The sequence below is a fragment of the Solanum verrucosum genome, unplaced genomic scaffold (genome assembly GCF_900185275.1).
Source record: "Solanum verrucosum unplaced genomic scaffold, falcon-dt-bn FXZP01000252.1, whole genome shotgun sequence".
NCBI lineage: Eukaryota > Viridiplantae > Streptophyta > Magnoliopsida > Solanales > Solanaceae > Solanum > Solanum verrucosum.
The window spans coordinates 1,447,542-1,552,631 of NW_026019988.1; the positions used below are offsets into that span (position 1 = coordinate 1,447,542).

At 33.9% G+C, this 105,090-nt stretch overlaps 9 protein-coding genes across 9 annotated transcripts in view; 7 read left to right on the forward strand and 2 right to left on the reverse strand.

Moving 5' to 3' along the window:
- The window catches only part of LOC125818602 (translation factor GUF1 homolog, chloroplastic), a 14,495-nt gene extending 8,986 nt beyond the window's left edge, over window positions 1-5,509 (forward strand). The window contains exons 17-22 of the mRNA XM_049498097.1: window positions 225-298; window positions 1,780-1,867; window positions 2,419-2,496; window positions 3,550-3,625; window positions 3,784-3,824; window positions 5,136-5,509. Coding sequence (XP_049354054.1) covers window positions 225-298; window positions 1,780-1,867; window positions 2,419-2,496; window positions 3,550-3,625; window positions 3,784-3,824; window positions 5,136-5,231 — 453 coding nt within the window. The 3' untranslated portion in view covers window positions 5,232-5,509. The remainder of the gene's footprint in view (window positions 1-224; window positions 299-1,779; window positions 1,868-2,418; window positions 2,497-3,549; window positions 3,626-3,783; window positions 3,825-5,135) is intronic.
- A 1,271-nt stretch (window positions 5,510-6,780) lies between these two features.
- Window positions 6,781-11,458, reverse strand: LOC125818598 (pentatricopeptide repeat-containing protein At4g31850, chloroplastic). The gene is made up of 3 exons (XM_049498093.1): window positions 11,090-11,458; window positions 7,712-10,978; window positions 6,781-7,115 (listed from the first exon to the last, which is right to left on the reverse strand). The coding sequence occupies exons 1-2, from the start codon at window positions 11,289-11,291 to the stop codon at window positions 7,785-7,787; spliced, it is 3,396 nt and encodes a 1,131-aa protein (XP_049354050.1). The 5' UTR covers window positions 11,292-11,458; the 3' UTR covers window positions 6,781-7,115; window positions 7,712-7,784.
- A 6,814-nt stretch (window positions 11,459-18,272) lies between these two features.
- Window positions 18,273-23,235, forward strand: LOC125818778 (uncharacterized). Its single transcript, XM_049498292.1, has 3 exons — window positions 18,273-18,478; window positions 20,954-21,406; window positions 22,474-23,235. The coding sequence occupies exons 1-3, from the start codon at window positions 18,365-18,367 to the stop codon at window positions 23,137-23,139; spliced, it is 1,233 nt and encodes a 410-aa protein (XP_049354249.1). The 5' UTR covers window positions 18,273-18,364; the 3' UTR covers window positions 23,140-23,235.
- A 5,703-nt stretch (window positions 23,236-28,938) lies between these two features.
- Window positions 28,939-58,516, forward strand: LOC125818779 (uncharacterized). Its single transcript, XM_049498293.1, has 4 exons — window positions 28,939-29,142; window positions 31,757-32,209; window positions 32,764-33,773; window positions 58,490-58,516. Exons 1-3 carry the CDS (start codon window positions 29,029-29,031, stop codon window positions 33,421-33,423), a joined length of 1,227 nt encoding a protein of 408 aa, XP_049354250.1. The 5' UTR covers window positions 28,939-29,028; the 3' UTR covers window positions 33,424-33,773; window positions 58,490-58,516.
- LOC125818840 (uncharacterized) lies at window positions 40,700-42,339 on the forward strand. The gene is made up of 2 exons (XM_049498358.1): window positions 40,700-41,125; window positions 41,677-42,339. Exons 1-2 carry the CDS (start codon window positions 40,700-40,702, stop codon window positions 42,337-42,339), a joined length of 1,089 nt encoding a protein of 362 aa, XP_049354315.1.
- Window positions 54,696-58,336, forward strand: LOC125818780 (uncharacterized). The gene is made up of 3 exons (XM_049498294.1): window positions 54,696-54,807; window positions 56,471-56,923; window positions 57,478-58,336. Exons 1-3 carry the CDS (start codon window positions 54,703-54,705, stop codon window positions 58,135-58,137), a joined length of 1,218 nt encoding a protein of 405 aa, XP_049354251.1. The 5' UTR covers window positions 54,696-54,702; the 3' UTR covers window positions 58,138-58,336.
- A 1,449-nt stretch (window positions 58,517-59,965) lies between the features above and the next one.
- Window positions 59,966-64,972, forward strand: LOC125818781 (acyl carrier protein 2, mitochondrial-like). The gene is made up of 2 exons (XM_049498295.1): window positions 59,966-60,271; window positions 64,484-64,972. Exons 1-2 carry the CDS (start codon window positions 60,062-60,064, stop codon window positions 64,658-64,660), a joined length of 387 nt encoding a protein of 128 aa, XP_049354252.1. The 5' UTR covers window positions 59,966-60,061; the 3' UTR covers window positions 64,661-64,972.
- An 11,200-nt stretch (window positions 64,973-76,172) lies between these two features.
- Window positions 76,173-79,834, forward strand: LOC125818594 (GATA transcription factor 8-like). Its single transcript, XM_049498091.1, has 3 exons — window positions 76,173-76,251; window positions 77,519-77,779; window positions 78,881-79,834. Exons 2-3 carry the CDS (start codon window positions 77,558-77,560, stop codon window positions 79,688-79,690), a joined length of 1,032 nt encoding a protein of 343 aa, XP_049354048.1. The 5' UTR covers window positions 76,173-76,251; window positions 77,519-77,557; the 3' UTR covers window positions 79,691-79,834.
- A 6,392-nt stretch (window positions 79,835-86,226) lies between these two features.
- Window positions 86,227-100,200, reverse strand: LOC125818597 (phosphatidylinositol 3-kinase, root isoform). Its single transcript, XM_049498092.1, has 18 exons — window positions 99,932-100,200; window positions 95,733-95,832; window positions 95,500-95,596; window positions 94,856-95,014; window positions 94,543-94,752; window positions 93,735-93,913; window positions 93,018-93,165; window positions 91,352-91,447; window positions 90,806-90,941; window positions 90,580-90,701; window positions 89,644-89,838; window positions 89,359-89,529; window positions 88,931-89,068; window positions 88,454-88,608; window positions 87,957-88,100; window positions 87,631-87,778; window positions 87,384-87,527; window positions 86,227-86,362 (listed from the first exon to the last, which is right to left on the reverse strand). Exons 1-17 carry the CDS (start codon window positions 100,041-100,043, stop codon window positions 87,390-87,392), a joined length of 2,448 nt encoding a protein of 815 aa, XP_049354049.1. The 5' UTR covers window positions 100,044-100,200; the 3' UTR covers window positions 86,227-86,362; window positions 87,384-87,389.
- Window positions 100,201-105,090: the final 4,890 nt, after the last annotated feature.

Genomic DNA, 105,090 nt, shown 5'->3' on the forward strand with positions numbered 1-105,090 from the left:
TTTGGGTGCTGTCATCTTGCTCACTAGTTGTTTTGGTACTTAACAATTTATGTTGTGTATTCATTTTTTAAGGATTCCATGTTGAATTTTGTTTCCTTTTTATTTTTTATTTTTTTTAATCATGGAATAATTTCATTTTTCTTTTGCTTTTATGTAAGAACATGTATGAATGTTGGGCTGGGTCTTTCTTTGTCCGGTTATGATGTGTCAATTTTCTTCATCAGATGGTTGGAGATTTCTTTGATCAGCTAAAGTCAAGAAGCAAAGGTTATGCAAGCATGGAATACAACTTCATTGGGTAAGTCAACATAATATGCAATGTCAAGTCTATCTATGATGATTTTGATCTCCTAATAATCTGGAACTTACACCCGCTTTTAAATATTAACTCCATGTCTTGTTTTCACTTTTAAGTTCTTTGTAAACAGAGTGAAGTCATGCTTCTATCACTATTGAATTGTTTCGGGTAACGAGCATTCAGTTGATTTGTTAATTTTTTTCCAAGGTTAAAGACAAATTTGTATCCACATTTTCTTTTGTACCTATCCACTCTCTCTTATATATGAGGAATAGGAGAAGTTCACATGATAAAGGAGAACATTATGAAATCTAAAAAGGGCAGCCCGGTGCACTAAGCTCTCGCTATGTGTGGGGTGCGGGGAAGGGCGGACCACAAGAGTCTATTATATGCAGTCTAACCCTGTATTTCTGCAAGAGGCTGTTTCCACAGCTCAAATCCATGACCTCCAGGTCACATGGCAACAACTTTACTAGTTACACCAAGGCCTCCCTTCAAACGTTATGAAATCTCTTTCCACATAAAATCAGCCAATTGTTATTTTTTGTTATTCCATGAAAAAAATTGGTCTTGCTGCAGAAAGAAGATCCCTATTGTTATTCCATCAAAAAATTGTAAAAAGTTTATTGGTAGTTAGGTATTCTAGTTGGGAGTTTTTCACTGTCCATGGCATAATAGGTTGGAAGCAACAGATGCAATCTAGTTGTATTTACTTTTTTTTTGGTATCACGACTTTGACTTCAACATTCTAAACCTTACAGCTATACAGTGGGTCAAAGAACTTTTGTGGGTGTGTTTGGCTAGAAAATGTTTCTTGGAAAACAAGTTGGTTTCTTACTTATTTTCTAGTGTTTGGTAAGTAAGCAAAAAATTGTTATCTCAAGAGTATTTATATGTAATCTAGCAAAAAAGTAGGGGTAGGAGGGGGTGGCGGGGTGGGATGGTCAAGGGGTAGGGGTTGGTGGCGTTGGGTGGGCGGGAGGATACAATAAACATAGAAAGTCACTTATAGAACTTGTTTTCCCTACTTCCATTAAGGAAGTCATTTTCCTCATTTTTAAGGAACTTCGTTTCCTTGAGAAAATGTTTTCCAACATTTTTGTCCAACTAAACATGGGAAAATAAGAAAACTTTTTCCAGAAAATGTTTTCTTCCCTACCAAACTCACCCAGTGAGTCTTCGCATTAAAATTATGAACTCTTTTACATGTGACCTTCGTGGTATGTCTATCTAAAGAGAGCTCACACTATTTCTGCTACATGTGTCAAAGGCACACATTTAGCTTGATATTCTGAATCAGGTATACTTTTGGTTTTTTTGTTCCTGAGTGCTCACTGTTAAGTTTAACATTTAGCTTGATTTACTACTAAATTAGTTGGAATATCTGGATGCATAAAAAGATCTTTTCATGGATCCTCAAAGATTATTGCTGTTTAATTCATGACTTGCTAATGAGATATCCACTCTGGTGTGCCTGCCAGGTATACAGAAAGTGATTTGATAAAGCTTGATATTCTCATTAATGGTGATCGTGTCGAACCCTTGGCAACAATCGTACATAAAGACAAGGTAAGGAAGGACCTTGTAACATGTGTTTGTGCTTAAAACAGAATGCAAATTCATGTAAAAGAAATGGAACTACTTAAAGTTCTTCTGGTGCACTTTTCCTTGACAGTAGAGACAGACTTGAAGCTTTTTCTCATGGAAATGATGTAAAAACTAAATTCATCCAATGTCAGCTACAGTTTACTGCACTTAACTCGGAAGAACTTCACATGCATGCCTCATGAATATAGGTTAACAAAATATAACTTTTATCTTCCACGTAGCATTCACTAGGTACCTGAAAATAGACTGGCAGGCAATTGTTTATTGATTTTTCTGTTCTTAGTTATTGATGGAATCCAAGTCATTTCCTCCTATAATCTTTTTGACTGTTTATTAAAATCTTCAACCTTTGTACAAAAATAAAAACGATTAGTCATTGAGTCTACAGTTTGCAGGTATCTTGACTTTCTACTTTATTTACCAATCTGAAATTATTCCATCTTATTTGAGACAAATATTATCTTGGCACATATATGATGTAACATTTGCTTTCTCTCTCTTTTTTTTTTCAGGCATATTCTGTGGGAAGGGCTTTAACCCAAAAGCTAAAAGAACTAATACCCAGACAAATGTTTAAAGTACCAATCCAGGTAGTACATCTCTTTTCTTAGTTGAACATCTTTTTTATTTTTGTGATAATGGAAATTAAGAGTTTTCATATTTCACATTGTTTTTTTCATTCGAAGAGGAAGCGATTTTTGCATTTATTCTTGGTAGTTTCTCATTCAAATGATACATATTGTTAGTACATCATTGCTATGCTTTTCGTGCTTTGATTCTTCCTAAGGAAATAGCCTTAGTTACTTTGGTTAGGTTCCTACTACTGTCAAATGTGAATTGAGTTAGTTATTGATTTCATGTTGCCCTTTCCTGGTTGTTTCATAAAGTATTTAAGTGAATTCTAGGAGTAGTGTATCATCAGTTAGTATGAGTCTCACTCTAAAGTAGTGCGTCATTGTTTAGTACATATTTCACATCAATCTGATTTCATGGGTGTCTTCATCTTTTTAGTGAAGGGTTTTGCATAGGCTACACACTTTTTTCTTTTCGTTTTCTTTTTCTTTTCTATTTTGAGCTTTACGCTGAATTTTCCTATGCCTAGGAAGAGTGCTTTTATTGATGATTGAATGTACTATACATTTGAAATAGTTATTTATCTTGTGAGAGATTTAAATTTAAGTTGATGCAATCTTTCATCTTGCGCTCCCACCAACTAGTCACTTTCTTCCTCTCCGCTCCCTGTTTTATTCCGTCATTTAGAGAGCAGTCAAAATTATCTCTTAATGTGAGTGCTGCATTGTTTTTTCAGACTTATATATTACTTTTTGTGTTACGAAGGATATATGCTTGTTTGAACGTGTACTCTCAGAAAGCATAAGATTATTCATGGAGACTTTTGTATGAGCAGCACTCAGCAGACTTTTTAAAAAGAGACGTCTTGTGCTATAAATAAACCAAAACATATTCTCAATGACCTAAAAATGTGCACGTTATTGAGCAAAGCTATTAGTAATTTTAAACAACGTGCTATTATGTGTTTAAGTATCTCGATAACATAGATGCAAGGTGAAGCAATGTTGTAGTGAATGCTATTCCCTGTCATAGCTTATTAGTTTTATTGAATGCTTAATTTGTCATGACAGGCAACCATTGGCTCAAAAGTTATTGCCAGCGAGGCTATATCGGCTATCAGGAAGGATGTTCTCGCCAAGTGCTATGGTAAGATTACAAGATGATATTAACAGTATGATATACATATTGAAATCCCTTGTAAGAATTTTCATCTGCTGCTGATGATTATCTAGAATTTATGATGTTTACATTGACATGTGTATGATCTCTTAGTTTTTTTTTACATTCCATCTTCATTCATGTAGGTGGTGACATCTCAAGAAAAAAGAAACTGCTCAAGAAACAGGTACCCTGCACCCCTGTTCCCTGAAACAAATACCTTATGGGACATCCTTGTTAATTACAATTACTCGTAGTGCATGGTTAGACTGTATTTCTTAAAATATTCGCTTGTGCTGTTATTAGGTTCATGCTTACCTATGCAAAGAAAATCAAATTATTTATAACAAGATGTTCTTCCCATTTTGTTAGTTGTGCTATACGTTTAGGTTTGTTATACCTACCCATAACTAGAAATCATGTGGCGTCTTTTGGAGTTAAGTATTATACCCAAGGAGTAACACTTGTAGAGAATATGGCCTTAAATTACAGATGTTGAGGGATTGAGAGCCTATCAACTGTTGCTTTTAGTTTTTTCTATGCGAATGACGATTCAATTTTAAGTGATTTCCGCTTCAGACCATAGTATCTGGCAAGTCCCTTTCTGTTTCTGGATATTCAGATCAATCCTAGGGCATATTCCGGCATTTTCAAAGTTGGCTATGACCTACTTCTCTTTTTCCGCCTACATTTCGTGTTTCTTTCCTCTACGGTTCTCCCTTCTGCCTTCTGGTGCTACATCATCTTTTAGCTTGTGTTTCTACTCTCTTTTTTCTCTAGCAAATTTTGAAAAAGTAGTATAGTCTGAATCCAGTACCTAGCTTGGTCATGTTTCCAGTTGCTATTATCCTTCAGTTCTGATCTATTCCATAGTTACTTAAGAATCTTTAATTTGGAGGAAAACGTTGATTTTTACGGTGCAAGAGTACTTATCAACACGTTATATATTGATCACTCTTCCCTTATCTCATACTCCGACCATTTCAATTTAAGTATCTTACTTCCACTTTGTCTTCTTTAAAAGAAACATCTCATTTTATGCTTGGTAACTCTCTAATCCCTTCATTCTACATCGCATGTTTAAATATCACAAGATTCAAAGAACATTTTGGCACATTACACATTTAATTTAAAACCACAAGATTCAATATTCTCCATTCTAATCTTATACTCCGTGTCTACTCAAACTGTGACGCTCAAATTGAAAAGGTGGAAGTTATATGAGACCGTAATCCAAGCCTACTCTTCAATATCTTCTTATGGTGATTTTATTTACTTGATGGTGGTATCGTTTTTATTTTTGTATTTCCTTTTTCAAACTGCTTTTGAAATGTTTTTTTTATTAAGTTGATGGTCTTTCGGAAATGGTCTCTCTATCTCTATGAGGGAGGTAGGTGTAAGGTCTGCGTACACTCTACCTCTCCAAACCCACTAGTTGTATGTAAACTGGGGCCGCATGATTATGCATAATGATTTATTTGCTGTATCTTTTCATCAGGCTGAAGGAAAGAAAAGGATGAAAGCCATTGGTAAAGTTGATGTACCACAGGAAGCATTCATGGCTGTATTAAAACTTGAAAAAGAGGTCTTATAATTCATTTTGTGATTTTTGACGTACATCCTACCCTTGTCAGACCCCACTGAGTTTGCGGGTAAAATGCAGTAAAGAAAGTGGGGACTATATTGATTCTGATATAAATATCATGTGAATAGCTGTATGACTTGGGATTTTATTTATTTTTTGAGTTTTTTGCATTATGTCAGACACAGCATTACAGTGAATAAATAGCTAATTCAGATTGAGAAGTTCCTATTTTAGTGATATTGTATATAAAGGAACAATTGTCTTTTGTTAATTACAGTTGATTTTTTAATAGAAAGTCTGATCACAAACAATTCATTATGCTTGCAGACTGCAGTAGTTATGGTGGAATTATTTTTTATGCGGTATTTGGTGTATTAAAAATAACATATATTACATAATTTTTAAAAAAAAATATACTCTCCACAAATACGAGGGAAAAGATGTGAAAAATGTTTTGAGGGATAATTGATGACTTTAATCATATTAATGCATGTATTAATACTCCTTGCATTGCTAATAACATAGTTTTCAATGTATTAGTAGTATACATACTGCAATATCAAATAGAGTACACAAAGTTAATACATGTATTATTTTTTCTATTGCATCCTATCAAATAAATCCCTTAATGTATGACGCCTTTTTAAAAAATTGCACTCTATTCTTTATTTTTTAATGATTTGCCCTCTCAATAGAGAGTGAAAAGAAATTAATCTAAAAACTGAGTCTATTAAGAGTTAATATCTTCATTAGAGAAATTTAAATAATACGTTTACTACTCAAGCTAATTTAATTTAAATAGAATTAGCATAATAGGTTTCGAAGCTGAAACTGGCAATCGGTGTTAATCAACACAAAGTGGTAAGAAAAGTGATTTTTTTAGTTGATATTAATATAATTAGGTGATTAGTTTTTTTTTTTTTTTTTTAAAAAGTGATTTTTATGTAATGAAAAAACAAAAATAATGACAATAATTTTGTTCTACATCCATATTTATAGCAACAAGACGACACTATAATTGAAAGGCAAAAACAAAAACTAAGAATAAATCTAATATAATGACACTGTTTGACATAAAAACCATTGCAAGCTCAATCAGTCAGGCGTTGAGTTAAGATTGATTTGTGGAATTAAACAAATGATGAGATTACATATATACCCTCATCACGTAAGATTACACTCGATATGTTGTTGTTTTGCCGGTGAACCCTTGGATGCAATTGTTAAGACCTTCCGTCTTACTTAAAAAGGTTACACATTGTACATTGTAGAAGAGCTTCACATCTAACGTCACGTTTCAACTCTAAACACTTTGTTTGGATGGTTGTTACGTTTCATTTCATAATGTATCATATTATACTGTATTATCTTGATGAATAGTACAACGTGGGATATATAGTATCATTTTCCGTCGTTACACAATGCCACACGTGAGCAATTTGAAGGACAAATCTATATGTAGGGTATGTAGACCTTACCCCTACCTTGTGGAGATAGATAAACTGTTTTCACTCGGCTCAAGTATCGCATAACAAAGCAGTGTAAATAATGAATTAAAACATTTCTTGGTAAGTTGAATAACAAATCAAAACTTTAGAAAGAGTTTTGCCTCAACTATGGTTGAATTATCTACAGATATAGGCACCATGTATTCACCAAGCATAAGAGATATGCTACACTTATTGCTAAGACTGCCACACTCATTCTTACAAGATGCACAGGTATAAACCTACAACAACCAAATATTAACACTTTATATAGACAACGTTTTCGGATTTATAGAGCACCTTACAAATGAAATCCGACGCCTTTGAGGTTCAGCCACGCCCCAAGAACCTTGCCGACACATCTACGAGCTCCAAATAGTAAACGTCCGATCAGCAGAGGTAATCCCTGCAGAAAAGAAACAAGAAGTTAAGGTTAAGACAACGTTCAGTCAAGTTAACTATCAGCATTGACAAGATAATAACGTCTAGCTTGGACGCATTGATGTTCTGAGAATGGAAAAGGGAACAAGCAAATTTTCTTTCTTATATTTTTGGTGATAAATTTGAGAGCAGGGGATGACAGAGGCAGATCCAAGATTTACGATTTATGTGTTCAACCTTTAAGGTTCTTATCGTTGAACCCATTGTATTTTTGAAATCATGGGTTCAACAACAACAAGAAATCCAGTGTTAGTTCCACAAGGAGGGTCTAGGGAGGGTAGAGTGTACGCAAACCTTACCCCTACCTCGAGGAGGTAGAGAGGCTGTTTCTGGAAGACCCTCAGCTTGAGTAATGAGCATCAGAGTATATTGGGTTTTTTGTTGAACACAGTACCAATATCTGGATCCGCCTCTGGGGTACGTGATGATTTAAGGAGCAAGAAAATATGGCAACTATGTCTTGAAAAACGTTTTTGCTTAGCATGTTTCGAATATTCAGAAAGTGCAGAAATGATTTACATTCTCCAGCAAGTTCCCTGGAGTGGTGGAATGAGTATATACCTTAGCAGCCTCAACGCAAAGTTTAGGAACTCGCTCTCACAAGCTTCACTTGAAGAACCTTAAATGTCCGCCGTTAATTAGGTAGTTGAGCAAAAGTACCACTATTTGGGCTACAACCCCCGACCATCATCTTCTCATAAATGGCATATGCACCATCTGGATCACCAGACTTGCTGTACCCTCTAATAAGAGCATTATAAGTAAAAACATCGGGTTCAAGACCGAGTTGCTGAAGTTCTTCATACATCCTTCCAGCCTCCTCCAACATTCCAACAATCCCAAGATTGAATATCAAGGTATTATAGGTATAAAGATTCGGGGTGATTCCACTGCTTTTCATCTCATCAAGAAGATGCAGCGCTTCCTTCATTTTACCGGATTTCCCAAGACCGTTGATCATAAGGTTGTAAGAAATCAAATCAGGATCAAGACCAGCTGATTTCAGTTCCTCAAAGTAGTGCAAAGCATCATCCACCTTCCTGGCAGAGCATAGACAATCTACAAGAATGGTGTACGTCTTTAAATCGGGTCTAACTCCTTCTTTATTCATTCTGTTAAAGAGATCACATGCAGCTTTCAGATCACCGGCTTTCCCAAACCCATTTATGAGAATGTTGTAGATAGCGGAATTCGGCCTGCATCCGTACTCCGCCATTTCCTCAAAAAAGTCCTTTGCTTTGTCGAAATTTTTAACTTTCAAAAGCCCATCTATGAGAGGACCATATGTACAAGGAGTAGGTGTAAACCCTAAACTTACAAGATCATAGTAAAAATCCATTGCTCTCTCTACTTTATTAGACTTCACCAAACCAGAAATGAGAATATTGTAAGTTATCGCGATCGGCACACATCCTCTGTGGAGCATCTCCTCATACAGCTCAAAAAGTTCATCAACCTTCCCAGACTTTCCAAGTTCATCAAGAAACAAATTATAGGTATAAACATCTGGGGCACATCCGGCGACATTTTTCATCTCCTTGAAAAGATGCCACGCCAATTCTTTAAGATTAACATTCAGAAGTCCTTCAACCAAGGGATAATATGATCTTAGTGTTGGACGAATACCGAATGTGTTCTTGAATTTAACAAAAAGATCATGAGCATCAAGGGCTTTTTTTTGCTTGCAAAGGACTCTAATAACAGGCACTATTATTAAGTCACTTTTGCAAATATGATACGATGCCAGTTTTTCCGCAAAAGAAATGGAATGATCTAATTCAGCTTCACCCAAAACACCTTCCATCAGTTGCAGCCAAAAGGATCTATCTGACCTGTTCAAAGCCTGGTTAACAAATCCGTCCACAATCTTAACAGCATCCTCAACTAAACCGTCTTTCACAAGAATAGGTAGAAGAGCATATACAGTTACACAGTCAGGATACATTTTCTTCTTCATCTGATGGAATAGCAAAAATGCTTCGGTTACCCTTTTTTCTTTAGCCAACCCAAAGATTACAGTGTTATAACTGAAAACATCTGGAAAGCAATTTGGTCCTGTCATTTGATAAAGCAACGTCAAGGCAGTATCAACCTCACCATTCTTGCAAAGACTATCTAAAAGTGTATTGTAAGTGATTGTGTTAGGAGCACACCCGTGAAGAGCCATGCTATCAAGTAACTCATAGGCCTCTCGAATCTTCCCCTCTTTTCCTAATCCAGCCAGTAAAGTGTTGTAGGTCACAACAGTAGGAGTCAGTTTCATATCCTTCAATCTGTAAAACATTGCCCACGCGTCACTAGCCCGACCATCCTTATAAAGTATGTCGATCAATGAATTGACTACAATTACATCAGGATCACAACCACTTTCTATCATCTCAGAGAGTAATTTAATGGCTTCATCAACTTTCCCTGCATTACTATAGCATTTCATCATCATGTTGTAGGTGATAGAATTTGGAACATATCCACTCTCTCTAATTCCATCAAATATCCTTTTCGCCTCTCCAAGCCTTCCCATTTCTGCTACACTGTACAAAGATGCATTGCAAGCAACAACGTTAGGCACGATTCCATGAGCTTTCATCTTCTCAAATGTTTCAAGGGCTTTATCAGGCTCACCTGATTTTCCATAGTAGTCAATAAACAGGATATACGTGTAAGCTGTAACCTCAACTCCAAGAGATTCCATGCTATCAAACAGCTCCAATGCTTCATTAACTCTCTTCTTTCTTAGCAGGCCCCTAATCAATGAATTATAAGTATGAAGATTCGGTAAGATCCCTTTTTCCTTCATTACATCTAATGTAGCAAATGCTTCACTAACCTTACCTACTTTGCACAAAGCATCAACAAGTATGGTAAAAGAGACGACATCTGCTTTATAACCATCAGCCTCCATCCTGTCCAAGAAGTCCCTTACAGAGTCCAAGTCACCACGATCACTAAGCCTATCTAGCAAAGTGATGTAAGTCACTCGATCAGGTTTTTGGCACCCATCTTTCATCTTGAAAAAGACTTCTTTAGCAATATCTAGCTTGCCAGCAATGCAAAGAGAATCAATGAGGACTGTGTAAGTAACAACATCTGGAGCACAACCTTCATCATCCATTCTCTTTAATACAGCACAAGCATCATCGATCTTTCCAGCCCTTCCAAGCACTCTAATGCAAATGGTAAAAGTATAAATATTCGGTCTTAATCCCAGACCTTCCATCTCGCTTAACAATCTCATGACTGTTTCAGTATCCCTTCTTTTACCACACGCAACCATTAGTGCAGAGTATGTTTTAAGACTAGGCTTAAGCTTTTCCGAAATCATCCTTCTATAAACCTTTAAAGCTTCCTGCCAAAACCCTGCTTGAAGAATCAAATGAATCAACCCGTTGTACGAGTAAGCATTCAACACAAACCCTGCTTTCTTCATCCTTTCAAGAGCAAACGGAGCTTCCCGTATCCCTCCCCTTATATGAAGACCCTTGAATATAATCAAATAAGTATCCAAACTCCTATATATTATCTGTTTTTGCATCAAATCAAACACTACAGCCATATCATTAATCCTCTCAAGAACCCTCAAATACTCCAACATGTAATTACATGTCTCTGTAGTATGCACAACCCTAGGCATCTCCGCTACAGATTTAAACAAAGCTAAAGCTTCAGTTGGTTCCGAAATCGACCTCAAGTTCCTCAATATTCCCTCAGCAGATATGCCATTTCTAGGTTTTCCATTTACCAACACAACATCATTGGAACATTTCATAACAAAACTTGAAGTAACCACATATTTTTTCCTAATTTTATTACAATTCAACACAGACCCACCTGGGAAAAAATTCAAGTTCCTTGCCAACACATCATTGGAACATTTCATAAAAAATGTTGAAGCACCCACATGTTTTTTCCTAATTTTATCACAATTCACCACAGACCCACCAGGGAAAAAATTCAAGTTCCCAGCCAACACAACATCATTGGAACATTTCATCACAAATCTTGAAGAACCCACATGTTTTTTCCTAATTTTATCACAATTCAACCACCCATTACCACTAGTAGATTGTCTAGTCTCAGTAACAGATACACAATTGAAATTATTGCAGCAACTTGCTGAGGAGCTAAGTACAATCACACCCATGGAAAAAAAGAAGAAAATTTATATGCAAAAACTTACATGAGCACAATCTGAACAAGTTCTGCATAAGAAATGTATAATGATGAGGCAAAAAGATTGCTTTTCGGGTGATTATGGAGTTGGGACTGAAGTAAACATGTGGGTTGGAATTTTGAGTGAGGATGAGGAAGACGTGGATATGTTTGAGCAATTTGTGGGATAAAATTTTAGTGCATTTTGCTTGGATTTAGGAAAATTAGGGGGAAAAGTGAAAAAAGGAAAGTTTTTTTTCTTTTCGAGGAGCTCGATTAAATTCAAATCTATATTTCAGGTCCGTTAGGGGTGATGCTATGTAATGACCTGGTCGGTCATTTTTAGAATGTTTCGTGAATTTACCATTTTGCCCTCCTAATAATGACCCCGAGTTGTTTCTAATTGATTTCAAACTTTGAGTATTAAGTTGTGAATTTTTGTGAGTATTAAGTTTGAAAAGTTAAAGCTGGTAAAAAGTGGTTTTCAGTGTCTTTTGGAGTTTCGAGTATCGGAATGGAATTTCGTCGATTTTATCAGTTTTGAAATGGGGAATCTGGTCTATTGGAGTTGTTGGTTTCAGATTTGAAGTCCTTTTGAGGATTTGAGTTCTTAAGTTGGAAAATTGTGAAAATTTAGCCTTTGAGTTGACTTTGGACAACATTCGGGGTTCGAATGCTCGAATCGAAATTTCGAGAGTTCTTTTGGATTCAATGATGATTTTAGGCATATGTGAGGTCTTGGTTGATTTTTGAGAGGTCCCGAGCTTGATTTAGCCTTTCTAGACGTTGTATTAGTTTCTTGTGACTTTCACAAATGTCGGGTCAAAGAGACCTCAGATTCGTGTTTCAACGGTTCCATTAAGTCTGGAACATCGAGTATAATTGATTTGCATATAATGTTTGTGTGTACGGAGTTTCGAACAAATCCTGAGGGTCATTTCGATATTTTGAGAATTGGTTAATTTTTCTGATGCTAGTGTGCTTTGCTTTCGTGAAGGGTGCCTCGCGATCGCAATGTTCGTGAAAGCGATAGCCTGATAGTGAAAGCAAAGGCCCCTGTGAGGCGTGGTTCGCGATCGCGATGTTCCCAAAAGCAAACCCTGGTTCGCGAAAGCGAAGGTCCTCACTTTTGCGGGGTTCACTTAAAGCGTCATGACCGCAAAGTGACATCAGAGAGGGGTTTTGACCTGTAATTTCAAGGTTTAAGCCCAATTTTTTTTTATTTTTGAGCTTGGTAAATTCTTGGAGGCTATTTTTGAAGAGATTTCTTGTGCTAAATCATTTGATAAGCTTTTGTGATTCTAAAACTTCATTTCTCTTTGATTATTTATGGAGTTTAACATCAAAACTTGAGATTTTGATTAGCAAATGACAAGGTTTTTCAAGAACTCAAGTTTTAAACTAGAATGGAGATTGTGAACTGATTTTAAGTCCTTTATCGAAATGGTTTTCACCAATGGGTTCCAAATGTCTTGGGTAATGATTTCAAATAAATAATTTTGGATTCAAATCATTTTCGGAATCGAGATGTGAGTTAATTGGTCTATTTTCAAAATATTTGATGTGGGCATTGTTGTTTTCGAAAATTTATTGTGAATACTTGATTAATATAGATTGTGTGACCTGGGACATTGGTCGGAAGGGAAAGACTCAAGTCTTAGAGTGAGTAGTTTGTTAAATTAAGGCAAGTGATCTTATAAACCTTGTAATCTAGTAGAATTCGTGAATTTCCCTTCATTGTGTGTGTGTTGGGAGTAATGGAAATGAGGTGAAGGGTTCATTGTTCCATTTGATAAATCTTAATGAATAAAAAATAGGTGGAATGAAAAGGCTATGTGTTGATAATAATGCTTGTGAACTGCCTTGTTGTGGCCCGACTTATTTGATTGATTGATGAAATGCTTTGATAGCATGAATGTGGACTTGAATTGCTTAAATTGTTGTGTCCTCCTTATGGTGTGAACTTGATTATGTGCATTGATTGTTGTATACCGTGGTGAGACATGTGATATAGAGCCGATGGAAAATGATTTCGGCTAGTAATATGATATAAGTCGATGGAAAGTGGTTATGGCCAGTGATATAAAGCCGATTAGAAAATGGTTTCGGCTAGTGATATAAAGCCAATGAGAAATGAATCCGGCTAGTGATATAAAGTCGATGGAAAATGATTTCGGCTAGTGATATGATATATAGCCGATGGAGAATGGTTCGGGCTAGTGATAATGTACCAAAGAAAAATGGTTCTGGCTAGTGATAATGTGCCGAAGAAAAATGGTTCTGGCAAGAGTTTGATTATTATGATTTGATGCATTTTTATATTTATACTTGACCTACTTGTTATTTGTGTTTGATCTACTTGGCTTTGAGATTGACTTACTTGATACGTGTTGGTTGTTGAATTGTGATTATTGAGCCTTGTGAACTGTGTATTGTAGAACTGTTAGGTTGACTGATTTCTGTGCAGGTTGTAGTTTGAATAGGTTCAGTTGGGATGAAAAGAGTATACAATTTCTAGCTTGTTTCCTTATTTATTAGGTTGTTTGTTGTGTACCGTGTTGTTGGTACTTACTTCTTGCTTCTACACTTGTGTAGGTTCCGAGTCCAATATCGTGTGATTTCTCTTCTTCTCCCATTTACGAGGCTTATCGAAGAACTATTGTAAGGTAGCATCTTGTCATCTCGGTGGGCCCTCTAGTTCTTCTTTTATGCTTTATTCTATTTAGAAATAAAGATTTGAGACTTGTACTTATTTCTTAATTTCGCACTTTATGTATTAGTAACTTGTACATGTGACAATCAAGTTTTGGGGTGTTAATAGAATGAATAAGTTTTCTGTTTTTACCTTGTTCTTGCTTTATCTTTCCAAATTTCTTTCGTTTTCGTTGGGTTGAGACTAACTTGTCTTGGTCATTTTTAGGTCGTGACAAATGGTATCAAAGCCCAGGTTCATTGGTCTCACGTGTGTTCAAGCAAAGTCCAAGTATAATCTTGAGGATCGGTTTGGAGACGTCTGTACTTATATTCGAGAGGCTATGAAGACTGTGAGGAAACTTTCTTTGGTTCACTCTTTCTTATCGTGCGTGGTTACCTTCGCTAGTGCTGAGTTATCATGTGTTGTTTTGACAGATGCCGAAGACCAGAGCTTTTGTTTCCAGTGGTAGAGGGGAGACAATCTCTGAGGCTGTTGCTAAGACCCCAGCTAGGGGTAGAGGTAGGGCACCAGCCAGAGTCGAGCTAGAGAGGTCTCTCCTGAACTATAAGCTAAGATTGTTGAGTACTAGGTTCCTCTTAGAGTTTACAACTCCATTGTTCCAGGCTACTTTGTTGAGGATGTTGGGTGTGTTAGAGAACTTCTCTCAGGGTGGTACGACAGGTACACCACATAATTCTCGTACGAGAGTAGGGGTGCAAACCCAGAGTCAGCGGCATCAGCCTCTAGTTATCCTTGATCAGGGGTATTCTTGGTCTTTTTTTCTTCTTAAAAATAAAATATTTATCTTTTTTTGGCTTAGATTTTTTAGTGTGTGCATTCCTATGATTGTACTGTGTTTAAGAATAAAATTTTTATATTATTTAACTTAAAAATATAATTTTCGTCTCAAGTTTGTAAAAGTAAAAGATAATTTATTATTTACATCACTTCGTTTAAGTACATATCACTTTTAAATTGTAAAATAGAAAGTTATCTACATTTTAATTGATATATAAAATACAAACTTTCAAGTGACTAAAATAATTAAAAATATGTAATTCTACAGTTGAGAAATCAAAATATAAATAAACATAAGAATTAGTCAAATAAATTTATAAATAAAATTATATTTATATATCATAATTTTTTAATGAAAAATATAAAAAATTATCATAAAAATAAGAAGTAGTGAAGGTTGTGAATGTTATTATACATGATATTAAAAGTAATGTGAAAATACATGGATATGAAAAAAAATGTATAAAAAGAGTTTAAAGAGATACTTCCGTCATTTTATCTTTTTATTCCGAGATAAGTTATCCCGATATCACTATTCCACCCAAAGGTAGGGATAACTTATTTCAGGACCAATTATTAATTTTGGGATAAGTTATTTCAGCCTTTGCAATCAAACAAAATTAAAGAATGCTCAAAATTTATCTCGAGATTAACATCTCTTATCCATCACACCAAACGATCCCTAAATCATTCTGGAATGTAAGAAAATTACTCTATTGCTATATTTTTCAAAAATTACCGGCCATTTTAAAGTTACAAGATTACTTTAATGTGAAAAATGTTATCATTACAGTTTCCAAAAAGTATTGATCATTTTTAAAGTTACAAGACTACTTCAAATAATGCACTTACTTATTTAATTTAGGGATAATGCATATCCCCCAAGATTATGACCGGAATCTCAGAGGTACACCTTAACTAAACTAAGGTTCTATTACTCTCATGAACTTGTAATTTTGTACACCTTTTGACTTACGTGGCACACTCTGTGACTCCACACAGTTGAAGTGCGCAGGAGATATTTGAATGCCACGTGGGAGCAGTGGCGAAGCTACAGTGTCCCGAGGGTGTCCAATTGGACACCTTTCGTCAGAAAATTATACCGTATATATAAGTAAAATGCTACTTATAACGGTTAAATTTAATAGATTGGACACTCTGAACACATCAAGAACCTATGGCCCAACGACGTAAGGCTCTCCTGGCCACTTTGAAGGCGTGGGTCTGAATCCCTACAACTGCATTTTATGATCATTTTAGAACACTCTTATTTTACTATTCAGTTTAGTAGCTAATAGAAAATTTAACTTATTTCTTTAATTTTCTAAGCTAATTAAATTACATTTTAATTAGAAATCTAGGTTTAGTAGCTAATTTAATTTTCAATGAATTTGACTTTTTATTTTTTTCATTAAAATTTGAAATAAAACTTAAATGTAATTATTTAATTTAAAGTTAATAAATAAATTCTAAACTATTTCTAGAAAGCTGTTAAAAGGGAACAAAAGAACACCTCATTTGATTCTGCTTCCATTATTCATGTCTCGTTATTGTTGTCATCACCATAGATTAGTGAAAGCTTGTAACATAAAAATGATTTCATTTTAAGCTTATTGCCTCCTTCCCCCTCCCATTTTTTGTTTTGTTCGTTCACTTTATATTAAATTAAACATAAATATTAAAGCTAAATATTATGCAGTTTGATTTTTTAAAATTTTGGAGCATTTATTCGTAAGAAAAATTAATATTAGTATTATGTTGTTCAATTTTAATTTTTTCAATGCATCCAGTCATCAAATTTTATTTTTTTTATGTAATATTTGGACACCCTTCGTAAAATTCCTAGCTTCGTCACTGTGTGGGAGATATTTGACTTACGTGGCACACTCCGTGCACTCATATAGTATAAAATATATATTTTTTTATTTAAACTAAATTTGGAAGCACAAAATTTTCATTGACAAAGAGAGACAATCCTTTTCATTGAGCAGTGTAGAAATTTTTAGTTCTATTGAAAAGTTATCTCATTAAACTTTTGGTATTCTCTGCCTATCATTCAATCCTATAACAGAACACATCCATCAATGATATTTAAAGTGTAAATTCAATAGTCCATTAACAGAGATTATTCCCATACTAATTGAAGATTATTTATGTGAACGAGATTAAATAGATAGTAGGGATGGAAAAATCCTTTTGGCCAGAAAATTCAGTTAGAATTTGGCTAGAATGATAATTTTTTTATGTTATTTTACCTTTTAAAATATTTTTATTCTTTTAATTTTAATATCTTTTAATTAAAAAATGGAAAAAAGATCAATTTATTTTAAATTAAAAAAATATTATAATTTTTTTAAATTTCTGACCATTTAGCTCTTCCCTAGTAGGGATATATTAGTCAGCACTTCTTATTAAATTTTTTTAAAGAATTGTGCAGAGCCATAATAAAAAAGAAATAGAGTAATTATCTTTTAAATACTTATTACCATTTATTCAATAATAGTTGTCTACTATACTATTTTGGGATGTCCAATAATACTTGTTTACCTTATTAAATCAAAGGATAATTTTACACTTAGTTCCTAATTTACCCTTATCGTTAATTATAGTCATTTCTCTATTATATTTTTCAAGACATTGTATTTATTACTCCCTCTATCCCTAAATATTTGTCTACTTTTGAATTGACACACCTATTTAGAAAACAATTATTGACATAGTGAGTTTACCATTTCACCTCTAATAATTATGAAGCGAATAAATTAAAAACTTAAGATTTTCAAGAAATTTTACCTTTTTCAAAGTAATTAATTGAGGGTATAATAGGTAAAAAATATTGTTTTTTCTTGATTTATCAAAATGAACAAGTAGTTAAGGACAACTAAAGAAGAAAAAGTGGACAAATAATCAAGGACAGAAGAAATATATTCAAATGGTGATATAGTATTATCCTTCTATTTATAATTTTTTAAGAAATGTGTAAAATCAATAGTGGACAAATATTATTGCTCAAGAGAGCTATTAATTGATTGTTTATTTTAAATTGAGGGCCATAACTCAATTTTCATCTTGTAATTTTATATCCTATTTTTTCTTCTTCACCTCCATTTTATTTTTCAAAACAAGGGAAAGAAATGAGAAAATGGATAAAGTGATTATAAAATAATTAATCGGACCAATCAAATTGAGTTATTAAATATTATTTGGTATAAAATATTAGAAAATTAATAATAAAGTGTCTCGTTCATGTCAAACACTTTTTAAGTTCCGACACAACGTATATTATATATGTAGAAATCACTAAAATTATAAAAATAATTTATTTTTCAATATATATTTTTAAAAACATAATAATAAGTTAACATAATTAATTTCTTGATTTTAAAATATCGCAATATATCTAAATTAAATTATATATATAGCAATTTTCATTTCCATCTTCCCTATAACAAACTTGTACTACACAGTTATGGCGGCAGGGTAGAGAAAAGTGAAATTCCATTGTTGAAACGCCATTAACACAATTCATCGAAGCTTTTTTTTTCTTCTGATTCATACATAGGTTTTCAAAAATGGAAGCAGCAGCTGTTTCAGTTGTAGACAAGTTAAAATCCTTTGCAAAATCTACGCAGGATTTCGCTTCCGTCGTGTTCCGCAACCGCGAAGTTTCCAATCGCCGCAATCCGGTAAATTAACTCTGTATTTTCTTTTTCCGGTAAATTTTGGCCTACAATGTGGCCCAGCTGTCAATGAACACTAGTGATTTCTTGCTATTTGTTTTAGTCTTGGTGGATAAAGTTACATGGTGCTTGTTGCTTGTGTGTGTTGTTAGACAAAGACGCTAGTGATTTCTTGTTATCTGTTCTAGCTTTGATGGATAGAGTTACCTGATGCTTGTTGCTTGTATGAGTTGTTTACAAAAACATTACTGATTTCTTGTTATCTGTTCTATCTTTGATGGACAAATTTACTTGATGCTTGTTGCTTGTGTGAGTTGTTAGACAAAAACACTAGTGATTTCTTGCTATCTGTCTTAGTCATAGAGTTACCTGGTGTTTGTTGCTTGTGTGAGGTATTAGGTATCTTGTAGAATTAGTTGAGATGCTTGAAAGTTGACATGGACACTACGATTATCAAAAGAGATAATATAGAGACCCATTTGTTCCTAGCATGCATTGTTAAAAGTAAAATATTGGTGTCTCATTATGGTTGTTTAATTTTATTTAATTTGGAGGTTGAAAATTAGGGTGGAAGTTTAGTAGGTAGTTGAGAGTTTTCTAGTTTTTCTTATATGTTTATTATTATTACTCTCATACTATCTTATTTTTCGATTTGATTATTACTTGTTATTTCCTTTGCTTCGGCTATCTATTTGTTGTTTCTATTGTTTTGTTCTCCTGTATTTTTGACTTGGCTTCCTCACTGCTGTATTTCCTTTTGATAACTAATTTGATATGTTTTATTCAAACCGGGGGTCTATAGGAAACAGCCTTTCCCCAAGGGAGGCGTAAGCTGTGTATACTCTACCCTCCCTAGATCCCAATCGTGTGATTACACTGGGTATGTTGTTGTTGTTTTCAAGTATTAGTTCGGATACATTTCATTTTTTCCCTATGCAAGCTGATTGCCAGTCATTATATAAAAACCTATTTGCTCTAGTATGCGTTGTTAAGTAGTAACATTGTGGTGTCTCATTAAGGTTATTTAAGTTTCATTTCGTTTGTTTTCAAGTAGTAGTTTGATAATTTTGATTTTTTTTCACCTGTTGAAGCCAATTGACCTATAGAATATGAGTAAAGAAAGTAGAAAGAGACTTATGCTATGCTGGTTTTGTTCAGCGGAATGGATTACTTCTATGGGCTTTATCGGTTTTTTGGTATTTGGATATTATGAGGTTACATCTCTGTTGTGATGGACACTAGATGTTCTTTTTGTTTTTGTTTCTTTTAACAATGGTATTTAGAGGTTCCTTGACTAACAATGGTATTGATAAGCTTTGTCCCCAAACATTTAGGTTGATGGAAAGAATTTACATAGTTTTGCATATGTTATGATTAGGATTGGAACCTTGATTCCCTAGATTGTTAAAAAGAGGAAGGTTGAGGGACTTGTTCTTAGGTCACAGATTCGAGTCCTGTGCCAAGTGAACTAACTACTAAGTCCTGTAATTAAGTTGAGAAGGATAGAGACTAGAGGGGAAAATCCATCATCCCTGAGTTTAGAAGGCTATGTTGTTGGCCCAAAAGGCTGGCTCCTTGTGAAGTTCACAGTCATAAGAGAAAATTGTTAAAATGGCTCTTGGACTTCTAGGACACCTTATTGGGACAGGTTTGATAGATGTATTGAGAAAAAGAGAACACCATTGGATCAATATCTATTATATTCAAATTTTCCCAACTTAGGATCCTAAAAGAATGTGCAGTAAGAGTTATACAGAGTGAGGGATCCAAGCAAGTATGATATTGAACATTTCTTCAAGATAATAGCTACTCCTTCATGTGAATCTTATTTGAAGCAAATGAATATCTAAAGGGAGAACAGTTAAAGTTATGAAAATGTTATTTCTTATGTGAGAATGGTAGTTTTGGCTCTTTTTAGAAGGTCAGGGGAAGGTGAGATTGTACGCATACCTACTTTTGTACTATTGATCTAAAGTGGGTATATCGGTTACCTGTCATGCAACGTTCAACTGCGGAACAGTGTCATTAGGAAGTACTCAGAGCTTGAGCAGTCAAATTCTTACTTTACCAGTTACCACAAGCTTTGTTATTGGGCTCTGCTTTACTCTGATGGGTCTCTTAAGTATGAGAAGGCTCTGTCTGTGTACCCTTAAGTCTTTTATGTTTACTGTCTGCTGTATGACGATGCCTGTATGATATGTGGCTTCCCAGGAAATAATATTGACTACAGAGTTATCCATATGTAAGAGAAAAGTCTCTTTTAACGATCCTTTTGCTTATCGAAAGAAAAAAAAAGATACTTATTCAGATTTATTTTGACATAGTTCGGTTGGGATTTGTTACTCTCATTAGCTGTAGGATATCACTGTTTCCCAACTCCACTCCCCTCGGCAAGCTTTAGTTTGACATATTTGCTAATTCTTATGTAGCAACAGCCTGTATGATGGTGCTTTACAACTCTTCCAATAATATCATTTACAGATTGAGATCTTGAAGAGATTGCAGCGAGAATCTTTTTCAGATATTATGAAGCTAAGAGACAGACAAGAGAAGTTGGAGCGAGCGCTTGCATTCTATAAATCTTCTAAAGGAAGTCCATTCCAAGAAACTAGCCCTCACGTAAGGGGAGAATTTGATGTTGTGGGTGCACTGTTGATGATCGGTACCATTGATGAATCCAAGTGCAATGCAATTGAAAGAGCAATTAGGACTGGTATTGATTCTAGGCTGACTTTTGAAACAACTATCCGTGAAAAGGATACACTTGTAGCAGAGTTTGTTGGCAGCGAAAGAGGCCAAAAGAGTATCCTGGGTAGTCCACTTTCCTTAGCAAAAGTTCTTTATGCAGCAAATATCAGTGATTGGTGTTCTGCAGTTGCCATTCCAGTCGGTGGTCGATGCAGAGATGTTGCAGTACCTACAAGTTTACGTGAGGTAAATGCTTCTGAATACTGAATGTGCTTTCTGATTTGTGATCATAGTTATCAATTCCATGTTCGATTCTTTTTGGTATTGTCAGTATCAGCAAGAAGTTGCAAAAGTAATAAGGTCAAAAGTTTTGTTACCAGCCTCCCAAAAAAGGTTAGGTCAAAATTCCTGTAAAATGAAGTTGCAGATGTACTCACCAAAACCAAAAGAAAATATCGAGTTGCTGATCTGTGGTGCAAAAGTTCTCGCACTTATTAGGATTGAGTAATGACAAGAAATCTACAGGTGAAATGCTTGGTCCATGGAAACAAATATGGAAGGGCAACACCCCAACCAAGGTGAAATGCTTCGCCTGGTTGGTCACCAGAAGGGCATGTCTCACTCAGGAAAAACTCAAGAAAAGAGGCACATGGTTCTCAGCATTTCTCAAGAGCCCTGGGCGATGCCAGAACATACTACTGACCTTTTGAGCTGCTGGATGAGGAGAGGGGGGAGCAAGACCCAAAAAAGATGGTGGTCTATAGTACCTACTTGTGTCTGGTGGGCTATTTGGAGAGAAAGAAACCTTAGGTGTCATGAGAATATTACTAACACTATTCAGAAAGTTAAAGAAAAATGCATTAACATGTTTTTTTGGTGTAAAGAAGATGGTATAGAAGAAGTAGAACAGTTGGTAGATTTCCTAGGGTCTATGTGATTATGGATTTAGCTTGTAACTTTTTGGAGGTAGCCAGCATACCCTTAATGCTGAAGAATACAACTTTAACTTTATCAAAAAAAAGATATCAACAGGTTGACAAGGAAGATTCTGTTGGGGGGGGGTGGGGGGAGGTCATTACATGGTTGTTGGCTTGTTGCATAGTGTATTTACTTGTTATATTACATCTTTCAGTTGTCTTTCTATGTAGCTTCATGTAAAAGCAAGGCAAGTAATCTGACAAGGAAGATCCCATGGGGAGTCATTAGTTGGTTGTTGCAGATGTTGCATATTGTATCTACTTGTTATATTACATCATTTTTAGTTGCCTTAATGTGTAGCCTAGAATAACATTTTTTTTGGGGAATTTTTGCAGGAAAGGGGGCTGACTGACTATTCATCTTTTGGGCCGCCCCTGCTGAATCAACTAAATGGTAGTGGAATCGCTGTGATGGTTAAAAAATCAAAAATTGTTGCCTGCTTGGCTCAGTTTGTCTCTGCATTGCCGCCACACTCTGGTAGTGTTTTGTATTGTTTTGGCACTTTTGGTCAAGTTGTTTGCCATCTTTCAAGCAATACAAAACTATCAATCTTGGGCATACACAAAATGGCCAATCTGTCACGTCAACAGCCTAGACTTGCAGCTATGTCGTTGCCTTTTAGTTTTTTACAACAGTCAGGGCATCCTCAAGCGTCCTTGGTGGAAAACTGCTTCTTAGATGGGCCACTTGCCATGACCCTAGAGTCAGAACTTGATGAAAGTACAAAAATTGGTGGCTGGGTAGAGACAAATATAGCAAGTCCCGAATATTTGAAGTGGGCAGTTACCATGTCTGATACCTCTGAGGATGATTTTGGATGGGGTTTGAGCCTTGGTGGTTTGCTACGAGGTCCAAGAAAGTGGAACCGTTTTCAAGTTGAAAGCTTTCTCAATTTCAACGTAGGAAAGAAGTGCAAGTTGCAACCAGGTCTACTCTATGTGATGGATGAAGGAGCCACTCAGTTTCCTGCATTGATATTCCGCACTAGTTGGTCCTTGTGAAGTGTGCAAGCTAGCTCAGACACCACGGCTGGACATAAAAAAACACTCCCGTGAACAATCTCACTCTCCCCTTATAATAGAGATACCCTTTAGTAACTCCCACACAAAATAGAAAAGAAGAGAAACAGTATTCACTTTAGTAACAAATTTTAGTCCAAGCAGTTAATAGGATTAAGCTTTGTTCTCTCCTATATAAACTGTTTGACCAATCTTTTAGAAGAACATTTTTTTGGTCAAAGTGAAGTTTCAGGAAAATGTATTTTGTGAACATAGCAGTTTATCATTGGCTAAATGATTTGAGAAACACTTTTGTTGACAAAGGTAAGGATAATGTTCGTGGACGTTAAATTCTCTCCGGACTTCATTTGTGAGATTATACTTAATATGTTATTGATTAGATAAATAGTTTATGACTTTAGTGTTTAGTCAATTTTTTCTGAGAAGTGTTTTGTGAGTGTTACATTACAGAGAAGATATAAAGAATCACTGTATGATTTGTGTTGTTTAAATTAATAAATAATCTGAAATATTTATCATGTGAAATTGTAGTCAACTTTTTAAATTCTATTTAATAGGAGTGTTAAGGGGTAGAGACTAGAGAGGCTATTTTTTATAGATCCTCAGCTCAAAAGTGATGTTGTTGAAGTAGGATTGCAAGAAAAATATAACAATCAAATAGCAAGATACAAAGCAAATGAAACAATAATGAAACGAGGAAAGGAGGGCAGGGGCGGACCTACCTTGTTGCAAGTGGGTTCATATGAACACACTTCGTCGAAAAAATACATTGTATATACATATATATTCAATCTATTTTTTGAAACAAAACACTGTATATAATTAATTTGACCCCACTTAAACCAATAGTAACACGCAGCCCAGCGGCAAAGTGGTTACAATTTGACTGATGCATCGCGTGTACGATTCCCACCCACAACATTTTAGTACTGCTTCATTTTTTTTAATATGTTGAACCCACTTGGTAAAATTTTTGGGTCCACCACTGAAGGAGGGGGCTAGCCCTCTTCTATGTAAGTTGAAGTTGTGTCAAGTTCTATCTAGTCCCCTTCTTCCTAGTTCTTTTCGGGTACTACCTCTACCCCTTTGACTTCTTCTACAACCTCTCACATCTTCTAACTAACAAGTTTTGTTTACCCCCCCCCCCCCCCCCCCCCCCCCTCTTGTTCTTTTCGAGCACAACCTCTATCCCTACTATTTCTTCTACAACCAACCTCTCAGACCTCTTAACTGACGCATCCGTGGCTCCTCACACCTCATTTTCATATGTCTGAACCACATCATCCTCGCTTCTCTCATCTTATCTCCATAAACGTCACTCCCATCTTGTCCAATATAAATTTGTTCCTAATCATATCACCTAGTTAACCCACACATCCATCCGAGCATCTTCATCTTCTAAACATGGGCATTCTTCATTCACCAACACTTTGTCATGTACAACAATATTGTTCTAACTATCACTTTATAGAACTTACTTTTTAAAAGCCTTAATGACACATTTTTATCACAAAATACTCTAGAAAGGAGCTTTCGTTTCATCCACCCACACAAATAATGTGCAAAATCATCATCATTCTCCCCGTCTCCTTGGATTAAAACCCAAAGGTACCTTATTTAACTACAATTTGTTGTAAAACTTAAGAATAAAAGAACAATATAAAGAGGAAGACAAAGAAGAATATAGAACAAGAGGAACAATATGAGATAACTTTCTTTCTTTCAAGTGTACACCCTAAGTCTATACAATATGAACTCTTATACCTCTATTTATAGTGTAACATAGAGGCATAAAGGTGGAGGTTATGGTTATCTACATAATGGAGGAAAGTAATGGAGATAATGGGTGAGAGTAACTTCTTGGTGTAGTGGACATATACACACTATAATATTTTATAACACTCTCCCGTGGATGTCCATAGATAATATGTCTCGTTAAAATCTTACTAGAAAAAAAACATGTGGGAAAAAATCCTAATGAAGGAAAACGAGTACACCTATCTTTTAATACGCTTTGAATGTTGCCTCGTTAAAAACCTTACCAGGAAAATTCAATTGGGATAAAATCATGGTTAAGGAAAAGAGTACAACGTGTATTTTTCTCCCCTTGATAAATACTTTACTTGATATCTCGGAGACGATGCATTCCAATCTTATATCACAACTTCTCAAATTTGATATTGGCAATTCTTAGTGAATAAGTTTACAAGATTATCACTTGAATGAGTCTTTGAACGTCTATCTCACCATTTTGTTGAAGATCATCTGTGAAAAAGACTTGATGAAATATGCTTTGTTCGATCTCCTTTGATTGTGTCCTCCCTTCAATTGAGTTGTATATTATTTTCATAAATGGTGACTGAAATATCCTTTTCAAAAGAAAATCACATATTTACTATAGATCATGATTCCAACCAAAACCACTCCCGACTTAATTCATAGATCAATATTATTTCTGCATGATTTGAAGAAGTGGTTACTAATGTGATTCTTTGAATGCCAAGATATTATTGTACCTCCATATATAAATAAATAGTCCATTTGCGATCGAGCTTTATGCGGATCAAATAAATATTCTGCATCTATACAATCAAATCATTTCAATTTTATTGAATCTCGTCTTTTCTTCTCAAAGAAAATCACACATCTTTTATGTGTTAAGTCACTTGCTTCGTTAGTTTCTTGTCATAACTTGAATGATAATATGACAATCCTTTCACATAACTTTCATTATGTATATCAAACAATCTTCTAGCATTTGCATAATCAACAATCTGTAAGTGCACCAATTGCACTAATACATGACATTTTAAATCATGTTCATGAGATCAAAAAGATTCTTTCTATGTGTTAAGCAGTCTCAAAATCATTGGGTATTCAATGGAATTGCTTTAAGACCTTTTAAATTCTTTAAGAATTTTCATATAACCTTCATCGTCTAGTTAGACATGATAATCTTTCATTACACATATTCAAGTATTTCATCTATTGCCAGACTGAAATAAGTCTCATTGCATTCACCACTGGAGAATATATCTCCATTTAATAATGCCATGACTTTTGCGAAAGTCCTTTATGCCCTGAGGTACAAACCGTACTTTATATCTTACGGTTATATTTTATTTGTACCCCACTGACATATGAACTATAAGTTCAAAAACAACATTTTTTAAGTGAACCAAAATATACTTGAATAGTGCATTTTAATTTGGCCAATCATTTATCTGTCTACATTATATGACAGATTTGAATTCAAGATCCTCATAACCATTTATAGCATTGAGTGCTACTTCATATCAAATATACCGTCGACAATCATTTTGATATTGATTCCAATTCGACATAACTTATTGAGATCTCTTCAGTTTTCATCATTTCAGGTACCTGAACCTTTGCTAAGGTCTTATGAAGTGCTATGTAGTAGTACTCTCTCAGAGCACTTACCTCATTATCATGACCATTTTGATAATTTGCTCTTCTCCTTCCTCAAAGAGTTATACGTTTGGAATCGATTGGTCTATCACACTTTCGGTGTACCATAGGCTCTGTCCTTCAAGGACTATTTATTGGAACATTTGCAACTTAATTAAAATATTGGGTCAGCAAATATATCTGGCAAAACAACATTTTGCAAATGAATTATCTCTTAAACTTCAAGTTCACATTTTTTTAACAATGATCTAGATAATTCACCACACATAATTTTCAGCTGCTAAACACATCTCCCCCTAATGTTAGGAAATTTAACATTTATCCTCAACCTCATTTGGGTATCCATCTTTGTGCATGGTGGAGCAATAAAATCATATGTCCACATATCAAATATTTAGATGGAAATTATTTAGTTCCTGACCCTGAACCAATTGTGATGGGAGAACCTTGTTGGCTTGATGCATACATTTTACATAAACTCATCTCATATCAAATTTTATTTGATAAATTTCTTCTCATAATCAATGGTCTAGCTATAATTGGAGGCAAACAATTTCTGCTAAACCAACCAGTATTATCAACATAATTATATAATTTGAAATTGTGCTCTTAATTTAACAATTCGAGCAAACAACCTTACAAAAACCAATTTGTAAGTTGATACAAATGCACATGTGACCATACCATAGATGCATCTATTAAATCAGAGTAGTTAGCGGTCCACATGGCAAGTGAACGGACCATATTCACCTTTTTATATGTTTCAAATAATTTCGGAGGATACAATCCCAACCTTAGCTGGTACATTGATCATTTTATGATGAGAACAAGCAACACAAGAGAATTCTGGAAGATCTTTTATTTCTTCAAACATATAGCCACGTGAATTCTCAATTTATTTTGCATCACATTTGAACTGGAATGGCCAATCGGTTATGCCAACTGATATTTATTCTAGTAAACTTTTTGTTTACTTTTGCATGTGATTTCTTCATCATGCCTATATTTTTATACAACAAACAAGAAAAAGACGGGTAACCTTTTACGTAAATATTCATAATCCGCTTTGATTGTAGTAAACTGAAGATATTTAATCTTTCAATAATTTACAGTCTCAATATAATAGTTTTTTTTCTTTCAATTTCTCCGAAACTTAAAAAGTTTCTTTTGAGACTTACTACAACCCCAATATGATAAACTATTTCATTCCTCCGGATAGTAACAATTAGCCCATTCGGAACTCTCAATTAATTTTGTGTACTACCACAAATTTCACAACACCATTCTTATGGTGACCATCTCCTTCAAGGAGAAAATTATTATTATTGTCATAGTTAAAATTATTACAAGCAAAATTTATTTCTTGACAACCAATGACAAATTTGTGTTTCCACACAATAATATTTATTTTGGTCATGACCACAACTTTTATAAAAAAAAAATTAATATTTATTTCTTTTGTCCTCCAATAGTTCATAATAAAACATACCACAATATTTGTGTAGTACTCAAAGTATATGACCAAATTTATTTATTTACAATATTAATTTTCCCTTTCATGAAAAATTGTGATTTTTATGAAAAGTTGCTACTTTGATGAAAAATTGCGATTTTAATGAAGAGTTGTGACTTTTATGAAAAGTTGCGATTTTAATGAAGAGTTGCGACTGTTATGAAAAGTTATGACTTTTATGAAAGGTTGTGACCTTTCCGAAGGGTTGCAACTTTTCCAAATAGTTGTAACCTTTCTGATAAGGCACAATAAACATTTATTCACACTACCCTTTGTTGTCTATAAATAGAGGGATTTCCTCTCATTTAAACACAATGAAAATTTTGAACCTCCTCTTCTTCTTCTTCTTCACAATTAAATATTTGTATACTTTACTCATGTGGAGTGGTTCATTGAAACTATTGCTTATGTTACAGAACTGGTATGTATTTTTACAATCATTAATTTATAATTTATGCTTATGTTATTAACTCTAAATGATAAGATATAATAATTTTTATTTTCCTTTACATTATTAATGTTTGTTACTACATAATCTTATATGTTAGATAATATAGTGTTTTAATTTTAATGCCTGATAGATTTAAGTATTATTTTATAAATTTCGTGATATTAAATTCTCGTGCGAAGCACGAACCCCTCCCGCCCCATACACACACATATATATATACACGTAGAAATCACTAAAATTATAAAAATAATTTATTTTTCAATGTATAATTTTAAAAACATATAGCAATATATGTAAATTAAATTAAGTATTCCATTATAAATATATCAAGTTTCATTTCCATCTTCTCTATAACAAACTTGTAGTACACAGTTATGGCGAAAGAGTAGAGAAAAGTGAAATTCCATTGTTGAAACGCCATTTACACAATCTCAAAGCTTTTTTTTTCTTCTGATTCATACATAGGTTTTCAAAAATGGAAGCAGCAGCTGTTTCAGTTGTAGACAAGTTAAAATCCTTTGCAAAATCTACGGAAGATTTCGCTTCCGTCGTGTTCCGCAACCGCGAAGGTTCCAATCGCCGCAATCCGGTAAATTAACTCTGTATTTTCTTTTTCCGGTCATTGTATAGAGATCCATTTGCGGATAGATTGTTAGAAGTAAAATTTTGGCCTACAATGTGGCCTAATTGTCAATGAAGACTAGGTGATTTCTTGCTATTTGTCTTAGTCTTGATGGTTAAAGTTAACTGGTGCTTGTTGCTTGTGTGAGTTGTTAGACAAGAACACTAGTGATTTCTTGCTATTGGTTTTATTCTTGGTGGATAGAGTTACATGGCGTGTGTTGCTTGTGTGAGTTGTCAAACAAAGACACTAGTGATTTCTTGTTATCTGTTCTAGCCTTGGTGGATTGCTTGTGTGAGTTGTTACGAAAACATTATTGATTTCTTGTTATCTGTTCTGTCTTTGATGGACAAATTTACTGATGCTTGTTGTTTGTGTGAGTTGTTAGACAAAAAATACTAGTGATTTCTTGCTATCTGTCATAGTCTTGGTGGATAGAGTTACCTGGTGTTTGTTGCTTGTGTGAGGTATTAGGTATCTTGTGGAACTAGTTGTGCTGCTTGAAAGTTGGCTACGATTATCAAAAGAGATAATATAGAGACCCATTTGTTCCTAATATGTATTGTTAAAAGTAAAATTTTGGTGTCTCATTAAGATTGTTTAATTTTATTTAATTTGGAGGTTGAAAATTAGGGTGGAAGTTTAGTAGGTAGTTGAGAGTTTAATAGTTTTTCTTATAAGATTTATTATTCGTACTCTCATACTATCTTATTTTTCGATTTGATTATTACTTGTTATTTCCTTTGCTTCGGCTATCTATTTGTTGTTTCTATTGTTTTGTTCTCCAGTATTTTTGACTTAGCTTCTTCACTGCTGTATTTCCTTTTGATAATTAATTTGATATGTTTTATTCAAACCGGGGGTCTATAGGAAACAACCTTTACCCAAGGGAGAGGGGTAAGTTGTGTATACACTACCCTCCCTAGATCCCAATCCTGGGTATGTTGTTGTTGTTTTCAAGTATTAGTTCAGATACATTTCATTTTTTCCCTATACAAGCTGATTGCCAGTAATTATATAAAAACCTATTTGCTCTAGTATACGTTGTTAAGTAGTAACATTGTGGTGTCTCATTAAGGTTATTTAAGTTTCATTGCATTTGTTTTCAAGTAGTAGTTTGATAATTTTGATTTTTTTCACCTGTTGAAGCCAATTGACCTATAGAATATGAGTAAAGAAAGTAGAAAGAGACTTATGCTATGCTGGTTTTGTTCAGCGGAATGGATTACTTCTATGGGCTTTATCGGTTTTTTGGTATTTGGATATTATGAGGTTACATCTCTGTTGGGATGGACACTAGATGTTCTTTTTGTTTTTGTTTCTTTTAACAATGGTATTAAGAGGTTCCTTGACTAACAATGGTATTGATTAGCTTTGTCCCCAAATATTTAGGTTGATGGAAAGAATTTACATAGTTTTGCATTTGTTATGATTAGGATTGGAACCTTGTTCCCTAGATTGTTAAAAAGAGGAAGGTTGAGGGACTTGTTCTTAGGTCACAGATTCGAGTCCTGTGCCAAGTGAACTAACTACTAAGTCCTGTAATTAGTTGAGAAGGATAGAGACTATAAGGGAAAATCCATCATCCCCGAGTTTTGAAGGCTATGGTGTTGGCCCAAAGGGCTGGCTCCTTGTGAAGTTCAGTCATATAAGAAAATTGTTAAAATGGCTCTGTGACTTCTAGGCCACCCTACTGGGACAGGTTTGATGGATGTTTTGGGAAAAAGAGAACACCATTGGATCACCTGTATATTATATTCAAACCTTCCCAACTTAGGATCCTAAAAGAATGTACAGTAAGAGTTATATAGAGTGAGGGATCCAAGCAAGTATGAAATTGAACATTTCTTCAAGATAACAGCTACTCCTTCATGTGAATCTTATTTGAAGCAAATGAATATCTAAAGGGAGAGCAGTAAAAGTTATGAAAATGTTATTTCTTATGTGAGAATGGTAGTTTTGGCTCTTTTTAGAAGGTCAGGGGAAGGTGAGACTGTTCGCATCCCTACTTTTGTCTATTGATCTAAAGTGGGTATATCTGTTACCTGTCATGCAACGTTCAACTGCGGAACAGTGTCATTAGGAAGTACTCAGAGCTTGAGCAGTCAAATTCTTACTTTGCCAGCTACCACAAGCTTTGTTATTGGGCTCTGCTTTACTCTGATGGGTCTCTTAAGTATGAGAAGGCTATGGTTGTGTACCCTAACCTCATCCAGTTTCTGCCAGTTCGTCCATTCTTTCCCATCTTTTCCTATCTTTTCCATTGTCGCTAGATCAAAGTCTTTTATGTTTACTATCTGCTGTATGACGATGCCTGTATTGTGTGGCTTCCCAGGAAATAATATTGAAAAAAGAGTTATCCATATGTAAGAGAAAAATATCTTTTAATTATCCTTTTACTTATCGGAAGAAAAAAAAGATACTTATCCAAATTTATTTTGACATAGTTCGATTGGGATTTGTCACTCTCATTAGCTGTAGGATATCACTGTTTCCCAACTCCACTCCCCTCGGCAAGCTTTAGTTTGACATATTTGCCAATGATGGTGCTTTACAACTCTTCCAATAATATCATTTACAGATTGAGATCTTGAAGAGATTGCAGCGAGAATCTTTTTCAGATATTATGAAGCTAAGAGACAGACAAGAGAAGTTGGAGCGAGTGTTTGCATTCTATAAATCTTCTAAAGGAAGTCCATTCCAAGAAACCAGCACTCACGTAAGAGGAGAATTTGATGCTGTGGGTGCACTGTTGATGATCGGTACCGTTGATAATTCCAAGTGCAATGCAATTGAAAGAGCCATTAGGACTGGTATTGATTCTAGGCTGACTTTTGAAACAACTATCCGTAAAAAGGATACACTTGTAGCAGAGTTTGTTGGCAACGAAAGAGGCCAAATGAATATCCTGGGTAGTCCACTTTCCTTAGCAAAAGTTCTTTATGCAGCAAATATCAGTGATTGGTGTTCTGCAGTTGCCATTCCAGTCGGTGGTCGATGCAGAGATGTTGCAGTACCTACAAGTTCACGTGAGGTAAATGCTTCTGAATACTGAATGTGCTTTCTGATTTGTGATCATAGTTATCAATTCCATGTTCGATTCTTTTTGGTATTGTCAGTATCAGCAAGAAGTTGCAAAAGTAATAAGGTCAAAAGTTTTGTTACCAGCCTCCCAAAAAAAGGTTAGGTCAAAATTCCTGTAAAATGAAGTTGCAGATGTACTCACCAAAACCAAAAGAAAATATCGAGTTGCAGATCTGTGGTGCAAAAGTTCTCACACTTATTAGGAATGAGGAATGACAAGAAATCAACAGGTTGACAAGGAAGATTCTGTGGGGGGAGGGAGTTCATAACATTGTTGTTGGCTTGTTGCATAGTGTATTTACTTGTTATATTACATCTTTCAGGTGTCTTTCTATGTAGCTTCATGTAAAAGCAAGGTAAGTAATCTGACAAGGAAGATGCCGTGGGGAGTCATTAGTTGGTTGTTGCAGATGTTGCATATTGTATCTACTTGTTATATTACATCATTTTTAGTTGCCTTAATGTGTAGCCTAGAATAACAATTTTTTGGGGGAATTTTTGCAGGAAAGGGGGCTGACTGACTATTCATCTTTTGGGCCGCCCCTGCTGAATCAACTAAATGGTAGTGGAATCGCTGTGATGGTTAAAAAATCAAGTACTGTTGCCTCCTTGGCTCAGTTTGTCTCTGCATTGCCACACTCTGGTAGTCTTTTGTATTGTTTTGGCACTTTTGGTCAAGTTGTTTGCCAACTTTCAAGCAATACAAAACTATCAATCTTGGGCATACACAAAATGGCCAATCTGTCAAGACCACAGCCTAGACTCGCAGCTATGTCGTTGCCTTTTAGTTTTTTACAACGGTCAGGGCATCCTCAAGCGTCCTTGGTGGAAAACAGCATCTTAGATGGGTCACTTGCCATGACCCTAGAGTCAGAACTTGATGAAAGTACAAAAATTGGTGGCTGGGTAGAGATAAAAAGAGCAAATCCCAAATATTTGCAGTGGGCAGTTACCATGTCTGATACCTCTGAGGATGATTTTGGTTGGGGTTTGAGCCTTGGTGGTTTGCTACAAGGTCCAAGAAATATGGACCATTTTCAAGTTGAGAGCTTTCTCAATTTCAACGTAGGAAAGAAGTGCAAGTTGCAACCAGGTCTACTCTATGTGATTGATGGAGCCACTCAGTTTCCTGCATTGATGTTCCGCACTAGTTGGTCCTTGTGAAGTGTGCAAGCTAGCTCAGAGACCCTGGCTGGACATAAAAAAAACACTCCCGTGAACAATCTCACTCTCCCCTTATAATAGAAACACCCTTTAGCAACTCCCACACAAAATAGAAAGGAAGAGAAACATTTTGTCTACTCCAACAGTATTCACTTTAGTAACAAATTTTAGTCCAAGCAGTTAATAGGACCTTATGCTTTGTTCTCTCCTATATAAACTGCTTGGCCAAGCTTTTAGAGGAACATTTTTTTGGTCAAAGTGAAGTTTCAGGAAAATGTATTTTGTGAGCATAGCAGTTTATGATTGGCTAAACGATTTGAAACACTGTTGTTGACAAAGGTAAGGATAACGTTTGTGTATATCAAATTATCTTCGGACTCCATTTGTGAGAATATACTTCGATATGTTGTTGTTGATTAGATAAATAGTTTATGACTTTAGTGTTTGGTCAAGTGTTACATTACAGAAGGGTATAAAGAATCACTTTATGATTTGTGTTGTTTTTAAATTAATAAATAATCTGAAACATTTATCATGTGAGATTGTAGTCAACTTTTTAATATATTTTTTAAATAAAGTGTTAAGGGGTTCAATTTTTAAATTTTATTTAATAGAATTGTTAAGGTGTAGAGAGATTGTTATTACTGATCCTCGATTCAAAAGTGATGTTATTAAAATAGGATGGTAAAAAAAACACAATATTCAAATAGGTACAAAGCAAATGAAATACCAGTGAGACGAGAAAAGGTGGGGGTAAGTTAAAGTTGTGTCAAGTTCTCTCTAGTCTCCATCTACAAATGACAATGGGGCGGGATAAGGTGGGTGGGTTTAAGGCTATGTGGGGCAGGGTGAGTTGAAGTGAGTTTTTTAAAAACTAATGTGGAGCGGAGCGGGTTGTGGGTATATCATATATGTAATTTTATGTGGGTTCAACTTAATTTTAATTTTTTATAGGTGATAAGATGTTATTTTTTAAGATAATTTCTTTAAAGCTACTAAAATATTCAAAATAGTAAAAGAAAATGGTTCAATAAAAAATAATACAATTTTTTTACATGTTTTCCAATTGACCTCTAAAAATAAATTTTAAGTCACTATCCTATTAAATTAATATAATTTAATGAAAAAATAAATTTATGTTTATGAATTTTATTTTTTAGTATCAAACTTAACTATAAAAAGAAAATATTAAAAAAAATTATGCGAGGTGGGTCTATGACGGGCAGGGTGGGGCGGATTAAAAATTTTGCGGGTTAAACTCAACTCCCCGCCCCATTGTCATCCCTATCCCCATCCTCCCTAGTTCTTTTCGGTTACTACCTCTACCTCCCTCTCCTACCTTTTGTACAATTAAGCTTTCACACCTCCTAACTAACACATCATCGACTCCTCACACCTCATTTTCACATGCTCAAAACGACACATCCTAATTTCTCTCATCTTATTTGCCACAAAGGTCACTCTCATCTTGCTCAAATAAATTAATTCCTAATCATATCTCTTAGTTAACACACATATCCATCCGAACATCTTCGTCGTCTAAACATGGTCATTCTTCATTGACTAACACTTTGCTCGTCATAAAATGCTCTAGAAACGAGCCTCTATTTCATTTGCCCCAAGGCACCTTAATTAACTTAAATACATTGTTTTGTCCAATTAATACATGTAGTAAAAAATAAAAAAGAATTAGGAAAAAAAATTTTAAAAAGAAAAAAGAAAAACTTTGAACCTTTGAGAAATCCCTCACGTCGCTTGTTCATCTTCTCCAAATCTCTGCCTTCTTTTTCTACATTTTCAATGGCGGCGAGGAACGCATTGCTGAAGTACCTGAGAGTGGAAGCTCGGTCGGTGTAGCTTCGAAACCCTAGGCTCATCGGAGGTTCAGTTAGTCAGCTTTTCAAACGTCATTTTTCGGAGGAAGTAAGGGGATCGTTTCTCGACAAGAATGAAGTTAGGGATCGTGTTATCAACGTCGTCAAAAACTTCCAGAAAGTTGATCCTTCTAAGGTATATCTAACATATTGCGTTTTATGTGTACGTTTTTTTCAATGTTAATTTCTCGTGAAATGAAATTAGGGTTTTGTTCAGGTTCTGGATAATTCGTGTTTAGAAATGAAATTCGTTGTGTGTTTATTTACGTTTTTCATAGATTTAAAGGCTGTTGGTCCTATAGATTTATACATTGTGCATTTTATTTTTATTTTATAATCGGGTTGTCTTGGCTAGCTTGGTACCTCCCACGCCCACCTGCACAGGAACAATTTTTCTTCACAGGAAATTGAACCTGAGAGTTTATGGTTCTCAAACTACCACTCGGCCATACGTCTTCGCAATTTTTCCAGAGGATTGTTGGATTATATCTTTTAGCTAGAGAACATACTGATAGAATTGAGAAGATTTTTTTTTGGATATTAAGGCTGCTGGTCCTATAGATTTAAGGCTAGATTGGGCTTGTCTTGGTTAATCCCACGACCACCTGCTACCTCCCACTAAAATAGGTATCGGGTAGCTCTATCCATCCAAGGCTTGGACAAATGTGAAGAAATCTCCATAGTTCTTTTTTTTTTTTGAGAAAGATAACATTAATTCTATATATCCACAGGTATACTACACCAAAAAGTGTAGTTCCCCTGCAAAAAGTATTACAAAACATAGCCTACAAGGTGGGAAATGGAACGAAAATCCAATTCTGGAAAGAGAATTGGAATGGAAATGAGGCACTGATGGGCTTATTTCCTGACCTATTTTCCTTGTGTACCAATCCGGAAGAAACAGTGGCTGAGGTATGGTCTATTCATGGATGGAATATTGTGTTTAGAAGGCACTTAAATGACTGGGAGATTGGGAGAGTGGCTGAGCTATTACATGTTCTCAATGGTTTTAATGGGTTATCAGCAGAAAAAGATTCTATCATACGGAAACACTCTAGAGATGGAAGCCTTTCTGTTAACAAGCTATATATTAAGGAGGTGAATGAGTATCCAGGTGGTAAACTTGGCCCTTGGAAGCAGATTTGGAGGAACAAGGTGCCAACCAAGGTAAAGTGTTTCTCCTGGTTGGTTGCCAGAAGAGCATGCTCCACTCATGAGAAATTGAAAAGGAGGGGTTTCTATATTGCTTCTTGGTGCTCTCTTTGTAATGAGACTGAGGAAACCAACAACCATTTGTTCCTCCATTGCAAAGTGACAACACAATTGTGGAACCTTTTTTTGGGACCAACACATACAGAATGGATTATGCCTGAGCATACAGCAGATCTACTTAGTTGCTGGATCAGCAGAGGGGGGAGAAAATCTAAGAAAAAGTGGTGGTGTATAATACCATCATGCATTTGGTGGTGTATTTGGAAAGAAAGAAATAGCAGATGCTATGATAACAAAGCTAATTCAATAGAGAAAGTCAAATGGAACTGCTTGACTACTTTTTATTTTTGGTGTAAAGAGGAAGGGATAGAAGAAACTGCACAAATTTTGGATTTTATAGGCACTTTGTAATCTATTAGCCTGTTTTGTTTTTTCTCTTGTTGGAAACCAATTTTTGGAGGTCTCCAGCATATCCTTAATGCTGATGAATACAACATTACCTTTATCAAAAAAAAAAAAAAAGTATTACAACTTACATCTTGTGGTTCAATTTGTCCTTGCAAAAAGTCTGAAACGTCAAAAATGTCTTCTGTTTGAGCTAGTAATTTTTGCTCACGCCAAAAGTGAAAAAGGCCTAAGCAAATCGTCTTAAGATTCTGTAAGTTGATTTGTACTCTTTTTTTTTTTAGAAAGTTAACATTAAGCTGCTTTGTACTCTTTCAAAACACCTCCTATTCCTCTTAGACCAAACTGACCACCAAATACAAGCCAGGACAATCTTCCATCTCTCCTCCTTACTTACCGTGCCATCCTTGTTCCCAGCATCTTAGCACCTGCTATGCTTCCAGGCTTCACCCATCTAGAGGCTAATTGATGACCCCTTTTACTTGGGTTTTCCTGTGTCAAGATTACCTCTTTACCCAAAAGCCAGGTGCACAGTTAACTTTGTAAGGGATCTTCGGCTTCCATATCATCTTCCAAGGCCAATCTCTTTCCTTCACCACTGTTGAATTCAGCTCCTTGTAAGCTGAGTTGATAGAGAACTTTCCATTCCTGTCTTTGTTCCATTCCAATCTGTCTTCTCCTCCATTGAGGTTATTAAAACCTGCTACTGAATTGTAAAATTTTGCAATTCTTTTCATCTCCCAGTCATTTAAATGTCTCCTTAGGAATAAATTCCACCCTTCCACATCATGGTAACTGTGGCATGTTGCTGTTGACTTAATGCGAAGAGTTCTGGATGTTGTTGTTTCATAGTTCCTTGCCCTGTCCATTTGTCAAGCCAAAAGGATGTTCGCTGTCCATCCCCAATCTTCACCTTTGCTCTGATCTACATCAATGGCCATAGGTTCCCGATAGGTCTCCAGACTGAGTTTCTTCATTTGGAATTGAGCATGAGACCTTATGGTTCTCTACAACCCACTTCGTTGACCACTTGGCCATCCCTTGGGTGCTTATACAATGTGCCATTTTTCTAGAGGATTGTTGGATTATTTCTTTTTGCTAAAGAACATGGTGATAGCTAAAGTTACCAGTTCCAAAAAAAAAAAAGGACCATGGTGATAGAATTTGATTTTATAATTGAGAAGAATTTTTTTTGGGTAGTAGATGTACTACATGTAATGGGACTTTGATAAAATCATCTGTTCACTGGTAAAATTCTTGTAGTTAATGGAAGCTCAAAAGGATGCTTATGTCCATATTTTAATCAGCTTTAAGATTGATTCAGCTCGAGGGAATTGGTAACTGATAGCTCACTAGGAGTAAATTTAGAAATTCCATAGTATATATCTTGATAGGAAAATCCAACAGACTATATTTTGCAAAAAAGTGAATATTGCATCGTAGTGGTTTTCACAACTTGTGGCCCATCTATGGTGAAGAAATTTGTTCATTTCCCCTATGTGGTCTAAAAATTAGTGCACTACTCATTGCGTTAACTCATGCTTACAATGTTTGGTGGTCCTTCTGAATAGTGGTTAAAAATGCAGATTGTCCCTTGTAATTTCTATGCGCTAGTGTTATTAAGAACTATTACTCTGTTGTTTAGTGAGAGTGAGTGATGGTGAGAGTTAACTGGTGCTTGTTGCTTGTGTTATTTGTTAGACAAGAACATGAGTGATTTCTTGCTATTTGTTTTAGTCTTGGTGGATAGAGTTACATGGTGGTTGTTGCTTGTGTGTGTTGTTAGACAAAGACGCTAGTGATTTCTTGTTATCTGTTCTAGCTTTGATGGATAGAGTTACCTGATGCTTGTTGCTTGTATGAGTTGTTTACAAAAACATTACTGATTTCTTGTTATCTGTTCTATCTTTGATGGACAAATTTACTTGATGCTTGTTGTTTGTGTGAGTTTAGACAAAAACACTAGTGATTTCTTGCTATCTGTCTTAGTCATAGAGTTACCTTGTGTTTGTTGCTTGTGTGAGGTATTAGGTTTCTTATAGAACTAGTTGACGTGCTTGAAAGTTGGCATGGACACTATGATTATCAAAAGAGATAATATAGAGACCCATTTGTTCCTAGCATGCATTGTTAAAAGTAAAATATTGGTGTCTCATTATGGTTGCTTAATTTTATTTAATTTGGAGGTTGAAAATTAGGGTGGAAGTTTAGTAGGTAGTTGAGAGTTTACTAGTTTTTCTTATAAGTTTATTATTATTACTCTCATACTATCTTATTTTTTGATTTGATTATTACTTGCTATTTCCTTTGCTTCGGCTATCTATTTGTTGTTTCTATTGTTTTGTTGTCCTGTATTTTTGACTTAGCTTCCTCACTGCTGTATTTCCTTTTGATAACTGATTTGATATGTTTTATTCAAACCGGGGGTCTATAGGAAACAACCTTTCCCCAAGGGAGGGGTAAGCTGTGTATACACTACCCTCCCTATATCCCAATCGTGTAATTACACTGGTATGTTTTTGTTGTTTTCAAGTATTAGTTCGGATACATTTCATTTTTCCCTATGCAAGCTGATTGCCAGTCATTATATAAATACCTATTTGCTCTAGTATGCGTTGTTAAGTAGTAACATTGTGGTGTCTCATAAAGGTTATTTAAGTTTCATTGCGTTTGTTTTCAAGTAGTAGTTTGATAATTTTGATTTTTTTCACTTGTTGAAGCCGATTGACCTATAGAATATGAGTAAAGAAAGTAGAAAGAGACTTATGCTATGCTGGTTTTGTTAAGCGGAATGGATTACTTCTATGGGCTTTATCGGTTTTTTGGTATTTGGATATTATGAGGTTACATCTCTGTTGTGATGGACACTAGATGTTTTTTTTTGTTTTTGTTTCTTTTAACAATGGTATTTAGAGGTTCCTCGACTAACAATGGTATTGATTAGCTTTGTCCCCAAACATTTAGGTTGATGGAAAGAATTTACTTAGTTTTGCATATGTTATGATTAGGATTGGAGCCTTGATTCCCTAGATTGTTAAAATGAGGAAGGTTGAGGGACTTGTTCTTAGGTCACAGATTCGAGTCCTGTGCCAAGTGACTAACTACTAAGTCCTGTAATTAAGTTGAGAAGGATAGAGACTAGAGGGGAAAATCCATCATCCCTGAGTTTAGAAGGCTATGTTGTTGGCCCAAAGGGCTGGCTTCTTGTGAAGTTCACAGTCATAAACGAAAATTTTTAAAATGGCTCTTGGACTTCTAGGCCACCTTATTGGGACAGGTTTGATAGATGTATTGGGAAAAAGAGAACACCATTGGATCACATGTATATTATATTCAAATTTTCCCAACTTAGGATCCTAAAAGAATGTGCAGTAAGAGTTATATAGAGTGAGGGATCCAAGCAAGTATGATATTGAACATTTCTTCAACATAATAGCTACTCCTACATGTGAATCTTATTTGAAGCAAATGAATATCTAAAGGGAGAACATTAAAAGTTATGAAATTGTTATTTCTTATGTGAGAATGGTAGTTTTGGCTCTTTTTAGAAGGTCAGGGGAAGGTGAGATTGTACGCATACCTACTTTTGTACTATTGATCTAAAGTGGGTATATCTGCTACCTGTCATGCAACTTTCAACTGCGGAACAGTGTCATTAGGAAGTACTCAGAGCTTGAGCAGTCAAATTATTACTTTACCAGTTACCACAAGCTTTGTTATTGGGCTCTGCTTTACTCTGATGGGTCTCTTAAGTATGAGAAGGCTCTGGCTGTGTACCCTTAAGTATGAGAAGGCTCTGGCTGTGTACCCTAAGAGACAGACAAGAGAAGTTGGAGCGAGTGCTTGCATTCTATAAATCTTCTAAAGGAAGTCCATTCCAAGAAACTAGCACTCACGTAAGAGGAGAATTTGATGCTGTGGGTGCACTGTTGATGATCGGTACCGTTGATGTATCCAAGTGCAATGCAATTGAAAGAGCAATTAGGACTGGTATTGATTCTAGGCTGACTTTTGAAACAACTATCCGTGAAAAGGATACACTTGTAGCAGAGTTTGTTGGCAGCGTAAGAGGCCAAAAGTGTATCCTGGGTAGTTCACTTTCCTTAGCAAAAGTTCTTTATGCAGCAAATATCAGTGATTGGTGTTCTGCTGTTGCCATTCCAGTCGGTGGTCGATGCAGAGATGTTGCAGTACCTACAAGTTCACGTGAGGTAAATGCTTCTGAATACTGAATGTGCTTTCTTATTTGTGATCATAGTTATCAATTCCATGTTCGATTCTTTTTGGTATTGTCAGTATCAGCAAGAAGTTGCAAAAGTAATAAGGTCAAAAGTTTTGTTACCAGCCTCCCAAAAAAAGGTTAGGTCAAAATTCCTGTAAAATGAAGTTGCAGATGTACTCACCAAAACCAAAAGAAAATATCGAGTTGCTGATCTGTGGTGCAAAAGTTCTCGCACTTATTAGGATTGAGGAATGACAAGAAATCAACAGGTTGACAAGGAAGATTCTGTGGGGAGAGGGAGGTCATTACATGGTTGTTGGCTTGTTGCATAGTGTATTTACTTGTTATATTACATCTTTCAGTTGTCTTTCTATGTAGCTTCATGTAAAAGCAAGGTAAGTAATCTGACAAGGAAGATTTCATGGGGAGTCATTAGTTGGTTGTTGCAGATGTTGCATATTGTATCTACTTATATTACATCATTTTTAGTTGCCTTAATGTGTAGCCTAGAATAACAATTTTTTGGGGGAATTTTTGCAGGAAAGGGGGCTGACTGACTATTCATCTTTTGGGCCGCCCCGGCTGAATCAACTAAATGGTAGTGGAATCGCTGTGATGATTAAAAAATTAAATACTGTTGCCTCCTTGGCTCAGTTCGTCTCTGCATTGCCACACTCTAGTAGTGTTTTGTATCGTTTTGGCACTTTTGGTCAAGTTGTTTGCCAACTTTCAAGCAATACAAAACTATCAATCTTGGGCATACACAAAATGGCCAATCTGTCACGTCAACAGCCTAGACTCGCAGCTATGTCGTTGCCTTTTAGTTTTTTACAACGGTCAGGGCATCCTCAAGTGTCCTTGGTGGAAAACTACTTCTTAGTTGGGCCACTTGCCATGACCCTAGAGTCAGAACTTGATGAAAGTACAAGAATTGGTGGCAGGGTAGAGACAAATATAGCAAGTCCCGAATATTTGAAGTGGGCAGTTACCATGTCTGATACCTCTGAGGATGATTTTGGATGGGGTTTGAGCCTTGGTGGTTTTCTACGAGGTCCAAGAAAGTGTAACCGTTTTCATGTTGAAAGCTTTCTCAATTTCAACGTAGGAAAGAAGTGCAAGTTGCAACCAGGTCTACTCTATGCGATGGATGAAGGAGCCACTCAGTTTTCTGCATTGATATTCCGCGCTAGTTGGTCCTTGTGAAGTGTGCAAGCTATCTCAGACACCACGGCTGGACATAAAAAAACACTCCCGTGAACAATTTTGTTGACAAAGGTAAGGATAATGTTCGTGGACGTTAAATTCTCTCCAGACTTCATTTGTGAGATTATACTAAATATGTTGTTGATTAGATAAATAGTTTATGACTTTAGTGTTTGGTCAATTTTCTCTAAGAAGTGTTTTGTGAGTGATACATTAGAGAGAAGATATAAAGAATCACTTTATGATTTGTGTTGTTTAAATTAATAAATAATCTGGAATATTTATCATGTGAAATTGTAGTCATTTGATCCCTTTGAATTCCATATTCGAAGTTGCGATCGGATCTATTCATTAAAAAGAATCGATTCAATACATTTCTTATGTACCTATAGGTATTATATTGGATTTGAATCAGATTTCGAATCAATCTATATTGAATGACTGCCTCCATTATGTTGTTGCTAGCAAATACCAAACTTTTATAATTTTATTTAATAGGAGTGTTAAGGGGTAGAGACTAGAGAGGCCATTTTTATAGATCCTCAGCTCAAAAGTGAAGTTGTTGAAGTAGGATTTCAAGAAAACTATAACAATTAAATAGCAAGATACAAAGCAAATGAAACAATAATGAGACGAGGAAAGGAGGGGGCTAGCCCTCTTCTATGTAAGTTGAAGTTGTGTCAAGTTCTATCTAGTCTCCTTCTTCCTAGTTCTTTTCGGGTACTACCTCTACCCCTTTGATTTCTTCTACAATCAACCTCTCACATCTTCTAACTAACAAGTTCTGTTCACCTCTCTCCCCCCCCCCCCCCCCCCCCTTCCTCTCTTGTTCTTTTCAAGCACTACCTCTACCCCTACTATTTCTTCTACAATCAACCTCTCACATCTCTTAACTGACGCATCCGTGGCACCTCACACCTCATTTTCATATGTCTGAACCACATCATCCTCGCTTCTCTCATTTTATCACCATAATGGTCACTCCCATCTTGTCCATTATAAAATTGTTCCTAATCATATCACCTAGTTAACCCACACATCCATCCGAGCATCTTCATCTTCTAAACATGGGCATTCTTCATTTACCAACACCTTGTCATGTACAACAATATTGTTCTAACTCTCACTTTATAGAACTTACTTTTTAAAAATTTTAATGACACATTTTTATCACAAAATACTCTAGAAAGGAGCTTTTGTTTCATCGACCCACACAAATAATGTGCAAAATCATCATCATTCTCGCCGTCTCCTTGAATTAAAATCCAAAGGTACCTTATTTAACTATAATTTGTTGTAAAACTTAAGAATAAAAAAACAATATAAAGAGGAGACAAGAAGAATATAGGACAAGAGGAACAATATGAGATAAATTTCTTTCTTTCAAGTGTACACCCTAAGTCTATACAATATGAACTCTTATACCTCTATTTATAGTGTAACATAAAGGCATAAAGGTGGAGGTTATGATTTTCTTCATAATGGAGGAAAGTAATGGAGATAATGGGTGAGAGTAACTTCTTGGTGTAGTGGACATTCACACTATAATATTTTATAATATTCCCCCGTGGATGTTCATAGATAATATGCCTCGTTAAAACCTTACTAGAAAAAAATCATATGGGAAAAAATTCCAGTGAAGGAAAAAGAGTATACATATCTTTTAATACGCTTTGAATGTTGCCTCGTTAAAAACCTTACCAGGAAAATCCAATTGGAATAAAATCACGGTTAAGGAAAAGAGTACAACATGTATTTTTCTCCCCTTGATAAAAATTTTACATGATATTTCGGAAACGATGCATTCCAATCTTATATCACAACTTCTCAAATATTGATGTTGGCAATCCTTAGTGAATAAGTTTACAAAATTATCACTTGAATGGGTCTTTGAACGTCTATCTCACCATTTTATTGAAGATCATGTGTGAAAAAGACTTTGTGAAATATGCCTTGTCCGATCTCCTTTGATTGTGTCCTCCCTTCAATTGAGTTGTATATTATTTTCAATATGCTGACTGGAATATCCTTTTTCAAAAGAAAATCACATATTTTCTGAATATGATAGATCATGACTTCAATCAAACACACTCCCGAATTAATTCATAGATCAATATTATTTCTGCATGATTTGAAGAAGTGGTTACTAATGGGTTCTTTGAATGCCAAGATATTATTGTGTCTCCATATATAAATAAATAGTCCATTTGCGATCGAGCTTTATGCAGATCAAATAAATATTCTGCATCTACATATAAATCATTTCTGACTCAGAGATTGATCATTTCAATTTTATTGAATCTCGTCTTTTCTTCTCAAAGAATATCACACATCTTTTATGCGTTAAGTCACCTGCTTTGTTGGTTTCTTGTCATAACTTGAATGATAATATGACAATCCTTTCACATAACTTTCATTATGTATATCAAATAATCTTCTAGCATTTGCTTATCTAGCAATCTGTAAGTGCACCAATGACACTAATATATGACATTTTAAATCATTTGCATGAGATTAAAAAGATTCTTTCTCTGTGTTAAGCAGTCTCAAAACCATTGGGTACGCAATGGAATTGCTTTAAGACCTTTTAAATCCTTTAAGGATTTTCATATAACCTTCATCGTCTAGTTAGACATGATAATCATTAATTATACATATTCAAGTATTTTATCTATTGCCAGACTGAAATAAGTCTCATTGCATCCACCACTGGAGAATATACTCCATTTAATAATGTCAGGACTTTTACGAAATCCCTTTATGCCCTGAGGTACAAATCGTACTTTATATCTTACGGTTATACTTCCGCACAATGATTCATTTGTATCCCCCACTGACATATATTTTGATCTATGAACTATAAGTTCAAAAACATCATTTTTTAAGTGAAGAAAAATATATTTGAATAGTGCAATTTATTTGGCCAAATTATTTATCTGTCCACATTATATGACAGATTTGAATTCAAGATCCTCGTAACCATTTATAGCATTGAGTGCTACTTCATATCAAATATACTGTCGACAATCATTTTGATATTGATTCCAATTCGACATAACTTATTGAAATCTCTTCAGTTTTCATCGTTTCAGGTACCTGAACCTTTACTAAGGTCTTATGAAGTGTTATGTCATAGTACAATTTCAAAGCATTTACCTCATTATCATGATCATTTCTATAATTTTCTCCTCTCCTTCCTCAATGAGTTATACGTTTGGAATCGATTGGTCTCACACTTTTGGTGTACCAAGACTCTGTCCTTCAAGGACTATTTATTGGAGCATTTACAGCTTAATTAAAATATTGGGTCAGCAAATATATCTGGCAAAGCAACATTTTGCAAATTAATTATCTCTTGAACTTCAAGTTCACATTTTTTTAACGAGGATCTAGATAATTCACCACACATAATTTTCAGCTGCTAAACACATCTCCCCCTAATGTTAGGAAATCTAACATTTACCCTCAACCTCATTTGGGTATCCATCTTTGTGCGTGGTGGAGCAATAAAATCATATGTGCATATATCAAATATTTAGATGGAAATTATTTGGTTCCTGACCCTAAACCAATTTTGATGAGAAAACTTTGTTGGCCTGATGCATACATGTTAAATAAACTCATCTCATATTAGATTTTATTTGAGAGATTTGTTCTCATAACCCATGGTCTAGCTATAATTGGAGGCTAACAATTTCTGCTAAACCAACCATATTATCAACATAATTATATAATTTGAAACCGTGCTCTTAATTTAACAATTTGAGCAAACAACCTTACAAAAATAAATTTATAGATTGATACAAATTCACATGTGACCATATCATAGATGCATCTATTAAATCATAGTAGTTACCGGTCCACATGGCAGGTGAACGGGCCATATTCACCTTTTTATAAGTTTCAAATAATTTCAAGTGATACAATCTCAACCTTAGCTGGTACATTGATCATTTTATGATGAGAACAAGCAATACAAGAGTTTCTCTTGAAGAATCTTTTAATTCTTCAAACATATAGCCACGTGAATTCTCAATTTCTTTTGCATCACATTTGAACCGGAATGGCCAATCGGTTATGCCAACTGATATTTATTCTAGTAAACTTTTGATTTACTTTTGCATGTGATTTCTTCATCATGCCTATATTTTTATACAACAAACAAGGGAAAGACGGGTAACCTTTTACGTAAATATTCATAACCTGCTTTGATTGTAGTAAACTAAGGATATTTAATCTTTCAATAATTTACAATCTCAATATAATAAAAAAAAAATCTTTCAATTCCTCCGAAACTTAAAAAGCTTCTTTTGAGACTTACTACAACCCCAATATTATGAACTATTTCATTCCTCCGGATAATAACAATTAGCCCTTTCGAAACTCTCAATTAATTTTGTGTACTACCACAAATTTCACAACACCATTCTTATGGTGACCATCTCCTTCAAGGAGAAATTATTTTTATTGTCATGGTTAAAATTATTACATGCAAGATTTATTTCTTGACAACTAATGACAATTTTGTGTTCCCACACAATAATATTTATTTTGATCATGACCGCACTTTTATAGAAAAAAATTAGTATTTATTTCTTTTGTCCTCCAATAGTTCATAATAAAACATGCCACAATATTTGTGTGTACTCAAAGTATATGCCCAAAACGACCATTCATGTCAAATTTATTTTTTTTCAATATCTCAAACCTCCCGTAGAGGTGAGATGTGACGTTTATTTAATCATACATGAACATGTCCTTATCCAAACGAACACAAGCCACATTCTCTTCAAGAAATGACCATAATCATTTGTACATGCTCCATAAGTTTTTATTAGTCATACTTTGACATTATCAAATTTATTTGACCCACCTCGACATCACTTTAAAATTACTAAATGTACTATCACTTTGTATTTCTTTATTTTGATGGAGGATTCACAAAACTTTCAAATTGGGTTGCACCAACCCAATGTGACAAATAACCTTTCATACCACTTTGATGACCAAAAAATACCTTCACATTTGAAGGTCATCTTAAGAACCCATAATGTTCTTTCTTTAAATTACCGCAATTGACCATTAACATTAGTGTAACTTACATAAATCACATAGTGCAAAAAGTAAATTACATCCTATCCCTACTCTTTTTCTAATTACAATAATCCCTTAAAATTTGTACCTTCCGGATACATAAGTCACCATCCGGATACACTAATTCACCATCCAGATACATTAATTCTAATATAAGAAGAAATCGTTCTGTTCCGCTAAAGACGAAATTAAACCTGAAAATTAATTAAATCGCATAAATTACGTTTACGTTTCTTCTTACTCTCAATCATACAGAGGCAAATCCTAACAGAACGAAGAAATTCAAAATTTCAAATTGCTCTCCCGTTCAACGAAGAAACCTTTCAGATTTGATTCAAAAGCTTTTGTCGAAATTTTGGGTAAGCGAAGTGAATTATGAAGGATACAAAAGTGATGAAATTGTTGTTGGACAAACAATTTCCTTTTGAATCTTCAAGTTCATCGAACATCCTTTTAAATTTGATTCAAAATTATCAAAAAATTTGAGCTTCAAGGTTCTTTCTTCTCCCAGTTCATCGAAAATCCTTTCAATTTTGATTCAAAATTATTGAAAAAATTGAGATTAAAAATTTTTCTCCTAATTTATTGAAGATCGTCAATTTTTTTGAGAGATATACATCATGAATATTTTTGTTACTTAGCATTTTACTATTTATGTATCTTGTATTTTTTATGAATTGTCATCACCATAGGCAGTACCTAGGTGTTCTAGGTTTGACATCAGTGGCGGAGCTACAGTGTCCCGAGGGTGTCTAATTGGACACCCTTCGCCATAAAATGATACCGTATATATAAGTAAAATGCTACTTATAACAGCTAAATTTAATAGATTGGACACTCTAAACACATCAAGAAGCTATGGCCCAACGGTGTAAGGCTCTCCTAGATACTTTGAAGGCGTGGGTTTGAATCCCTTCAACCGCAATTTATTATCATTTTAGAACATTCTTATTTTACTATTCAGTTTAGTAGCTAATAGAAAATTTAACTTATTTCTTTAATTTTCTAAGCTAATTAAATTATATTTTTAATTTAAAATTTAGGTTTAATAGCAAATTTAATTTTCAATGAATTTGACTTTTTATTTTTTTTCATTAAAATTTGAAATAAACTAAAATGTAATTATTTAATTTAAAGTGAATAAACAAATTCTAAACTATTTCTATAAAGTTGCTAAAAGGAACAAAGGAACAAAGGAACACCTTATTTGATTCTGCTTTCATTATTCATGTCTCGTTATTATTGTTATCACCATTTTTTTTTATTTTTTTTTTACCGTGGTTTCCGGGCGTCGCTTTGCGAACCCGACTAGCTGTACCCACCGGGTCCCGCTGTTTCAGGCGGGTCCACCACGGTTAGTTCCACGGGGCCCTGGAGACGCGGCCGGTTTGTAATGCCTCCAGTGGCCCTGCTGGGGCTCGAACCGGCGACCTGAAGGACTTTGTCCCAGGCCTTTACCAGCTGAGCTACCCTTCAGGGTTTTATTGTTATCACCATAGATTAGTGAAAGCTTGAAACATAAAAATGATTTCATTTTAAGCTTAATGCCCCCTCCCCCCACCCTTCTTTTTTTATTGCTTTGTTCGTTCACTTTATATTTAATTAAACATAAATATTAAAGCTAAATATTATGCAGTTTGATTTTATAAAATTTTGGAACATTAATTCGTAAGAAAAAGTAATATTAGTATTATGTAGTTCAATTTTAATTTTTAATGCATTCGGTCATCGCATTTTATTTTTTTTATGTAATATTTGGACACCCTTCGTAAAATTCTTAGCTTCGCCACTGTTTGACACTACCCGTCATCCCCATTCCAAAAAATTGTACACAGTTGAAGATGGAGTTCCTTATTTTTTTGTTCCTAAGCATGTTTACAATGACCAGCAAATCCAGTTCTAAGTGAATTTTTGTATATCCATTACTTATGCACCATTTGAGTCTGTAATTGGCAGTGACTACGTTAGCTTGGTCATTGCTTGAACATTGATACGTATTGTATTTATATTAAGTACATTAAATAAATAATTGTTGTCCATAATATATTAGATTTGAGATCGATACATTATCGTGTGGTAGTTGCTATGTAAATTGATACATTTAGTATAATTCGAATTTATGTATCATATCTAAAAAAAATTGTGCATGATACATTACTATTTATGTATCTCGTTTAAATTGACAAGTATCGTATTTATACTAACTACATTAAATAAGTAATTGTTGCCCATAAGATGTTAGATTTGAGATTGATACATTATTGTGTGGTAGTTGCTATGTAATTGATACATTTAGTATAAATTCGAATTTACGTATCATATCTGAAACATTAGTGCATGATACATTACTATCTTGTTTAAATTGATAGGTATTGTATTGCTACGGGATACATTAAACATGTAATTGTTGCCCATAAGTTGTTTGGTTTGAGATCGATACACGTAGTATAAATTAGTATTTATGTATCATGCCCGTTTAATTTGACGTAGCTATGTATCATATACAAAAATAATAATTATGAATATGATAAACAATGATTTAGTTATAAAATAGTACTGCATGATAAAGGTAACTACCTCTTGATTAACTTTAAAGCATTAACCGGAGAGAGAAAATATTTAAAATTCAAAATAAAGAAGTGATAAAGGTAAAAAGAAGTGATAAAGGTAACTGGTGATATATTGGAGTGATTATAGGCATGAAAAAAGAGAGAAAAATAGTGAAGTTGGAAGGTTGACAGTTATGTATTTGGAAAGGAGAAAATTTGAGGAAAAAGAGGGACTTTTGTAAATTTTTAAAGGGAAAAGGGTCAAATATGTCCATAAACTATTCGAAAATGTCTAGATATACCCCCGTTTAAAGTTTGGCTCACTTGTGCCATCGCCCTCCAACTTTTCGTCTAGATGTGCCCTTATGGGCGTTAGTTGGTATGATGAAAATATCCAACTCATTTTACATTTTTTTAAATGCCAAATGGAATTGCTACATCATTTTTACATTACCACGTGACATTTATATTAAAAAGGGGTCGATTATGCCCCTAAACTATTCGACCCACTTTTAAAACACCTATCCGACCCATAGCAAAGGATTTAATTATGCCCCTAATCCGACCCATAAATCAACCCCTCTTTTAAATAACCCGTATCATATCCCTTCTTCATTACCATCAAAATCACATATTTCATTTCAAAGCTAGGGTTCTTGAGAGCCCTCCTCCATCGATTTCATTTTGAGAAGCTATGGACTAGAACACTCTTTTATTGTCGTGCGAGCTTCTCAAAATGAAATCGATGGGGGAAGGACTCTCAAGAACCCTAACTTTGAAATGAAATCTGCGATTTTGATGGTAATGAAAAAGGGATATGATACGGGTTATTTAAAAGAGGGGTTGATTTATGGGTCGAATTAGGGGCATAATTGAACCCTTTGATATGGATCAGATAGGTGTTTTAAAAGTGGGTCGGATAGTTTAGGGGCATAAGCTACCCCTTTCCCTTTTAATATAAATGTCACGTGGCAATCCATTTGGCATTTTAAGAAATGTAAAATGAGTTGGATATTTCCAGCAGGCCAACTAACGCTCATAAAGGCATATCTAGACGAAAAGTTGAACGGCGAGGGCACGAGTGAGCCAAACTTTAAACGGGGGGGTATATCTAGAGATTTTCGAATAGTTTAGGGGCATATTTGACCTTTTTTCCTTTTTTTAAAATGGTAGGAAATAATAGAAAATAGGGTAAAAAATGATGTGTAGTTAGGTAATTTTTCCTTAACATTTAACCCCTTGTCATTTTCAAACACATTATGTCATGCTACTACATCTATACTACCTTAAAAGCATGAACTCCCAAACTTGAATGTTAAATTACTATAATACCCCCAATTAAAAATAATAAATTTATTTTATTTATTAATTTATTAATATTAAAAGTAAATACCTTTTCACGTTAAAGGGTTGTGACTTTTTTGATGGGTTGTGACTTTTTTGATGAGTTGTGACTTTTCCGAAGGGTTGTGATTTTTCCAAACAGTTGTGACTTTTCCAAAGGGTTGTGCTTTTCCAATGAATTGTGACTTTTCCGATGAGCAATGATTTTTTTGAAAGGTTGTAACTTTTCTTACAAGGCACTATTAGCACCTAATCATACTACTATTTGTTAGCTATAAATAGAGGGTTTCCTCTCACTTTTCAACTACATTTTTTAAAAAAAGTTTTCTTTTCTTCTTCTTCTTAATAAATCTCAAGGGTTATTTGGAACAGTTGATTAAGTTAAAAATTCAACGAAATTCGAGGTACCATATAAGAAAGAGTCAGTGAACAAATTGTAGCAAATCATCCATCAATTCACACTCATATTTTTTCTTACGATTTTCATGAGTTAATAGTGATGAAAAGTTGTGGGAAAGACAATAATAATAAACAAATGTGAAAAAGGTCGCTTGATTTGGGTAAGATATTTCTTCTTTGTTTTTTCATTTTTTATTCTTTCACACTCAAACAAAGGAGTTTCATTCTAATTTTACTAAAATTACGGGCATCAACATAGTCCATTGAATTATTTGTCTTGATGTTATATCCACTATTTCAAAAATAAATTTTCACTTTTACTTATAATATGATAATATAATCATGATAATAATTATATAATTGTTTAATACATATGTAAGTAAGAATGAACGGAGAGTGTAACGTGTTGGTGGGAAGATATTTCAATCAAATGGAACACTATAGTGAATGTAGCATGAACATATATTTTCGTCTTCCTTCTTCAATGGCTATGTATTGTTCCATATGTTTTTTCGTTTTTATATTTTTATTGAGTATGCAATTTTTTAAGTATGAATTTCCTGTTTGTGCTCATTTTAATTTTAGAAAATGTTATGTCACAAGATATACTCCTTGCTAGCTATATAAATATAGATAAGAAAATAGTGATTGGTCATAAAATATTCTTAAATCAAATAATGGATTCTATAAATAACACTTTAAATTTTATTCATCAATTAATTTTTATTATTGAAAAGGTAAATATTTTATATCACGATAAAACTTCTATAAGATACTAGATACTTTCATTAGACAACAACTATATGATATGTATGCGGCAGAAAAAATGAAAAGACTACAATTCGAGAAAGATAAGGTAGAAAGTTAATAAAATGAAATATTTTTCAACAAAGGTGATGTTCATATATTAAAATTAAATTATTCTACTAAATGTATATAAATAACAAAGTATTGGTCAAGCTAAATATTTGGCATACACTCAAACCTCTATTTAACCATCATTCGTTCTAACAACAAAGTACCCTTTTTTTAAAAGATTACCTCTCTATGATAGTCTTCCTCAAATATTAATTGAGTAATAATATTTTGTAAAAAATAGATTACGTATAAAGATAAAATATTGAAATATTTATGGTAATCCTTATTAGTGTCATGCACATACTAAATTTCAAGTGTGAATTTTTAAGAGAATAATTATACTTAAATGGTGTCCATCATTTAAGTTCATAACCTCAAAAAGAAAGGCTTTTGACATTTTTTTTAAAATAAATTTGTTGGTTAGATTTGTTTACAAAATTGAGTGAAGTAAAAATAGTACTACTAAAGAAATGTCACTTTCTCACCATATTGAAATTCTGAATGTATTTTGAAATGTTTAAATGATATCTGGTCAAAATGATCTCAAAATACAAGTAACTCTATGACAATATGTATTAATCATTTAAAAACATTGGTCCTATGTTCTTTCTGTTATAATTATTTACTAAAAATATTAATTTAGTAATATTAATTCTATTTTACAACACTGTATACTATATATGTGATACACATGTGCAACACAAGAGAATGGACCAAATCAATTGGACAAATTTCATGACTTTTATCAAGAGCATATCAATTTGCTCAGTCATCATTATATAACGCTGGCTTGAACCCAACGTCTTACCCATAAAAAGACATTTTAGGTCATTATTTGTTGGGAGCCAACCCAACATTTTATTATCATGGTGCACCAGGACTCTCACCCGATGTATTACCCTCTTGGTGCGATAGGACTTGAATCCTTCGTCTTACCCTCAATCAATGACATAATAAGCCAAATATAATAGGACTCACCGTTGATCCTTAAAAAATATTGTCACTTTGTGATTAACATGTACAAATAAATATAGAACAAAAGAAACACAATAAAAATATTCTCAACAAAGTATGTACTAGTATCTTAAACTTGTTAAGACAGAGAGTTACATACAACAATAGATTATATTATGTTTGGTGCACAATAATTAAACTAGTGAATTACTATTATAAATCAAAGAATCAATTGCACACTAAGAAAATAATAATTTCAATTACACTAAAATAAAACTGCTCACTATCACCATCTTTTTTTCAATTTTCATGTGAACCCAAAATATTTAACACAAAAAATAAAATAAAAATTAAAAGCTTATGTAATAACCAAAGCAGTGAGCATAATCATAAATAAAATATAAAATAAGTTTCACATACAAAAGAAATTATGTATAGTCATAGGTGAAAAAAAAATGCACAATGACAATAATATTAATCATTCAGCTTGTTCACAAGTAAAATTATCCTTCTATTTATAGTTTCTTAAGAAGTGTGCAAAGTCAATAGTAGACAACTATTATTGCACAGAAAAGATGTTAGTTGATTGTTTATTTTAAATTGAGGGCGAGAATTCAAGTATAAATTTTTATTCTATTTTTCTTCTTCACCTCCATTTTTTTTTTCAAAACAAGGGAAAGAAATGAGAAAATGGATAAAGTGATTATAAAATAATTAATCGAACCAATCAATTGAGTTATTAAAAATTATTCGATAAAAAATATTAGAAAATTAATAATAAAGGACAAACATAATATATACTAGTCTCGTTCATGTCAAACACTTTTTAAATTTCGACACAACGTATATAATATATATGTAGAAATCACTAAAATTATAAAAATAATTTATTTTACAATATATAAAACATAATAATAAGTTAACATAATTAATTTCTTGATTTTAAAATATCGCAATATATCTAAATTAAATTATATATATATATATATATATATATATATATATATATATATATATAGTAATTTTCATTTCCATCTTCTCTATAACAAACTTGTAGTACACAGTTATGGCGAAAGAGTAGAGAAGAGTGAAATTCCGTTGTTGAAACGCCATTAACACAATCTCAAAGCTTTTTTTTCTTCTATTCATACATAGGTTTTCAAAAATGGAAGCAGCAGCTGTTTCAGTTGTAGACAAGTTAAAATCCTTTGCAAAATCTACGCAGGATTTCGCTTCCGTCGTGTTCCGCAACCGCGAAGTTTCCAATCCGGTAAATTAACTGTGCATTTTCTTTTTCCGGTCATTCCATTTGCGGATAGATTGTTAGAAGTAAAATTTTGGCCTACAATGTGGCCTAATTGCCAATGAAGACTAGGTGATTTCTTGCTATTTGTCTTAGTCTTTAACTGGTGCTTGTTGCTTGTGTGAGTTGTTAGACAAGAACACTAGTGATTTCTTGCTATTTCTTTTAGTCTTGGTAGATAGAGTTACATGGTGTGTGTTGCTTGTGTGAGTTGTTAGACAAAGACACTAGTGATTTCTTGTTATCTGTTCTAGCTTTGATGGATAGAGTTAGCTGATGCTTGTTGCTTGTGTGAGTTGTTACAAAAACATTACTGATTTTTTGTTATCTGTTCTATCTTTGATGGACTAATTTACTTGATGCTTGTTGTTTGTGTGAGTTATTAGACAAAAACACTAGTGATTTGTTGTTGTTGTTTTCAAGTATTAGTTCGGATACATTTCATTTTTTCCCAATGCAAGCTGATTGCCAGTCATGATATAAAAACCTATTTGCTCTAGTATGCGTTGTTAAGTAGTAACATTGTGGTGTCTCATTAAGGTTATTTAAGTTTCATTGCGTTTGTTTTCAAGTAGTAGTTTGATAATTTTGATTTTTTTTTTCACCTGTTGAAGCCGATTGACATATAGAATATGAGTAAAGAAAGTAGAAAGAGACTTATGTTATGCTGGTTTTGTTCAGCGGAATGGATTACTTCTATGGGCTTTATCGGTTTTTTGGTATTTGGATATTATGAGGTTACATCTCTGTTGTGATGGACACTAGATGTTCTTTTTTTTTTTTTTCTTTTAACAATGGTATTTAGAGGTTCCTCGACTAACAATGGTATTGATAAGCTTTGTCCCCAAACATTTAGGTTGATGGAAAGAATTTACTTAGTTTTGCATATGTTATAATTAGGATTGGAACCTTGATTCCCTAGATTGTTAAAAAGAGGAAGGTTGAGGGACTTGTTCTTAGGTCACAGATTCGATCCCTGTGCCAAGTGAACTAACTACTAAGTCCTGTAATTAAGTTGAGAGGATTGAGACTAGAGGGGAAAATCCATCATCCCCGAGTTTTGAAGGCAATGGTGTTGGCCCAAAGGGCTGGCTCCTTGTGAAGTTCACAGTCATAAAAGAAAATTGTTAAAATGGCTCTTTGACTTCTAGGCCACCCTAATGGGACAGGTTTGATAGATGTTTTGGGAAAAAGAGAACACCATTGGATCACATATATATTATATTCAAATTCCGAATTTAGGATCCTAAAAGAATGTGTAGTAGAAGTTATACAGAGTGAGGAATCCAAGCAAGTATGAAATTGAACATTTCTTCAAGATAACAGCTACTCCTTCATGTGAATCTTATTTGAAGCAAATGAATATCTAAAGAGAGAACAGTAAAAGTTATGAAAATGTTATTTCTTGTGTGAGAATGGTAGTTTTGGCTCTTTCTAGAAGGTCAGGGGAAGGTGAGACTGTTCGCATCATAGTTCGGTTGGGATTTGTTACTCTCATTAGCCGTAGGATATCACTGTTTCCCAACTGCACTCCCCTCGGCAAGCTTTAATTTGACATATTTGCTAATTCTTATGTAGCAACAGCCTGTATGATGGTGCTTTACAACTTTTCCAATAATATCATTTACAGAATGAGAACTTGAAGAGATTGCAGCGAGAATCTTTTTCAGATATTATGAAGCTAAGAGACAGACAAGAGAAGTTGGAGCGAGTGCTTGCATTCTTTAAATCTTCTAAAGGAAGTCCAGTCCAAGAAACTAGCACTCACGTAAGAGGAGAATTTGATGCTGTGGGTGCACTGTTGATGATCGGTACCATTGATGTATCCAAGTGCAATGCAATTGAAAGAGCAATTAGGACTGGTATTGATTCTAGGCTGACTTTTGAAACAACTATCCGTGAAAAGGATACACTTGTAGCAGAGTTTGTTGGCAGCGAAAGAGGCCAAATGAATATCCTGGGTAGTCCACTTTCCTTAGCAAAAGTTCTTTATGCAGCAAATATCAGTGATTGGTGTTCTGCAGTTGCCATTCCAGTCGGTGGTCGATGCAGAGATGTTGCAGTACCTACAAGTTCACGTGAGGTAAATGCATCTGAATACTGAATGTGCTTTCTGATTTGTGATCATAGTTATCAATTCCATGTTCGATTCTTTTTGGTATTGTCAGTATCAGCAAGAAGTTGCAAAAGTAATAAGGTCAAAAGTTTTGTTACCAGCCTCCCATAAAATGGTTAGGTCAAAATTCCTGTAAAATGAAGTTGCAGATGTACTCACCAAAACCAAAAGAAAATATCGAGTTGCTGATCTGTGGTGCAAAAGTTCTCGCACTTATTAGGATTGAGTAATGACAAGAAATCAACAGGTTGACAAGGAAGATTCTGTGGGGGGAGGGAGGTCATTACATGGTTGTTGGCTTGTTGCATAGTGTATTTACTTGTTATATTACATCTTTCAGTTGTCTTTCTATGTAGCTTCATGTAAAAGCAAGGTAAGTAATCATACAAGGAAGATTTCATGGGGAGTCATTAGTTTGTTGTTGCAGATGTTGCATATTGTATCTACTTGTTATATTACATCATTTTTAGTTGCCTTAATGTGTAGCCTAGAATAACAATTTTTTTGGGGAATTTTTGCAGGAAAGGGGGCTGACTGACTATTCATCTTTTGGGCCGCCCCTGCTGAATCAACTAAATGGTAGTGGAATCTCTGTGATGGTTAAAAAATCAAATATTGTTGCCTGCTTGGCTCAGTTTGTCTCTGCATTGCCACACTCTGGTAGTCTTTTGTTTTGTTTGGGCACTTTTGGTCAAGTTGTTTGCCAACTTTCAAGCAATACAAAACTATCAATCTTGGGCATACACAAAATGGGCAATCTGTCAAGGCAACAGCCTAGACTCGCAGCTATGTCGTTGCCTTTTAGTTTTTTACAACGGTCAGGGCATCCTCACGCGTCCTTTGTGGAAAACAGCCTCTTAGATGGGTATCTTGCCATGACCCTAGAGTCAGAACTTTATGAAAGTACAAAAATTGGTGGCTGGGTAGAGATGAAAAGATCAAATCCCAAACATTTGCAGTGGGCAGTTACCATGTCTGATACCTCTGAGGATGATTTTGGATGGGGTTTGAGCCTTGGTGGTTTGGTACAAGGTCGAAGAAATTATGACCGTTTTCAAGTTGAATGCTTTCTCAATTTCAACGTAGGAAAGAAGTGCAAGTTGCAACCAGGTCTACTCTATGTGATCGATGGAGCCACTCAGTTTCCTGCATTGATCCTCCGCACTAGTTGGTCCTTGTGAAGTGTGCAAGCTAGCTCAGATACCATGGCTGGACATAAAAAAAACACTCCCGTGAACAATCTCACTCTCCCCTTATAATAGAAATACCCTTTAGCAACTCCCACACAAAATAGAAAGGAAGAGAAACATTTTGTATACTCCAACAGTATTCACTTTAGTAACAAATTTTAGTCCAAGCAGTTAATAGGACCTTATGATTTGTTCTCTCCTATATAAACTGCTTGGCCAAGCATTTAGAAAAATATTTTTGTGGTCAAAGTGAAGTTTCCGAAAAATGTATTTTGTGAGCATAGCAGGTTATGATTGGCTAAATGATTTGAGAAACACTATTGTTGATAAAGGTAAAAATAAGGTTTGTGTATATCAAATTCTCTTCGGACTCCATTTGTGAGAATATACTTAGATATGTTGTTATTGATTAGATAAATAGTTTATGACTTTAGTGTTTGGTCAAGTGTTTTGTAAGTGTTACATTACAGAGGGGCATAAAGAATCACTTTATGATTTGTGTTGGAGTAATAAATAATCTGAAACGTTTATCATGTGAGATTGTAGTTAACTTTTTAATATTTATTGTAAAGGAAGTGTTAGGGGGTTCACTATTTAAATTTTATTTAATAGAAGAATTGTTAAGGTGTAGAGAAATTGTTATTATTGATCCTCGATTCAAAAGTGATGTTATTGAAATAGGATGGTAAGGAAACTACAACAATCAAATAGTGAGGTACAAAGAAAATAAAACAAGCAGTGAGATGAGAAAAGGAGGGGGTGTCTCTAGGGATGACAATGGGGCAGGGTGGGGTGGGATGGGTTTAAGGCTATGTGGGGTGGGGCGTGTGGATACAGGGTGGGTTGAAGTGAGTTTTTTAAAACTAATGCGGGGAGGAGCGGGTTGTGAGTATATGTAATTTTATGTGGGTTCAAACTTAATTTTAACTTTTTGTAGGTTATAAGAGTGATAAAACGTTATTTCTTAAGATAATTTCTTTAAAACTACTAAAATATTCAACATAGTAAATGAAAATGGTTCAATAAAAAATAATACAATTTTTTACATGTTTTCCAATTGACCTCTAAAAATAAAATTTTAAGTCACTATCCTATTAAATTAATACAATTTAATGAAAATATGAATTTATTTTTATGAATTTTATTTTTTAATATCAAACTTAACTATAAAAAGAAAATATTAAAACAAATTATGCGGGGCGGGTCTATGGCGGGTGGGGTGGGGCGGATTAAAAATTTTGTTGGTTAAGCTCAACCCGCCTCGCCCCATTGTCATCCCTATCCCCATTCTCCCTAGTTGTTTTCGGTTACTACCTCTCAGCCATTGACAAGTTCTATCTAGTCCCTTCTCCCTTAGTTCTTTTTCAGTAATACCTCTGCCTCTCCTACCTTTTGTACAATTAACCTTTCACACCTCCTAACTAACGCATCATCGACTCCTAACACTTCATTTTCAAACGCTCAAAACTACACATCCTCCTTTCACTCATCTTATTTGCCACAAAGGTCACTCCCATCTTGCTCAGATAAATTTGTTCCTAATCATATCTCCTAGTTACACACGTATCCATCCAAACATCTTCGCCTTCTAAACATGGACATTCTTCATTGACTAACACTTTGCTCATCATAAAATGCTCTAGAAACGAGCCTCTATTTCATTTGCCTCAAGGCACCTTAATAAACTTAAATACATTGTTTTGTCCAATTAATAGATGTAGTAAAAAATAAAAAAATATTAGGAAAAAAATTTTAAAAATGAAAAAGAAAAAAGATTTGTTTTTATAAGAAGAAAAAAAAACTTTAAACCCTCTATGAGAGTATAAGGACTTTTCCAGAACCTTTGAGAAAGCCCTCACGCCGCTTGTTCATCTTCTCCAAATCTCTGCCTTCTCTTTCTGTACATACATTTTCAATGGCGGCGAGGATCGCATTGCTAAAGTACCTGAAAGTGGAAGTTCGCCCAGTGCAGCTTCGAAACCCTAGGCTCATCGGAGGTTCAGTCAGTCAGCTTTTCAAACGTCATTTCTCGGAGGAAGTAAGGGGATCGTTTCTCGACAAGGATGAAGTTAGGGATCGTGTTATCAACGTCGTCAAAAACTTTCAAAAAGTTGATCCTTGCAAGGTATATCTAACATATTGCGTTTTATGCATACGTTTTTTTCGATGTTAATTTCTTGTGAAAATGAAATTAGGGTTTTGTTCAGGTTCAGGCTAATTCGTTTTTAGAAATTGAAATTCGCTGTGTGTTTATTTACGTTTTTCATAGATTTAAAGGCTGTTGGGCCATACGTCTTCGCAATTTTTCCAGAGGATTGTTGGATTATATCTTTTAGCTAGAGAACATGCTGATAGAATTTGGTTTTAGAATTGAGAAGAATATTTTTGGTAGGAGCATTACTACATGTAATGGGACTCTGATAAAATCATCTGTTGACAGATGAAATTAGTGTTCTGTTCAAGTTCCGGCTAATCCGTTTTTAGGATTGGAATGTATTGTTTATCTTACAGATAAAATCATCTGTTGACTGATGAAATTATTTTATTTTTATTTGCCTTACACTTTTGTTGTGTGTGTTTTTATGTTATTCATGGATTTTAAGGCTGCTGGTCCTATAGATTTAAAGGCTAGATTGGGCTTGTCTCGGTTAATTCCACGGGCACCTGCTACCTCCCACTAAAACAGGTATCGGGTAGCTCTATCCATCCGAGGCTTGGACAAATGTGAAGAAATCACCATAGTTCTTTCTCTTTTTTTTGAGAAATCTAACATTAATTCTATATATCCACAGGTATACTACACCAAAAAGTGTAGTTCCCCTGCAAAAGTATTACAACTTACATCTTGTGGTTCAATTTGTCCTTACAAAAAGTCTAAAACATCAAAAATGTCTTCTGTTTGAGCTAGTAATTTTTTCTCATGCCAAAAGTAAAATAGGCCTAAGCAATTCGTCTTAAGATTCTGTAAGTTGCTTTGTACTCTTTCTTTTTCTTTTTTTTGAGAAAGTTAACATTAAGCTGCTTTGTACTCTTTCAAAACACCTCCTATTCCTCTTAGACCAAACTGACCACCAAATACAAGCCAGGACAATCTTCCATCTCTCCTCCGTGCTTACCATGCCATCCTTGTTCCCAGCATCTTAGCACCTGCTATGCTTCCAGGTTTCACCCATCTAGAGGCTAATCGATGACCCCTTTTATTTAGGTTTTCATGTGTCCAAACTGCCTCTTTAGCCAAAAGCCAGGTGAACAGTTAACTAACTTTGTAAGGGATCTTTGGCTTCCATATCATCTTCCAAGGCCAATCTTTTCCCTTCACCACTGCTGAATTCAGCTCCTTGTAAGCTGAGTTGATAGAGAACTTTCCATTCCTGTCTTTGTTCCATTCCAGTCTGTCTTCTCCTCCATTGAGGTTATTAAAATCTGCTACTGAATTGTAAAATTCTGCAATTCTTTTCATCTCCCAGTCATTCAAATGTCTCCTTAGGAATAAATTCCACCCTTGACCAGTCCACATCATGGCAACTGTGGCATGTTGCTGTTGACTTAATGCGAAGAGTTCTGGATGTTGTTGTTTCATAGTTCCTTGCCCTGTCCATTTGTCATGCCAAAAGGATGTTTGCTGTCCATTCCCAATCTTCACCTTTGCTCTGATCTGCATCAATGGCCATAGGTTCCTGATAGGTCTCCAGACTGAGTTCGTTCATTTGGAATTGAACATGAGACCTTATGGTACTCTACAACCCACTTCATTGACCACTTGGCCATCCCTTGGGTGCTTATACAATGTGCCATTTTTCTAGAGGATTGTTGGATTATTTCTTTTTGCTAAAGAACATGGTGATAGCTAAAGGTATCAGTTCCCAAAAAAAAAAAAAACATGGTGATAGAATTTGATTTTAGAATTGAGAAGATCTTTTTTGGGTAGGAGATGTACTACATGTAATGGGACTTTGATAAAATCATCTGTTCCCTGGTAAAATTCTTGTAGTTAACGGATGCTTAAAAGGATGCTTATGTCCATATTTTAATCAGCTTTAAGATTGATTCGGCTTGAGGGAATTGGTAACTGATAGCTCACTAGGAGTAAATTTAGAAATTCCATAGTATATATCTTGATAGGAAAATCCAACAGACTATATTTTGCAAAAAAAAGTGAATATTTCCTTGTAGTGGTTTTCGCAACTTGTGGCCCATCTATGGTTGAAGAAATTGGTTCATTTCCCCGTTGTGGTCTAAAAATTAGTGCACTACCCATTGCGTTAACTCATGCTTACAATGTTTGGTGGTCCTTCTGAATAATGGTTAAAAATGCAGATTGCCCCTTGTAATTTATATGCACTAGTGTTATTAAGAACTATCACTCTGCTGTTTAGTGAGAATGAGTGGTGGTGCTATATGAAGAGGGGATCATCTGAGCTGTGAGGTACAAAGTTCCTAACTATAGGGAGCTAATCTGCTAGTTGCTAAATCGTACTGGGAGGTTACTTGCAATCCTTATGTCTATCACGAAAACTTATATTTGTAGGTTGACAATATGAGAATATAAGTTTAGTGTCCAATAATGTGAACTGTTATCAATCCTAAACTCTAGCCGGCTAGCAGAGGAATAGAGCTAATAGATGGGAAAACTTTTTCTGTTTCAGTAAGTTAATCGAGGTTATTGACAAGAGGATTCTTGTATGAGTTCATTTTGGAGGGAATGCGTAGAATAAATAGAACCTCTGTCAATTTCCAAAATTTTAAGTGGTTTTGCAAGTTTATGAAAGGGTATTTGAGAATAAACCACCTCAGTACGAGGAAGGCGCGGAACAAATGTTGCTTGGAATCTCCAAAAATGATGCCGTACCCACGTTGAATTCTTCAAAAATGAACTACTTTTGAATGATTGGACACAAACTTGCCGACATTTTTGAAGACTCTGAGCAGCATAGGAAAAAATCAAGGAAGGAGTTGTTATGCTGTATTCATGTCAGATACTAGCTACATGCATTTGGAAAATTCATTGGAAAAGCTTTTCAAGAAACTAGTTAAAAAGTCATAAACTGATGCAGGAGCAGCAAGTTGGCAGCAATGGAGGTTCGGACCGAGGATAATTTGGAAGTCAAAAGGGAATGCAGGGACTAAAATTTTCATTATTGTCAAAGAGGGATCATATGAAATCAGAATAAAGTTCCATGAATTAATTTGTCACTAGGAAGACTTGGAACCTTGGGCCATACAGAAACAACTCTGGTTATATGTGGATGTGTATGTTTGTTCAAACATGAGAACTAAGGAATGGTGGAGTTGTCAGTTTGATTGCTAATTAGATCCCTTTGGGAATAATCTTGACAAGCATCCAGTTACATTAGGTAGGGTGGTATAAAAAATGATACTTATATGTGCTGAGACAGCATGTGTAATGGCTAGAAAAATATGGAGTATGAGAAAATTGACTATCGGCTGTTAAAAAAGTAGGAAGGAAAGAACAAAGAACATGAGGAACTTTCATGAAGCGGAGGTTGTAAAGTGAGCATTGTCGATCAGGTAAATCGATTAGTTAGTGGACACAATAACGCAATGGGGCTAATTTGTTTTGACTTTTAATTTGTTGAATAAAATCAGAAGATGGAAGGAATGAGTCGAAAGCTGTACATGCTCCTATTGATCGGATGGGCCAAGCCCATGGTAACAACAAAAAAGGTGAAATACAATAATTGCCTCTTTGCTTGTTGTTTTTGGGTAGAGATGAAAACACATGTTATGGTAAAAAATAATGAAATATAGGAAGACCTACTGTACGTTGGTCACACGGTTTAAAGGAATTGAAGAAGATAAGAACCTTATTGTACAAAGACGTGTAAAGCAAACAGTTTCCCATTTGTATCATTTGGCATACAGGGTTGTGAAGCAATTCCACCAAGCTTGCTTTTGAAACTTGCTCATCTTCCAATTCAGAATATTTCTTCTAAACCTCAATTTCCAATGCACATCTCTTTATGTAACAGTCTACGGATGTTTGTACTGTCATCTCTATCTGGCATGACACTTATTGTGGAAGGAAATCCTCAACGCACCAACTGCATGCCAACAATTTTCCCTTGCATTTTCCTTCCTAACTCCATCTCTCAAAATCCTCATTTAGTTCTATTTCATGTCAGCATATTCTTGCGGTGTGCATGTTCTTGTTATTTTTTGTTGCCAGCAATGCTACCAATGTGTTGTTTTCATGAGTCTCTATTACCAGCTTATTGTCCTGATGTTTTACTTGGAATCTTTCGAGTTTTATCTAACATTTTTTTCCTTTATTAGCTTCAGGGAGTAGTATTATATTTACAAATGCCATATCTTGCAGGTTGTCCCAGATGCTCACTTCCAAAATGATCTCGGCTTAGATAGTTTAGACACCGTGGAAGTTGTGATGGCCCTTGAAGAAGAATTTAGGTTTGAGATTCCAGACAATGAAGCCGACAAGATCAACTCAATAAATTTAGCAGTTGATTTCATTGCATCTCACCCTCAAGCAAAATAAGCGAACAAAAAGTAACTCATTTCCTTCTTTTTTCCAATTCAAGTACTTCATTTACTCACTTTTGGCGTGAGGTTTATCATACGTATGCTTTCTGCCCAGCGCTCTTGTAAGGATTTTGGTCCGTCCTCTGGACGAGAACAACCATTATCAGCTAGACAAAAGTTCATTCTCTATTAGATTTGAGATATATGTTGTTAGAATGTTTAGTGCTTATGAAAATAAATCTAGCTTTATGGGACCATGGGTCAAGATGAAATTTTAATGGTTTTTAATCCTAATTGTTGGCCAAAAGCCAAAAGTTTTAATGGTTTATAATTCTCATTGTTGATCAATTGGTTGTGTTCTTTTTGTTTTCTCATTCAATGTTCAATAACACTTATTAGGGGTCGTTTGGTGGAGTGTATTAGCAAAAATAATGCATGCATTAACTTTGTGTATTAGTTATACCTTGTTTGGTACATTTTTTTATGCTATGTATAACTAAAGCACTCTATTGTCTATTATGGAGTGTATTACTAATATCATGGATCTTTAGGTATTAGTAATACAAAGGATTTTAACACTTGCATTAGATTAACTAATGACAAAACTACCCTCTAAGCCTTTATTAATACATTTTTCACTACTTTTCCACGGTAAAATAATGCTATTCTCAAAACGTAAGATTTGCAAATTGCAGTAAAAAGCATATAGATTATTGCATTACAGAGAACTTTTTTTTTAATAAAATATTTTTGAAAAATTTAAAAGTCTTGCTGCTCCCTGTGTATTTCAAAGTCAAAACACAATTGACATAAGGGGGTTATAAAGGGGCACGAAATAGAGCAACTGCTTCTAGAAATAATAATAATAAATATTATTGCTTCTAGGGAACGAGTAGATCAAAAATGAATATTGAGAACTTGAAATGACTAGTTTGCTGGTGGTAGACTTTGAGGCAAGGTGAGGGTTAAACGATGAGGTACTCAGATGACTTTGTTAAATGATTATCTTGGAGTGTAATTATGAGTTTCAATTTATTTTTATTACACTTTTGACATACTTCCAATCTTAGAGTGTGATGAGTAAAATTATTACAATAAGTTATTGATTTTGTGACTCGAATCCATAATTTATAGATATAATGGAGAACTTTATCATTACTTAAGTGCTTTTCTGGATCCTTTCAATGTCAATATGTGGTGTACACATAAAAATAACAATATAAGTTTGAGTTTTAAATAAACCTCTTTGCCAACTTTTCTCAAAAACATTTTAAAGTAGTACTAAAAACCATTTATTTTATTTTTGGGGGGAAAGGAAGAGCTAATGACGTTTAGCAAAGAATTTTATTGTGATTGTTTTATTAGAGAACCATGTTGCAAAAGAAAGTGCACAGAATAAAAGAATATGGGGGTATTTTTATAAATAAATATTTTTTTAATAGACTTTATACACTCTACCAAATGACCCCTAGAGTTTTGGTTAAGTTGGATTTGTGTCGTGTAATGTTCACGACTTGCCTATCATTTTTCTTTGTGGATCAACATCAGCAATGTAATTCATCCAACAATAAATTTAATCTGACTTATATTCCCTATTTTTCACTTGACTCATTTATTAAGAAAATAATAATCGACATAGTAAGTTTACCATTTTACCTTTTATTGATTGATAGAATTTAAAATCAATTTAATTATTATAGGTTTTATTTTTTCAAAAAAAAAATAATAATAACTTTCTAAATAAATTAAGGGTATAATAGGTAAAAAATATTTTTTTTCTTGATTTATCAAAAATAAAAAGTAAAAAGGGACAAATAAAAAGAGAAGAAGAAAATAATAAAAAAAAATTACGAAATTTATGATTTCGTTATTAATATTATTTTGGGTCCCCAGACAGAGATGTGTACGGCAACAAGTAATTGACCCTACACCTTGATTGACAACTGCATGTGCTTATTATTCATTTCCATTTCTTAAATCATTGTTAAAATAATTATGTCTCTAGATAAGTTTCGATTATTACATTATTTTATTATTATTATTATTTATTTATTTATTTAACTTGTTTGAAATGTTTTATTTGATTCGCGCAAATTCAAATTTAATCGGACTTCAATATGAATATCAGACATCGAGTGAAAAATCAAAAAAGAAATGTTTTACTTGAGATGGGTTCTTATTTCTACATGGTAAAGGTAAAATGTATATGCACTCTACCCCATGGGCAGAGAGAGTCAGGTGAATCCGCTCGATTTAAAAATTACAATTACTTATATATGGATCAAATTTTTTATTTTTTATTTGGTGTCTGGAGCCTACATTAGAACTCGACTAAATTTGTTTGGCACATTGCACGCATCATTTGGGGATGACGCTTTCAACATGATTTTCTCCATACTTGCTACCTCAATTGAATCAATCGTTTTGTCCTGATTTATTGAAGAGGTGCCCTGTGGAACATGTTTTATAGAATTGAACTTTTTATTCCATATTTCTTTACGATTGAATGAAACTTATGTAGTCAATCATGATGGGAAGATCCCGCTAGGATCTCGCCACCTCTCCTTTGCACTTATTCCATCTATTTAGTCAATGACTCAACTTTTAGTCTGCTTTGAAACATTTGGTCAAGGTAGAGCATTTCCACTACTACACCACAACTTATGTGTTAGGGTTTTTCCCTGATTTTCTTACCTTATTTTAAGTTTACTTTTTTTCTAAAAGAAAAAACGAAACATTACCATAAATATTTTTACTTTTCTTGAAAGGAAAATATAATATTTCTTTCATATTTGGTTTATTCTTACATTTAGGAAAATGTTTTGGAGTAAGCTAGTTCTTTTCTAGTAGGAAAGGTTGTAGGACTCTATAAATATAGGTTTGTTCCTTCTAACACAATAACATCAACAATGTAGTCGTTTAGAGAGTTTTGTTTATGGGGAGATTTTCTCTCTATAATTTTTATGTTTTTATTAGTTTTTAATAATGTAGGTCAATTGGTCCTATCATATAATAATATTATGTCTTTTAGTATAGTTTTATGTGTCGTCTAATTTATCAATCATATTATTTGCAATTGTAAACTTTCGCATGACGCCCTAATCACCCTTCATAACCCAACAAGTGGTATCAGAGCACATGGTTCAATAATCCAATGGTTCAACAAGATTGAAGAAAGGTTCAAGTGATTTCAAATCAATTTGCAACAACTTTGATGATAATGAAGATTTTTGTTAAGCTACATGTGGAGAAAAAAATTTCAAATAGATTTTCAACAATATCCTATTGCTTCATCATTAAAAACAAAATCAATTTTCAACCCATCGTTGCTTTAATACATGGGCTCCAACTTTCAACCCCTACAATTTTTTATGTTAGGGCTCCACTTTTAATTCATGCATCTCACTTTTTAACGCGTGAGCTCCACTTTTAACTCATGCATCTTACTTTTAACGCATGAGCTCCACTTTTAACTCATGCATCTTACTTTTAACGCATGAACTCCACTTTCAACCTTGCTTATAACTTTTAACACAAGGCTCCAATTTTTTAAGTCATATCAATTTTTAAATTATGGTAAGCAGCAGTGATACATGAAGATTTTGTGAATAACAAGATTATCAAGCATATAAAGAAGGCGGATCAAGTTTTGTCAAGAAAATTCAGCCAAAAAGGGATATTTGTTAGGATTTTGCCCTGATTTTCTTACCTTATTTTAAGTTTATTTTTTTCCTAAAAGAAAAGACAAAATATTACCATAAAATGTTTTTACTTTTCTTGAAAGGAAAATATAATATTTCTTTCATATTTGGTTTATTCTTTTCTTTTAGAAAAATGTTTTGGAGTAGCTAGTTATTTTCTAGTAGAAAAAGTTTTAGGACTCTATAAATATAGGTTTGTTCCTTCTAACATAATAACATCAACAATGTAGTCGTTTAGAGAGTTTTGTTTATGGAGATATTTTATCTCTATATGGAGATATTTTATTTTTTCTTGAAAGGAAAATATAATAATTCTTTCATATTTGGTTTATTCTTTTCTTTTAGAAAAATGTTTTGGAGTAGCTAGTTATTTTCTAGTAGAAACGGTTTTAGGACTCTATAAATATAGGTTTGCTCCTTCTAACATAATAACATCAACAATGTAGTCGTTTAGAGAGTTTTGTTTATGGAGATATTTTATCTCTACAGTTTTTATTAGTTTTTAATTATGTAGGTCAATTGGTCCTATCATATAATAATATTATGTCTTTTAGTATAGTTTTATGTGTCGTCTAATTTATCAATTATATTATTTGCAATTGTAAGCTTCCGCATGACGCCCTAATCACCCTTCATAACTCAACACCAGGGGCGGCTCAACGTTATCGGAGGCCTAAAGCGAAATCTTAATTAGAGGCCTAAAATCTAAATAAACTTCACACGCATTTATTTAAAATTTATTTTTCTTACATTTTTAAATACAAAGTATTACTTAATATTTTTTTATATATAAATGATTTATTCAATTTCTTTTTCAATTATTAGTTTTAAATAAGAATTTATCAATTCAACGTTGAAAAATATTATTTTACTCGGACAATCATTATATGAATTGTTAACATAGTTCTACAAGTAATAAGTTGACAAATTTCAAATAAATATAAGAGTTAGAACCATAGCTTTGATGAAGTTGATAATTTGGTTACCCCACATTTTACAATGGTTGTTGTAATGCTTGAAAATCTAAGAAGAAATGGAAAAATAATTTACAATTCACTTTGTTCAACACTTTTCAACTATTAATTGATATTTTTGATAGAATATTACTCTAACTTATCAACAATTTAAAGAAGAGAGTGTAAAAGGAGTTAAAAAGAATAAAATAATGTGAGTATTAGTGAAGAGAGTGTAAGAAAAAAAAACAATATTTTCTTGATTTCTTCTATTTGAATGGGATTGAAGAGAATAATTTAAATATATACTTTTTATCATAAATAATTAATGTTTTTTCTATACAAAATTAACACATAATTTATTTTTGGTAAAATATTGAGGCCCCCTAAAATTGGGGGCCTAAGGCCAATGCCTTATTTAAGTATGCATAGAGCCGGCCCTGCTCAACACTATGTTTGTATGGTTCAAATTATTTTATGTATATATATATATATATATAATAATCAATGTTGAACATTATCTGCAACTTCGAATATTTTAAGCACCAATTCCTAGTAAAAAAAAATTATGATTCCGTCACTGCTTTATCGCATATCCCATTATCTCTCACAAAATCTAACAACTAAAAAAATATTTTAATTGAAAAAAAAAAAAACTTTTGTCTGAATCAAGCTACGTACTGTTTTTTTTTTTTTAACTATATAATAAAATATATCGAGGCTCAAATCCCGAGACAAAGGCATGTGAGTTATGATCCTGTGGCAACTGCCAAGCTGGAATACCACGTGGATTCTTCCATATTGTGGGGTCTACTTTTCTGTTGCCACGTGGCTAACGTGTTTTGCGGGCCCATATGTTAAAAAAAGAACATGGGTTCATACTTGCTCGCACGCTCTCTGCACGTGACCTCCATTAGTAATTGATTTAGTCCACAATTTATCTTTGAAATTTTGTTTAATAATAAAAATAATAATAATTTATTTTGTTGAGGTCAAAATAGTAAAGAAAGTTAACATGTCTTTTCTACTAACAACTTCATAGTTACGTGACAACCACACATACATAATGACAAAATAGAACGGTTCGTATACGAAGTATTTTACGTTTACGTTGGATTCAATAAATGGTATTTACCGACACTTTAAAAGAAATTGAGATAAATGATTTGTTGTTGAAAATAAAATTGTTTGATTCCACGGCATGAATTTGTGATCAATAGGTCTGTCTATTCATATTTTTTTGTGGAGCACATCGTTAAGAATTTATCGTTATTACCAACAAATTTTCAGTGTGAAATAAAAAACTTCACGTGTTCAAATTTACTCCTCAAGTTTTAATTATAATTTAAAATTACTCTTATACTGAAGTTATGTTAAATGTAACGAAATCAAATTTACATAAAAACTTGCATTATTACATGTGAAGGGAAGCTTTCAAACAATGAATTTGGACCTTTTCGATATACATGTGCAAATTTGGACCTTTTCCATATTATAAGCTAGAAGAATTTCACCTAATTAAAAGCCTATATGGTTTAGGCAAAATATGCTAATTATATTCTAGGTGCAACTTCAAGGAAGTTAGGAGATAGTGAGGGGACAACAACAACATGCAAATTTATAAAACAACTACTAATTAACAAACTTAGATCTAGTAGTGCTAATATCATGACAAGAATTTATTAAAAAAAATATTTAATAAAAAATGATATTTTTCAAAGAGGAGAAAAAGGGTCATTTTCTTTATTTGGGGGGTGGGGGTGGGGGTGGGGGGGGGGGGAGATAGTGGAGCATTGATATGATGTTAGGCAAAGAAACATATTTCTAAAAAGTCGAGGGTATGTCAGAAACAACTCTTAATTTCATAAGAATATAGAGATAAAAGATAGGAGATTTTCACAAATTGTATAGTGTTACGAGTTAATTACATTTTATCTTTACTCTTTTTCAAATTACAAAAAATCTCTTAATTTTGGTGGAATTCGGATACATCCCAAAACGTCCTAATACATCGCGTTCCGATTTGGAATACATCGCTCAATGTCCCAATACATTGCATCTCAGTTTCGGATACATTACTCAACGTCCTAATAAATTGCGTAAGTAATATATCCGACCGATACATCACGTAAAGTGATGTATCCGACTGATATATCGTGTAAAAGTGATGTATCCGAGAATAGGATATAGTAGGGACTTTTGTAATTTTTTTCAAATGGTAGGAAATTTTCGAGAATATGATAAAAGAAGTTGTGTATTTGCTAATTTTCCCTAAAAGATATGCATTATATATTGCTCTTATTTTGTTTTCTTTTAAAACTTTACTTATGAGATTATACTGAATATATTACTATTGTCGTTGTTATTATGTAATATATTTATAAGGAAAATATTTGATTGGATGCATCATATATAGTATATGAAGTCAAGTGATCTACTATCTTTGATTTAGTGCATGTATTTCCATGTGCTTCAACCCTAATTTTCTTATAACATGACCTCACATACTATTGTTTTTCTATATCTATTTGTTTTCATACTGTGTGGACTATATATATATATAGAGCGCGCGCTTGTTGACATATTTTAATGACTAATTAGGCTAAAATAAAAATAATAATAATTACGTCTTAATTTTAAATTCATTGAACCGACCAAATGAATTCTCAATTTCATATATAGAAGATCTTCAATAATTCATTGTGCGTTTAGTACATTCAAATTTAGTATTTATTTGGATTCTCACATGAAAAACCAATATTTTGTATTAAAAATACTAGGAACTGGCTACTGTAACTGGTTAAATTGAAATACTGAATCGTCTCGAATAATATACTCTAAGCTTTCTAATTGGTATCACCTCTTTCAACTTACATTATTCTTTTATTGTTTACTAGATATGTTTAGATCGAGAAAAACTTATTATTATTATTATTATTATAAATAAATAACATGTCATGTGCATTTACCTATAGTGCATACTAGTGTAGACCGGCTAAGTTTAGGTTCTTAATTAAATTTATAAAATTGTCACAACTATTTAATTACTTATCTTAGAAGTGAAGCAAGTGACAATCATTTAATTTACCTTACTGAAAAAGATATTGTTTTAACTAATTAATATGAAAAGTTATATTTGCTTAAACAATTTCTTGTTAAAAGATTTTTTCCTCACTTTCATTGAATATGAGGTCTTTTTCTAAAAGTAGTAATTACTTTCATTATTTTGTGAGTTGTTTAGAAAACTTACTTTACTCAAGTGAATTATTCAAAATTTATGACAAATTTTCCTCTCTAAGTTTCATTCCAAAGTCCAAAAGCCATTTGCTAGCAATCTACCATATATTTTATAAAAGAATTTAAGCAGATTTCTTATTTCTTCAGGTGAAGTTTACTTATAACAATAATTAAATCTTCGTAGCAAGACTGATATAATAACTTGAAAAAAAAGACCAATAATCTATTATAACCGGCTAAATTGACATGATGGTATAACTTATATTTATATAAATATATTAAGTTATTGCACCAATCCAATGACTTAAAATTGGAAAATAGGTGTTTACCTTAATTATATTTTGGTTTTAGTTATTAAAGGGGAAGAGTATTTTGGAAGGAAGATATATATTCAATGAGTACAATACAAGTTATGTCAAAACAATAAAGGCATGTAATATATTCATGTAAGGTAGTGGTCAGATGCTACGTATCAATCTAGTAAATATTTCGATATCGAATCGAGAAAATAATATTATCTCTAATACAAAGTATTTTATTATATAAGTGAGACTTTTTAACGTGATTATAAATCTATCGAACCCAGAAATGAGTATCTAATACTCCCTCCGTCCCTATTTAGTTGTCCATATTTCCTCTTTTAGTTGTCCATTTTGACAAATCAAGAAAGGACAATAATTTTTTTCCTATTATACCCTTATTTAAAGTGAAAAGTTGTCATAAATAAAGTAAATAAACTTATGAACTTTCCAGTATTGATTAGTTATCTTGAGTGAATTTATTTTGGAAGTAAATTGTACTATAAGGGTAAAATTGTAACTTCACTATGCTAATTGTTGTTGTCTTAATCTGTGTGTCATTTTTAAAGTGGACAACTAAATATGGACGGAGGGAGTAGATACTAAAAACAAAAAAAGTCATGTAATTTTGGATGCATCATTAGTTAATTTGTTACCGTTTATCTTATCTTTTTTTGTAGGCAGATGTCCAAAAATCAAATCATCATCGATAAGTCAAATAAAAATAGTGTTACTAGATTATTGGTATTATAAGGTTATTGGGTTAATAATGTGGGAGTGATTTAGATTAGAATTTTATAATTATGGATTATCTTTTAGAGAATATATTATGTTATTTTTATTTCAAATAATATTAACATAACCGATAATTCACTCGTAAAGCATGAATTATATTATAGAGTTGCAGAGGATGATTTTACAATTCAAATATGTGTTAGCATAATTATAATTCGATCGATTTTAACTCGAATCAATTAATATCTTATTGATTTAATTAGTGATTAATATGTAATAATTGTCAAGTTTAAAAATTCAATCCGCTCAATAAACTTCACGCGCTAGAGAGCATGTCCATAGCACTCGCTTTCCTTATTGGTGCAAAAACGTCAATCAATCATATCCAAGTAATATGATTGGTGCGTGACATGCAGTTGCTCATTAGTGGAGAAGTCAACCTTTTTGGGTTTAAAAAGAACAAAGTGAAATGTCAAAAATAACGGCCGTTAACACCGCCAATAATTACGCGCGAACGTCTACGTTAAGGTTACGGCGTACACGTATATAATATAAAAATACGCGTACTCGACTATTCGCGATAGTGAATAATGATTTTTGAAGCTCATTTAAGAATGATTTTTTTAAAATTCCGGTCGAGTATGCATACCCGTCAACCTGCGAAACTTAATCGAGTTGGATTGAATCGATCTATATTAATAACTGTACTGATCAGCAGATAACTTCTTAAAAAGATTTCGCAATTTCATAAAGTTGTTAAGTTTGAATGTTATGAGAAAAACATAAGTCAAATAACGGAATAGAAAGATCGACACTTTTTTTCTTTTTAATTTGTTTATAATGTGATACATAAATAATAAAAGTATTAATTCTAGATGTTTTTTTCCCTTTGTTTAAAAATGAATCTTATTTAGTTTACTATATTAAGTAACTCCATAAATCTAACCTATTAAGGTATATATTTGTGACCGAAAATTCTAAGGATATTTTATATCATTATACACATTTTCGTTTTAGAATAATTATTTTTTAACTAAGACATGGAGTATAAATTAAAAATGAATGGAGTATGATATATTTTGTATTAAATTGACTTTGAATGAACTTAAAAAAAAAAACCATCCAAGAAGATTTTATATATCCGATCAAAATTACTTAAGAAAATATATGTTACTTATTATTGTTGTTATGTAATAAAGGAACAATATAAGTTGTGAATCCAACTAAATCTAATAATTTAAGTACATATCTTACATATAATATATCAAAATTATTTGTTTCACCCTCAAACTATTGTCAGCCTTAAAAATACTATTTTACTTAACTAATTGAACTTAAATATATCCCCCCCCCACAATCTTGTAATAAGAATGAAATACACTTATAATTTGTATTAGGACGAATATAAGTTTAGTTAGTCAAGTAGAAAAGTGTTTTTAAGACTATCGACAGTTTAGGGATGAAACTTATAATTTGTATCAAGTTGAGAGGCGTTTCCAATACTTCTCTATTTCTATATTTAATAATAATTTAATTCTAATTTTTTAATTTTTTTTATCGTTAATAAAATAATTTATACTCATACAAATTCTATAACTTCACGTCAAGTCAAACTATATCAATAAATTTCAAATTTTGAATCCGCTTGAAATTCGAAAGCGGTGAGAAACGTATGGGACCCGTGTGAAAATGAGAAAGAGAAATATGTGTGTAGATTGACTGATTGGTTTTAATAAAAAGTTAAAAAAGAAAGGTACAGCTAGCAATGAGTAAGAGGCTCACCTCACCTACTTGCACCTTCTTCTTCATCATTTTATAAACTCATACTAATAGTAAACTCTTTTTTCATTTTCTCTATTATTCTTTCTCTTCAAAGGTACATCAATTTTTTTTCTATTTTTATTTTTATTGTTGTTGTTTGTTGTACTGTTGAGTGTCTTTGTGAGTGTGAGTGTGAGTGTTCGAGTCAGTTTGCGTGTAGTTTTTGTTGATTCTCATCAATACATATATCGTGTTAATTACTTGAGTGTGGTGTCCTTTGGTCGTGTTTGGTGTCCGAATCAGTTTGCGTGCATTTAAATTCATTATTTGATAAGGTGAAGTATACACTCTTACTTTTTTTTGGTTCAAGTAAATTGCAGTTTTGTAATTTGGGGAGGAATATAAATTGAAGTTTGTATTTGAAGAATACAAATTGGAGTTTTTGAATTTTGGCTATGAAAAATGATATTTGAAAATTGTAGTTTTGTAATTTGGGGAGGAATATAAATTGGAGTTATTTTTGAATTTTTGTGAATTATTGGAAAGGAGAAAAAGGTGAAAACAGCAAAAACTTGAGAATTTCGGAATTTTTCGAAATTTTATGGCTAAACATGATTTCTGGAGTCTATGAGTGTTATTTTTAGAGTTATGGTATTCGGGTCAATTTTCACGCAATTTGAGTTACTTTTTAGTTGCAATAAATGTTAGTGTTCGAGTCAATTTGCTCGCAATTTTATTACTGTTTAGTTGTTGGCTTCTGTAGTTCTCTAAATGAAGTTTTGCTTTTTAGTCTTCAATTGCATTGTATTGATGTTTTTCTGACATTTTTTGCTTGATATTTCAGGGTAAAAAGCTATTTACTTGAGTGAAATTTTGACAAATTTGGAGAATTTGACATCTTTTTTCTGCATTTCTCAAGAGGTATGCTTTTGAATTATTGCATTTGTGTTTTCACATATTTTTTTCGATTTATTCAAATTACTAAAGTGTGACAATCACGTGTTCTAGCTGCGGAATCAGTCCTTTTTGGATTCGGTGTGAACGTGGGATGCTTTGATTTTTGAATTATAGCATTTGTGTTTTCACATATTTTTTTCAAGTATTATTCAAATTACTAAAGTGTGATGATGACGGGTTTGAGCTGCTGAACCAGTCATTCAGGTCTCTTTTTGGATCCTGTGTGAATACGGGATACTTTGATTGTTCAAATTACTAAACCTGTCGGTTCAACCATAAAATGTTTGTGGCCCCATCTGTTTTCTCAAATTTATTTTACTTTTTTTTTTTTTCTGATTGACAAGAATCTAAAAAGAATTTCAACTTTTTCTGCTAAAATGGGCCATAAAAACCCCTTTGTGCTGGCAAGCATCATTATGACAACATAGCTCCAGCTTGAAGATTATGTTGGGAGGTGGTGGTGGGGTGGCCCACACCCTTCACCTCATGATTACGCATATATGTACACACTTTTTCTGTTTCAATTTATGCGACGGTGTTTGACTGAACAGTAGACACGGAGTTTGAGTTTATTTAACAAAGAGAATGATTTTTTGAAATTTATGGTATTAAACATCAACATGATGTAATGTGGCTATAAAGATGTGCTAATAATTCTTTTGAAATTGACTAATAAGGAAACAATGCCACATAAGATGGAACAGAGAGAGAGCGTGTATGTGTATATTCATTCTGTTACGTTTTTGGGAGAGTCGAGGATATTCTCTTTTTGACCATGATTTTCTAAGATATTTTGAAGTTTATGGTATTAAACATCGAAATGACGTTATGTTGCTATAAAAATGTGCTATTAATTCTTATGAGACAGACTAATAAGGAAACAACGCCACATAAAATGGAACAGAGGGAGAGTGTGCACGTGTGTATGTATATTATGTTGCATTTTTAGGAGAGTCAAGGATATTCTTTTTTTGACCACGATTTTCTATGATATTTTGAATTATTAATTATTGAGACTTATAGTACTTCTTGTATTGTTTCTAAATATGTAAATTTTATTTCTTTAAAACTTCGAAGATTCTGTATCCAAATTCACATAGAAAATTAGGTAGTTTGATGCTCTCTCTGTGTATGTATATATATTCAAGTTTCGTCTTTGTTGCATTGAAATGTAGATGAATTCTCTATCTGTACATTCATAATTCATTGTATTGTTTTTGATATTTTACAGGTAAAAAGTTTAGTTTAGTAGAAAAAGAGAATATTTAGCATGGGTTCGGATTTCGTGGATGAGATAGATTGTAGCAGCTTCTTTGACCACATGGAAGATTTGATTGAGTTTTCCCCAGAGAATGAGTGTGGTGGCCTTGACGCTGTTGATTGTAAGGATTTTCCAAGCATTTGGAACGATCCGTTGCCTGATTCCGACCCTCTTTTCTCCGGCAGTTACAGCAATTCAGCTTCAGACTTCTCGGCAGAGCTCTCAGTTCCGGTGAGTACAGTCTGCAGCAACTAAACTTCACTGTGATTTTCTTAAATTTGCATCATCATGATTTTGGGATTTTTCGGATATTAATGTGGTAGTAATCAGAATGACGAAAATTATGCATTATAATTGTAAGTAATTGTCGTGGGATATGTTGTATTCGAATGTCTTTATTGTGTGATTGGTTGGTATCTTTTTTAAGTATTTGACTACGAAAACAACCTCTCTGCATCCATGAGGCAGGGGTAAGGTCTGCGTACTTGTTGGTTGTCGGTGTCAACTTTTAAAAGTGATTTTTTTTAATGATGGTGGTGTCCGGCCATGTCACGTCATCTTAAAAGCATGGTAAGGTAGGTAGGATTTTAAATTTTCTGTTCAAAAACTTGTTTCAGGTATACAGTCAGTTCAATCATTTGGGAGATTTTAGAATTTGATAAAATTGTCCACACATTCTACTGATAACAATTTGTTGATAAGTTTTTAACTGAAATTTCACTTTCAAATTCAATCTGTATGATGTAAGAGCATTTACTATTAGGTGGGGTAAAGGGGTGCCAGCCATATTTAAAGTCACTTAAAACCTTCGTTGGATCGTTGCACCCGTGTTGGATCCACTAACACTGAATAACTTTTGGATGATTCGACACCCACTCGGGTGGATACTTTGTTTCTCCATTTAATGCCCATAAGGATGTTGTCCTCCATGGTAGGTAAAATCATACAAATTTTGCTTCCTTCCATTTCCACTTGTATTGGTTGACATTTTGACTTTTGAGGGTCCGTCATAATAAATGAGGAGGTACTAATTTGCAATAGCTTAAGCCACACATTGAACTAACATTCTCTTGTGGGATTACACTGGGTATGTTGTTGTTATCAATTGTGTGTTGTTTAGAACTATGTTACTTGGACCCTTCGGAAATGCTGCTCCACCCATGTTAGATCCTCCAACAATGCATTTTTTTTGTAAGATATGACATGGTGCAGCAACATTTTTGGATGATTCGAGCAAAACATATGTTTTGCTTAATTTTGTGATGTTTGTGTTTGTCCATATATAACTTTATATAAACTCTAATCATATGATTCTCTCTTCTGTTTTTGTAGTATGAGGATATCGTTCAACTCGAGTGGCTTTCAACGTTCGTGGAGGATTCCTTCTCTTGTGAGGGTTTGACACTGGGAAAAGAACATTGTTCTGTCAAAAAGGAGTCCTTTGATAGCAAATTCCTGACCTCAAGTCCTGTTTCTGTACTTGAGAGCAGCAGCAGCAGCAGCTCATCCACATCAAGCTCGGGACCGGGGAAAACACTTCCTCCTCTTAGTCCATGCCCCCGTGGTCCACAACGTGCTCGGACTAAACGTTCTCGTCCTACAACTTTTAATCCCCGGCCAGTAAATCACCTCATGTTTCCAACATCAGTAATTCCCCAGCAATTTGTTGCCCCTGGAGTTAACTCATTGGACTCTGAGAATTTCGCCGAGTCTCCCATGAAGAAGAAAAAGAAAATCAAGTTGTCAGTTCCTCTAGCTCCAATCGAGACTAATCAGGATAACTACCAGCCCGCGCCACAAGCAGTTGGGAAATGCTTGCATTGCGAGATAACAAAGACGCCTCAATGGAGAGCTGGTCCAATGGGACCAAAAACCCTCTGTAACGCCTGTGGTGTTCGCTACAAGAAAGGCAGGCTCTACCCTGAGTACCGTCCTGCTGCAAGTCCCACATTCGTTCCATCCTTGCACTCCAACTCTCACAAGAAGGTTCTGGAAATGAGAAACAACGTTTTCCCCGAGGAGGATACAGATTACAAGCAGGCCAAGCCTAGACAAGCCCGCCCCCTTATCATTGGCCAAGCTGAAAACAACACCACAGCTAGTACTACTCCAACCGCGCAATCAGATCTCAACCCTGAGTAACAAAATCATCATAGGAGCAGACAGAGCAGACACCAGTTTTTCCTAGTCCTCATTTTTTTCAGGTCTTTAGTGTTATTTGCTTACTGTTTTTTCATTGCTTTGTTCATTGGTTCTTTGTACAAAGATGTAGGTGTGGGGGGTGGGGGTATAGTAAAGAAGTAGATGACATATTTTAGTTGGTAGCTAGAGTTAAGAGATAAAAATGGAGTCAGGCTAGGCAGCTGTAGTGTTATTTAAGACTAGATTTGGAGTCTTTATAAGTGTTAGTGATCTTTTTGTTAAACTTGTGGCCTTCCTTTTTTTCTCATCTTTTTGATGGGGAATTCTTTTTGCAGTTACTATGATTGTTTTTTACAATATTCTATTCTTGAATGAGTAATGGTTTCAAGTAAGTCTTTCCCTCCCAACAACTTTTGGTTCTTTTGGTCCTGCGGATCATTTTCTTCTGTTCAAATTGTAAGTGTATATAAGAGATCATCTCCTCGAGATGAAGTTTTTTATTTGGAGTAGGAGATATGTGACACAAAAATACTTGAGTAAATTTTCATAAACACCCTTATAATCTTGGATAATATGACATGGTTGTAACACCCCGACTTTTTAAAATGTCTAAATTAACTCGTATATTCGTGGAAAGACAAGGAGGGTGAGTAATAAATTAAGAATGATGTGGTATGTCCTATTTTAAGTGTTCAGGTGTTGCATCTCAAGTTAGGTAAGTGGCAAAATAAAAGTTGGCGGAAGTTATCGTAATTTCCTTCTTAAAGATTTCTCTGAAATTTGGGTCAAATGTCTTGGAGGTTTTCTCCCAATCTATAAAGAGTTATGGGGCCCACAAACTCTTGAATCGAAGGTCTACGAGTCTAGTTTCCAACGCATCAAACCGTTCATTCATACGACTTCAGAATAGAGAGATATTCGCATTTTCGTGGGACTGCGCAAGCAGGCGCGTGAGGTGGGGCCCTAGGTCGGTGGAAAGTGTATATATCTTCTTCTTCGCGTTTTTTCTTCATTTTTAAGCTAATTATACAGAGAAAACATAGAAACCCATTTTTAGGATCAAGTAAAATATCGATTTTCTCGACGTAAGTTCTTGACGAAAGTTGTTCTACGCGTTGGGCTCATCATCGTGGTATAATTTGTTTTATCGATTGCGTAGCATATCACATTTTAATGTTGGGACAGCAGGGGTTTGAATATATTTAAAGGTTTTGAGGTGAATTACGAAGCTAAGATCGAGTATCGAGGGAGTTACGAGTTAAAGTCTTTAGGCGACGTGAATTTAGCGAAAAAGGTATGTTAAGGCTATTCTCTTCCTATGGCATGTTCCTCAAAGCTTAGGAGCAATGTAATTGAAATGTTATCGTTGTATACTTGTAGCCATCATTGTTGATTGTTGGTTGCTCTAGTGCGTATAATCCTCTCTTATCGGGATTCTTATTCAGTAGTAACATTCGTATGTTGGACATGACTTAGAGGCTAATTGTATAAGTTGCCTATAACTAAATTGCTCACTTTTAGCTGTTGGATTGTTATTGTTGCCTTTGGGCTATTGTTGTTAACTGCAGGAATGTGATCTATGCCTAGCAGGGTTATGTTCTGCCTACAGGGCTGTATGGATGCCTAAAAGGGCTATGAGTTGCCTACGGGCTATATTGATGCCTAGAAGGGCTATGAGTTGCCTACGGGGCTATATTGATGCCTAGAAGGGTTATGAGTTGCCTACGGGGCTATATTGATGCCTAGAAGGGTTATGAGTTGCCTACAGGGATATATATTGAAGCCTAAGAAGGTTATGTACTCCCTACATGGCCATGATGTTGCCTAAGAGGGCTATGAGATGTCTATAAGCTATGTTGATGCCTAAGAGGGCTATGTGACTGCCTGCGGGGCTAGGAGACTACCGATAGGGGTATACAGGCTGATTGGCACCTTCCGGGCTTATGGGGGCCTGAGTAGGTGGTCTTGTGTGCTGTTTGTACCTACCGAGCTTATGGGGGCTTGGTTAGGTTGTTGTTTTATTATTTTTGATAAATTTAGATTTAGAAGCAGGTCAGTATAATTATCTTATCCTTAATTTATTTATCAGATTATTCCAGTATATCAGGATACCTCATCATAGTCTATTGCCTTTCATACTCTGTACATTATTTTGTACTGACGCCCCATTGCCTTGGGGCGCTGCATTCATGCATGCAGGTCCTGACAGACGACCGAGTAGACCTCCTTATCAGCAGGATTGACTTTTATCCGGTTGGTCAGCCCCTTTCCTCCGGAGCTGCCAGAGTTGGGAGGTTTGTTAACTTTTGTTGTATATATTCTCATGGGTAGGCTGGGGCCCTGTCCCACCAATCTTTACTACTCTTAGAGGCTTGCAGACTAGTGTGTGGGGTTTATAGCTACGTTATGGCCATGCTGGCCTATGTTGTTGGTTTGCTGAAGCTTGTGAGCTGTTTGATGTATTGTACTGATATTTACCTATTTTTAGTTTTGGTATAGATATCATGGTGGCCTCGACGGCCCAATCAGGACTTCTGTGCTAGTTGGATATTTCTTTATATAAACTCTTGGGAGTAGCTGGTTCTTTTGTAGATTTGTTGACAGGGGCCTTGCCGGCCGAGGGCTTAGTTTTAAGCCGAGATATACTTGTTTGTTTTCTTAATTGCATGTGACTGCCATGCGCTAATAGCAAATGGTTCAGCAGGGTCGGCTCGGGCCTGAGTTTTGGCTTTAGGAGTCAGTTGCGCCCTTTGAGTTTGGGGCGTGACAATGGTATATATAAGAAATTTAGTAGTAGTATTTTGTTTTGAGTTATTGGTAAAAAAATATATATCTTAACTACAATTTTCTTCGTGAGTTTCATGTCTTAACAATTTATTGTTTTTCTTATTTTCCTAAATTATTGATGGTCATGAAGTTCGAATTTGTGAATTTGATTACTTTTCGTGTATATTATTATTATTATTACATGCTGTTTTTTGAATTGAAATTTGGTGCATCCATAAAAAACATATTGGTGGTAATCAATACTCACCATATTCGCCAGGACAAATGACTTTTCTTTAGTCATTTCAAGATTGTGAAACTCGACTAATGAATTTGATAGTTTTTTTATGTACTTGTTGATATTCTTGAATACTGACAATTGACTTGTTTGACTTGAAATTTGATGTGTACATCGAAAATTTAATTTATGGTTATACATACCATATTTGCTATAAACTAATGTTGTTCATTTAGTAATTTCATGATCGTGAAACTCAAATTATTAATTTGATTACTTTTCATGTGTATTAATACATGCCAATTTTCTTAAATATTGTTGACAAATTTTGTTTGGCCTAAAATATGGTGTGTCCATAAAAATGTCATGTGATCAATATCACCATGTTTGACATAAATAACCTCGTTCATTTAGTAATTTTGTTGTCATAAAATCCAAACCCATGAATTTGATCATTCATCGTTTGTATTAGTATGTGTATTTTTTTCTAAATATTGTGGACAAACTCTGTTTGGACTTAAACTTTGGTGTGTCTATCAAAAATATCGTGGTGATCAATACTAACCATGTTTGTCTTTTTGATCATTTATCATTTGTATTAGTGTGTGTGATTTTTTCTAAATATTGTGGACAAGCTCTATCTGGGCTTAAACTTTTGGTTGTTTATCAAAAATGTCGTGGTGATCAATACTAACCATGTTTGCCAAGACAAACTTTGTTCATTTAGTCATTTCATGGTCATGAATTAGATTACTTTTTGTGTTTATTAATATATGCTGATTTTTCTAGATATTGTTGACTGACTGTGTTTGCCTTGTAATTTGGTGTGTCCATTGAAAATGTCCATGTGATCAAATACTCATCATTTTCCATGATTAACAGCGTCCATTTAGTTATTTCATGGTCATCAAACCTGAATATATGAAGTTGATTGCTTTTTCGTGTGTATTTGTACATATGGTTTTTTGAATATTACTGATCAATAATGTTTGGCTTACTATATTCACCACGACTAACGACATTCATTTAGTCATTTCATGGTCATAAAATTTGAATTCATGAATTGATTACTTATCATGTGTAATTGTACGTGTTTATTTTCTTGAATAATGTTTTCAGACTTTGTTTGGCCTGAAATTTGGTGTATTTGATGAAAATATCTTGGTGATCAATACTAACCATGTTAGCCATGGCAAACATCATTCATTTAGTCATTTACAACCATGAAACTCGAATTTATAAATTTAATTACTTTTTGTGTGTATTAGTTCATATTGATTTTTCTAAATATTGTTGGTCAACTCTGTTTGACCTAAAATTTGGCGTGTCTATAAAAATGACATAATTTTCTAGGTAAAGGGGGCAGGATCTCTAGTTTTTTTCTGAAATCAAAACAAAAAATATACCCCATATTTTCCATGACTTTCAACGTATATTTAGTCATTTCATTGTCATGGATCACGAATTCATGAATTTGAATACTTTTTTGTGTGTATACTACATGCTGATATTTTTGAATATTATTGACTTACTTTGTTTGTTCTGAAAGTTGTGTCCATCTAAAATGTTCTGGTGATCAATATTTACCATTTTTTCTATGACTTTCATTTAGTCATTTGATGGTCATGAAATCCAAATTCATAAATTTGATTAATCTTCGTGTGTATTAGTAAGTGTTGATTTTCCTAAATATTAACAGAAATTGTTTGGCTTGAAATTGGTGTATCCGTCAAAAATGTTTTGGTGGTTAATACTCACCATGTTTGCCATGACAAACGTCGTTCATTTAGTCATTTTATCGTCATATAACTCAAATTCCTCAATTTGATTATTTTTCGTATATATTAGTACATGTCGATTTTCCTGAATATTGTTAATAGACTCTGATTGACTTAAAATTTGATATGGCCATCGAGAATGTCCTAATGATCAATACTCAGCCATATTTGTCATAAATAACATCATTCATTTAGTCACTTTATGATTACGGAACCAAATTCATAAATTTGATTACTCTTCATGTGTATTAATACACTAGTCCTGGACACGTGCTTTGCACGTGAGTCTTGTGAAATGTATGAATTACTGTCAAAATCACATTATTTTAATCAGTATCACAAGCTATTCAAAAAATAATAATTTAAAATAGATGAACAATCAATGTATTCAAACAACTTCTTTATTGTATGTCAAATGATTAGGCATTTGATGAACCTACAAAATTTAGTTTGGTAACTAAAATAATGAGTTACATTTTTATGTTATTAGGTCCAAACATATGATATATTCTTATGTGCAAAAATGAATAACTAAAATGATTAATGGTTCTCATTTAAATGCACAATAAGAAAATTTCTACATATACCTTAAATTGATATCTATACTTCAAGTACAACACCCATACAATTCTAAATGCTTCATGGAAGAAAAATTCTATAATGGAGAAAGAAAGCAAGAACGAAGTTGAGGATATTGCAAAGAAAGTCTTCATGCCCTGAAAAGAAAACTTTGTTATTGTTAAAGATAACATATCAACATAAGACTGTTCATTGTTTAATACTACACATGTATTAAATCTACTCTCTTTTTTTCCGCTGCTATTTTTTCTTCTTGATTATCAATTTTCAGCATTTTTTTGGTTATCCTCGCTTGCAACTTCTAACTATCTTATCTTCTCATGTTGAATTATGCAATTTCCTTAATTCGATTTCCAAATGTGAGCTTCCATCTTTGTAAGTTGGTTCTTAAATAGCATTAGAAAATGACCTTTAAATACAAATTTTAATTCTGAAATTGATTTCTACATTAAAGTGATGAATGACTTTCCAGTTCATAACTTTTCAAATTCTTCCATTATGAGATCTATGATTACGATTAAAAGCAATATAAATGTACTCATTTAACAAGAAAATGATAATTTAATTATTAAAGGGCTTAAGGACTTCAAATTCTACCATTATGTAATTAAAATATTTATATTTAATCAAATTTTAATTTAGTAGAGGTGCAAAATGGTAATTCAACTTTTCACTTTGGAGCTTCCCACTTATGTATATGATGTTAATTTTTCTGAATATTGTTGACTTATTATTCCATTTGGCTTGAAACTTGGTATATCCATAAAAAATGTTTGTGTTATCAATACTTACTATGTTTGTCATAAAACCCGAATTCATGAATTTGATTACCTTTCGTGTGTATAATTTAGGTCAATTTGGCATCAAGGAGTGTTTTAATACAAAGAGAGTGACAATTGAGATATGAAACTCACAAAAAGGTAATAGTTCAGGTAGGTCACAATAAAACAATGAATATTGAGGTTTGAAGCTCTGCAAAAAAAGTGATCATACTATTCATTTAAAGGATTTGAAACAAAGAATGATTAGTACAGCTAGTTACTCCACATGAAACCTTGAATTTCATTAAACCTGCTATTCAACAGCTTTGTCAAAACACAACCAGAAAGCTAAAAGTAAGTTAGAAATGAAAATCATAGACACAAAAAAGGGAGAAGTTAACACAGATATTCTTGAAAAAGCCATATATAAACATTATGTATAGATATAACAATATAATGCTAGTTAACTGTACAAAAAAAAAACACAAGCATTAGTATGTATGCTCTTAAGCATCAATTTCATTCTGCAACAGCAAACTGATCAACCAACCTGAAACAAGTGGATACCAAAGAAAGCCATATCAAGTTGGTGTTTAAACCAGAAAGCAATTAATCCATTATATTGTACATCAATAACAACAAAAAACACAGTGCAATCGCACAAGTGGGGTTGGAGAGGGTAGGATGTATGCAGACCTTACTCCTGCCTTTGTGAGGTAGGAGTTTGTTTCCACTAGACCCTCGGCTCAAAAGAAAAGTAATTGAAGCAAGCATCAAGAAAATATGACAACAAAATACAAAGCAAATGAAGCAACAGATAATGATACCCATTGCAGAATCCAATGTACTGTGTGAGCACAAATTATTTATACTTAATGAGGATCTATATAGGTCGATCTCTCCAAAAAACGTTATGGTAACCGTGTTGGATCCTCCAGAATTGCACTACTTTCGGAGGATCTGGCACGCACTTGGTTACATTTTTGAAGAGTCCAAGCAATATAGATGAGGATAACACAAGATTTCCAATCAATACAAGTTTGAAATGAGGTACTCTCATGGGACGGGTAGCAAAAGCAGTCAATGATGAACCTTTGAGCATGTGACTATGTACTCCAACCATTTAAGGCCTAACTAGCACAACTTATAAAACCAGGAAGCCAGCCAGAGTACAAAGTAAGTGTTATCAAGTACTCCCTCCATTTCAATTTGTGTGTTTGGTTTTGACTTGACATAGAATTTAAGAAAGTAAAAGAGTTTTGAATCTTGTGGTCCCAAACTAAAGATGTGTAGAGTGTACTAAAACACATTTTAATCTTGTGGTCTAAACATGTCATTTGAAAGTTATAATAAAAGAGTTGTCAAAAAGGAAAGAGACATTCCTTTGAAACAGACTACAAAGGAAAGTAAGACAAACAAATTGAACGAAGGGAGTATCAAACATTGTAGAACCAGGTTACTGCATGCCGAGTCTGGATAGTTTTAGGAACCTAGGTACATTTTGGGGAAAAGCACATCATTGGCTTTTACCTGAATTGAAAGAATGATCTTTGAACAAAAAGAACTTTTACCGATAATCAACGCCAGTACTGGGCCCAACGGTGAATGGTCTCAACCATTTGCGGAAATAATGCACTAACACTTTCGTTGATAAGATCCTGAAAGAAGTGAATGCATTCCTCATCGTCCAAGTCTAACCGAAACTTCTCTTGAAGCTAATAAAGATACAAAGTTATATCAGAAGAGGGAAATATGAGGAGTGATCTAAACGAACATGAAAGTCGTAAAATAGGTAAGCAAATAGATAAATAAGGCAACCTTAAGAATGCCCTTCTCGGGATCAGAAGCTATGTCAGGAATATTGGAACCGGCCATCAAATGGAACAAATTTAATATGAGGTTGCTTGATTTTCGTAGAATGTTGTATGCTTCACAACAATAGGATTTGAACCTGGTGTAGTATTGACTGCAAGAAAATAAGAGGAACAATTTAACATTGCTCTTGGAGCTTCATCAAACACATATCCATACAGACGATTTTTTGAATGAAAACTCCCAAATCAAGAGGAGCTATGACAAAACTTGGTTAGAATCTTGAGATAGGTCACTTCAAAGCAAATATTAGATGACTTTCATACAGGTACCTTTCGGCTCCACCCATAGCTTCAACCATTTCTTTGCAAAGTTTCATTGGCGGTGGAAAGGGCTTAGGATCTCGACCTAAAATGAAACCAAAATCAACATGGAAAAGACGCCCATCATCTCTTAGAAGAAGATTGTCAAGATGCCTGCATATGAAAAAACATGATTATTAAACATAATTCAGTTTCAAAAAAATAATATATCACTTCAAATAACCTTGATGGTGGATGTTAGAGAACCAATGACGTCAAACTTGATTGCTGATTTCAGTTTTAATTATTAGAAGTTTCATAAAAACTGTTATTTGCCTCCGAAGCAACACATATCTACAGTTACAGTAGTTATATTCTCTAAACTTGACAGTGATCGACTTGGCAGCAATCTACTTAACTTATTCACTTAAGGATTTTAAGATTATCATAAATCCTGCACACATTATCTAGAACTTACAAGGACACTTCAATAGTGGAAAGATAAAGAAAGAATTACAGCAAGTCACCTGTCCCCAATGCCCAATATGTACGTGATGACGGAGTAACCAGCACAGCTTTTTATAAATGTCTCAAGACATGTAGAAGTAATACCAAATGGTCCATTCTCATCAGGATGAAACTTCTGCAGGTAGCTTACAATACTTCGATGCTCTGATATAATCTGATAAAACAAATTAAGGGTAGACTTAGTTGCTATTTAATATAATATTTGTACGCAGAAACTTCTTAATAAAAAAAGATTAAATCGAAAATTTATGAGAACATCTAGAATTCCAGTAAAATGTCATCAAAATGAAAAGTACAAGACAATCAACTTAAAGTAGTATTCGACACACATTGGCATTACGGGGGTGCTGCAGCACAATGTGCTTGGAGCTTTAGATTTAAAAAGGATCCAAGACAATAATAGAAGTAATTCATCTTAAATGCAGACGTTTGAGAGTAGCCCCTTAATGGTTTTATTGACATTATAGATCAAATACCTGTGCTAACGGTTTAGATGGGATAAATTCCAACATGCCCTCGTCATGTCCAGTTGCCAATACTCTGTATGGAGTCAAATGCAAATCAAGATTCTCCAATTTGAGCAATCGGTCCATAAGTGACACCATTTGGACAACCTGAATAACTAGAAGTCAGTACATTCTTTATCTCTCGGAAATTTTCTTTTACGGTAAAAGCCTACAATAATTAGTTGGCTCCCTCATGAATTTGAAACTAATTCTGACCCTATAACCAATAGGAAAGGCATGCCTGTATCTGTCAATCTCATCTCTTTCTCATGTGAGAAAGTCAGGATAAGAATACCCCTCTTGTTCCCTCAGCGAAGACAAACCAAAACATAATTCACAACAAACCAATTGTTTCAAAATGGTTACAGCAAAAGCAATCTAAATTATTGAGCATATACCAGCTGGTCTTGTCGAAGATCGTCTCCTTTCTTAAATATGATCTTGCAACATCCACCATTTGCTGTTCTAAATGTCAACCGCAATGGATGCAATGCACTTTTAAATATTGAAGACTCTGATGGGATGATCCCAGTGATCAACATATCAGGGGCAAGAGGAGATCGTATTGGCTACAAAAAATCAATAATCAGCATATTGTGATTTCGAAAATTTAAATGTAATATGCATATATTATAGAAGTTACTACTTTGATGTCAAGTAGACCCATTAAACAATGTAATTACCTCGTCAAAGTAAGTGAGCTCACTAAGGAGGCCAGAAAGAAGCTGCCTAAGCTTTTCAATTTTCCTTTGTGTGCCACCGCGAACATTTCTTACATCCCTCATTATAGAGCATAACTGAGCAGTCAATTCAGTCTGGCGCACCAAGCTCTGCCACAACTTATAGCCATCTTCATCTCCACTTGCACCAGCTCCTAACTATTATTATGTAGATGTAGTCAATAACCAGAAAAAATCTTTTAAGAGTAACTTTTTTGTTGATAAACCAAAAGTATTTGTTAATAACACCAAGTCGGTGTCATAAAAAATGTACAAGGTGTACATGTGACTCGGCTTGAGTCATACACCGTCTTCCACCTCCATACAACATGGTATTTTCTCCTTAATCCAAAAACACAACTAAAATAAAATAAAAAGATCTTCTAATGCTTCCTACATCATTCCCACTATATATGTGTGTATAAACATATGTATGTATGTGTATGATATCATATATACTCCCTCCGTTTCATTTTATATGATGGTTTTTGACCGAGCACGGTGTTTAATGAAGTAAAAGAGACTTTTAGCACATGTCTGGCATTTGATAAAGAAAGAGAGACTTCAACAAGTGATGACATTTCTATGGCTGTAAGAGAATGTCAATAAAGATAGAATGAAAAGTTTTTAAGTTGAAGAATTCCCAAATACATAACGTCCTTGTTTTTCTGCAACAAACTATTAAGGGAAGAGTGTCATATAATTTGGAATAGAGGAAGTAATGTATAATATAGACTATATAATATGTGCATATTTCTGGTGAAATGGCATAACCAAAGAAGTTTTTAAAACTAGAACCTCACTCTATTCAGATTTCTTATTAAAATATAATTATCCATATTCAGACAATTATCGCAATAAGATAATAGCATATATGAGAAATAATGACAGATATCCCACCTTCAACATACTTTCTTCCAGAATTTCATAGGTACAATAAAAGCGCTTTGCATATGCTGGATCATGAAGTTCCACTGCTACAAACCATCGGAGAAAGCTTGCCAACTCAACATTCCTTAATGCTGCGAGGGAAAAAAAAATGAAACCGTTACCTGTTGTCTATTGGTAAGCTATGGATCATCACTTTGCACCTAGAAAACTTTGATGTATATTACAGCAAGCGTACAACGTTGCACAAGGAAATGAGAAAGGCGAGATTTGTCAGAGCGCTCAAAACGAAGAGCTTGAACCAACTGAAGGAGGTAGCACTGAAGCTCTTCATCATCAGCTTTTTCAAGAACACTAACGGCATAGGCACGAACCTGTCACAGCATTTCAAATTAGGACTCTTTCAAATCAGAATATGATGTGAAAATTACATAAATGATCGATCTAAATCAAGCTGCAATACGCAAAGTAGAGTCACATTTTACTACCAAGGGTGAGCAATTTTATCAAGGACTAACAGCCTAATTTGTTCTCGCTAAACAGTTTCTTTCCCTATGGTACTCCATACTCATAGCACCTGTGAGAGGGTTCCTGAGAACCTTGACTTAGACGGCAGCACAAAGCAGCAAAGGTCAAGCATTTCTCTCTAAATAAATCTTCTCTCAAACATTTCTGGAACTATATTTCTTGGACAATATTTCTTATTAGTAACTACTTTGGACTGCACGATGAAAACAATTTTCCTATGCATTTACAACTTCAAGTATCAGTGCTTAACTATTACCTCTTCACTCTCAAAAACAGGAGATAGAAGTTCCAGTGCATCACATAGGTCAATTGATTCCCACTTGTGCATCAGTTCTAAGGCTTGCTTTGCTTCCTGCATAAAATTCAAAAAAAAAAAAAATCTTGAACTTGATTTAACTTGGTTCAGTAAAGCAAATATCCAAGGTATAAAAAACTAAGAAGAAAAATGAAAATTTCCAGACACTTGATTTATTCATCTTTTTTCTTTTATATATATATATATAACGATGCCTCGACCAGAAGAGGTCAATTAAGACGATGCATATCATGAAGTACAGTCTACAGATGATGGTATCTCCTCCTTAAGACTGTACATCGGGCATACAAGTTCAAACAACTTGCTTTCAGGAGATGTCTTCTGAGATATTCTTTCAGGAGAAGGAAGTACTGAAATAATGTAGACAGTTTGCAGTTGGTGTTCAATGAACCAAGAATCTATCCGAAGTATGTCTTTTTTATATTTCAATATTTATGTCTACTGATGGTCAACTCCACCAACATGAAGGTATGGTTCTAAAAGCCTGAATGAATGAGGGTTGTGGTCAGAGGCGGGACCTATGTAGAAAGGTGTGGGTGCACGTGCACCCGTTAACTTCGGAAAAATTATGTAAATATAGTTTGTTTTTTTTTATGGCAAGGAAAACCCGCTAAAACCCCGCTCCTATGCAATAGCTCGCAAACCACATAGGAGAGGTAACCCGCACTAGGCAAGCCCAGTGCGACGAGCTCGACCCAGAAAGCAAACCCCTTGCTTTCGCTGGCAAGGGGTTTCGAACTTGAGACCTCCAACATGGAAGTCCCAAGCCCAAACCACTGGGCCACCCCGAAGGGTAATTATGTAAATATAGTTATATACCTTGAGATATTAATATGTATTGTCTTAGGTACACCGTGACACCAAAGTAAGTTTGGTGAATTAGTTGAAACCGCTACAGAGTACCTCCTGCAACGTTGAAGGTCCTGGGTTCGAATTCCATCAACAGCCTTCCCACTGTTTTTTTTTTCTTTCTGGATTTAGCTTACAAAAGCTTAAAAACACACGGGTAAGGGCAGTTGGATGGTTTTGAACACGTGACCTCATTGTGCAAAGTGCACTAAGAAAACATTGCACTCAAAGTCATTTAATTAATACTACTATGTCTAATAAAATTATCGCACAAAGTGGTATTGCGCAACATGCTTTAACTAACATGTGTTAGTCTTTGATGGTGCACCCATCGTTTTCAAATCTTGGGTTTGCCTCTGGTTGTGGTAGATTAATGTCCAGTGTAAAACAAGTCTAATTAAGATGAATCCTGTGAATACTAAAGATATCTCGCATAGAGTGAAATGGATATAGAGAATTCATATAGCCGACCCAACCAGTTTGGGATTGAGGAGTAGTTGACTGATATAAAGTATTTCTGCTATTCCTCTGCTTCCTCCTTATGGAAAGCAGTTCCGATAACGTAAGGTACATAGAAACAAGAAGCAGGAAAAATAAAATTCTATTACTACTTGATCTTTCTTTTCTTCTTTCCTTTTATATTTTATTGGGCTGGTATTATTAAGGATTATTTTGTTCAGCAGCTTCAGCTACTGGGTTCAGAAAGCAGAGAAAGATGAATTACAACAGATGAGGAAAGAGCTGCCCTGTTTTGTACCTGGACATCACTCCACTCGACACATCGGAGAAATTTAGTGAGAGCCCGTTTCTCTAACATCAATGAGAAACGGAATTTCCAAAGCATCTGCCTCTCGTCACCACTCAAATTTCTTGTAGGAGGGTACTTCAAAATTCTTTGTATTGACCTAATAACCATGTAATACACAACTGGTTACATTCCAACAAGGGAATACAGAATCTAAATAAAAAAGAAAAGAAACATAGAATCTGAATATAGAGAAATAATAAAAAGATCAAGGCATCAACAAGAAAAATTACACATTTAATAAAACTGTAATGACAGAAGACCTCAAGATAAAGTTACTGAATTCTGAAAATGCTACACAAATAAGCACAGTAGAAGAAACTAGAGGAAACATGGAAAAGAGATTGGAACTTGGAAGAAGAATCTTGCTTCTAAAATGGGGTGGTTAGAATAAGAAAATCAAGGTTCTTTGGTTGCTCAAAGATATGATTTAGAGTATTTGACTACATAAGGTACCATCGAATATCCACTATTCTGGACTTAACTGAGACGATGCTCCCAACAATGGTGGAGAAAGATACCAATGGGCTAGAAAAGGAAACACAGAGTTTAAGCAAAAAGGTTATAGGAATGGAATAAATACAGAGGATTCATATATAGCTGACTCCAAATTGTGAGACATAGTTGATTGATTGTTTGAAATTGGTAGATATTGGTTTTGCAGCTTACTTTCTTTCTGTAATACTTGGTTTAAGATCTCGGTCAATGATGCCACGGTTTAAGCTCCTAGCAAGCTTTAGTTGTTTGTGTTCAGAAGGATTTATTTTTCCCACTTCTGGATCATAGACAGTAACCAGTTCGTTTGTTGAAGCAATAGGAGACGGTAATAAGAAGTTTGCTCCTGATTCCTGCACAATAAAGCAATATAATCAACATGTGGCACTTGATCTTTCGAGTACTACGATATAACACTTTGTTGATTGTCAAGAGTATTACTAAAAAAGAAATTAATGAATACTTGTGGCACCAGATATTAGGCTAGAAATGTACTTGAACACTTCTAACCAGAAATTAATTGGTAAGTATAGTTTGGTGATAGCCAGGTAAGATACCTAGTAAACGAACACTGTCAAATTGTGATCCTGCTGATTTTCTTTCTCTCATTTTCCCATTTTCCTTAGGATTTAGTCCAAATTTATCGGATGTCATTAAAGGGACAGCGTTAAAGATTACCTACTATGGTCATTAACTGTTTTTTTGCTTAATTTTTATCTCTTAGTGGCTAAGTATTCTCATCTTTTGTTCTCTGCATAAACAAGGAAGTTCAAGGGAGAAATAAGCTGTACAAAATCTTCTTTAGTAACAGTGAGACATGGAAATCCAAAAAAAATTGTGATGTACAAATAGGATGATTAGCTGGTAAATCATGAGCCGTAGAGTGAGAATGATGTAGAAAGCATTAAAATTAAATCGTAGAAGAGCTTCTTAAAAAATAAAGTAAAAACAAAAATATCACCACATACTAATAAAGAGATACCTGGAAAACAACTCGATGTTCAAAACTGCAAAAATCAACAACCACATACAAATGAGAACTTCCATTTCGACTATTTTCAGACTCCTTAATTTTGTCCATTGCTTTAAATGCAAGGCGGTCCAGCCAATCAACTCGTTGAATCTGTCCTCTCTCATACTTATTAACCAGCTTCTCCAAACGCTCCAACTCCCCGCGTTCCTCCCTTGGGACCTAATGGAAGCCAACCATGTTGAGTACGTGAAAAATTTCCTCACCAAGTCTCTTGAGAACAATAAATGGAAACCATACTGTTAAGCTAAAGATCGAAAGAAACCTTTCCAGGTGTTGTTGTATTAATAGATCCATCTGCCTCTTTGCCTGGCCAAAGCCTAAGCTTATGCTTCCCTGTCTTCAACTGTTTTTTCATGTTGAAGAGATGGATGGTAGCCCCACCAATCAATCCTCCACCCTTTCCGCAAGAAACATCCCAAACCTTTAGGCGAAAAAAACAATGTAAGTTAACCAAATCAATCTAATGCAGTTGAACAAGAAAGAACTATTAGGCAAATGTGTGGACACTAGATAACAACCAAAGAAATCTTGATAAAAAAGGCTAACACCAAAACAAATCCAAATGTTGAAATTTATTCAATCTAAAATTTAGTAAAGTTGGTGTTCCTATTTGACGCAATTCAAGAAAGAAACATGAGGTATTCGTGCAGACATTCATGTAGGTAAAGCGAAAAAACATGAGATTCGTGCAGACAGGACATAACAAGTTCATGTAGGTAAAGCAGTGCTTTCCCAAACAAACAAATCTGCACAACACTACAGTCATGAAACAAAGTTAAGAGACAAATATTAAGATGGTTCCTAAAAACAACAACAGATCATTGAATGTTGGATTAAAGAACATGTAACAAATAGTAAGGCATCATTATAGCTGAAAGGAAGATGATGATAACATTCTCGACTCACTGTAAATGACAACTGTGAGTTCGCAGTCAAGTCTCTATACTTTGTACTCAAAGTAATAAGTTCATTCCAGCAAAACGATGGAGCTCCTGTTTCCAGCCTGCACACAGAAAGATTCTCAATTAAATTACTCGTACAAAAAGTTAGAAACTTAGATTCAGAAATACTGCTCTTTTACATCCAATTTCCACTGTAGTTAAATTAGAAATTTTCAAATATGTTGTCATAAAAGAAACCTTGTTCTCATGGGAAGTCCAAAGGGAGCACCATCTATATATAAAGTACTCTCCACATACAGCTCTGCCTTTCTCTCCTCCGTTGTAGAATCAACATTATCTACACAATTAAGAGGAAACAAAAACTGTAAATTCAGAGGTCAAACAACTATGATAACCAACAACACTGTCAGCCCAGGTTCCCTTTTTCTAAAATCCAGATTTAACAATGATATTTTTGGCTTAAGGAAAATTGGCTAGTGTAGTACTACAATTTAGCTCAAGACCCGAGCGTTAACGATCCATGAAGCTGAAATAAAGACAATAGGAGACTAGGTTCTAAAACCCTAGTATTGAAAAAGTTAGGTAGTAGTACATTGTTTCTTCACATCTGCATAAATTCTTGGAGGCACAAGTTACAAGGTACCTGGCAGATAGTCTACAAGCAGCCACGATATCATATTTATCAACAACCAAAAGAACCCATAAACCCCAATGGCTTGAGGGAATAATCAAGCTACCTATTCCCCAAATGCTCTTCTTCTTTTCTTATTCAGCACAGTACTATAATTTAGCTCAAGGACTGAGCCTTAACATCCATGAAGCTAAAATTAAGACAGTATGAGACTCGGGTCTAAAATCCTAACAAGGTAACTGGTATAATATTCTACAAGCAGCCCAGATACCATATTTATCGACAACAACAAAAACCCATAAACCCCTATGGCTTTAGGGAATAATCAAGCTACCTATTCCCCAAATGCTCTTCTTTGTTTCTTTATTCAGCACAGTACTACAATTTAGCTCAAGAATCGAGCTTTAATGATCCATGAAGCTAAAATTAAGACAATATGAGACTCGGGTCTAAAATCCTAGCAAGGTAACTGATAGAATAGTCCACAAACAGCCCAGATACCATATTTATCAACAACAGAGAAACCCATAAACCCCAATAGGCTTGAGAAATAATCAGGCTAACTGCTAACCTATTCCCCAAATGCTCTTCTTCTTTTCTTAATTCAACATAGTACTACAATTTAGCTCAAGAACTGGACTTTAATGATCCATGAAGATAAAATAAAGACAATATGAGACTAGGGTCTAAAATCTTATTACTGCAAAAAGCTTAGTTCCATTATTTCTTCAAATCTCCCTAAATTCTTGGAGGTACAGCTACAAGGTACCTGGTACAGTCTACAACTGGATACCATATTTATCAACAATAGAAAAAACCATAAACCCCAATGGCTTGAAGGAATAATCAAGCTATTTATTCCCCAAATGCTCTTCTTCCTTTCTTATTCAGCACAGTACTATAGTGTAGCTCAAGAACTGAGCCTTAACAATCCATGAAGATAATTTTTTATTTTTTTATTTTTAATTCTGATTGATGAAGTAAGATGATATCATTAAAAGCAACAAGAAGATGAAGATTGTACAAAAGAGTGAGATGAGGACAAAAGCCAGCTATACAAACTAAACAAAAAGCTAGACAAAAACTAAAGAGCTGACAAAGTCCAAAAGATTTGCAGGGCAGTTGGTAGGAGTAAAATTCAGCCAACTAAATAACCAGAAAAGACATCTAGCTTTAAGGAGAGAAATAGGAGTTGATAGCCCATCAAAAGATCTATGATTCCTCCCTGTCCAAACAAATCACAAAATGCATGAGGGCATCATTTGCCAGACTTCACTGATGGGGTTGTCGCGTAGCTACAGAGACCAGCTTTAAAAAAGGATCCTTGATGTTGTGTGGCATGACCCAACTTAGACCAAAGATAGAAAAAAACATAAACCAAATGTCTGATGCAATAGGGCATTGAAGAAAAAGGTGTCCTTTAGATTCAAGCTACCTATTCCCCAATTGCTCTTCTTCTTTTCTTATTCAGTGCAGTACTATAATTTAGCTCAAGAACCAAGCTTTATCTATCCAACAACAACAAACACAGTGTAATCCCACAAGTGGGATCTAGGGAGGGTAGAGTGTATGCAAACGTTACCCCTCCCCACCTTGGGAGGTAGAGAGGTCGTTTCCGGTAGACCCTCAGCTCAAGGGAACTTTAACGACCCATGAAGCTAAAATTAAGACAATGTGAGACTGAGGTCTAAAATGCTAGCAAGGTAACTGATAGAATAGTCTACAAGAACCCCAAATACCATATTTATCTACAACAACAAAACTCCAAAAAACCCATATCAACAGCATTTAGCTCAAGAACCGAGCTTTAACGGTCCATGAAGCTAATATTAAGACAATATGAGATTTGGGTCAAAAATCCTAGCAAGGGTAACTAGTATAATAGTCTACAAGAACCCCAAATACCATATTTATCAAACAACAAACACCCATAAACCCCACAACAACAACATTTAGCTCAAGAACCGAGCTTTAACGGCCCATGAATCTAAATTTAAGACAATAAGAGACTTGGGTCTAAAATCCTAGCAAGGGTAACTGGTATAATAGTCTGCAACCAACCCAGACACCATATTTATCAACAGCAATAACATTTAGCTCAAGACCCCAGCTTTAACGACCCATGAAGCTAAAATTAAGACAATATAAGACTAGGATCTAAAATCTTATTACTGCAAAATACTTAGTTCCATTATTTCTTCAGAACTCCCTAAATTCTTGGAGGTACAGCTACAAGGAACCTGGTACAGTCTACAACTGGATACCATATTTATCAACAATAGAAAAAACCATAAACCCCAATAGCTTGAAGAAATAATCAAGCTACTTATTCCCCAAATACTCTTCTTCCTTTCTTATTCAGCATAGTACTATAAGTTTAGCTCAAGAACTGAGCCTTAACAATCCATGAAGATATTTTTTTATTTTTTTATTTTTAATTTTGTTTGATGAAGTAAGATGATATCATTAAAAGCATCAAGAAGATGGAGATTGTACAAAAGAGTGAGCTCAGAGGACAAAAGCCAGCTATACAAACTAAATAAAAAGCTAGGCAAAAACTGAAGAGCTGACAAAGTCCAAAAGATTTACAGGGCAGTTGGTAGGAGTAAAATTCAGCCAACTAAATAACCAGAAAAGACATCTAGCTTTAAGGAGAGAAATAGGAGTTGATAGCCCATCAAAAGATCTGTGATTCCTCTCTGTCCAAACAAATCACAAAATGCATGAGGACATCATTTGCCAGACTTTACTGATGGGGTTGTCAACTAGCTACAGAGACCAGCTTTCAAAAGCATCCTTGATGTTGTGTGGCACCAAACTTATACCAAAGATAGCAAAAAACATACACCAAATGTCTGATGCAATAGGGCAGTGAAGAAAAAGGTGTCCGTTATATTCAAGCTACCTATTCCCCAACTCCTCTTCTTTTTTCCTATTCAGCACAGTACTATAATTTAGCTCAAGAAACAAGCTTTACATATCCACCAAAAACAAACACAGTGTAATCCCACAAATGGGGTCTAGGGAGGGTAGAGTATATGCAAGCCTTACCCCTCCCCACCGTGGGAGGTACAAAGTTTGTTTCCGGTAGACCCTCAGCTCAAGGGAGCTTTAATGACCCATGAAGCTAAAATTAAGACAATATGAGACTGAAGTCTAAAATCCTAGCAAGGTAACTTATAGAATAGTCTACAAGAACCCAAATACCATATTTATCTACAACAACAAAACTCCAAAAAACCCATAACAACAACATTTAGCTCAAGAACCGAGCTTTAACGGTCCATGAAGCTAAAATTAAGACAATATGAGATTTGGGTCTAAAATCCTAGCAAGGGTAACTGGTATAGTAGTCTAGAAGAACCCCAAATACCATATTTATCAAACAACAACAAACACCCATAAACCCCACAACAACAACATTTAGCTCAAGAACCAAGCTTTAACGGCCCATGAAGCTAAATTTAAGACAATATGAGACTTGGGTATAAAATCCTAGCAAGGGTAACTGGTATAATAGTCTGCAACCAACCCAGACACCATATTTATCAACAACAATAACATTTAGCTCAAGACCCCAGCTTTAACGACCCATGAAGCTAAAATTAAAACAATATGAAACTTGGGTCCAAAATCCCAGCAAGGGTAACTGGTATAATAGTCTACAAGCAACCCCAAATACCATATTTATCAAACAACAACAAAACCCCACAAACTATCTTCCAACACAACACAATCTACAAAAGGGAGTAAACTCAATAAGACAAAATAACCCAGAAATTTGTTGTTAAAAAACAGAAAGAACCTGAATCAGAGAGCTTGGGTGGTAACAATTTGCCTTCCAATTTCTCAATTCGGTAAGTAACAGGAAGATTAATATCACATGATAAGAAAAACCTGAATTCGTTTCCACTCATAGCTCTGATTACGCAACTTTTAGAGGAATTTTGAACAGTTTTTTTGGGTTTTGGATTTTCAACGAATTTTACTTGCCTGTGAAGTATTATAGTTCAATGGGATCTCTGTAAAGCGTAAACGAACGACTTTTTTTCCAACAATCCATAAAAGATGAACAAGAGAATTGATTAAAAGGAAATTACATTTTTTTAATTGGTAAATATGAGAATATTAATGTAATGAATTTTATTTTATTTTATTTTATTTTATTTTATTTAAGTTTTTATTGGTCGATATTTCTCAAGAATAAAAATCCAAGAGGGTGTGAGGGACCTTTTTTGTCATTTTTTTTTTATTATTATTTTATTACTATTTTTATTTGTGTTATAATTAATATATTTATTATTATTTTACATTTTTCTCCCATAAAATAATATATAAATTTCTGGTTAACTTATGATGATGATTATTTGAAGGGGAAAAAAAAGTTATCGGACCTTGCTCATAAGGGTCGAAAAAAGATCTGGCTGCTTTCTTTCCTGGGAAAGATATGAAAATGGTCTGATGAACTCTATTTGTATACGTTTGTATTCTAGACCCTTATACTTAATCTTTTGTCAACTAAACCTTTAAACTCAATTAAAATAAATTTTTTAAAATCCTATGACCATTGACTGAGCTTATGTGACTTTTTTTGGCTGATTCAGTACAGCGCGTGGTATCAACACTTTAAAAAAAGAGTGAAAGCAATGAATCTGCTTTAGAAAATTAATTAAATAATAAAAATAAAAAGGAAAAACAAATTAAAGTTCCCAACCCCTCCTTCCGTCATTGTCCCCAGAACCCTAGTTGTTGTCACTTCCATAAGCCCTAGTCCGTCCCCAATCCATGGCGAAAGTTGAAGTTGATGTTGCGATCGGCAACCAAGAAAGAGAACGTTTAAGAAGTTCAACTACAGAGGAGTAGATCTAGATTCTCTTCTTTAAATGTCTAATGATGAACTTATCTTTATGTTTTCTAGTAATACTAGTACTTTGTTTTACTACAATTTTGCTGAGAAAGTGGATACTGAATTGTTATTGATTTAAGATTAATAATTTGTTGATGCATTGCAAAAAAAAAAAAAGGTTCACAACTTCTCCCTTTTCTTTTGGAGTTGTGAGAAAAAAAATATGAATTTTCAATGTCCCCTGCGACGTCGTTGTCGTCTACATCTTCGCGCACTCTGTCCCCTGAACCTATGTTAATAATTAGGTGTTCAGTGAGTTTTAGTGGTGTCAATGAAAGTTTCGGTTGAACAAGAAAGCAGTCAATGGCGATTTTGCTCCAGTTACTATGGATCTTCCATAGTGGTTAGAGCATGGACGTTGAAGAGTAAATGAGAGGAGAGCAAATAGATTTTTTTTCCGTGTTAAGCTATGGGTTTGACTATGCATGGTCTCCTTCTTCGAGCCTCAAAATTTGCCACAAGATCCAACATTAAGAAAACGTGGTTAATTCATGTTAATTAGTCAAATGCTACCAATCAAGAAAAATCCCACCTTGTGGGTTTTTGAGCTTTATTGTCATTTTTTGAAGAAGAAAGGAATTATGGAAATGAAGATGGTGGTGAGATCTCTAATGGTGGTTGTGGGCTGAGGGAGGTGAAAGAAAGTTGAAAAATATAACTATTTTATTTTATTTTTAAATAGAAAATTTATTATTTTTGTCTTTTATGGAGTAACATTTTTGGTTAATAATATCTGATGTAGCATTATGACATGACATTAATATATGTGATGTGGATATGGCATGTCATTTATGTAAGTGAGAGTGAATTGCACACATGATTGGAGGGATTTGAAAGTCATGCTTTAATTGAATTTAAGAATTCAATTGGCAAAGGATTAAGTAAGAGGATCCAAAATACAAACTCATAAAATTCGTCAATGCGGAAAGATAGAATTAGGTTGGAGAGGTACAGGAAAGAGGCGATTGATGGGACATAGCATAGCTTTAATTTATTGAGTTCTTAACTTTAGATAAGAGGATAAGAAGAACACAGATTAAGATAGAAGACTAATAGAAAGATAAAGCATTATCTTGTTTTTCAATTAGATAGGACTTGATAGTAGTCTTGATTACCACACACATCTTTTCTGAATTTGGGCATATATAAATTTCATGTTATATGAATATACATGATAGTTACATTCTCAAAAATATTCATATTATCATAAGAGTAATATAGTATTCATAATTGTGATCTATTTATAATTGTTGTTTGTGATAAATGTCATTTAAAGTAATAGAAAAGGCATAATGTATAAATATACCTTTTAACTTAGCCTCATTTTATATTTATGCTCTCCAACTTTGAGTGTGTACAAAAAAGCACTTAAACTTGTATAAAGTTGAACAAATAGACACACGAGTCCTACATGTCACAATACACGTAGGACACCACGTAGGACACAATTTTTTATGTAGGATACCATGTAGGACGTTTGTGTCTATTTGTTCAATTTTATACAAGTTTAAGTGTCTACTTGTGTACACCCAAAGTTGAAGGGCATAAATGTGAAATAAAGACAAGTTAAATGGCATATTTATGTATTATGCCTAATAGAAAATGCATAAGATAACTTGATTCATACTTTGACACAAAAATGGTGATGTTTATATTCATATATGTATTCATATTCTTTTATCAAGTAGCCTTTTCAAATCTTTATACATTTTGATAAATTTCGAATGAATCTAATATTTAAAGCCATTAATTTTTTCTTTTATAAATTTTTATCGCAAGTCTTCTATATACAACACATAGTTTATTGTTTATTCTTAACTCTTCATTTTAATTAATGAAAAAATACTTTTCGTTTTTTATTTCTTGGTTGGTCCAGATTCAGATAAAAACTTATCCAAATTAAAAAATCGAATTAAATTGATTTTATTTGGATTTAGATTTGATTTTAGATTATAGATTTTTAAAAATCGATAACAACCAAACTGATAAATGTATATTATATTTTATTTGATTTTGATAATTTAAAAATCAGTTAAATTGATTTGGTTCTAATTTTGACTAATAATCAATCCAAACCGACCCGTGAACACGTTTAATGACGACTATGATATGAATTAACGGATATTTACTTTTGTACTCATACATTCATTAATATATATTTATATTATATTTATGTAATAATATATTTAGTATAATTGTATGAGTAAGATTTGGAAAAAAATAAAATGTAGCACTCATATTACATATATTGTGAAAATGGAGAGATTGTTTTGTTAGATCCTCAATTCAAATAAAAATATCAAATTAATTATGAAAATAATATAATAAAAGATCCTCAATTTAAATAAGAATATCAAATTAAATATGAACATAATATAATAAAAGACAAACATCCGTATGATCCCATAGACTTCTTTTAAAGATTCCAATTTGAAAAAAGAATTGATAATACGATAATGGAAGGGAAATAAATTTATTTAATAAGATAAGTTGTATATTAGGTACTTCAATTTGTCGTTTTATCTTTTTCTGTACTATATATTCCTATAACTTTATCTAATTCTTCAATGTGAACTCTCTTGATAATTAAACTTTAATTAATTACTAACAATTGTCTTATCATTCTATTTTGCTTTCTCTGCCTACTCTTCTAGATTAGTTGTTATTAAAATAAAAAGAAAATCCCCCTTTCCCCTAACAAAGCTTCATTCTTCTAGAAGACAAATAAATAAATAAATAAATAATATAATCATCAAACAAAATGTTACTAATTAATTACTACTCTTGTTACTAATTAAACTCTCAAGATCTCCATATATATAAGTGTCTATCTTATTAGCTTCTTTCCCTCACCAAATATAAGTGTGTCCTTAATTTCTTCATAGCTTAAATTACTCTCTTCGATTGAGGCGTAATTATTATTGTTATATCATAAGTGAAAAAAAGATAAGATGGAATTCGATAAGTTTATAAACGTAAATCAAGAAGACGAAGGTTGCCTTTCTTTTCGCGACCTCTCCCTATACAACAATGCCAAAGAATGGGAAAACTACATATCAAGTGAAGAATCTCAAGAGGAAGGGTTATTTGAGTTTTTCAATCAAGAAATGATCAAGAAACAATTTTTTCATCATCAAGATATATTGTTTTGTGGAAAAATTATTCCTCAAGAAAATCCTATCAAAGATATTATAAATCCCCAAAAGCTCAAAAACAAGAGAAAAATAGGGGATTATAATATCACATTTTCCCAAGGTAATAAGAAGGGGTTGAAATCATGGTATTTGTTACTATTTGGAACATCAAGATCATTTTCACAAGAGATGGAATTAAGAGACCTCAAGAGAAGACAAAGTAGTAGTAATAAAGTTTCATCACTTTCTCAATTGCAATTAAGAAAAATTAATGATGAGAAAGTGAATGTAAATAATATTAGATGTATTAATAAGGGTAAAGAAAAGGGGTTATGGTGGCTAATCAAAAAATTGAGTTGTAGTGATAGTTCTTATCATGCTAAGGCAGTGGTGAAGGCATCCATTAGTTACATTCCACATGTAATGTGACAAGAAAAATAGAAGTGATCATATATAGTTTAATGATATCGATGAGAATTTTTCATGTAATTATATGTTTAGTTAATACTCGATGAGAGTTTTTCATATAATAATTGTATGTTTATTAATGAGAGTCTTTTATGTAATAGCTATGCCTTTGATTTTTGTCATCTAGTTATGTGTTTTAATTCTTAATTACTATCTTTTTTTTCTTGTATTCAGTATCGATATGAATATAATTGTTATGCGTTAAATTCGTACAATTTTCTTTCTTTTCAATTTCTTGATCCTCCCATGTAATAGAAAAGATAGTTTTTTTTTAGTTTGAAGTATTTGTCCTTCTTATTCGAAAAACCAACAATTATATGTATTTTCTTGAGGACTAGGGAAGCACGTTGCTTCACAAATATGATGCACGAATATGTATATCTTACTAATTTCAGTTCCAATCAATTTCTAATAATTTTGATTAAGAGGACGTACCGTTTCTAACATGCGTTACTA

What these genes read in the sequence shown, in the direction of transcription:
- LOC125818598 (XM_049498093.1), bottom strand. Translation starts at nt 11,291, where the DNA reads ATGGGTGTGATTGTACTTAGCTCCTCAGCAAGTTGCTGCAATAATTTC. An exon ending in GAACTTGAATTTTTTCCCTG is followed by an intron (nt 10,979 to 11,089) that starts GTGGGTCTGTGG and finishes ATTTTTTCCCAG; the next exon opens with GTGGGTCTGTGTTGAATTGT.
- LOC125818778 (XM_049498292.1), top strand. Translation starts at nt 18,365, where the DNA reads ATGGAAGCAGCAGCTGTTTCAGTTGTAGACAAGTTAAAATCCTTTGCA. An exon ending in TTTCCAATCGCCGCAATCCG is followed by an intron (nt 18,479 to 20,953) that starts GTAAATTAACTC and finishes TATCATTTACAG; the next exon opens with ATTGAGATCTTGAAGAGATT. An exon ending in TACCTACAAGTTTACGTGAG is followed by an intron (nt 21,407 to 22,473) that starts GTAAATGCTTCT and finishes GAATTTTTGCAG; the next exon opens with GAAAGGGGGCTGACTGACTA.
- LOC125818779 (XM_049498293.1), top strand. Translation starts at nt 29,029, where the DNA reads ATGGAAGCAGCAGCTGTTTCAGTTGTAGACAAGTTAAAATCCTTTGCA. An exon ending in GTTCCAATCGCCGCAATCCG is followed by an intron (nt 29,143 to 31,756) that starts GTAAATTAACTC and finishes TATCATTTACAG; the next exon opens with ATTGAGATCTTGAAGAGATT. An exon ending in TACCTACAAGTTCACGTGAG is followed by an intron (nt 32,210 to 32,763) that starts GTAAATGCTTCT and finishes GAATTTTTGCAG; the next exon opens with GAAAGGGGGCTGACTGACTA.
- LOC125818840 (XM_049498358.1), top strand. Translation starts at nt 40,700, where the DNA reads ATGAGAAGGCTCTGGCTGTGTACCCTAAGAGACAGACAAGAGAAGTTG. An exon ending in TACCTACAAGTTCACGTGAG is followed by an intron (nt 41,126 to 41,676) that starts GTAAATGCTTCT and finishes GAATTTTTGCAG; the next exon opens with GAAAGGGGGCTGACTGACTA.
- LOC125818780 (XM_049498294.1), top strand. Translation starts at nt 54,703, where the DNA reads ATGGAAGCAGCAGCTGTTTCAGTTGTAGACAAGTTAAAATCCTTTGCA. An exon ending in ACCGCGAAGTTTCCAATCCG is followed by an intron (nt 54,808 to 56,470) that starts GTAAATTAACTG and finishes TATCATTTACAG; the next exon opens with AATGAGAACTTGAAGAGATT. An exon ending in TACCTACAAGTTCACGTGAG is followed by an intron (nt 56,924 to 57,477) that starts GTAAATGCATCT and finishes GAATTTTTGCAG; the next exon opens with GAAAGGGGGCTGACTGACTA.
- LOC125818781 (XM_049498295.1), top strand. Translation starts at nt 60,062, where the DNA reads ATGGCGGCGAGGATCGCATTGCTAAAGTACCTGAAAGTGGAAGTTCGC. An exon ending in AAAAAGTTGATCCTTGCAAG is followed by an intron (nt 60,272 to 64,483) that starts GTATATCTAACA and finishes CATATCTTGCAG; the next exon opens with GTTGTCCCAGATGCTCACTT.
- LOC125818594 (XM_049498091.1), top strand. Translation starts at nt 77,558, where the DNA reads ATGGGTTCGGATTTCGTGGATGAGATAGATTGTAGCAGCTTCTTTGAC. An exon ending in CGGCAGAGCTCTCAGTTCCG is followed by an intron (nt 77,780 to 78,880) that starts GTGAGTACAGTC and finishes CTGTTTTTGTAG; the next exon opens with TATGAGGATATCGTTCAACT.
- LOC125818597 (XM_049498092.1), bottom strand. Translation starts at nt 100,043, where the DNA reads ATGAGTGGAAACGAATTCAGGTTTTTCTTATCATGTGATATTAATCTT. An exon ending in ACTCACAGTTGTCATTTACA is followed by an intron (nt 95,015 to 95,499) that starts GTGAGTCGAGAA and finishes TTTCGCCTAAAG; the next exon opens with GTTTGGGATGTTTCTTGCGG. An exon ending in CTGTTTTTGAGAGTGAAGAG is followed by an intron (nt 90,942 to 91,351) that starts GTAATAGTTAAG and finishes ATGCTGTGACAG; the next exon opens with GTTCGTGCCTATGCCGTTAG.